This window comes from Neolamprologus multifasciatus, chromosome 6 (genome assembly GCF_963576455.1).
Source record: "Neolamprologus multifasciatus chromosome 6, fNeoMul1.2, whole genome shotgun sequence".
NCBI classification, from domain to species: Eukaryota; Metazoa; Chordata; class Actinopteri; order Cichliformes; family Cichlidae; genus Neolamprologus; species Neolamprologus multifasciatus.
The window spans coordinates 36,521,564-36,665,742 of record NC_140444.1 but is presented as its reverse complement, the minus strand read 5'-3'; the positions used below and the strand labels follow the sequence as shown (position 1 = coordinate 36,665,742).

The following is a 144,179-nucleotide window of genomic DNA, read 5'->3' as shown; positions in this document are numbered from 1 at the left end:
TAGGGCAGTCACTGTATAAATGGTAGCATAATCTGACCAGAAAAGGCTAAAGTGTTACTTTATTTCCAAAATGTTTTCTAAGTAAAGTGTAAATTGGATAAAAATAAAAATTTTACAAGATCCACTGTAAAATAAATAGAAAAATACACATTTTATATTATATTGTGACACTAAAATAGCACCAGTTATTATTATTATGGATGGAAAATATATGTAATCATATTTTGTTTGTTCTTTTTTGCTTGTGTATTAACAGTAACACAAAAGTCAGGCAGCACTTAAAGTATTTATGCTTTGTATTGTCATAATAATACTTTTTTTATCTTTATACACTCAAAGAGTGACTAGAACATGCTGTAGGTATTACAGGTACTGCGCTGCAGTGGTTTGTATCATATCTATCTAACAGACTCCAGTTTGTACATGTAAATGGAGAGTCCTCTTCACACACTGAGGTTAATTATGGAGTTCCTCAGGGTTCAGTGCTAGGACCAATTCTGTTAACATTATACATGCTTCCCTTAGGCAGCATCATTAGAAGACATAACATACATTTTCACTGCTATGCAGATGACACCCAGCTCTATCTGTCCATGAAGCCAGATAACACACACCAATTAGTTAAACTGCAGGAATGTCTTAAAGACATAAAGACCTCTAGCTTTCTGTTTCTAAATTCAGATTAAATTGTGGTTATTTGTACTCGGCCCTGACAATCTTAGAAATATGGTATCTAACCAGATTCAGTGCACATATTGAACATTTTCCATTTGCGCAACATCCCTAAAATTAGAAATATCCTGTCTCAGAGTGACGCTGAACAACTCGTTCATGCATTTATTACTTCCAGGCTGGACGACTGCAATTCATTATTATCAGGATGTCCTGAAAACTCCCTGAAAAGCCTTCAGCTTCCAAAATGCTGCAGCAAGAGTACTGACAGGGACTAGAAAGAGAGAGCACATTTCTCCTGTTTTGGCTTCCCTTCATTGGCTTCCTGTTAAATCCAGAATTGAATTCAAAATCCTGCTCCTCACATACAAGGTCTTAAATAATCAGGCCCCATCTTATCTTAATGACCTTGTAGTACCATATCACCCTAGTAGAGCACTTTGCTCCCGCTCTGCAGGCCTACTTGTTGTTCCTAGAGTATTTAAAAGTAGAATGGGAGGCAGAGCCTTCAGTTTTCAGGCCCCTCTTCTGTGGCACCAGCTTCCAGTTTGGATTCGGGAGACAGACACTATCTCTACTTTTAAGATTAGGCTTAAAACTTTCCTTTTTGCTAAAGCATATAGTTAGGGCTGGACCAGGTGACCCTGAATCCTCCCTTAGTTATGCTGCAATAGATGTAGGCTGCCGGGGGATTCCCATGATGCATTGAGTTTTTCCTTTCCAGTCACCTTTCTCACTCACTATGTATTAACAGACCTCTCTGCATTGAATCATATCTGTTATTAACCTCTGTCTCTCTTCCACAGCATGTCTTTTATCCTGTCTTCCTTCTCTCACCCCAACCGGTCGCAGCAGATGGCCCCGCCCCTCCCTGAGCCAGGTTCTGCCGGAGGTTTCTTCCTGTTAAAAGGGAGTTTTTCCTTCCCACTGTCGCCAAAGTGCTTGCTCATAGGGGGTCATATGATTTTTGGGTTTTTCACTTTCACTGTATGTATTATTGTAGGGTCTACCTTACAATATGAAGCACTTTGAGGCGACTGTTGTTGTGATGTGGCGCTGTATAAATAGAATTGATTTGAACTGACATGAAATTCAAATATATTGTGTTTATTTATTACACTGAAACTGATTAATAAGCTATTAATAATGTAACTGTTATTGACATGATGCACAGCCTATTTGTGATTAAAATAACAAACTTTAAATTTTAAATTTCCATCAAAGATGAAATAGTGTTTTGTTTTATTTTGTTACTTGCAGCCTTCACATCAAGGTGTGTTTGCTTGATATTCATGTGACATTACCAGTTTTCTCTCAGTGTCTCTGTCAGGAGGGCCAGTATTTGCTTTTCTAGGCTCAGTCCCACCTCTCTGTGGTAAATTCCATTTCTGAAGAGAAACAAAAAAATGATTGCAACCGGAAGTGTAGATAGATAGATAGTGACAATAAATACATCACAATTACATAGACAATTATTTCGGTTTACAATAGAAAGCTTGGTATTTACTTCACTCCTGCTGGCCGAATGAAGTCAAAGCATAGGTCACAGTTTGATCACGTGCCCTCAGAGCGTGAACAAGGCAGGAAGCTATTTGAGTTTAAGTTGACCTTCAAAATATAAGCTTCAGATTTTAACTCGTGCTACAAACTTTGTAATAACAAATCAGAAGCTCACTTACGAGCAATTTACATGTTCAGTAGATTTAGGTGAAATTCACAGACTTGAAAGGCAGCGGATGAATTTATCTTTCGTGTTATAAACCAGCTCAGTTTATAATTTAGTTTAGTCAGTATTTTTACAGACCGGAGCTGAATAATAGTTTGATTCTTCTGTCACGACCATCAACCCTTCTACACGTATTGTTAAACCAATTATTAATTTGCTCAAAAACTGATATTGGAAAAGTAAAGTTGGAATATGGGATAACCATAATATAATTTTGATATGAGACTTAAGTTAATTGTATTAGTTTTATTCTTCTTTCTTTGTGCGCGTGTGTTTATTTTTATTTAAAAAACAAACAAACATTGGGCCTTTATTTTGGTGGCTCTAAGCGGAAGAGTCGCTTTACTTACTTCTGCCGTTTTAAAACTACCTGAACTAGAACAGGTTGATAGTTTTCAAAACCAAGAAAGCTTAGGTTGCGTCTAAACAGCCACCTGAGGAATAGATCGAAATCAGAGACGGAAAGTGATGAAGTAGTTTATCAGCCTGCTTCGTCTCTGTGGTCACTTACCTTCCTGCCCTGCGCTGCTGTCAAACTGTGTGTTTCAGCCATGTTAACCTGAAGCGAACAAAAAGCAAAGAAATAAGCTGCAGATCCAGTTTGTCTGCCTCTCCTGTTAGCTGAATGAACGGTGACGCAAAGCTTAATCTCAGCACACACACACACACACACACTTACTTTTGATAATCAGCTGCCCTGCATGCCTTCCTGTTTCTACTCAATAACAAGTGCGCTCATTGTGAGGCTACAACTTAAGGCAAAATAAAATAAATCCGCTTCAAGCACAGCAAATTAAATACAATATGTCTTGTTTACTTCAAAAGCTTCAACTTTACAAGTCTCATATTTTTCATACTGCCAAGACTTCTCGAAAAAAGTGCCTGAAAGAATGCAGTCAATTTATTTACCTTCATTTGTGAGGATAAAGTGCAGAGTTCACGCAAAAGCTCAGCGGGAGAAGATATTTGTTCGATGGTGTGCGGTGTCAGCTGTCCACTGAATATTTATATTACCAGGAATGTTTCTTAAACCAGGTAATCAAACTTGGTCTGCATTTCTATATTTATTAATACAACGCAGAATATAGATATGCAGAGTAAAACAACTCAAGTGCACAGAAGAAATCACGATTAAAAAAAAAACAATAAAGCTGATTTGACTTTGAGCTAGCTGTAAATCTATTAGTTCATCACTCAGTAATTCTCAAATTGAGAGCACCAGTCATTAAAAATAAAGACAAACAACAAATATTTTTACTGTTTTTCAAGGGGGATATATTTTTGCTCTACAGTAGGACAGTGCACGAGGCCAAATACAAACAGAACCACTAGACTAATCTTAATTGTTACTGCCTTTAGATGCACAATAGTTTTTAATCGGATACAATCAGTGTTCCTATCCCATTTGAGATATCAGGATATAAAGAATAGACTCGATCCATAAATACTCACAGTGTCTGCAGCCGAGCTGTGGAGCTTATTTTTACCTGTCTGTGCGCCTGAACTTGCATTTCTAATGTGGTTTAGAGAATACTGAAACACTTCTTGTTGTGACTTTTCTGAAGTCACAAATGAAGAATCAAAGAATGGGAGGAAGCAGAGGACATGGAGTCACAGGAATGGGCTGAGCTGCAGGAAACGGGAAATGCAAGCAGCCTTAGAGCAAGAGGCTACAGTGCACTCGCTGCATACCGTTACTGTGTGCATGCTGTGCACCACATGAAAGCATCTGTTGGTAGCTACAGTTTCTTCTGATTACACTAAACAGATACTGATCAGTGATTTGCTGTAATAACAGAAACAAAGCTGGCAGGGATATTCACATGTGAAGAATGTGATACTGTGCATATGTTAGTGTGAGAATACCTGTATGAACTGAAGGAATGACAACCAGAACAGCACAAAGCAACAGCAGGAAAAGCTACAACCTAAATAAAATGTGGGTTTGTGAGATTTTCAAATCAGTACGTGCTGTTTTGACTGACATATTTTATGCAAACTGTTTTGGAAAATGACAAAAAGGCTACAGTGACGTTTAAAACTACAGATAATGAATGCAGCAACATTTCAGACATCTTCAAAGAAACAAAATGACTATAAAGAGATGAAAAATGCGTACAAGTTATTAAAACGCAGAGAGAAAATCGGTACAAAGAGAAACAAAATAATACACAGTCTATAAGGTAATTTGGTAAAGTGAATGCTATCAAGTGGAGTTTCCTTCAGCACATATCAGTGTTTGTTGTTGCAGTATTCAAGAACCTCAGCATCCACCAGGTCTCTAGAAATCCATCTAGTGTTAGGGTTCAGTTAACACAGTAAATGGGCCTTTCTACTACAAGGCTCATTCCCCAGTCACACACACTTTCATACAGTGCTTTCATCTATGCATAAGCACTTTTCCCCCACACACACACTCAACCCTGATGGATGCATGAGGGGCAGAGAAGGTTATGTATCTTGCATACACATGGACTGTAGGAGCTGGCGATTGATTGGTTGTGGCTCTAGAATTTGAGAGTTAACATCATCATCCATCTTGTTCCACTTCAGAGTAGTCAGGGTATTCACAGGGAGAACATCCAAACTTCAGAGGGTGGAGTTTTCTGTGAAGCAACAGTGCTAACCACCTCACAACCGTGGTTCCCTACGCCAGTACGTTTTTTATAGAATTTCCCTATTTAAGAAATTCCACCCATCCATCCATTCAGACAGGTTGGATCACATAAGTTGGATGAGGCCTGTAATCAGAGTAATTGACAGAGTAATGCCCCAACTATGACTAATCCCACTAAGGCAGGATGGGATGTACTGAACTGCCAGGTCAGGTGCAAATATACAAAAACTGGACTCACTGATATTTTGACATTTTGATACAAAGGCAAATATATCAATTTGTAAAAACTGTGACATAAAGCAAGAATGGGATGCTATTTTGAACAAGCCTTTATTAAAAGTTTGAATTTACATTAAAAAAAACATTTATTGCAACGTATAAAAATGACAAAAACAGGAATAAGCAGTGAAAAAGTTTATAGTTAATTTAATTTAAGTATTTTTTTAAACTGTCTTCAGGTAAAAAACATTAATATTTTTAAAAAACACTCAAAAACTGAGAGATAAATACAGTCGTGTAAAGCAAAGATATAAAAGGTCCTATTAATTTATATTTTTTAAAAAACAACAAGAGAGAAATTATTTATTTTAGCTGCATTGATCATTGTCTCTCAAATGAATTGTCCTTTCCAATGAAGTATTCAACGTGACACGAATCACGTAAAATAACGCTAGCACCTACCTGAGACTGAAATACTTACTCTGTCTTACAAAGAGTAAAACATTCATTTAGAAATCCTGCATGACTTACTTTAAAAATGCCAGTGCAACAAATGGACAGCTCAGTACTTTATATAGAGTTGTCGTTATGTCTCATATCAGATATAACATATAACTAAGAACAGGATAAGCTTCAAGTGCTTTTTCATAACAATATGTCATCAAATGTCAGATATACAGTTTTCCTACCACCTTCTAAACCAGTTTTCCTAGTAGGAATGAGAGCGATGCTCCCACAGCCAAACCCAGGACCAAGAAGAAGGTCATCAAAGAGCCAGCTGTCTCGCAATCCTTACACCGCACCAACCTGAAGGAGACGAAAACACACAGTTACAACACTATCCAGTACAGTGAACACAACACAGAGAAGTCGATTCATCTTTTTCATTTATTCTTCAACAAATACACATGAAAGTTTTTCACAAACCATCAGTACAAGTGAAGTGCTTGCGTCTTCATGTTGCCTGTATTACTTTGGTTTACTTCCTGTTTTATTTTGAAGGTTTCTGTTTCCCCTCTGTTGCCTTTCTCTTCCCTCTCTTGTTAATGCCTGATCAAGTTCAGTGTTAGTCTCCCCTTTTCCCTGTGTTTAGTCTGTTTTTGTTGTATTCATTGTCGAAAGTTTTTTGTCATTTGTGATGTGTTTTCTCTCAATTATCGCAGCAGTTTGTTATTTTTTAGTTATTAGTTAAAGTACCTTTTTTACTTCCTATAAATGTATCCTAGTTTGCTTTTTGTTCTGCAGTAGGGCTGGTGGAGGGTTTCAGGGACCCCTGACCAATGTTCCCTCTAATTTTTCATGTGTTTGAATCTTTTGAATCCTGAGCGGTCCCTTGGACCACTGTGAGCAACAGCAGACGTGTGCACTGTGGTCACGCCAGCATCGAAAGTTACATGGTTTATTAAAATAATCAAATTACAGCATTTACATTTATGTTAGACTACTTTTAATTAACTGCTTTAGCCCACTTACAATGAAAATTTAAAAACATCTTGTTCATGACCTGTGTAGTATGTTAACACAATTGGAAGTAAAAATAACTTGAACTCCAATTTTCAAAACACAACTTTCTTTCTTTTCTTTTTTCTTTTTTATAAAGCTCTGACTTGTATGATGAGTCTGAGTCTGTGGTCTGGGAGAGAGTCCTGTAACTCTGTCTGCAAAATACAGTATATAATGACCAATGTTGGGCAATTAATTATATAGTTACTTCTTCAAAAAAGTAACTGAGTTATGCAAACAACAAAGTTTTTTGTAGCTGTTTATCTAAAAATGCAGCCAAGGTGTTTTTTAAATAAACATTTCAAACTATTTACAGAACAATCAGCTGTTCTGCATCAAATCTGATGTCACACAAATTATTTGTTCCACTCCAAAAATAATTTCTGTCCACTGTGAGATAAAGGAGAACAACAGCCTGATACCTGCAGGCCTGACAACAGCAGATGTATCACTGCTGTAACACCTGTAACATTCAGCAGTCGCCTCATTGTTCTGACACACACAACAAAACTATTATTGACTACACTACACACTAACTACACAAGATTTACGCTAAATGTCTCAATACACCGCCGTCACGCCTAAAACTTCCCCCTTCCTAAACAACTAAATGCCATGTTGCCATATCATTTTTTGATTGGTTGACATGGTACATTTTTCGACCAATAGGAAAGGGTGGGTTTTTTTTGTTTTTGTTTTTGCTCACAGGCTTTCGGGCGTTTTCCTTATAAAACACTGTTTTTACCGTTTCTTCCCGCAGTAAATATAAACAACGATAGTATTCAGGAAGAAAATCAAACATTGCAGATATTTTTATCATAACTCTGGTTTTACTTGGCCGATCAACACAATTTAAAAACTGGTATAAAGTCCACACTTTTTCTGTCTGTCCTCCTCACATCTCCAATGGTTGTACACGTTGTCATTAACGTGGCTTCACTCCACATCAGCCACGCCGCTTTGCTCGCTAAAACACCGGTGTCAGCACATAAGGACGCTGTCATAGCCTGTCATCGACGTTGATTAAGCTGCGTATATACGAATGTGAATCGCATTATTGGGATAAGGTGGCATCGTTCTAATCCCATACTCTGTCAGTGCGCCGCAGGGCAGCTGTGGCTACAATGTAGCTTGACATCACCAGTGTGTGAATGTGTGTGTGAATGGGTGGATGACTGAATGTAGTGTAAAGTGCTTTGGTGGTACTTAGGGACTAAGTAAAGCGCTATACAAATACAGGCCATTTACCATTTACCATACTGGAGCAGCCAGTCACTGACTAACACTGCAAAACAGAATCGTTAAAGTTTTAATTTTAATTTCAATTCAGGTTAGATTTTTTTCTTTTTTTGTGCACAACGCAGATTTTCTGTGCGCAGAGACCGTGTCAGCAGTGCGCAGCTTAGAGGGAACCAAAAGATTTTTCAGTTGCACCATCCAGCCACTAGGTGCCACAAGACATTCTTCTTCTTCTTGGGTTTTGTTCAGCCAGAAAATTGTGCTGAATGTCTTTGTTTTGTTCCACTGAAGTTTGTAACTTGAATGACGTGTTTCACAAGAAGCACAGGAATGGTGTGCATGTGTCAGTGGGTGTAGTGTTCTCAGTCAGTGGTAACATACATATAAGGTGCCATATAAAATAGGCGGTCTGCACCTTTGGCAGATTTCTTTCTTTATTTCGGCTGAAATAAATCCTATGTTACATTTTATGTGTAGCTCATGTGCCCAACATGTGGGGACTCAGAGCTGCGACTGGCTTCTTGTGTCTGTGAAAGTGAAGCAAGGATTCAGTTTTCATTTGCTTTCAGGTCCAAACGGTTAATTTAATTTAAATATTAAATTAATTAATTAAATATTCAATATCAAATAAAACTCCAATGGAAATTTTCTCATTCTTATTTTTTATTTTAGATTTCTGTTTTATAGAGAGATTTTCTTCTCACTCTCACACAGTAAAAGTCCCTCACTATGCACCTGTGGCACTTTGACCTGCTGCTGTAACACAATCATGTTCCTCGTATCAGTAAAGTATCGATTTATCTTGTGCTTCAAGCTCCGTCACATCTGTCTCATTGTAATCAAGTTTTCACGTGTTAGCACACAAACTAAGTCACATCATTTAAGAGCAGTTTATATCCTATAGAGGGATTTTTTTTAAATCAGGGTCTGTTGAGGACTCACTGTGGAGCGTAGGCCATGCAGAGGCTTGCCAGGTATCCATTCGAGAAGGCGAACAGAGCCATGATGACGACAAAGGCGCTGTCGTGGCGGAAGACGGCGGTGAGTTTAGAGTCCTGGACATTACATAACATGACCAGAGGGATGAAGACCAGGCGAGAAAACACGACGGCGGGAAACCAACGACTCTCCTTCGACGGCTGCACAAAAACATACAGAAATCAGTCACTGAAGTAACCTGTAACATCGCAACTTCAAAGTCAGATTACGTGTAACATAATGACTCAATGAGTGCTGTGTGGATTTCAGCTCTCAGTCCTCTGCAGTCAGTAGACACGCCTGCATTTCCAAATCACATGATTTAAGATGATCTAGCAGCAAGATGCAGCCTCACTGAGTCTCAGTTTCAACTTGTCTGGACTTTAAACTATAAAGTTTGTGGATTTTATCTGTTATTGTTTCACATCACAATAACAAAATGACCATACTTATATTGTCTATAATGTGGACACATGTAACTGTAAATAACTAGAAGCTTTTAGATATTTTATGATGTAATAACGATGCTATCAAACTATTTAAATAATATATTTAGACTATGGAGACTGTAAAAATTCCAATACTAAAACAACATTTTTTTTATTGTTTTCATAATCAAAATGGTATTTATTGAAATCCTTCAGTAAAGGCCGTTTTCCACAGGAATCCTTTGAAGTGGAAAAAAACGCCTCCAGTCCTCACGAAACAATATTCAGTTGGTTTGTTGATTTCTATCTTAGAAACAAAAATGTCTGAAGAAGGCAGGCTGCAGACTTACCCACTGGACGATATATGGGGTTGTGCGACCGGCCAAGTCCATGACATTGAAAACAATGAAACAGCAGACACAGGTGAACACGTTGCCTGTTAGGAAGAGAAAGCAGAGGGTGGACTATAAGGAAGAATTCATTGGTGAGCGAGAAACTTTCTCTTTAACTTGGTTAGACCATTACACAAACTTGTGCTGAACACATAACCTGCTCTGGAGTCATATCAACCAGATGCTTCTGTAGTCTGCAGTAATGCTGTGATGATGTCTTACCCCATTCAGCATTGTCGTAGACAGTCCTTACTCGCACTGTGATGACAGGAAACACCGACAGGGTAACAGCAAAGACACACGTCACGCACAGAGCCATCAGCCAGATCTGAGAAACACAGGAAGGTGTTAGTCAGTGATTCCAGTAAGGAGGCATTTGGGAAAGCGCGTGAAGATAAGCTCCAGGAATACACGAGGAACATTTTTCATCTGAGGTTAGCAAAAGTTTATCAGCTCTTTGATAGAAGACTTTGTACTCAGAGCCAGTTTCCACTGTTACATTAGACTGCGCCATCATAACAATTTTGGGTTGTTAGATTTGGAGCCACGGACCAGTATGTCTCTATGTAGGCAAAAGTCTAAACAGTTTAAAACATGTTATTGTGATCAACAGCGGAGGTTTGAGGGGTTTAGTCAATGCTAGCAGAAGAACAAAAAATGAAGAACAAAAAAACCAAAGCTAACGTTCACCTTCTTAAAGACAGCCAGGACTGAGGAAGGTTCCTGATTCTCCTCTTGCTTGCTGAGCTTCCCGTTTGCCTCCAGGTCCTTTTTATTTTTTTCTTTGAAAGGAAAAATCAAAAGAATCAGTTGTAAGCCTCATTAACACTGAACGTAGCTCGGCTAACATATCAGCTATCTAACACAACGCTGAAAAAAATCATATTTTTATTCATTATACTTAATAAGAACCAACCTGTGCTCTCAAGGAAGACCTCCTCCACTTTATCAGGCTGATGTCTGTTCAGATAGAAATCAGCAAACTTCTGCAGAGGAGTCAACATTTTCAGAAGACTGTAATGTGGCTTATCTTCCACTGACATGATTCAATTAATTTTTTTAGTTAATATATGACACAGATTTTTCAGTTCAGTTCAAAACAGTCATGTTCATGTCTCCATACCAGGCGTGGCAGCAGCAGGTAGCATACCAGAGTCCCCAGAGTAGCCACACAGGGTGTTATGAAGTATCCCAGTGCAGCCGAGCTTTGATCTGATTTACCTGCAGGCAAACAGCTTCACTTACACCTCCAAACTCCAATGATTTTACATTTTTGACAGTGTGATACTGGTATATTTAGATAACTAACGATGAAATAAAAAAATAAATACATTTTGCCTGTGAGGAGGATCAATGCTTACCTAAAATAGAGAAGAGCATGGCTAAGGCGGCAAAGATCCCAGCGAGGCCCTGACCACTCATGAACAGAGTGCTGTAACGAGAGGGAAAGAGGCCCACCATACCGAAGAGACTGCCCTGCAGCACTGCTCCGCACACTGCACTCACACAAGTTACATGATTAGTTAGACTATAATTAGAATTATAGTCAATATATATACATATACATTTATATATAAACATATATATATATATATATATATATATATATATATATATATATATATATATATATATATATATATATATATATATATATAATTAGACTATAATTCTTGTCATATTTTTGTTAAAGACAATACGCCTGAAAAGTATTTACAATTTAATGTTTGAACTACGTTGTGATTTGTGTTAGTGACTGCACTAAAATGTTAGTGCAGTCATGTGATCGTTTGAGTGAACCTACTGTTAATGAACCAGATGGTTGCCATAGTAATGGCAAAGAAGTTGTCCGGCTCCATGGGGACCTTGACCAAAGCAGCAGTGAGAGAGAAAAGGAGGAAGATGCCGACCAGGCTGAAGGGCACACGAACACGCTCCCTCACACTGCACAGAGACATCATATTAGAATTAGACATCATATTAGAATTAGAGTTAATCATATGATTAACTCTAATTCAAAAACTCAATGAATGTAAATTCTTTGGTGTTACTATCCCACCCATCTGCAACAGCGCACCTAGAACGCTAACATCATGGAGTGAGGGTCAAGGGTCAAGTCTGGAAGAATTTGCAGCAGCATCTATTCTATGTTTGTAATAGTCCACGGTGAAAAAGTTCAAAGAAAAATCTGAAAAGCTGATGACCAAAATGCTTTCCCTCTTGCCCTCACTGTGTCTTGGATTTCACTGTAGTTATAGTCGTGTAATACTTGCTGGGAAGCATTTATTAAAATGAACATGTTACGTTGCCATTGCATGAGAAACTAGGGTCACTCATAACATTTCAGTAAATTTATGTTTCTGGATCTATTTATTTGTTATCTTTATCCTTTTACAAAGTTAGGAAAGTAGATTGCATCTTTGTATTATGGTTATGATGTTGTCTTACATATAAAGCCTCTTCTTCATAGTAATAACTACAGCTTATTTATTTCACTTTGGTATCAGAGGATACCTGAAGCCAAAGTGTCGGCAGTGGAACTGCGGAAAATGGAATTTTGGCGTCCTAGAGATTTAAAAACTTTAAAGGTCTTCTTCTTGTGACTCAAACTTAATCTAGAAGAGCCATTCAAGCAGTTTTAGTGCTCTTAACACTCACCGCTGATACAGGAAAGAGTTGAGAAGGGTAAACAGCAGCTGTGGCAGTTGGGAAAGCAAAGCCATCCAGCTGTCATAGCTGTAGTCTTTGGAAGAAGTTCCTGATGTGCCCGTTGAGTTGAGACGTTCATTGAAATACTTAAAGAGGAAGATAAAAAAAAAAGCAATTTACTATAAAAGGACATACTGTACATGCTATGAGATTCAAGTAACAGCATAAACACAGAAAGAACAAGAATGATTTGAATCCCTGTGCAAAATTGCAGACATGTTTTTGTTTGTTTTTTAACTTATTTTCTTCATTTATCTTCTCAGTAGTGTATCATGAAAATCATAAATAAGAATAAAATACAAGCAGTTTTTAATTAAAATCCTCATTATTTCATTATTTTAATAATAAAATCATTTAATTAAAATGTATACATTGAAACAAACTGACCTGCCTACATACACGATTCATTTTCAAATTTAACAGTGCTAACATGTGATACATGATGGTCTCAATTCAGAATAATGAATCTGCTGCTAAAAATGTGGAAAATGACATGAACATGAAACCTTAGATGCTGTGATGAAAAAATTCCAGGGCAGCAGAGTTCCTAGGCCGAGCACAAAGATAATCAGGGCCACAGCCTGTCCGCTGTGAAAACAAAATACACGTGAGAAGAAGTGCCAACCAGTGGAAAAGAATCCTCCAGTGTAAAGGAGGATTCTTTTAGATGTGTGTATCTGTAGAAATCAGACTCACCGGTCAACAGGTGCACTCTTTTGATTCGACATCCTGAGAGTTTGTCACGTCTCTGCGGATGTCAATAGAAGACCCTTAATAATGATTAAAATGATGTGTTTCCATCACATGTACTGACTGTACATGTAAAAATACTAGTATAACTAAAATGTGAGAACAGTCAGGTGTCACAATAAGTTGCCCCACAAATTATTTGTGACTGTAAAAATTTGTTTGTCTGCCACAAGACAGAGGAGAACACCACAGGGATAAAAGTGATCGCCTGCCAAAAACTGATTTCCCGTATTTGACAAAAACGGATTGCTCATATTTAAAATGCTATAAATAAGTTGTTGTTCTATAATATGTAAAACATATGTCAAAATTAACCCTCGTGAATGACATCAAGTAATCACGGGCCACAAAAAACATCCCTGTAACAAGAAGCCAATCAGTTTAAGTGGACAAAAAGGACCGGATTGGTTATAACTCTCTGTTTACAGTACTCTCTGTTTATAGTAACCATTGTCCTTAATGTAAATATGTAAGAAAAAATTGTGTATGTTTCTGTTCCGTGTCCTGTGTACTGTTTGTTTGTATATTTGTCTTTTTGGCTGCTGTTACAACCAAATTTCCCCCTTGTGGGACAATTAAAGGATTATTCTATTCTATAATGTAAGTACAATAACCCTGTTGTAAACTTTGTTCACCGAAGTCTATTTACCAACATACGTATATTACACATAAAAAAACACACGGAAACATTGGAAATCAGTTTTTGGCAGGAGAACACTTTTTGGCACAACACCTGTCCGCGCTATAGAGGCTGAACCATGTGTTAATGATGGAGGGTGGGGGATAACGCTATGCAATATGTTCAGTTTTAGAATTTATATTTCGTGTTAACTGTAGTTAAAGGTGTTAATGCTATCTTATTTTAATAAACAACACTGTCATATGCAAAACTAGGGTGGCATGTGCCATTTTAGGGTGGCACATGCCACCCCATGCCGCAGGGTTTGTCCTCTACCATGCGAGACTGGCTGTGAGTCATCGACTTGCGTCATTAATATGGATTAACGTCACATTTCCACATGTTGTCTTATCACATTATTCTACTTTATTTCTTAATCTACTGAAAGGAACATAAAACATGTTCAACGGATTAAAGCATATTGCTGTTTTTTTAATATCGGTAACAACTGCCTGCCTAAAGAAACTTTAGAGGATGGATCATTAAAGTGATATTAACTTTGAATAAATATATGTGTCTCGTTATTCTAGCGACGGAAGCTGCGTTTGAGTTTAATTAACCCAAACTTTAATTGTTTTGATGAATTTAACCCAGCAAGTTAAACGACGAGTAACCGATACATTAAGCAGTAACAAGTACACGTGTTCCGATTCTTTATGCGATATAAACCAAACCGACAATCAACATCCAAAAGCCAAACGCTGTGTTGAAGCAAGCCAATAAAAACAAAGCACTCGAGTCGGAGCTGACCTGCGAGTCGAAAAACGTCTTCCTCTGGGTATCCCTGGATGAATGAATGAAAACGCGGTCAAGATGCTTGTGCCGCCAAAAGCGTTAGAACAAGGAAATGCGGAAACGTGATGCGTCGGAACTGACTATTGTCGCATTATGACTGGAAACTTCGAATTAGTTCGAGTGCTTCCCCCGCTTCCAACCCACTCAAGGATTGTGCTAATTACTCTAAGGATTGTAACATACAGTCCTATTAAGCAAATTAAGTTCTTCTTCTTTTAACTAGAACTTGGCAGAGATGATGAGCCCCTTAGATTGGTGAGAAACCAGAAAAGAAAAATATGGAATGACATTTATGTTACAACAAATGCACGAGCAAATAATAATAATAAAAATAATAATAATCTGAGCAAATAAGTTCATTTCACTGGCGGAATTAAATTCCTCGCGCGTAAATTCAATAACAAGCGCGCGTATGAAGTTATGTGGAGGCGGAGCCCAAAGTAGGACGGGGTCCTTATATGATTGCTGGACACTTTAGGTTACTTGGTTAATCTGAGTTACTCTTATGCAGCTATGAAGTGCTGTTTTAAACCGTACTTGTTTACAGTTTGAAAAATAAAGTTTGCGAAATTAATTATTAACAGTTATTGCTTGCTGTACAGCAGTGGAAATACGCATAACTGTCACTGGATTACTTTAATGTTGAAGAACCAGAGGATTCTATGGCAGGTTTTAAAGCATCTGCAGTGCTGTCCCATTAACCTGCTGTACAGTGTTGCACAGCTTCTATGATTAAAAAAAACTCATAACGAGGACCAGGAAAGGAAGAGTGGATCAGAATCTGGCAATTATACATTTGGCCAAAATCCAGACAGTTAAACCAGCCAGCAGAAAGTTGCTCAGTCTGCATCAACAGTGAATTTTGGAGGTGGGAACATGATGGTGTCTGTTTTTCAGTATTTCAGCAGCAGTAGGCTACTGCCACACTTCAAATAATTAAAGGATGAATGGAAAAACATACTGCATGGCATCATCTGATGCCAGATGATGCCATGGCGCCTTTCTTTCAAGTTCATCCCAAAATGTGTTATATTTTTAAAGAAAGTGCTGTGAAGAGAAATTCAACCGCACAGTTGAGTTGGTTAGAAATATGCTGTAGTATAATATTATATAATAAGCTAAAGTCATTGATATCCAGTTATTTAAAAAGCAATAGCTATTATTCATTTACTACTCCTGCATGAGGTTTGTGTAATCAAAGAAAACATCAGTCATGCTATCATTATGTGATTTTCACAGCACCACAATGTTCTTAAAGGATGCTTAAAAAGAACAAATTGTCTGTCAGTTGTTTAAATAGAATTGGAAAAGGCAGAAGAAGATGAAAGTAAAGATCAAAGCTGCTGTGATGACACCCACCACACTCATGTCATCGGTGAACTTGATGATGTGTCTCTAACTGTGCATTGCTGCACAGTCGTGAGTCAGCAGAGTGAACAGCAGTGGGCTGAGCACACAGCCCTGAGGGGCTCCAGTGCTCAGTGGTGTTGAGATGCTGTTACCGATCCGAACTGTCTGAGGTCTCTCCGTCAGAAAGTCCAGGAGTGGGGTTCGACTTCCTCACCAACACATCATTCTGAGCGTCAAACCGTGCACAAGTAGTTCAGTGCATCTGGTAGGGAGGCGTCACCATGGCAGGTAGATGTCGTCTTCCTGTAGTTAGTGATGGCAGGGATGCCGTGCCACATGCGCTTTGTGTTGCAGGGTTGACTTGAGCATATAGCTATATATGCTATAAAAATTTATAGCATATAAAATTCATATCTGAAGATTATCAGCGTTGTCTTCAATCAGATGATTTAGACCTTGACAGGATGAGTTTAATCTTCCTGCATATAAGAAACGTTGAATTCAGTCTCCTGCAATTCAGTGTTTAGTCTACACAGTGAGTAATTAGGCACACTGCAGTTAGTAATGTCTGACATGACTGTTAGTGTATGCTATTGTTCCTGTTGTTTAGGAAACGGTTTCCACCTTGGGATCCTAAATACAAAATAGGCTGTAAAAATCAGATCCAATACTCTCAGTAAAGGAACATGGCTCATTTTCCAGTAACTAAGATCACTTCAAAGTTGGACAGTGCTCTTCTTCCATTACAAGCACAGCGCAGCGTTTTACCTTAACCAGCCTTGTTACAGCTGTTCTGTTTATCCAGCACTTGTTATTTTTATCTGTTGTTGTCTCTATGTGTTAACCTGCCTCAAACTGGTAAGAAAATAGACGGGTCTATGATTTAGGTATAATATCTGATTTAAATTGTGTTGTGACATGACTGGAAAAAATACTAATAAAAACAACAACACTATTTACATAAAAAAAAACAAAAAAACAAACAACAACTACCAAGATAACTTAGGAACTCTTCATCTTTGGGGACGGTTAATCAAAATAAACCAGTTGGTAACTCACTCCTGTCTTCCAAAAGTTTACGCAGCAGCCTAAGGTACCAAAACGTATAACTGACACGTCGGCGTTTAAACAGACGTTATTAACATTTTAAATACATATTATCCCAGCTTACTCATTTCCGGCGATTAAGGACCCTGGAATGGACTTGACACGTATTTTGCTCACTACCGACTTCTTGGCTTTAAATATATTATTTCATGCGCAGGAGGTTTTGTGCTTGTGTGCTGTCATCTGTGCTGTGTGGTTTACATTCTTCTTACAGTTACAGTTACATTTCCTGTCTTTCATATATATATTTTAATTGATTGTTACCAAACCATTGCCCTCAGGATTAATAAGTACTCAGATTCTGATTCAGAGTTTGATTTTAATTTAGCTGAATGACCTAATGTGAGGAAACATTTGACTAATTTGAGAGGATGTCTTATTGGGGTAACAGCTGCAGTAAGTCATAAACCTAAAATCATAGTTGTTTGTGCACGGCTACACGCGCAGACCGCAGAGAAAACTGGAAGTACAGGTTTTGTATTTTCATAATAAAACAAGTGTTAATGGTGCAACCATCTCAAATAACCAGGTTCTCTTAATTAACTATGAGTAAACTAAAAACTAAAAGTAGACGTTCAAGTTTATAAGACAAACTACTGGTATTTACTTCAGCTTGAAAACAATTTGGCATTTGAGTAAGTATTGAGTATTTTGGTATTCAAGTAAGTTAAGTTGTTTTACTCTGAAATGTTAACCGGAAATCAGTAGCCTTGATAGCTAAGAGGCGCAGTTGAGTTTGAAAACGTTTAAGCCAGCATTCGCTCAGTGTGGTTTTGTTAGGAACAATATCGATAAAAAGTCGCCGAACTCCTGGTAAACATTTAAGTAACTGTGACATTTTATGGTCTAAAACGGCTAACAGCGTTTGTTCCTGGAACAAAGACATCCGGGACATGAGACTGCTTTAAGACGAACAGTAACTTCGGTGAGTTAATTGTCTAAGGAGTTGATTCTTTTCGTCATTGTTAGCGCCACTAACGCCGCCTTAGTCCTCTGCAGTTAGTGGTGACCTTATGCTAAATAAGTACCTAATGAACTAACACATTCTCTGCTTTTTCTCAAGTTTCACGATCGAAAAATGCTAACTAGCTACGAGTTACGAGTTACCGTAATGACGTTATATAGGGCAACAACAGTATACCCAATCTCTTAAACAATTCAAGATTTAGGTTGAAAGCGCCATAGGTTTAGGTTGATAAGTGTTGTTTTTTTTTTTCACTGACAAAATCCCAAACACAAGTTTTTTTGGGGGGGAAATGTGTGAGTTTTGGGAAACGTAAATCAACTTTTATCGACGCTTTTATGGTCGTATATGGTATTAAATTTCGTAATAAATTACGGTGACACGTCCTTTTCGTAGTAACTTGTAAAGTGGAGTTGATGTCCTGTGTGTATGTGTGTCATAAACGGCTCTGAAGTGTCTGCTGACTCCACTAACATAGCTTCTTTTCTGTGATAGTGTGTCGTACTGATTTGTCCACAATAGAGTGGCCACAAACAGAACTCCAGATATTTAATTAAAATGTACACACAGCATTGCTATATTCTGCAGCTCATTGAATTCAGGATTTGAAGTTATTATTCATATTAGGTAAAAACATATAGTGTGTTTATATTTAGTGTCTTAAACAGGGCTCTGTCCGTGGTGGTACTCCGTCCTGTCCTGTAGCCCAGCTGGCCTTCTTTGTCCTGGCCACACAGACTCATTAGCATTCACCATCCTACCAGAGCATCTGTCTCCACAGACGATGCTTTTGTTCCCCATTTTAATGTTAAAACTTTGCCCTTTTTGTCCAACTGTCCCCTCATATTAAAAGCCTACAGATGTGTCAGCCCCATCTTCAAAGACGAATGTTGATCTAAAGCCTGGAAAGTTTTGAGAGTTGCACCAGAGGATAAACAAAAGTGATGCTTACAGTTTACGTAAATTGAGATATTTCATTGTCAGAATATCACAATTTATAGCTGATTTACATACTTTAACGTTTCTGTGGCTGTTGTTCAAACTGGTATTTACAAACAAAAGGGCAGAAAAATTATGATATTAATCCTGAGGGCGAATCTGTGGGAGAACTGAAATGCTAAAGATGGTAGTTGTCCCAACTTTGTCACCAGAGAGCCAATTAACACCCAGATAATGAAACAGAAAGTCTTTGACTTTTTGCCACTGGAGTGAGGAGATCTCTGAAAATGTTGACTTTTTTTTTGGGCCGGTCCCCACTTAGGTATCTGCAGAACATGCCTGCTCGTGTTCTGCAGGCACATCTGCGGTAGGTGTGTGGAGTGGGAGGTATTTCTTCTTCAGAGGTTATGTGGAATCATCACAGAATGGTATAGGTCTTGTAGCTGGTCTGGTTTGGTAAACATCCAACACCTCCGCCCCCACCCCCCTGTTATTTCTTTAATATTACTGTACAGAGCTTATCCTGTTGTGTCCATCTTTTGCTAACTAACTTGTATAGTACCCACAACTCTTGGCTGACATTTCCTTTGAGCTTTAGATTAGAATAACTTAATCTTTTATTTCAACTCAATAATAGTTACAGATCACAGAGTTTTAGAAATACTGGTTGGATGTTCCAAGTAAGCTCATAATTTTCTAGCATAGCTCATAAATTTAAAATAGATTTCTTTTAAGAGTTTCATCATGTACATGTAAGCCATAGATGGGCTCCAACTCTCATAGCCATGATGGTTCTTTGCACTTTAGGATTGTCTTAATCCTAATAATGGTTTTATCCCATGCTGGCTTTCTGGCTTGGCTAAATAAGTGTGAGCCATCCTGATTGGTATTCCAGTGAATATTCTGCAGTTTTGTGTACTGTAATCACCTTACTTTCACAGTAATGAAACAATATAGTGGTCAGATAGAGGTACCCGTTTGTGTCAGGTGTTATTCTGTTGTCTTTATAGTCGTTTTTTTTCATAGTGGATAAAGAAAAAAAGTGACTAACAGCTCAATGTACAGTGCTGTGGAAAAGTATTTTCCCTGTTTCTGATGTCTTTCTTTTTTATTTTTGGAACATCATTTATTATATGATGCAAAGTAATATTAAACATAGATGGCATGAGAATTACAAATTGCAATTTTTAAATCATGATTTTATTTATTAATGGGGAAAAAGGCTATTTAGACATACCGCCCGATCTGAAAGTGAATTTCCCCCTGAATCTGCTGGTGTGGCACTTTTGACACCAAGAACTGCAAATGTTTGCAAGGGTGTTTCACATCACTGTAGAGGAAGTGTTGTTAGTTCATACCCAGATGAAATGGAATGTTAACTTTCCAAAAAGTTCACCTTTTGCCTCCTCAGTCTACGGGCTATTTTCCGAAAAGCTTTGGTTATCATTAAGACGTTTTTTTGGCAAATGTGACGTTACCCTTTTGTACTTGTACTCTTTTTGTGGATTTTATTTTTTTGTGGCCAGCAGTTCTTTAGATGATGTTTCTTCTTTGACCTCCTGGGATGAGTTGTCAATGAATTTTTTTTAGTGTTTTTGGTAGGCCTGGTACTCCTGGGAAGGTTCCCCACTGTTGGAAGTTTTTGTTTGTGGGAAATGGCTTACACGATGGATCAATGGAGTCTCAAAGATTTAGAAATGGTTGGTAAACCTTTTCTGGCTGGTGGATGTCAGTGACTGAGTTTGTTTCTTTAGACTGTGAGATGTGTTGCGTTTTGAAGTCTTTTTAGTCTACTCCACTTTGTAGGACAGATTCTATTTAAGTGATATCCTGATTTAACAGATCTGGCAGTAATCTGGCCCACGTGTGGCTAGTGAAATTGAGCTTGACTTTCCAAAAAAGTGTATTTAAAAATTAAGAAGGCAGCAGACAATGTAGTTTGCAGTCAGGTATTCAACTGATACCCATCCGCTTAAGTTAACTAATTATGGTACACTAAAAATTTGTACTCTTTTATAAGAGGCTGATGTTGATAACCTAAAGTAACAGCGCTTCCATCAAATGACATCAAGGCTGAATCGTCACCATGCCAGTGGTGAGAAACGGCAGCCCAAACAAGGTCGCGTGAGGAGCCTTGACTCCATTTGAGCTTTGCGTTGTTGAGGCTGATTACAAATTGAGAGATGGGTCACAAAGGTGGGATACAATCAGCTCTGAGTTGCAGTATAAACATAGCATCTATGTCAGAATCTACATTGCTTTTACAAGAGGGAAAAGACGCACACGAGACGCACACGAGAAAGAGGAGTGAAGTCACTTTAGAACTCAACCTTGTTATCTGGTGTCAATTTACAGATAGTGACTGTGTCTCTGCAACCCTGCAGTTCACTGAAATAAACTTTGGCCATTTTTGAGGGCATTGGATAGTCATGGGGACATCGCTTTGTTGTAAATGCACTGAAATCACATTACCTCTTAAGCTTTCCAGTCAGCTGCAAGGAGATCCTACGAGGTTTATCTTTAATTTTAGCCATAGGATGTTTCTAAAATGAAGTCAGAAATTGAAAGCTGTGTGTCTATATAATTCTTATAGCAATGAACTTGGAAACAATGTGTAATGTAAAATAATTATTACAATGTTAGATTTGTTCAGAATAATTTTTATGTTGATAATTTTTCTGCTTCACAACATAATTCTTTTTGCAAGTGCGGCATTTTGAAGAAGTGACATAATTTGATGTACTTACTAGTAGGAAGCAACAGATTAATTCGGTTCATTTAATACATTTTCCTTTTAATGTAAACCTGAGATAGATCCATACAGTAGGACATTTGGTGATAGTATGCAGAAAATCAGTTATTCTAAGTGATTAACCTCATGTGTCCAGACAGGAATGGCCTGTGATGAAGATGATGTGAATCACACGCTATGAACTGAGGCTGCGTCCACACGTACACGGGTATTTTTGAAAACGGAGATTTTCCGTTTTTGTTTTAAAAAATAATCCCGTCCACACGTAAAGGCAGAAATGAAGGGAAACGCTGCTAGGAACATGCAAAGCAACAGGTGGCGATATATTCCTAACCGTGTAGAAATGTTGGCCAATCAGAAGTCTAGAAGCCTCGTGGGGAAATGGTAAACAAAGCTGGGGCATAGAAGCAGAACCGAGTCGTATGTGTCGAGGGACAGTAACTGTGTGTGTATATGTAAGCATTTAAACACTGCAGAGACAACAATTAACAGTAACAGTATTGTAGAAATTCATTTCACCGAAACAAAACGTGGCGCACAGTGTGACGTCAAAAAAGGCGCACACCTTTGACGCTGCGTTTTCTGCGTTTTCTCAGTTTTTCTTGTCCGCACGTAAATGCAAAAACAGAGTTTTCAAAAATATCCACCCTGGCCGGAGTTTTTAGAAATCTCAGTTTTTTATTCAACATTTTTATTCAATATAAAACACAAGTTACGGCTGCATCATTAAATATACTGGTCGGTGGTATCTTCAGTTGACCCTGTCCTTGTCCACAACTGAGATTCAGCCATAGCTAGTGTCAGCCTTCAGCGGTGAAAGATAGGCAGGTGGCGTGCTACACATTCATCATTATCACTATCATTAAAGCTCTAGTTGATAATTAATTGTAGATGTAGAAACGTACAGGTGCATGTGTTTATCCTGGATTAGCAGGTACTGGCCCTGTTGAATGATATTTGCAAATAAGAATCAGTAAATAACACCATTTACGGATGTATATATTTTTTAATGTTTTTGTTTTATTATTATTATTAATAATAATACTTTATTATTTATTTATGCAAAATTGTTTTAGATTATCTTACCTAACAGTATTTAAAGTAGGTTGATTATTAAAATTTGCTTTAGTGAAAATGCATAAGGTAAGTGTTTTGTTTTAAAGTTCATGCATTCTTAAACTGTAAAGTTGAAGAGCATGAGGACACCTGAGTGGGGAACTCAAAAAGCTGCAGAAAACACATGAAAGGCTTCTGGGTGTGAAGTATGTGCTAAAATGAAAGGCTGACGGGAAGCAAGAAATGGCACAGCTTTTCAGTTCACGCTAACACAGAATAGCGCTTATCACCATCAGCATATCTTCATCTAGAAGCGAAATGCCACATCCTAACAGCTTTTAATACATTTTCTGCTAAGTTGCTTTGATACCAGCTTATCTTGATAGTGTCTTGATATACTCCTTGTTTCCCGTCACTTAGCTGTATTGCACTTATCATGCTTTTATCTGTGGTATTAAGAGGAAACATGCCGTAAAGGCTTCAGTTTGTCCTGCCTGGAATAATGATTATGTTGGATCATGTTTGCCAAACCTAACTGTTACTCCTTCTACCTTCTTTCTTCTTGTGCTCTGAGGCCTGATCTGAACTTATTGGCTGTAAACAATTCTGCTTTGTAATGGACTTCTAAATATAAATATTGGTGAACGTTACAGAAATTTTAGTGTTTTGTTCATTAGCTTAAAAGGTCAAGAACAATCTTCTCCACTAAACATTTAGTTAATCATTTTAGTCTATACCACAAATATGTAACCAGTTTCCCCCACAACCAAAAGATCAGGGTTTAACAGCCATTTGTATGCTTTACTGCACAGGTGTCGAACTCCAGGCCCTGAGGGCCGGTATCCTGCAGGTTTTAGATGTGTCCTTGATCCAACACAGCTGATTTAAATGGCTAAATTACCTCCTCAACATGTGTTGAAGTTCTCCAGAAGCCTGGTAATGAACTAATCATTTCATTCAGGTGTGTTGACCCACGGTGATATCTAAAACCTGCAGGACACCGGCCCTCGAGGCCTGGAGTTCGACACCCCTGCTATAAGCTATGGCGTCAGCTACACTACTACTGTATTGTCAACCTTTGTATTGTGGGAAAAATGAAAGCTGAATCTTCTAAAACCTTTAATCTGCACACTCACGTGTATTTTTTACATTCTCCACTCATTCAATATTCGTATTGTTACTTTTATGGAGAAAACTGTCAGGTCAGGTAAAATGTCAAAGAGGAGTTTAATGTAGCAGGATTATACTTATTTTCTCAACACTGAGTTGTTTTTTCCCTGTTCTGAAAAATATGATTATATGAAAACACTGTCATAGCCAGTCGGCTTGCATAGCACAACGTTTACTGGTCCATCAGCTGTGCTGAACGTGTCCTTCTTAGCCTGTTACTATAGCCAACACTCATTGATAGTTTTTTTTCTTGCAATCCTTAAAAGTTGAGTGAAGAAATATTTTTTTAAAAACAGCCCTTTTAAAAAAATGCATTTTTTTTTAAAGCGTTGCTTAAAATGGTATTTTCAGAATATTAGCAATGCCGAACAAAGAGCGGAATAACACCTGAATCTGTGACGGTGATCTGCCACACTTTTTCCATAAGCTGGAATATTAACTCTAGGGATTGCGCTCAAAGAAAAAAAATTGGGGGTCCTTCAGCATACCCACATCTGTGTGACAACCAGTCGAGATCAGTGCAGTATTTGTCATAATTGTGTAACACGCAGACTTAGATGATCATGTGTCCTCTTTGGCCTTTTGACATCAGAGCTGGGATTCTGAATACAGGCTCAGCTTGTTAAGTGTTTTCTGTTCTTCTGTTTTTTGTTTATTTCATAGTACAAAAGAACATAACATCAGTCGTGGCGTGTTTCTAAGTGAGTCAGCCTTCACAGATAAAATGGACCCTGCATTACCCCAACAACACTCAGTAGATTTGAATGGATACATTGTGCTCCACTGATGCTCCCAGTACAAAGACACTGGGTGTATTGTAGCAATGAATAGGATTGTGTTGAAGCCTTTGTGTGTTTATATGAATGCCTAAAGGTTTTTAAAGTGAATATTCAGTGATGTATGTTTTTCATTATTTTTCTTTAAAACCGAATCATGAAAACTTTTGATGATTTTAAATGCAAGAATATAAACCTTGGTCTGATTGTGTCTGCAGGTGGTGGCTGTGTGCCTCTTTCAGTAGAGAATCTCTGATGGTACTCAGCCTGCCTTTTTCAGAAACCTGCACAGATGTTTTCGCTGGGTCAGGAAAACATCTCCACCCACCTTATGTCTACCAAAGGACCTGTCAAATATGGGGAGCTCATCGTTCTGGGGTAAGCGGTTAATTACTGAGTTCACATACATTCATAACATCAAAGCAGAACTTCTTCAGACCATTTTTATTTCTTTAAAATCCTTTTGCTTAAAAAAAAAACTGTTGAATGTGTAGGAAATAAGCAGTTTTTGATCAATGTTGTACCTTCCAGGAAGGAGGGGAAAAAATCCTATTATTTTACCCACAGGCACACATGAAACCTCCTACAGGCAAGAAATCAACGATGGTGAAAACACAAAGTGTTTGGCTTAACAAGAGGAAACCCTTTCTTACATTTTTTTAACAGGGGGATTTAGCTGTAAGGAGGGATTCCATTTGAGTTCTGTTGTCTCAATATCAAACTTAAAAGGCATACAGTAACCAAACATGCATAATAAATATGAATTTCTTCCGCCAGTGGAGATGGTTAATACAGCATGTCCTGACATGGCAGGAATCAACATCTGCGTATTTGCTTTTTGTCAAAGGGAAAAGTGGTTAATGCAGACAGTGTGTACGCACACTCATTCTAAACCCACAGACCACAGAGGCAAACTCGCTCTAAACCCACAGAGTAAAAGCCCTTCAGGTGGAAAGATGGGGTACTGTCATCACCCTGCCAGGCGGGTGGTGTGGGCACCTAAGTTTGTGAATGCGATAACTCGAGATCAAAGCAGCATAGGAGCTTCAAATTGATACCAGAGACACATCTACAAAAAATCTGGGACAAGTTTGAATCTCAGTGACCTCAATCTCAAGGTCAGAGTAAGCTTTCTGAAAATGTTGTGAATATGATAACTTGAGAACGAGGCGATGTAGGTTTTTGAAATTGATTGTTTTTGAAAGTTGTTCTATACAGTGGACGTAGAAAAAGGAGTTGAAAATTCATAACTGATAGGGGACTTTAATATGGTCTAAAACGAAATTTTTTAATAAATGTCACAACCACTCATTTACATGTAAAGGACTCTGGCCAAAGACATCTAATGTTAGCTTAATGTTTTATTTTTAATAGGGTTTAAGCATGAATGTGATTGTCATTAATGACAGTAAATCCTGGAAAAGGAAGACGGGATACATCCTTAATTTTGTTTGCACTTATACAACTTTCTTCAATATTTTATCTATATTTTTATAAATATCATAATCACAAACGTCCGTGATATATCATGATAAACTTTTGAGGCCATCTGAACCATTTCTAGACTGTATCTTATAGATATGTTCCTGGAAACTTGTGTGTTGGGGTGGCTAGTGTTTGGTAAAAGTCTCTTTAAAGTCCCTTTTAATTTCTAAAATGTACGATGTAAACCAAACGATAAAACAGCTGGATATTGCAGACATATTTTTGATGTCATCAAAACCATTTTTGGAGTTTGATAACCGATCCGATCTGGTTGTAACATTCAACTTCTTTAGCTGTAGTATAAAGTACACAATGTTTTGCCATTGTGCTGTTGTTGATCTAAAAGGGCCTGGCAGTCTTTGTTTGTGTGCCTTGAAGTTTATAAGCGTCACTGTTTTAGGTAAGAAATTGACTAAGCTTGGGTAGGTTTAAGCAAGTCTCTTTATTTTAATGTGCCTTGTAGTGTGAGAAATTCAGTTGGGTGCTGCATAACTAAAGCTTAAACCCAGTCCAGTGTGTTGGGAAACTCGACCGCAGCCATTAAATGCTGCCGACTTCCTGACTAAAGGCCATTCACTGTGCACACAAGAGTGAGCCTGCGGTTCAGGGAGGTCGGGTCAGGAACGTGGTGGCTGCTGTGGTTTTAGCCCTTTTGTTTGCTTTTGTATTATTGTGACCACACGTGGAATTAAACAGTCTGGATTGCCCTGAGACTGGCAATTACACTAGTCATAAGATTTAATTAGAAAGATCCACATAGTTTGTGAAAACATGCATTGTCGTGTGGTTCATAGAGTGGAGCCACAGCGGAACTGGGGTGGCTAGTGTTTGTCTAAGAAAAAGGTGGCTGGTACTTGATCTCAAACGCAGGAAGTTTGCATCAACCAGTGAAAGAATGGCTCGTCTCAACTGTTTACTTGACCTGCAGCTAACAGCAGCCTGACTCTGAAGATGACTTTGGTTAAACTGACTCTTGTTTGAGCCCCCATAACATTCAGGATTGTGTTTTCAAATGTTAAACACATCAGGACGACAGCGGTGCTGCCATTGTTTTGTGTTTTTTGTTTTTTGTTAATTTTCAAAACATGATAGTTTGCTTTTAAAAAACGGACACTGATCCTAATGGCTCAGTTGGATAACGTATAAATCTCTTAACCGCAGCGTCCTGTTTTTAATTCTGGACTGAAACCGTAGTTACTTTTTGCTCCCTCCCTCAAAGCTTCCTGTCTGCAGTGAAAGCTGTGGAAGGAATGTTTGGGCAATAGCTCTGTTTGTCTTTTTACCTACACTACAGAGAAACGGCCTCGGTGTGTTTAGCCAACACAAACTAGCAGAGAAAACTGAAAGTGAAGCTGCTAGGGTTGTCAGGCATAAATTTCTCTTAGGTGGTTCCTTGTTGTTGGTGAGGCTGCAACAGTTTGTCTGACCTGGGACCTGCAGGTTTAGCTAACGGCTCTGAGTTTGTTAACCATGAGTTGAGGGACGCTTTGGGTCTTCTTTTCCAAAAAGTGAGTTAACTTCAACTCCAACTCACTTTACTGAGCACTTTCACATTCATATTTAGGTTGAAACAGCAGTTGCGTTACAGATGTATATCAGCTCAGAATAAAAACTATAGTCTTCATCTTTCTAACTCTGTGACTCTGGCTGACCGTCTAAGAGGAGCATTTTTGTCCACAGTTTCCTCGTACTGCAAACCTAACTGTGTGTCACTTTATCAAACGCTGTTTAAATAAAGCTTTAGCCATAGAACACACCAATCAATGAATCAATTGTCATGTTGTAATCGGTCACATGGAAAGATAGCTGTCATCTTGGAGATGATGTGAAGAGTCTGAAATTTAAGACTTAAACTGTATAAAATGTATTTCAAAGAGAGCTTTAATTGCAGCTGCAGAGTCCGTCTTCTGAATATGTCATGTTAAAATGTGTTCATAGATTAAGATTTAGTCAAATTATGTCAAACAATATTTTGTGCGGTAGGGCTGCTCGATTATGGCAAAAATGATAATCACAATTATTTTCACTAAAATTGAGATCCCGATTATTTGACGATATTTATTTAACAATAACAATGTATCGAATAATGACTTTAAAGATTGTCAAAAAATAATATAAAATAGTGTGCAAATACTGATAACAGTGCAAATGTTTGCAATATAAAAAATAAATGAAAAATGTAAACATCTATGTTTAGTGAACTTTGCTACAGTGTCGTAGCTGCACCACAGAGCAACACTGCAAAGTTTACAAACTGTGTCTACTTGATCCACGTCTGACTCCGCGAACCCATAATGTTTCCACACCACTGAAGTTTTTTTACCTCTCTTTTCAACCAACAGCAGTCACTCTCCTCCCCAAATAATTTCTGCTTAGCTTTCCGAGCTTCCCTCGGGTCCTCTTAATCAGCAGTCCCCAACCCCGGGCCTCGGAGCGGTACCGGTCCGTGAGTCGTTTGGTACCGGGCCACGAGAGTTGAGGCTCAGGTGTGAAATGTATAGTTTTCAGGGTTTTTATCGGTTTTCGGTGTTATTTTGTTATCGTTTTTATCGTTTACTCGGTTTTCCTGGGTCTTTTCACGTGTGTTATGAATAAATCTTATTTTTTTCGGTACAGGTACTAGTTTTATTTTGTTGTATTTATCCGCGACACCTTAAAGGCCGGACCATGAAAATATTGTCGGGCATAAACCAGTCCGTGGTGCAAAAAAGGTTGGAGACCGCTGCTTTTAATTGTTGTAACATGTGTTCGAAACGCAGAGAGGTGCGCTCGATTTGCCACACGGAGCAGCGCGAGAGTAAGGCACGAGGGAGGGGCTAATAATCGGCTCAGTCATTTTTAATGATCGTTGAAAGCCCAGATCGTAATCGAGATTAAAATACGATTAATTGAGCAGCCCTATTGTGCGGTATAGTGTCTGAAATTCAGACGCTGAATCTCACATTTTTTCACTTAAAAGTGGGACATGGTGGGCCAATTCAGATCCACCCGAGGGTATCGTAATGTAGAGAGTGGAGTTCACTTGCAAGGCAGGATGGATCCAAAACTGATCACTGATTTAGACCACGTCAGCCCCAGTTCCAGGCAGATTAGACATGGTTACATTGGCGAACATTAAAGCAGAGATTTTAAGAAATTGGAGTAAATGTGTTTTTTTTTGGATTACATTTTTACTGAATACGTCTGTGTAGGTCAGGGGTGTCGGACTCCAGGCCTCGAGGGCCGGTGTCCTGCAGGTTTCAGATCTCACCCTGGGTCAGCACACCTGAATAAAATGATTAGTTCATTACCAGGCCTCTGGAGAACTTCAAGACATGTTCAGGAGGTAATTTAGCCATTTAAATCAGCTGTGTTGGATCAAGGACACATCTAAAACCTGCAGGACACCGTCCCTCGAGGCCTGAAGTTCGACACATGTGGTGTAGGTCTTCAATCATCCTGGTCAAGATGGGGGTTGAGGCGCCTGACAAGGGATTTTTAAAAAACGTGTTATAGGTGGCAGACAGTTGGTGTTGTAAGCCACCTGGTCTGTTCATCTGTCTTCTCAGTCTAAAATGTGAACATCGGTGTCCTCGAAGGACCTTTTATCTAATAGATATGAATGTACAGCTGAGTCTCGTCCTGTCGAGGTGGCGCTTCTATGTTGTGCTGTGTGTTTATGGAGGAGCTGTTTGGTTTCTCCAGTGTAGAGGTCTGAGCACTCCTCACTGCACTACACAGCATACATTACATTGTTTAGTTTGTGTGTGGGAGTCTCATCCGTGGGATGAACCAGTTTTTGTCTGAGGGTGTGGTGGGGTTTGAAGTCATGCTTGGAGAAAATTCTCTGATAAACCTGGGATGGCAATGTTGTTCTGTTTGTCATTCGGTTTCTCCCTAGTTGGTGTCTGACCTTCTTTCCTGTGTATCTTTGACTGATTTAATGAAGGCTCAGTTGGGATAACCATGTTTAAATCTTTAAAGCGTTCTTTAAATCTGTGTTTTCCTAAAAATAAATAATTTTTAAAAAATTATATGGAACTTTTATTGAGACAGTGGCCTAAGTTAATTACAGCTGCTCGTTTCTTCCTTCCTATGATTAGCACTGACACGTTACTGAAGCTCAGCAGGTCGAGCAGGTCCTCTACTACTCTGGAGGTGTGTGGTTTGATCCCTGGTTGCGGCAGTCTGCATACCAGATATCCTTACTAACCCCAAGCTGCTCTTTGATACGTCCAGCAGAGTGTAAATGTTAGAAAGCACTGAAGCATACAAAAAAGTGCTTGTGCAAATGAGTGAACAAGGCATGTTGAATAAAGCACTTCGAGTGCTCAGGTAGAGTTGAAATGTCCTCAGTCTAGTGGATTAAAATGGAGGCACTGCTCTCTCCATTCCCAGGTTGATTCCTAATATTTGGAGCACCACTGACACTTTGTTTCCTTACTCACTGCTTAACTCTAGATGAACATACTCTAAGTTGATTTAAATGCTGAGCTGCCAGGAGATGATTTTCTGATTTGCCAGTGTCTTTGGTTCATTCATTCATAATAATGTATTATTCAAATTAAAATGCCTTTTGAGATGCAGCTGAACATAAAGCAGTTTTGCTCATCGTTATCCTCTGTGTGTTCAGGTGTAATGGGTCTCTACCCTGTGGAGACAAGGGGAGGCGGAAAAGCCGCTTCGCTTTGTGTCGCAGAAATAAGGCCAACGGTGTGAAACCGAGCACTGTCCACATGTCATGCACGCCTCAAGCTGCCAAGGTGAGAGGTCAACACAGATTAAAGTGGCACATTTCTGGTGTGTTCTAATCTAAATATGACCGAGTGTGAGGAAACTACAATGAATATGGAACGCGTATTTAACTCTGGTCTGCAGGTTAAATATGATGCTGTAAATGGAACATGCCCTTAATAGGATTTAACTAAAACATCTTGAATTTGTTACCAGTTTCAAAATACTCTTCCTGACATGCTTCCTCCATCAGTATTAACATCCCCGCGATTGCTGTAGAAGAAACTCTCTCGTGTCTTAAACACACTAACAGAGCTTCTTCTTTCATGTTTGTTTTGTTAAGGCCGTCAGCAACAAGGAGCAGCACAGTATTTCATACACACTGTCTCGCGCACAGACAGTGGTGGTGGAGTACACTCATGACAGCAACACAGACATGTTCCAGGTGTGTAGTTTGAAAAGCATACACCCTACATGGATATTAAACCTTGTGATTTTCAGTATTATCTGAACACTGGATGAATGACATTGTTACGTGTCAGTTTTCTTTATTAAAGTGGTGTCTACCACAAAATCTGTTCTGTAGGTAGCTTAATGAACACCACTGAAAACAAGCAAGACATGAGCACTTGTTTCTGTGTAATTACAGATTGGCCGTTCTACAGAGAGTCCCATTGACTTTGTGGTTACGGATACTGTGCCTGGAGGTCAGAACCAAGCTGACAGTCAGACACTTCAGAGCACCATCTCCCGCTTTGCCTGCCGCATCATCTGCCAAAGAAACCCACCTTACTCTGCACGGATTTACGCCGCAGGCTTTGACACGTCTAAAAACATCTTCCTCGGGGTAGAACGCACAAACTGCTCGTGATGACATTTCTTCAGTTTGAATGTGCTAAACATACATTTGACCTCTTCATAGGAGAAGGCAGCCAAGTGGAGAATGCAGGACGGGCAGATGGACGCACTGACGACAAACGGAGTTCTCGTGATGCATCCTCGCCACGGCTTCTGCCAGGACTCCAAACCTGGTCAATGGAGGGAAATCTCAGTTTGTGGGAATGTTTTTACACTGCGGGAGACCAGATCAGCTCAGCAGAGGGGGAATATGGTGAGCGACTCCTGTTTTCTCTCACACACCACACACACACACACAGTTGTGTTTTCATATTCTCGTGGGGACATCTAATTGATATGCTTTCCCTAGCTGCTGACACTGTAACCCTGACACTAAAACCACATTTTGAGACTCAAAAATGTCTTCAAACACGTGGGGGGGGGGTGGGGGGGGTGGGGGGGGGGGTGGGAGAGAAGAATTTGTCCCCATAAGGGCCATTGGTCCCCACAAGTATAGTAAACTTATAATCTTTGGTCCCCACAAAGACATGCAAACCTGTTACAGACATGCGCAAGGCCCAGGTCATTAATCCCAGGTCATTTATCCCCCCTCCAAGGTGGAATCTGAGTCCAACGAGCTGGTGGATGGGTCTCTTATCGACCTGTGTGGTGCCACTCTGCTGTGGCGCACGGCCGAAGGACTGTCCCTCACTCCCACAGTCAAACACCTGGAGGCCCTGCGGCAGGAGCTGAATGCCGGGCGGCCACAGTGTCCCGTGGGCTTCAACACACTGGCCTTCCCCAGCCTGCGTCGCAAGGACGTCCTGGATGAGAAGCAGCCATGGGCATACCTGCGCTGCGGCCATGTACATGGCTACCATGGCTGGGGAGGGCGCTGCGATCCTGAGGTCGAAGCGGAGTGTCAGGAGCGGGAGTGCCCCATGTGCCGTGCGAGGGGCCCTTATGTGCCACTGTGGCTTGGCTGCGAGCCGGGGTTCTACGTAGATGCGGAGTCCCCTACCCACGCCTTTGTCCCCTGTGGCCATGTTTGTTCAGAAAAAACAACTGTGTACTGGAGCCAGATCCCGCTGCCACATGGCACACATGCCTTCCATGCCGCCTGCCCGTTCTGCATCCAGCCGCTGAGCAGGGAGACCGGCTGTGTCAAACTGATCTTCCAAAGCCCGCTGGATTAGGAACGACTCTTGACTCTTTATCTGAAGCCTTAATCAACAAAAGAGGGATGCAACTATTTACAGTTTGGGAATTTTCATAACTTAATTTAACTTAATTTAGTGTTGTGTTTTGTTTTTTTTTAAAGTGCATTTATTGGGTTGATTCTTACCTTTTATACGGTTTTATGGTTCAGGCACCAAAAAGGTGAAGGTTCTTCCCCAGATACAGCTGTCTGGAAAAGCTGTGATGATCTTTAACTTACTTACACTTAATTTATTCTTTTACCTTTTTAATGCAATTGTGTCCTATGAGTCAGTGCAACATTTCCCTGCATCTCATACTGCATTAATGAGCTGATAACAAGATCGAGTTAAGAGTTGTGTGCAGATGTTGGTCTGGAAACTTATTCAGGGGAAACACTGGATTTTAGATTTTTTTTTTTTAAATATTTTTTTCTTACTTGGAGTGTAAGAATAAATTTAGATTTTTTTTTTTTTGGGGGGGGGGGGGGGGGGGGGGGGGGATTGTTTTTTAAACTCCAAAATCAAGTGACCTTTTTTTTTTTTAATGCAAACTCTGAACCCAAGCTAGCAAAACTGTATCTGGGAAACTTTTTAAGCTGCTCTCCTGTGACTTGAAACATCTATAAGTTTATACATTTTTCAACTAAAGAGATGAATGACTTCAAATCAGCGATCATTGTTTTAACAAAATATTTTTACAAGCAATAAATATAGACTTACTTACAGACCTGGGTCTGTAAGGAAATGGTTATATTTATACTATTTATAAGGAAATAGTTATATTTCCTTACAGACCCAGGTAGCTCAGCAGCTCTGTATTCAGCATTTGTCCAATATCTTGAGGCCAAACGTGTCACTTTAAATTCATCATGTACTTCATATTTTCTTAATTATGTTTTATTCTGATTGTAAAGATTCTTGGACCTCTTTCTTGTACCTTTCTCTAGACTTTATTTTTGTCCCTGATGAGTTTTAAGAAACATTATCCAAGTATCTTTATTGTTATTTTTTTGTTTTGACTCATCGTGCAAGAAATTAACAGCATCATCAGCCAAAACCGTGATGAGAGGGAATGTTAGTCTGAAAGCATCAAAGCAGATGCTGATACGTTCACTCTGACTCATTTCCTGTGAACCAGGTATTCATTATATTTTGTCACTAGCCTGTTTTTAAAGTGTGTCACCTTCTTGGTTATGCAGTCATGCTGTACACTTTCCTTTTTTTCCTTTTTTTTTGTTTTGTACCGATAGCGAACAATAAAAACAAGGCTCCAATTTATGTGACTGTGTTTACTGTACATATACAACCAGAGTATCCATATAAGAGTAGTGGAAGTTAGATTTTAAATGAGTCTATCTATATATCAAGATATAGATATATACACAAAAACAAATTGAGAACATTGAAAATGAATCAGGCTGAGTACTGTACTGATATGGACTGGATAATGTGTTTGGAGCAAAAGGCAACGTCATTTAGCCCAAACTGGAAAAGTACAGCTGATGGAAAGCCAGCTGGATCAAGGTTGGTAAATGTGCATAAACTCATTTTCAAGTACAAATCACATCTTTGGATTCATACTGAACATTTACACTTTGTATTTTGAATGTGATCTGACTCCAGTTCACTGGTCTTTAGTGATTTCAAGAAGATATAACCAGTTGTTCAATAAGCTATATGGCTCATGTCCAACCTCTACACACTATAAAGCTGCTATAAAAGGTAAGATTCATTGACTACATCTAATCAGCATCAGTACCTTGAATTAATGTCCGCTACCCTTGTAACCTCACATTGAGCATGATTATCACACCTTGTCCTGCACCAGTCCAGTGCATTACTGTGAGCTTTACCACAGTTTAGCCTGCACTAAGGTGTACTGAAGCGTCTAGTATTTTCATTCAACCTCTGAATAACAAAATTATTATAATTACATTTTTTTCTAAAACATTTCACAATATGAAAAAATAAATTTAGCAACATATCTGGTCCTATTTCCCTCACGGCAGATGACCGCCCCTCCCTGAGCCTGGTTCTGCTGGAGGTTTCTTCTTGTTAAAAGGGAGTTTTTTCCTCCCCACTGTTGCCAAAGCTTTGTTCATATAGGGTCACACGATTGTGGGGATTTTCTCTGTTGTGTTATTGTAAAGTATGCCTTACAATATAAAGCGCCTTGAGGCGACAGCTGTTGTGATTGGCGCTGTATAAATAAAATTGAATTGAATCTTGGGTAGATCCAGCATCCTAAAATGAATGAGGGCATTACCAGCGAGAAATAAATTAGTTAGCATTGTTGTATCACAGCAGGAAGGTTCTGAGTTCCACAATCAAGCTATGCATGTTCTCCCCGTGTTTGCGTGGGTTCTGTCCGCGTGCTCCGGCTTCCTCCCACAGTCCAAAGACATGCAGTTAATGGGGTTAGGCTAAATTGCCCATCGGTGACATTGTGAGGTTGTCTATCTCTCTTCGTTAACCCTGTTAGTCTGGTGACCTGTCCAGGCTGTCTCTCGACAGCTGGGATAGCTAGGCACTCGTAACACCGTTTAATATGTCGTATTCAGTAAACCTATTTGAAATTATTTTAGCTTTGCGGCATGGCGAGTTATCCTGCTGGAAGTAGCCATCGAAAGACGGAAAGTTCAATAGCACTACTCTCGTAGGTTATTCCATTAAAATTATGCAGTTGTTACTGTAAGTATGCCCGGCCAGCGTTTTTCTGATCTTCTGTTGTGTAGTTAAGTTAAACCCTGCTTCACAATCACTTATCACCTTTCGTTGCCCGTTCTGATACTCAATTTGAACAGCAGCTCGTCTTGACAATGTCTACATGACAAAATGCTGAGTTGCTGCTATATTAGATATGCTATAAACTGTTTATATAACAGTTTAGCAGCTGTATCTAGTGGCCGGTGAGTGCGCACTTTGTTGTCTACTGTTGGCAACACTACGGACCAGTGTTGCCAACTCCTCAGTAAGGAAAATCGCTATTGGCTGTGCTAAAAGTCGCTAGAAGTCGCCAAATGGCGTCGTCACCTAATTTGCATAATTGGTCATGCTAATGTAATTGTAACCTACGCTGTTGGAGAGAGAAGTAACATCGTGGAAAAGACATAAAGCGAGTAAAAAAAACGTCCTAAATGCAGTTAGAATTTATTTAGGACTACAAATTAAATTTCTTTTAGCAATTATTGTTTTTTAATGTCACAATTCCAACCCTGCTCCTTTATCCAGGCCTGGACCGGCAAAAGTGACCCGAAATTGGCACTCTGGTGGAGTTACTTTGTGTGTGAGAGTGTTTGTTTATAAGTAGTTTTAAACCTTGTGATCCACAAAACAGTGTAACAGTAAAAGAAGAATTGACTGCGTTACAGTCAGTGTGGGAGCAGCGGCTTCGCTCATGCGCGATTCATTTGCCGTTTGGACGCACAGGTGTGAACGTCTCCTGCCCTGATAGCAGCTGGGGAAGACTATCCTCCGCCTGTGAGCGCTTTGGCACAGGTGAGGTGCCCAAGGCAGCACCGCTGCTTGTTGAGAGTAAGAGCAATAGCGTTTTCATGTCAAAAAGTCGTCATAAATAAGTCTCCAATAATATCAGAAAAAGTCGCCAGATTTGTCGCTAGTCGCTTTTTAGAAAAAAAGTCGCTAAGGGGGTCTGAAAACTCGCTAAATATAGCGACAAAGTCGCTAAGTTGGCAACACTGATACGGACCAATGACATTGATATGGACCGATTCAGCTTTAGTTAGCAGGGGGCAGCAGCGAGCTTTGAACACTGAAACTTGCAATAAGGCAAATAAAGAACCTGACGTTGATGTTCCTCTTTCCAGCAGTGCATGATGGTCCGTATACCGGTATTAACTGCTGTGAGTCCTGTTGTTTTCCCCTCGTTTCCTTTAGTGCTACTGTGATTATGAAGAAAAGACACACCGTCCGCTTTATTTTACATGACAGGTAGGTGTCCAAATGAAGCCTCTCGGTCCCCTGTCATTCCTGGCTTTCTTTGGTGTTTTTATTTTGCCTGTTGGGGTAGCTTATCCGGCTAACTTGCTACCATTGGCTAGTCTACGTGTAACTGCCATTGACAACATTAGCTGTAGCGTTAGCTCTAGCATGTAGCTAAGGCCGCGAATATTCTGCAGCACATCAGCCCCTGACAACAAAACTGCAATTGGTTTTGTGTGTTTCATGTTGCTGTTAGGCATTGACTTCACGGTCAGCGTGAACGGTTGTAATGCAAACACCTGCCAGCAATGCGTGCACTGTAGCTAGGCTAAGGCTAGCTGCCTAGCTTCTGTTACATCTACTTGTCCCGATGGGAGGCACAGCAACGATGACAGCCGAAAGCATAAACATTTTAATATCAAACATTAAATGAGTACAAGTGACACCTGTTTTTTCTCCGCTCAGAAATAATCACGATATGTTTTATTCTGCGAGGAAATTTATAGTATAATTTATTAATGGTGCTAATTACTAAAAGAATATGCCATTAAGGCCATGCTTATTTCTTGGCACAATTTCCGGAATATATTAGGGTTTCTGATTTACATTATAAGGCAACGTTTATGTCTGAAAATAATCAGTTCTCGCTGAGTAGACCATAATGTGATGGAAACAAGTAGAATCGAGTTCAATACAGCGGCTCCCCGTCGTATTGTGCTTTCACTTTTGGTGATACCGAGAAAAGGATTAAAAGCTTGATTAATTAATAAGATCATAATATAGGATGGTGCACACTGTTTTTTTTTTTAAGCAAGTATTCTTTGTCCATACATGCCGTCCAAAACTATTCCTGAATAATTTGGATTTCTAAGAATCTGTAAATAATTTTTCTTTGGACTTAACATGTCAACATAGAAATATAACTGAGCTTTTATGATCTCAGCAAGAATATCTCTGTGCAGTTATGCTCTTGTTTTACTGTAATTTGCTGATGATTTATTGTTTTTGAGTATTTTACAACGGTTTTCTAGGGGCAGATGAAAATAAATGAGGAAGGTGTTATAAGCTGCTCCTGTTTGTTTTTTCTTTTTCTTTTATGGTTGGGATTCAGTGTTACTGCTTGACATATCTTATATGTCATATAGTGAAGAACTAGCCAGTTATATAACTGATGTACCTGCATAAATAAATTCAAATAAGACTTATTTTAATCTCTGGCAATCACCATATTACTGCCATTCCTTCCTATTCCTTCAAAGCAGTCTGTCTTCAAAAAGATGAATCGGACAATCATTCCTATTTTTAGCTCCAAGGTGGCTGTGAGAGCTTGAATCTGACAAGTCTGAAGTTTTGTGTTAAGATGGTTCTTAATATTTTGAAAACATTTTTTTAAAATGTAAAAGCAATATGAAGGAGCTAAAAATGGTTCTGATAATAATGGGGAGCGCGTAGATCTATAATCCTCTCATTTGTGTGATGGGATTAACAGCAGAGGGTCATATACCTCCACAGTTTGAGCAGTCAGATTACAACTGACTGTTAGCACAGCAACATATTATTGGTTTACAGCTGTTATTTAACCAGCAGTTTTCTTTCAGTGGTTAACCACCAGGGCTGTGAAATGGAGCCAATGTAAAACTCTTAAAAATGCAGTTCTTCCATGGCCAAGGCCGCTTTGGTCCAAACTTTACAGGGTGGTACACAAAACTGACCCTATAGGTAGTTTCTTCTTGTATATTGTAAGACGGCCGAAAAGCAGCACAGGTCTGTTGACCCAGGCAGGTGGAGCTGGGTACCTTTTCCAGTTGAATCAGCAGAGCATCAAATATGAAACATGTGGTCAAAGTTTAGATGCATTTTGTGTTTGATCAGGTGTTGCCGCCTTGGTCAGCTTTTTGTCAGCTTGCATTTTTCGCTACAGATGCTGCAGAAAATGTCTGCATTAAGTTTTAAAGAATTTAAGCACACCTGAGAGCACTTTCAACACGTTGCACGTGTATGTAAGCTTACTGACTGGAGGTTGATAGCCCTTAAATTTGTCACTTAACCAAAGGACTTTTCCATATTTGTGTTGTTTGTGTATTTGGAGCATTTTTAATGAAATGATAAGTGATACTGTTCGATATGTTATACAGTACATTAGAGAGCTACAAAAAGTCTTTTACTTTTTATTTAATCGCACATATGTACGTGTGTGTTGTATCAGTCAGTTTTTGGATGTAGTTTGCCAACATTAGCTGATAACCTCGCTCTTCACCTACTCATCCAGTTATGGTATCTTATACTTCAGGGTTGTGGGGGGGCTGCAGTCTATCCCAGCTATCTTAGGGCATAAGCAAGGTACTCCCTGGACAGGTCACCAGCCTCATGCAAGTGTTAACTCAACCTTCAAATGTAGTTTCCAAAATGAATGCATGTTATTATCTCAGTTGTTACATGCATCTGTTATAAACAGTCCATGTTTTCTCTGGTTTTTGGAGAACTGAGATGAACTTAGTGTTAACTTGTTAATCTAAAAAAGCAAAATAAATATTTCAAACCTTTTTAGATTTAATGCAGCACTGTTGAAAGCTGTACCAGTCACCCCCCCCCCCCCCCCCCCCCCCCCCCCCCCCCCCGGCCCCCAGTAAAACCACTGTGTACATTACCACACAGAAAGAGCTGGAGACTTGCTTGCACCAGTGGATGAACCAGGGCACGTTTCTGTGTCAGTTTGATGTAGAACTTGTATTGAAATTGAGGCCCTTCACAAATTTTGATGTAACTTTAGTCTGCCTTGTACATGGCAAGCTGAACACATAGTCGTTCTCTACTGCAGCTAACAAGTTACGCTAAAAGCTACCTTTGATTTGTCTGTTATATACAAGGGTTCGCTATAGCAGGTAGCTCAACACATTTTATTGATTTTTTTTGTACTGGATGTTCTTTCTGATGCAACCATTAAGAGGTTTGTGTCTTGTCCCATGATGAAACTTTGGATCTTTTGCTGGTTAGATGAATGTGTAAGATTTTATGGCAAAACTAAAGGAACACCAACACATTACAAGTACAAGAGCTGCTCAGCATTTACTGAGTCAGCAGAAGATTGGCAGCTTTTACACATTATGCACTTCAACACTTAGCAATCACAGTATAACTTTGTACAGTCTGCCACTTTGAGGCTGAGTTGCTGCGATTCCTAAACGCTTCCACTTTGCAAAAACATCCCCTACAGTACCCCCACAGTTGATCATATCTAGGAGGGAAGACTTAGACTAGGATGCCTTCTCTTGCAGTACCACACTTGAATTTTCTGAGCTTGTTAGAATGATTCATTCTTTCACAAAACTTTGTAAAGGCAGACTGCTTGGTCATGTGCTTGATTTCAGACTGTGGCAATGGGTCTAAAAACACTCAAATTTAAAGGTTAATTAGATTCAGCTACCAATCGTTTTTTTTAATGTAGTGTTGCCATCACTAATGGTGTACAACAGAAGGGGAAGGCGTGATACTAAAAGCTGCCAATTTCAAGAAATCATCATTTTGAAACCACAAACCTGCAGAGATGTGGAATGAGACGGGGAGAAGAGACTTCAGAAAGTCCCCTAGTCATCCACTACAAAAAATGGTTCCCAAAGACTCGTCTGCAGGTTGTGCAAATCGCTGCAGCTAGGCTTTTGACAAAATCCTCCAAGTACTCACATGTGACACCGTTATTATCTCAGTTACACTGGCTTCCTGTTAAATTTAGAGTCGATTTTAAGATCCTGGTCTTGACCTACAGAGCTGTGCACGGACTGGCACCTGCCTACATCTTTGATCTGCTACAGCCCGATGTCCCTAGCAGGTCTTTGAGGTCATCTGATCAGGGCTTACTTGCTATAAAAAATACTAAGAGGAGGACTAAGGGTGACAGAGCTTTTGCCACTGTGGCCCCGAGACTGTGGAACTCTCTCCCCCAAACATTAAGAACTGTGGACTCAGTAGCTGTTTTTAAAAAACAACTCAAAACTCACCTTTTTAAAACTGCTTTTGGTTAATTTTTTGCCTGTTTTATTTTCTCTTTTTAAATCTTTTTATGACTTGTAATCTTATGTGCAGCACTTTGTGATTCTGTCTTGAAAGGTGCTATATAAATACAATTTTATTATTATATTATTATTACTATTTATTAAAAAAAACAAAACAATGCCCAGTGACTTTATGAAATTATTGAGGCTTTAACATCTTACAAGATCAATCTTCTGAAAACATCTGTGACTCTTTACAGATTGGGCAAAGTATTAAGAGAGATGGACCACATAACTCGTTTGGGACTTTGCTGATTTGGAGTTGATAGTGCTGATTATGATTTCTCTATCTAATGCTAGCCCTGTTTTCATCTTTTTTTCCCAGCTAGCCTGCTGGGAGGTGCGTCCCAATGACATGGCCTCCAGTCACAGCTCCTCCCCAGTGCCTCGTCCCAGCAGCGGAGGCCGAGATGGGATCTATCACAAGGAGCGAGATCCTTCCCCACCTCGCTACCGGCATATCCGCTCTTTGCCTGACGTCTGCCCGAAGGAGCCGACTGGTAGGAAGAATGACTGACTTCAGTGTAATGGCATGCATAGGCATCATTTTTAGCAGTAGAACATAAGCAGAAAGTGTACATACTTTGCAGTTAGACAGTGAAAATAGTCTATAAAAGGTGGTGAAAATCTAGATGTTCATCTATACAGGGTCATCAGTCAAGTTTACATACAAACATAAACAGTGATGCTAATATTTTTTTAAGTATACATTTTTATTTCCATACTGGCTATCTAAAGCCCACTCTTTCTTTCACATTGTCATATTGAACACAAATGAACTTTAAATAGACAAATTTGTGACACTGCAGGAAAACACAGCGTCTTGCAATTTTTATCTAAATATGTTGTGCATTGATTTACTGCTGTGCTTGTGATGTTGCTGTTTGTTGCATTCACCTGGGCCACAGCTGTGATTTAAGTTCAGGAACATGGAAACAATGCCAGATGCTTAAATTATGAGTTGTTGTTCTCCGCAGAAAATGAAAGCACTGACTTTATCTCTACGTGGTCCTCCAGGTGAGGGGCAGGGCCTGTGTAATGGCCCATCTGTGGTGGCGGAGCACGACCGATGGACAGTTTATAGCTCGAAGGTCAACCTCCCAGCTGCGCTGAATGACCCTCGGCTCGCCAAAAGGGAATCTGACTTCTTCACTAAAACATGGGGGCTGGACTTCACCGAGACGGAGGTGATGCCCTCATTTTGCCTCCCCAACATCACCAAGGAGCACTTTGGGCCCTACCTGCAAGAGATGACTCAGGTAATAACTAGAGCGAATTATTAAGAGCATTTAAGATTTGTTGACAAGTCAGTATCACTGCAGCTCAGATCTGTGTGGATCAATGTCAAAGATGCTATTAGGATATTTTTGTTCTTGAGAAAGTCTTGATTGGGGAAACCTGCAGTCAGCTGAGACTGAAGAAGTCACTTAGATGAGTGACGAAACGTTTCTCCCAGTGAAACCCTACAATCAACCTTTTGGGGTTTCTGAGGAAGATTCTACGTTTCTCTTGTTTTGGGTGGTGTCAAGAATTTGAGGCAGTTTCACTTTGTAGCCTTTTTTTGCTCAGGACATGTAAAGTAGAAGTGTTGAAATGCATCTGTTAACTAAGAACTTTAGTTTAAGAAATCTTGTGCAAACGATGCAACTGTCTCCCGCTGATGAGCAGCTGCTGTATTTTCCCACCATTTAGAACAAAGGTGGCATTATAGAAGAAGAAAAGATGAAAATATCTGAATAAAGCTGGACCTGATCTCAGGAATTCAAACAGCCTGAATACTGGAGGCATTTGCATTTCCTGAAGGAGTTTACGAAATTAAAAAGCAATAGAAGTACTGATGCCAAAACTGTTGTGATGGAAAGATGTGTCTAAGTCTGTATGTTAAATATGTGATTTTTACTTTAACCAGTCAGGGGTTTTCATGTTGATTTTTTTTTTTTTCCCTTGTACATGCACTCATTTGTTTAGTTATTATCAGAATGGTTGTGTTACTCTGGCATTTGGCTGAGATTTGCTGTTCTTGTTTTGCCTCACAGTTAAGCTACATTAGTTCTAACTGATAGCTTCTACTGGAGGAAACATGACAACCTCAGTTATGTATAGATATGAAGTAGGGCTGCCACGATTACGTCGACTATCAAAATCGTCGACGAGTAATTTAATAGTCGACGCGTTGTTTGAAGCTTTGTAAGATCCCAAAAGACGCAGGAATAAGTAGTAGAATTTGAGAGTGTAATAACGGACTGAAACAGAAGATGGCAGCACTGCATGTACAAGGATGCCAGCTGCCGTTAAACCCCGAAGAAGAAGTAGGTCTGTCCCAGAATTCATAGCGCAGCCCAGCTCAGTTTCCAACAATGGCGGCAGCTAGTTAGTTTTAATATTACTCTTATTATTCTTTCTGGGTCACAAAATACACGTTTAACATATTTTCAGGCGAGAATGTAGCTGTGTAAACCTCAAATATCTGCTCAGTTTATCAAGACACCACATATTTTCAAAAGTGCTCCCACGTTTTCGGAGACGTCTGTTACCCACTAGCTTGATAGCTAGCCGGGGGCTAGGCTCACTAGAGCCGTGAGAACACCGGACTCCCGGCAAATCGTTTTCAAACCCACCGCAGTCTTTCGCTACTCAGGTTAAACATGATATATAAGTCACTTAGATAACTTAAAAATGTTATTGTTTGGCTTTTTTTTTGTATTTTATTTGTTTCTGAGTAAATCAGTTTGGCTGAGATTAAAGTTATAGTTTTTACACAGCTGAATAAACGTCAAGCAGACAGCTGATTATCAGAAGTGTGAGATGCTCGAGAATTTACTCCGGTGTCCTGTTATATTTTAGATAGCAAGGAGTTTATTAAACTTCACCAAAACAATCTGCAAATTTCATTAAAATTTAATAAACTATCATCTTGTCTTTATTTTTAGTTAGCACAAACCTTAAACACTTCAAGCTGTAAGCTAATGATAGTTATATAAGAGCAGATGCTGCTGGTGCAATAAGCTGTACGTTTTACGTCCAATGGATGATGATCTGATTAGTCGACTAATCGCAAAAATCGGTGACTAGTCGACTCTCAGAATAATCATTTGTGGCAGCCCTAATATGAACAGTAACATACATGGTTACTGATAGTAATTTATTGTTTAATAGTAAAGTAGGGTTTGATTTACAGAAGTTAACTGGTAACCAAGCCAAATCCAGAGCGCTGTGGGTAGGATGACTAGCGTGCTTAAACAATTATGGAAGTGACGTGAGTAAAAATGGCGCATTGAGATAGTCTTACGTTCATCATTAACCCAGCCCCAGTGAGGAATGTCTTTGTGTTTAAGAGACAGCAGCTGTACGTTTGTTTTCCAGTCTGGATCCAGTACAAACACCTTAATGTGTTGGATAAAACCTTCCTTTACTGGCTGTCATGTTTCAAGTAGAATAGATGTCTTGAAACGCAGCTGATGCTTTAATGTTGTCAACAAACATTCTACAAACAATTAAAATAATGAAAATAAAATACAATAGGTTTTAAAGTTCTTATGTGTTTTTAAATTCTTAAATTGTCTTGGCCTGCGCTACTTCATTTTTATAATGCCTCAAGTTCTTACAGAAAGTTTCTGTTCCTCATTTAGTCTTTTATTACTTTTATTACCAGCTGAGTGTGGTGAGGTTGAGGTGTGACATCTCTTGCACTTCTGACAGTGCATTTCTGTTCTTGTAAGAGTCATCTAGTTTTTAGAAATGTTATTGTAGCTTGTTTTCACTTCCTCCTACGGGTTTCATGCATCTGATTTCTTGTTCAGTGTGTTGCTTTGCTCTTCTCTAATGACCCACAGCTGTAACCTTTGTTAGTTTGTATTAGGGGTGCAACGATACACAAAATTCACGGTTCGGTTCGGTTCGATACTTTGGTGTCACAGTTCGATATTTTCTTGATACAAAAAAAATGTTCATGCCTTTTTAATTTGTCATTTATTAAATTTTCACGGCACATTCTGCACCACATCTCTGTGCGTTCATCATTTGTTTGAAGCCAGCTCACCTCCTGCAACCACTTTTCCGAGAATACGCGCTTCTTTTGTGGTTCGGACTCCTTCTAACATTTCTTTGGAGATGGAGGAACACCAAAGTAATTGCTTAAAGGAGCTTCTTCGACATCTTTAAGAGTTCTAAACAAATGTCTGTCCTCCTCCTGAAAATCTTATGTATGCAAACACGCGTTGCAACTTCTTATCTTGTGCGCGTTTTTTATTTTGACAGTGAATGCGCACCTGCGGACCACTTATGTGCAGCCCTGGTTATATAGCTCGTCATATTGCAGCCACAGAAATTCTTTTGTCCATGAAACCATAAAGCTGCTCTTTCTTTTTGCCTTATAGTCTGATTTGTCATAACTTTTCCGTTTTGTGGTAAGCTTTTCTTGGGCTGTCACTTCTTCACCCTGACCTGTCTTATTTGGCTCAGCAGAACTAAAATATATATCCTGCTGCTTTTACACACGCACTCACACAACGCTCAGCGATTCTCTGCACGATCAACCTCTCACATGTTTAATTTTTGGAAAAGAGAGTTTATTGCAGAGAAATGTCTCTTTCCAAAATAAAAGCTATACTATACGCTTCTTCTGGGCTATATTCTCAGCAGCATATTAAACATATCAGGTCCCCATAAGGAGAATCATGTGCTAACGGCTGTCTAAATGACTCGGGTAAAGTTTGTAGCATGCTGCTTGTTGTTTTTGTCTGCTTCCACTTGTCTTTGCACTAGGATGATGTCGGAGTAAATGTGCAGTCATATTCGTTGTATTCCCACTAGTGCTGTCAGCGTTAATCTCGTTGACATGAGGTTAACGCCACAACACGGCAAATCTCCATTAACGAGCTACCGCGGATCGCCCCGTGAGTGGGGCTGGACGGCCAACACGTTAACGAGCTAACTGCGCTAACACACTAGTTCCCACCCATGTAATTGAGCATTGCTGGCACATCCAACATACTGTTTTACTTTTGTCCATGACGCGCTTACCTTCAGGGTCATACTTCACATGAAAACCAAAATAGTTCCAAACGCCAGATCTGAATGAGGGTGGGGGAGGTTCAATTTGCCATGTTGCAAGGAGAGCTTAACTTCTGTCTCGCTAGCTTGCCCTGCGCTCAGTGAATCTGCGTTCAACTACTCCGCCTAGGCTGCACTGTCGAGCGCAGATCCACTGAGCGCTCAACACAGACAGCATCGTCAGAAGGAAAGTTGATAAAATAAATTAAAAATTTTGTATTGTTCGATACATATGTGTACTGAACCGAAAGCACTGTATCGAACGGTTCAATATCGATATGAGTATCGTTGCACCCCTAGTTTGTATCATCAAACCTGACTTCTGTGATTCACTCAAGCCTTTTTTTCCTGGTGCGTAACGATCGTGTTAGCTTTACAGAGAGCTGGGCCAAAAATCCTGAACTTCCTTTTTGGATTTCATGATTTCATTTTTAGAGGGAACGAATCCATGAACGCTGCAAGACGATCTGCCCCAACAAAGACGATGTCGACGCTGTCTCTAGTATCACCACCAACCAAGGTATGAATTATTAACCAGCTGCTGCAGGACTGCCTGTATCCTCTTTTCTTGATAAGATTGGCAGCACACAATGACTTCAGATGCAAATATGCAGGCTACAGTGTCACATCTGACTATACCACACATTAAGTATGTGAGCGTAGTTTGGTCCTGAACCTTGGCTCTTTAATAGATTTAAGGGTTTTTACAGTTTAACACACGGGTTTTATTATCTTTCTTTTGATTTGCTTCCAAAACAATATTTTATGTGTTTAATGCACATTTCAGAATTTGATCTGATAAACACATTTCTCTGCCTGCTGCACTTTTCACAAGTTTCCTGTCTTTTTTATTTGTATTGTTTCGTTTGTACAGAGCACACTCTAGTGTCAGTCTTTCAATTCAATTCAATTCAATTCAATTTTATTTATATAGCGCCAAATCACAACAAAAGTCGCCTCAAGGCGCTTCATAGATACAGAGAAAAACCCAACAATCATATGACCCCCTATGAGCAGCACTTTGGCGACAGTGGGAAGGAAAAACTCCCTTTTAACAGGAAGAAACCTCCGGCAGAACCAGGCTCAGGGAGGGGCGGCCATCTGCTGCGACCGGTTGGGGTGAGAGAAGGAAGACAGGATAAAGACATGCTGTGGAAGAGAGACAGAGGTTAATAACAGATATGATTCAATACAGAGAGGTCTGTTAACACATAGTGAGTGAGAAAGGTGACTGGAAAGGAAAAACTCAATGCATCATGGGAATCCCCCGGCAGCCTACGTCTATTGCAGCATAACTAAGGGAGGATTCAGGGTCACCTGGTCCAGCCCTAACTATATGCTTTAGCAAAAAGGAAAGTTTTAAGCCTAATCTTAAAAGTAGAGATAGTGTCTGTCTCCTGAATCCAAACTGGAAGCTGGTTCCACAGAAGAGGGGCCTGAAAACTGAAGGCTCTCCCTCCCATTCTACTTTTAAATACTCTAGGAACAACAAGTAGGCCTGCAGAGCGAGAGCGAAGTGCTCTAATAGGGTGATATGGTACTACAAGGTCATTAAGATAAGATGGGGCCTGATTATTTAAGACCTTGTATGTGAGGAGCAGGATTTTGAATTCTGGATTTAACAGGAAGCCAATGAAGGGAAGCCAAAACAGGAGAAATATGCTCTCTCTTTCTAGTCCCTGTCAGGACTCTTGCTGCAAGTCTTAGAAACTAAACTTTATTAATCTGACCATATTTGATCTAATTAGTAATAATTGTGACAAATGCATACCTTTTAATTAGCTGAGCAATACAAAAGGATATTGTGACTCTTAAACATAACTGCTGTAACCGATAGTGATTTAGAGCTTTTGCTGCTTATTCCAGACAAATCCAGAACGGAGCTGGAGCAAGTCCCGAAGGTAATTATGCAAACATGCATAATATTCTTTCTGATTCTCTCTGGATTTCTCTTTCCCTTTAACGTTGACAGTGTGGCCAATGCTCTAATGCAGTTCTGTTGTATTATTTTAGCTGTGGACTCAAACACATTGTGACTCTTTTGGCTACGTTCACACTGCAGGTCTTAATGCTCAATTCCGGTTTTCTGATCAAATCCAATTTTTTTTTTTGTCTGCTTGTTCACACTACAAATAAAATGCGACCGCAAACTCGCTCTAGTGTGAACGCTCAAAGCGGCCGCATGCGCAAAAGAAGACGTCACACACAACGCGCTCTGTTTAGACCCAGAGCAACAGTATTGTTTGACTGATGGCCGTTAATATAAAGACTTTGGACTTTACGTTTCCCAACTTTTGCTGTAAGTTATTTTGTTATTTACATAATAATGTAAAAAACCTAATAATGATCCTTATTGCTGTTTTAGAGGAGCGGTACTTCAAAGGATAGTTGCAGATTTCTGTCAGAATCTGCAGATTATACAGTACAAATAAAATGTTCACGTTGTCTTCCCAACAGTTTCACTGACATCTACACGGGATGGCCAGGAAGCGTTCACCATGTCTTCTCTGGCGCTGATAATTGGCGTCTGTCTTGTGTCGGTGATGTAAAAGACAGATTTAATGCAACATGACCGTTCAAACAGCAGTCGCTTTCTAAAACATCGGATATGTATCGGATTCAGTACCACATACGAAAGTGACCCAGATCGGATTTGTACTGTTCACACTGTCAGACCATGAACAGATACGGGTCGCATAGGGTCAAAAAAATTGGATTTGATGCGCTTTCGCCTGCAGTGTGAACGTAGCCTTTGACACTTGCAACTAAGCATGTCTCCTTTATTAGCTTAGACATGATAGTGACACTATTGTGACAACAGGCTGTCTCCAGAGTGACCTTGCTGCTTCACTGTCTCACTGTACTTTATATTGTCAGATTTTCATGAAGCCCGACTTTGCTCTTGAGGACCCGGCTACCTTCAACATGGTCCTTCCCTGGTCACACTTTAACAATGCTGGGGGGAAGAGCAGCAGAGACGTGGCTTCTTCCAAACTGCTCCAGGAAAAGGTAAATTCTCATCAACACATACAGATCACCCAGGGAGGGCGATCTGTAGCTCGTAAACCTGCACTGATGTGTTTTCAAAGTCTTCCTTTCAAACCATCTTGGTAACACCCCAAAGGCAGTTTATATAGAGTGTTCCTTTGAAAACACATCAGATCACAGTGGAGAAAAGCATCATGCTGAATATCTGCACTGATGTGGACTGGGAAATGTAAGGAATAAAGGATGCCATTGTTTGACGGAATGAAAATGATCAACCTGCAGAGGGCTGAATTCAGGGTGCTCCTGCCCCCCCTGCTGTTTGTGTTGAATATTACACATCCACAGTGGTTTTGGCTCTGACACTGGCATGTTTATCTGTCTGATCACAACCTAAACAAGAAGCAACCACTGACCAGTAAGAGGTAGTTTGGTGTTGGGGCCTCGTAGCATAACAAAAGAACAAAAGGAACTTAAAAATAATAATACTAATAAGTTTTAATAGCAATTTTGTTAAATACTTGTTTAAATTCCTTTAGCTTCTACATCTGTGAGTATTTTCTGCTTTTCTCAGTTTTACAAGAAAGACACTCCAGGAAATTTTGTAATAGCACAGGTGATACAAGCCGAACATCCCGGGAGCAAAATATCGTTCAATCTTTATTTTAGGGAAAGCTAGCAGGAGCTGTAGACTCACCGGTCCATCACTTTTGATGAGGAGTGAAATTAAAGTTACTGTAGATGCGTTCTATAAGTTAACTGTCTTGAGGTGTTACCAAGATGATTTCTAAAAGGTCTCTGGTTGGTGTTGAGTGGAGAGGTTAAGAAAAACGATGGACGGATAATTGTAATTTATTTCTAATTGTATTTGATGGACTTGAATTAAACACAGAAATTAGACGTCTGTTGTTATATATTTAAGGATGAAATGCATATTGTTATTTTTCAGTTAATTTACCTGAAGATATTTAAAACTTATGACTAGAATATAACCGCAGTGGAGGTTTAGTATCGATCATGTGTCATGTGATTAACTGCTTCCAGTTAACAGGATCCTAATCAAACAGGACAGTTGTTGATTTGCACTTTTGTGCTCATCAGTCATTAGTTTAGATCAGTTAAACCTGCGACCTTCATATGTAGAAGTTAATCAAACGATGTTCTTTTTCCTCCAGCTCAGCCACTACCTCGATGTGGTGGAGGTGAGCATTGCTCGACAGATCTCGCTGCGTTCCGAAGCGTTTTTCCATGCTATGTCGTCACAGCACGAGCTGCAGGACCAGCTGCAGGAGACGCAGCACGCCGTGGCCGTCCTTCGGGGCCGTACAGCTGCCATGGACCAGGTCATGTGCCAAGGACCTCTCCGGGCTCTCTGCACCGCCCTGAATCGCAACAACTGCGTGAAGCTGCACAACAAACTGAAGCTGATGGCCGCAGTGCATCAGACACAGCCCACTGTACAGCTGCTGCTCTCCACCTCTGAGTTTGTTGGAGCACTGGAACTTATTGCCACCACTAAGGAGGTGCTCCAGCAAGAGCTGCAGGGAATCCACAGCTTCAGGTGAGAGTGCGTTTACTGGATCAGTTTTACTAGGATAGTTTTTGTTGTGATGTCTGAAATTGATGTTCTACAAGCAGCCAACAGAGCAGCTGTATCCTGTTATATAGATGTACAATGCTGTGTTTGCATCTCTCAGACATCTGGGCTCCCAGCTGTGTGAGCTAGAGAAGCTGATCGATAAGATGATGGTGGAGGACTTCAGTATGTACGCTCACAGTGACCTGAACCGCAGCCTGAGAGATGAGCCACAGGTTCTGGAGAAGGTCTGAACAATCACCTTCAACACAAAGGGTCTAATAGATTTCAGGATGGTCATGTTTAGAAGAAGAACTGTTGGGGAATGTGCGGTTGCCATTTACATTTGCATACATCTCTGTATACATGATAAATATCAGTATTCATGCTACATCTACGCACACAAAACATCAACGTTTCTGTTCCTGTTTCTTTGTCATTTTGAAGGTGCTTCTGCTTTTAGTTTCAGTTACATCAAACAAAATGTAGAATCTGATTCTAAGTAATTAAACTGGTGGCAGCAAGTCATCATTATAGTCTGACAGAAACAATTACATACAGCTGTGTAGCTCTGCTCATGCTCAGTATCAGTATTAGTTTTTAATCTTTGAATGTGATTACGTAATTGAATTCTTCGGTCTCATATAGGGCTGCCACGATTAGTCGACTAACAAAATCGTCGACGACTGATTTAATAGTCGACGCGTCGTTTGAAGCTTTGTAAGATCCCAAAAGACGCAGGAATAAGTAGTAGGATTTAAGAGTGTAATACCGGACTGAAACAGAAGATGGCAGCACTGCATGTACAAGGATACCAGCTGCCGTTAAACCCCGAAGAAGAAATAGGTCTGTCCCAGAATTCATAGCGCAGCCCAGCTCAGTTTCCAACAATGGCGGCAGCTAGTTAGTTTTAATATTACTCTTATTATTCTTTCTGGGTCACAAAATAAACATTTAACATATTTTCAGGCGAGAATGTAGCTGTGTAAACCTCAAATATCTGCTCAGTTTGTCAAGACACCACATATTTTCAAAGGCGCTGCTACGATTTCGGAGACGTCTGTTACCTTGATAGCTCGATAGTTAGCCGGGGGCTAGGCTCACTAGAGCCGGTGAGAACACCGGACTCCCGGAAAATTGTTTTCAAGCCCACCGCTGTCTTTCGCTACTCAGGTTAAACATGATATATAAGTCACTTAGATAATGTTTGGCTTTTTTTTAGTATTTTATTTGTTCCTGAGTAAATCGGTTTGGCTGAGATTAAAGTTATAGTTTTTACACAGCTGAATAAACGTCAAACAGACAGCTGATTATCAGAAGTGTGAGATGCTCCAGAATTTACTCCGGTGTCCTGTTATATTTTAGATAGCAAGGAGTTTATTAAACTTCACCGAAACAATCTGCAAATTTCATTAAAATTTAATAAACTGTCATCTTGTCTTTATTTTTAGTTAGCACATACCTTAAACACTTAAAGCTGTAAGCTAATGATAGTTATATAAGAGCAGATGCTGCTGGTGCAATAAGCTGTACGTTTTGCGTCCAATGGATGATGATCTGATTAGTTGACTATCAAAATAATCGTTTGTGGCAGCTCTAGTCTCATATTAAATTCATCTCAGCTTTCTGAAACCCTGCTGCCCGGTCATGTCGGTGTTTTAGGACGTTTGTCTGTGGATTTTAGGAGCGTCTGGAGTCGCTGGTGTTCGGCCTGCTGCGGCAGCGGAAGCTGGATTTTCTGGATATTTACAGCGATGAGATGATCGTAGCGGCCAAGGCAATCGTCTCTCAGGTGTGACTCCTCCTGACACAGTCCAGTCTTTATCTGTTTCTAAGCGCTGCATTAAATAACAGCGATCCAGCTGCGATTGATCATGTAATAGAAACCTTTTTGTGTTTGCAGTGTGTGGCAGATAGTGTTGTGCAGATAGAAGAAATTGATGCTGAAGTCGTTGTTAAGTAAGTTAGAACAATGTGATTAATGCCACTGGTTGTATTAATGTTTAATGAGCACATTGACTTTGTAAACAAAGAACATATCAGTCCAAGTTGACCCTCATGGAGACTCGCTGTACATGTGTGCGTTTGTGTTTCTCAAGGCTTGCTGACCAAATGCGTCTGATGACATTCCCTCAGTGGTTTGACCTGCTGAAAAATGTCTTTGAGAGCTTCCTTTTCTTCCTGCAGAGAATCAAGGTTAGTCAAAACAGCTCCTGGCGCAGAGCTCCTATTTTTAGTCTGCTAGACTTCAGAAGATGGTTCACACATCACAAACATTATCCAACATTTGATGCAGGTAAAAATATTCCTTCTGTGTGAATTCAACAAACTGAATCTAATTGTGTCCCTTATTACCCAACTGCCTGTTTGCTAGGCCACTATGAATGTGATCAGGAATGTGGTTCTGGAGGTTCTGGACTCAAACCAGAAAACCCGTCTCCTGGAGGACTCCTGTTCAGAACCATCCGGCCAAGAGGCTTCTCAGGACCCGTCACTCCTGCAGGGAGAGGCTGAGCTGGCCTACCTCACCCATGAAGGCCTGTTTATCAGTGATGCTTTGAACGATGCCCAGCAGCAACAGCAGGAGCAGAAACAACAGCGAGTAGTGCCGACAGCCCAGGATCAGAGCTCTGCAGCAGGATTCAGGAGCCAGCAGGGCCGGGGGGAGACTGCCAGCAGTGACTCTGGGGCCACAGAAATGTCTGCCAGCAGAGAGCAGAGCTTCATGTATGTCACTCTCAAGTTCTTCTTCTTTTTTCTTTTTCTTTTTGAAAACAAAAATATCATGGTAATTGCAGTCCCGTTGCACCAAAGCCACTAACTGACATCTGGCTGTTGCATTTTCCTTTTTTTGCATTTCAGGTCTTCTTATTTACTGAAAACAGCATCAAACCGTAAAGTGACAGTTTTGTTCAAAAGTCTTGAGCCTTCCAACAAGACAATAAAGTTGTCTTGAGCAGCAGTTCTCCAGGCTTTCTGAAGGAGCTTTTCTTTAGACATTGGGTGCTTTTTCTCTCTTTTTCAGTTCGGCTCCTGTATCAGAACACTTTTTGTTTGTGATGCTACTTAACATTGACCCGTGAATTATTCAAGCATAAAAAAGGGGATGAACCAGTGTTAAACTGCATTTTAGATACTTTGTTACTGGTCGCCTATCGCTAAAACACAGGATGCTCTCATTTCTTTAGTTGATTCTACGAAAATGGCAAACACGCATAACTTACATGAGAACTTGAAAATCAGTGGCAGCAGATCTTACAGAGTGATGTGGACTGTAGTGGTACAGGATAATCAGGATAAACAGGATAATCTCCTGTAGTTCTCTATGAAATGTAGAGACTGGCTCTCTTAAAACAACAATGGAAGTGTTGTTGCCAAAGATAAAGTACAAAAATGATTTAACCAAAAGTGAAACTGACTGAGAGGCATTAAAACTGTGAAACCTTTGACTCGTTTCCTGTTAACAGTGAGCGTGTTTGTGTTCAGGCCTGGTGAGAACATGATGCCCACCGACTTTGAGCTGAACCTTGTGATAAACAACCTCCAGGACCTCATGTACACGGCTTCCGACATCAGCCATGACCGCTGCGTCAAAGTGCTCACAGCCCGAGCCAAGGTATGGCGTCCATGTGTCTGTATTTGAGGTTTTCTGTGGAAAAGGATAAACCTGCAAATGTAATTGAAGTGTTTGTGTTTCCGTTTAACAGGATGGATCTCTGGAGCGTCTGACCTCAGCGGAGTTCGTTTGTCTCTCACAGGCAGTGGAGGGATTTGTCAGGGACACAGAGGAGCTCTGTGGCAGGCGAAGCGTTTCCCTGAGGGGCGCGTTGCAGAGCCAGGCCAACCGCTTCGTCCACCGCTTCCACGAAGAACGCAAGACCAAACTCAGGTAACCTGCAGTACCATTGTTTTCAGGATAAGGTTTGCTTTTAAATATGATAACCGTTTGTGTGAGTGAGTGAAGGTTTAGTTTCATGGTTGAATTTGAGTGTGTGTCTGGTCTTACTCCTGTAACGTAGCAGTGCAGGTGCTGAAGTTTGTTTTTGTGCCCCTGCAGCCTGCTGTTGGATAACGAGCGCTGGAAGCAGGCTGAGGTTCCTGCTGAGTTTCAGGATCTGGTGAACTCCATCGCTAATGGTAGAATATCACTACCAGAGCGCAAAATCCCAGGTATCACACTCCACTGTCCGAAAATCCTCATTAACCTGGTTTTATTTGTAGTTTCTGTAGTTTTAGTTATACAGTTCTGAAATGTTTTGACTACTTACAGAGTAACCTACGCACACATTGGGGTGGGGGTGGCTGTAGCTCAGGTGGTAGAGCAGGTCATCTACTGATCGGAAGGTTGGTGGTTCGATTCCTGGCTTCCCCTAGTCTGCATGCCAAATATCCTTGGGCAAGATACTAACCCCAAATTGCTCTCCGATGCATCCATCGGAGTGTGAATCTAGTGTTATCTAGAAAGCACCTAGAGAAATGTGCTTGTGCGAATGGGTGCGAATGGGTGAATGCACAAGTTGTGTAAAGCGCTTTGAGTGCTCAGAAGAGTAGAAAAGCGCTATATAAGAACCAGTCCATTTACCATTTACATTGCATATATATGCTGACTTTGATGTAAAATAAGAAAATGGGTAAAGAAGTAAAGGTTCACAGTTCAGTCCAGTCAAGGAGTTTATTAGAGATTAGAGAGAAAATCCCAACAATTAGTAAAGGTGGGAATCACCATACATCCCACGATACGATATTATTGCAATTTTTTAAAATATTTTGCGATATTCAGATTCTGTACATAAAGGTAAACTTTATCAATATTCATTTTATCTAATATCAAAGTCTCACACTCAGTCTTTCTCTCATTTCAGTTTTATTGTTGACAAACTGAACGGTTTGTATTACAGTCTAGTCCAACTTAACTGAATCAACCATCTGGTACAATTATAGCTATTCTGAACTATGCAGTTTATGAAAACTATGCAGCCCCTTCAGCAACTGAAGAATTTGAAAGTAAATTAAAACAAAATATAATTTTACATTAAATAAAAAAGTTTTAAACTTAATTAAAATAAAACATGTCTTAAATTAAAATAAGTAAACTGTCATGTTTATTGCTGCCAAAAACAAGTTAAACACATTTGGACAGTGAAGGAATGTCAGGATTCTTGCTCAGAAAAAGGATCCTGACAAGCAGAAAAAAGTTTTTGTGCTCTGAAGTCAGAGCACAAAAACTTTTTTGTAACAAAATATCGATTTCTGCTGTCCCTGTATCGATACATTATTAGCAAACAAAATATCACCATACTACACAGTATCCATTTTTTCCCCCACCCCTAACAATTAGACAGTCCCCTATAAGCAGCACTTGGCAACAGTGGGGAAAACGAACTCCCTGAGAGGCAGTTATCTGATGGGACCTGTTGGGTGACGGTTGGGCAATTAATTTCCCTAACGGACCACATGAAGCAGAATTTATGTGCAGTCGTGTGTCTGCTCGGTGTTGCTTGTGCTGTTCTTGGTCTGTCAGCTGGCGCAGAGAAGAGCGAACTTGTAACATACAAAGAGTTGTAGGGAAACAGAGTGTTAAAAACAATGAAACCTGTTCACTGCAGCAGCAGTCTCCCCCTCCTCCAGTTTGAACAGAAACATGTATGCAGACAGACTTAAATTACACTTAAGAAGCTGGGAGTGGAGCAGAACTGCTCTGTGTTGTTGTTAGAGGCTCCAGGTGCTTGGAGGTTTCTAGTGATGCACTGAGGCTTGGTTCCACAGCTGCATACAGAGCAACAGAGAAACATCACAGCACAAGAAGAACAGCTTTATCATTTGTAACATTCGTTTTCCCATTCCAGGTCCCGATGACAGGAAACCCACAGAGTTTCTGCTTGTCAACGGGCAGAAATATGCTGTTGTTGGGTAGGTGAAATCACATATTTCATGATTTTAAATATTATTCTGTCCTCACATTGAAAACAAGTGTCATTAAAGTTGGAAGTTAGACAGCGCAAATGCTTTTTAAATGTGAACTTTTAATTTTAAAAGATTTTCTGAGTAGCCTTTGTGTTCCTTCAGGACGGTTCTGCTGCTGATCCGGATCTTTTTAGAATACTGCCAGTGTGTCAACGACATCCCATCCATCTCTACAGACATGCTGACACGTCTGGCAGACCTCCTCAAGGTCAGAGACTCAACAGCACTCAAATCACACGATCCTACGTTAGTTCATCCTCTTGTAGTTAGTAAACAGGAAAAGACTTTTTGATCACAACACTGAAATGTTTACATCTGACACAGCCCTGACATGCTGGTATGCTAGCCTGGTGGTGTTTACTGAATTTTCTTGGATTGTCTTTCTGCAGCACTTCAACTCTCGGAGCTGCCAGCTGGTTCTGGGAGCCGGAGCTTTGCAGATCGTCGGCCTCAAGACCATCACCACCAAAAACCTTGGTATATAACACCTGCTACACACACTGCTTACAAGTAGACCTGTTTTTTCAGTATGTGAAGCAACTTTTAATGGTTGAGAATGCTGATTTCTACTGTTAACTGTGTGTGTTGTAGCATTAGCTTCCCGCTGTCTGCAGCTGGTGGTTCACTACATTCCCATCATCAGAGCTCATTTTGAGGCCAAACTGCAGCCCAAACAATTCAGTGTTCTCAGACACTTTGATCACATCACCAAGGTAACGCTCAGCATGAGTACTTTAAGTGTGGCCTCTTGATTTCCTGGCTAAGTAAAAGTTTGAGAGAAGAGTTAAAAAAATAAATAAAATGTCATGACAAAATCTCCAAAGATTTCAGCTCGATGTGAGTTGTGTTGCTGAGGCCGTTTGTTGTGTTGCAGGACTACAACGATCACATAGCAGAGATCTCTGCTAAGCTGGTGGCCATCATGGACAGTCTGTGTGAGAAGGTTCTGTCAAAGGTAAGATGAGGGCAGGGAACACGAGAACACTTCATGAATGGTTTTAAATTTTCTGCAAGCATAAAAATCTCTATTTACAGAAGACTTTCAGTTGTAATGAGATTCAGGCAGTTACCCACTGTGTAGGCCTAATATTTCCACAGTTAGTCAGTTTTTTACTTAATAGTATTGAATTAATGTAGACTTAATAGAATCATTGCTATTAGATAATAGAACAAACAAATAACCAATAATCTAGATCAGCGGTCCCCAACCCCCGGGCCTCGGACTGGTACCGGTCCGTGAGTCGTTTGGTACCGGGCCGCGAGAGTTGAGGCTCAGGTGTGAAATGTATAGTTTTCAGGGTTTTTATCGGTTTTCAGCGTTATTTTGTTATCGTGTTTATCGTTTGCTCGGTTTTCCTGGGTCTTTTCATGTGTGTTATGAATAAATCTTCTTTTTTTCGGTACCAGTACTACTTTTATCTTGTTGTATTTATCCGCGACACCTTAAAGGCCGGTCCATGAAAATATTGTCGGGCATAAACCGGTCCGTGGCGCAAAAAAGGTTGGAGACCGCTGGTCTAACCTACTAAATTACACTTGCACTGTATACCTGATGGTCAGGTATCCATTTCTGTCCTTTATTAGTACAGAAGTTATGACTTTTTGACATGTGTAGTGCACTTTCTCAGAATATTTCAGCTCTGTGTATTTTAAATTGTTCCCCACTTGATGCAGCTGTATTCCAAATGTGCACAGACTCACATGACCTCAGCCGTATCCTTTTCTGTCCTCAGTATGAAGTGAAGGCTCCGATGCCCTCAGCCTGCTTCAGAAACATCTGTAAGCAGATGGCGAAGATGCACGAAGCCATTTATGAACTTTTACCTGAAGAACAGACACAGGTGAGATCTCTTTGTTTTCTCTACACCGTGTCTGTGACAGTTTGTTGATCAGAGACTTGAGAGTTGTGTATCCATATACAGATGCTGTTTCTGAGGATCAATGCCAGTTTCAAAATGCATCTGAAGAGGCAGCTGGCTCGGCTTGGAGTTATTAATGATGGAGGACCGCAGCATGGGTAAGTGTGCAGCACTGCCCTGAAAACCAGCTCATGATTGGAGTATGTTGATATGACAGAGCAGCACTTCCTGCTTCGCTCTGAAGAGAAGTAACACCTCTTTTCCTGTTGGTGTTCCCCGTTGTTTCACATTTTATTGAAAGAGAATTTTGAACATTACATGAATACTTGACATGTCTTTATATCTGCTATATTAAGGTACGAGAATTATACTTAACAAACCTGACACACAAATTCATCGAGCCCCAATGTGACCAAATATCAAAGAGAAATTAAAAATGCATGTCGTGGAAGAGTTCGGGTGTTAGGAGGTTATGAAGTGCTTTTTGTCAGAGCATAGCTGTTCATATCTTTCATGTCTTTGACACTTTCAAAGCTGTAAGCTGTGGCTCGTGTTTGCAGGCTGGTGGTGGTAGACGTGGCGTTCTACACCGAGAACATCCAGGGGCTGAAGAGCCTCGAGAGGCTCGACCTGAACATGGTTGAGGTCTGGGAGCAGAAGAGGTGATGGAGGATGGAATCCAGATCTCCAGAACTGACCTTACCTCAGCAGTTATGGGAGCCTGACCCCCGGGGGCCGATGGTGGGCCGGCTGAGGCTGGAAGAGGCCCAAAGGGACCAAAAATGCAAGTATGGGAGAAGAGCAGCAGCGTACCGGTGCTTCAGAGACTGTTCAGAAACACACAGCGCCTGGTGAAAAACTGTTGCCACCTCATCGCAGTGTGTGCAATTCAATAGAAAATAAAGAAGTAAATTATTACTGTTTTAGTGGGAGGGCAGGATGTGGATTATTCTTATGAAATTTGGGGGTAATTTATTTTTCTTTCTCTGGAAACATTCTATACTGTGTTAAGCTTTTTCCTCCAGCGGTCTGCAATGCTGGAGCTGACAGGATTTTTATCAACACCGCATGCTCGGCAGGTTACCCTTTTGCATACTTGGAGAGCTTGGGTCGTTCTTATCGCTTAAAAAAATCAACAGGGTTCCTGTTCATGTTAACACTATTCCAATCCTCTTTGATCAGCTGCTTTTGGGTCTATTTGCTTACGTTTTTGTACTCCAAAAAAATAATAACAGTAGCTGAGAGAGAGGTTTAATTTCAGTATGTGGACATAGTGACAAGGTTCACTTCAAAAGGTTTAACTTCCACCTTAAAACAGTTTGGTCATTTCTTCAGCCCAGTCACATCCTGGTCATTGTGATGAATGACGGTGGCGCAGAACTCGCTGAACTGATGCAGAGAGTTTGCAGGATGTGAAGCATGAATATCAGCTGTTAACTTTTGCATCTTCCAGTCTGAGCTGTTAGTTTTCTGCGAAGATGGAAGAGAGAATCTGATTAAACCTTTCATCCAGAATATCTTCTTCTGATGCTGCAATATTGAATCACAACTCCCCACAGGGGTAAAAGTAACAAGTGCTTACAGTTCTCCCCTCCTTCTGCTAGCGGAGTTTTCTTCATGACATCAGATTTGATCAGATTTTCTCTTCCTGACTGTTCAGCTACCGAGAGCTCCCGTCACACAGAGCAAACGACCTGTCCAGATGCAGTCACAGATCAGTCTCTGCAGCAGTGAGAACACTACAGGCTGACAGGCTGCTGTTTGGAACCATTCGACTCCCAAATGCAAATATTCATCTACTCTCCTGGTCTGTGTGATGGCTTTTGTAAGCAGCTTGTTTCCAAGATAAATCTCCTGGTGTGAAACTAATGAGCTGGCATTGCCGTAATTTGCCCTTCTGAAACGATTGATTAATCTAACATGTGCAGTCATTCTTAACTCCCACACTAATCAAAGGCATAAATGATGTACATATGGTGACAAGCACAGTTGGATTAATGTGATGTGACTGCAGCGGTCAGCGTCAGGCTTGCCAGAGAACAGAAGCATTAACGATCATCACTGTCTGCTTCAGAAGTGCCTACTTTGGATCGACTATCAGAGACGACACATCTGAGCTCTCCACTACAGTGTGCCTACCATACCACTGTGTGTGTGTGTGTGTGTGTGTGTGTGTGAGTGAGAGACTTTTTGGGGTTTTGATGAGCATGTGTGTATGAGTCCAAATGAATTTGTTTCCTTCAAACCTGCTGTGAATAAAACAGGATGATGGAGCGACCTATTGTCAGTCTGTTCATCTGTTGCACATTGTCATCTTCAGAGCTAGCATACTTCCTGTCTGAGCCTCACAAAACATGTTAAGGCTCTAAACATGTTATTTCCAGTTAGCCAATGTTACTACATCGGTCTATTCTGCAGTTCTAGCTGTATTCGTTTTCTTAAAACTCACATCAAACACTTCCTGTGAGATCTTTGTCTTGAAACCACTTAAATTTTTTTTTAAAAAAAATTGATTTTCGACCCTTTCTATCACTTTCCAAATCGATATGAAAGATTTTACATGAATCTGCCATACGGATTAATAAATTATCACAGACAGAAGCAGAGCAAATCAGGATGAAAGTCTCAGCCACCCTCTCCAGTGCCAAAGTCCCTCGGTCCAACCTCACAATACAGGAAAAGAAGGCCGTCGCTTCCCTGAGCAAAGACCACAACATCACTGTTTTACCAGCGGATAAGGGAAGATGCACCGTGGTCCTAAACACTACAGATTACCATACAAAGATCACTACTCTCCTCAGTGACAACAATACCTACGAAGCCTTAAAGCGAGACCCCACAAGCAGCTACAAAAAGAAAGTTATAGCTTGCCTTCAAGACTTTGAAAAGGACAAAATCATTGACCGCCTTACTTACCACCGCCTTTACCCAGGGGATGCCATACCCTGCATTTACGGACTTCCAAAAATCCACAAGGAAGCTGTCCCACTCAGACCCATAGTCAGTAGCATAAACTCAGCCACTTATAACATTGCAAAACACCTTGCTACCATCCTTGCTCCTCTCGTGGGGAACACCCCACACCACATCAAGAACTCCACCAACTTCACTGACAAGGTCCAGAAACTTACCCTGGATCCAGATGAAACCATAGTGTCCTTTGATGTAGTCTCTCTCTTCACGTGCATACCCACCACGGAGGCCGTGGAGACTGTCAGAAAACGACTACAAGAAGACAGCTCCTTGGAGGACAGGACCAACTTCACACCCGATCAGATTTGCACACTGTTAGACCTCTGCCTCACCACTACATATTTCAAATACAACGAAGGCTATTACAGACAAAAACATGGCTGTGCTATGGGCTCCCCCGTGTCACCTATTGTAGCCAACCTTTACGTGGAGGAAGTGGAAAGGAAGGCTCTTGGCTCTTTCAAAGGAAGAGTACCCAGCCACTGGTACAGATATGTAGACGACACCTGGGTCAAAATCAAGACACAAGAAGTGGAATCCTTCACTGCGCACATCAACGCTGTGGATAAAAACATCAAGTTCACCAGGGAAGACACAAAGGACGACTGTTTGCCTTTCCTGGACTGCGCTGTGCACATTGAAGAGAACGGCAACCTCAACATCGAAGTTTACCGGAAGCCCACACACACGGACCAGTACCTCCTGTTTGACTCCCATCACCCTCTGGAACACAAACTTGGAGTAATTAGGACCCTACACCACCGGGCAGAACATGTTCCCTCTAAGCCTGAAGGGAAAAAGAAGGAACACACACATGTAAAGGAAGCACTCAAAACGTGCGGCTATCCTAAATGGGCGTTTTTAAAGTCAGCAAAGAGGCTCAGAAAAGAAGATCAGACACCAGTGAGGGAGGATAAGAAGGACAGACGCAACAACATTGTCATCCCCTATGTAGCCGGTGTATCAGAGAAACTCAGGAGGGTTTTCTCCAAGCATGACATCCCGGTGTACTTCAGACCCAGCAACACACTCAGACAAAAACTGGTTCACCCGAAAGACAAAACGCCAAAACACAGACTTAACAATGTGGTATATGCTGTACAGTGCAGCGAAGAAGAGCCACCTCCACAGGACAAGATTCAGCTGTCCATCTGCATCTTAAGGATAAAGGACACTCTTTCGAGGATGCCAATGTTCACATTTTGGACAGAGAGGACAGAAGGTTTGAAAGAGGAGTGAAAGAAGCCATTTATGTCCACTGTGAGCGACCATCTTTGAACAGAGGCGGTGGTTTACGACACCAACTCTCTGCCATCTATAATCCAGTTTTGAGATCCCTTCCCAGACGCCTTAACGCCCACTCACATCCTGGGCCATCTGACCTCAGGAATTCGCATGATAAGGTGGGGCCAGGTTTCACAATGAGCTCACCCAAAACTCTGGCTGATTGGGACCCACACCCAGTTTCACACCTTGGCTCAGGCGATTAGAGGATCATCAGGGGGTCCTTTTGTCCCTCTGTGGGGGGAAACTCCCACCAGGTTTATATCTGGGACTCTCCACCATTTGACCTTAGAACTGAAGAAGCTTCTCAGATGAAGGTGAAACATCTTCAAGTAACTTAAAGAAGTCCAGACGCTTTTCTTTGCAAGCTCCTTTGACTACGATGACCTGGATGACTGAGAACCTTCACAGACATGGTGTACAGGAGCATCTATGGACTGGACGTCCCAAGCCCTGATGGGAGACAGCACCAAAGGTGCTTGAGAGCAGCAGGGTTATGGTCCTGTGACAATTTGAATTACAATCAGCTTTTTGCCAGCCAACTAGAGATGGTGGCTGACAGGGAGGAGAAGATTGCTGAGATTGCCACATGCATCACAAATGCAGACAGCAACATCAGGAAGAAAGAAAATGAAAAAAAGATGAGTGCCAGGAGCTGAAGAGGCAGCTGGAGCAGATGAAGTGATCCCAGGAAACTGGAGGAGCAGCTTAAGCAGATTCCAGCGAGGGGGACTGGTGTATATTTATTTATTAGAGCAGAAATGGTAAAATGGGCTGTATTTGTATAGCGCTTTACACATCCAGTCACACACACATTCACACACTGGTGATGGCAGCTACATTGCAGCCACAGCCACCCTGGGGCGCACTGACAGAGGCGAGGCTGCCACCGGGCCCTCTGTAGGCAGTAGGTGAAGTGTCTTGCCCAAGGACACATCGACCAAGACTGTCCAAGCCGGGGCTCGAACCGGCAACCTTCGGATTACAAGGCGAACAGAACACAGTTGCCCCAAATTAACAGTTTAAATAATGACCAAAATCACTTATGTGCAAGCTCTGAATGACAAAGACAAAGATGTAGACCCAAAAAAGCACTTTATTATTTATTCTAGTTACTTTTTGATTTGGGTATAAAAACCTGAATTCTAGTTTATATGAATCTCTCTTCTGACCATTTAACCCTGTGCTCTGTGATGAAATCATCATTTGTGAGTTTTGTGTGGAGGATCATCAGTAGTGATCCAATCTGAGTCTGCAACTGAGATCAAACAGGTTTTAAGTCTCCAAAGGCCGAGTGTCAGGTGACGAGCAAGACCAGGAGCATCATTTTTCACTGATCTTTTATCGTTGGGTGCAATAAGGAATTGACAGGTTCAATCACTTTATATGCGAATGGGGTTACAGCTCTTAATGCTCCGATCTACCTATAAGATCCAAATGACTTCGTATGTTTTTGAGCAAACCCAGCACATTGATGCAGGAGTGAAGGGATACAGCAGTGATTAGAAGAGTAGCACAGAGGTGCTGTGAGATCAGCCATCATTGTCATTTTTCTGGGCCTGTTCACAGAACTTTCTGATCTCACCTTGTATACAAAAAAACATTAAATAAATAAATAAATAAAGAGTCCGACGTTTCCACAAAACACAGGAAGCTCTGCTGACCCGTACTGCACTTTTTATTGACACAAGAAAAAGATGACCACAGTGAGCCAGACTTCACAGTGATTGTCTTGCAGTAACAGCAAATTTCTTCTTCACAGTGCTGGAGAAATTTGGAGGCACGATGAATTTGACCTCTGACCTTTACACTGACACAACTGTTTAAAACAAAAGCTGTAACAACCCTGCTGTTCATCAGAAGAACAGAATCTCTTAAAAGTCATCTTTAAGATCCAAATGGCTTCGAGCATTTTTCCCAGAAGGCCTCAGTGGTCAAGGATCCGCAGATTTCCTGAAACAATCTTGTTCTCCAGCATGGCTCCAGCAGGAATATCTATCCGGTCACCGTGATTAGCTATGATGATGACGGTACCCTGATGAATAAAAAGATTAACGAGTGAAAAACTGACAGAAATGTCACGTATTCCTGCGACCTCTGCTTGAAATCAAAGGTTATTGTTAAAAATTATAGTTGAGTAGCCCTGACAGGCTGGTGAGCTGTCCAGGGTGTATCCCGCCTCCCGCCCTGTGGCAGCTGGGATAAGCTCCATGAAAATTGTTGAGTCTGGCTAAAAATCTTTAAGCTGGTCTTTCTTTGAGCAAACATGTTAAAAGGTGAACACATTCAGTGTATGCGCTACCTATTTGCTCTAAACTTCAGTCAATATGTTCACAATGGTTAGTCAAGTTAGAAGTGAAGGAGCTGCTCGTTATTATGTCTAACATGGGACATAAATGAAATGTTTAATCTGGTCTGCATAGCAATAATCCTCGAAATCCGGTGGGGCCGTTTTCCCCTCATTTCCTTGGAGAGTCGCAGTGTTTTAAAATTTAACTCTGAGTTTCTTTCCCTGCAAAATACATCTTGAAATGATCTCATTCAAATCAGAAAATAGTTGCAATGGAATTTCTCTTGGGAGTGGCTGGAATAATCGGAGGTATCAAGGAAAGATTTACATTTTATACTGTAAATTCTATCCAAGGACATTTCTTTTGGCAAATATATTCCTAAATATCTAGTCCAGTTAAGGTGGAATTCCTTTCTAATTTCTGGAACAGTGCTGTAGGCCCGAATAAGGCTCGACGTTAATTCAATTCAGAGCTGAAACAATGCTCTGTAGAAGTATTTGATTTGAGCCTATAGGTGGCGCTGTTCAACTGTGCCTCAGTTATTGGAGCTGTTGCTTACTTTGAGAGAGACGTTCTTCCCGAAGGTGACATCTCCAGACACAGTGAGGTGATCAAGCTCCAACATGTCAGGGATGTTTTCAAACCTTGCCAGAAACTCCTGAACCTGTGGAGGAAAAAACAAAAACCAACCAAACACTGATTTTATTATTTAAGCTCTCTAACATTATAACATAAAACACCTTGAGATGACTGTTCAGACTCGGTACTATTTAATTAAAACTTCATTTAAACTGAAATGTTTGGAGAATTGCAACATGCTCCTGCTTTCTCACTACGCTGAGCAGCAAGCAGGTCTGGCACATCGTGATGTTGTAGCTGAAAACATTATCTTTCCATTTCCTGAGAATTGATTTTTTTCCCTTAACTTGTAATTAGATTTAAATATAAAGTGATTAAACCTGTCAATTCCTTATTGCACCCAATGATAAAGTACAGAAGCTGAGAGAGGCTTGGGTTGAGAGCAGAGATGATGCTTTTCGTGGCAGCTGACCTTTGTGAAGGAGCTGCCCAGTTTGACATGAGGCGTGGTCGGGAACTCTCTCTTCTTGCTCATGGTGAGAGAGCCGGCGTCCAGGGTGTACAGATTGGACATCACCAGCAGCAGGTCAGATGATGTCTTCACGGGCAGGAAGCGGCTACGGGGTACGTTCACACCCATGGCATTGTTAAAGCTTTTGATGGCAGCACCCACAGCTGTCTCTAGCTGGATGACGTTCAGCCCACCATCCAGGGTCTACAGAGAGATGGAGCGCTTCAGTCAACAGGAGGAAAAACAGTTCCAACAGGCTCATAATCAAATTCAATTCAATTCAATTCAATTTTATTTATATAGCGCCAAATCACAACAAATGTCGCCTCAAGGCGCTTCATAGATACAGAGAAAAGAGAAAAACCCAACAATCATATGACCCCCTATGAGCAAGAACTTTGGCGACAGTGGGAAGGAAAAACTCCCTTTTAACAGGAAGAAACCTCCGGCAGAACCAGGCTCAGGGAGGGGCGGCCATCTGCTGCGACCGGTTGGGGTGAGAGAAGGAAGACAGGATATGGTAATGGAAATATGGTCACTCCACTCCTTATCGTCCACTCATCTTAGTGGGGTACTAATACACGTAGTACCCCACTAAGATGAGTGGACGATAAGGAGTCGAATGAACAAATCAGGACTTTACACAAGTCCTGAGTTCAAAAATAGCTTTCAAAATAAACCAAATCTATTGACAAAATGTGCAGAAAAAACTGCTACGAGCTAATGTCAAAAATATCCATTGTGTAAGATAATTCCTGGGATGTATGATAATACCAATTTGTATCCTAAAACAACATATTAACAGTATTCGTCTGAGAAAAGATAAAGCCTCTTGAGAAAATGGAAGCAGGGTAAAAAGAAAAAGTAAAAGACCCAAAACATTTTAATACTGCCCCCAAAACTTTTCAGAGCCTCATTACTTGAAGTACCTTTAAAATATTGCTTCATATCACAACACCAGAGAACACAAAAGCTCAAGACTGTGATTACGAGGTTTTTAAAGGTACATTCCTTTAGTATTTTGTGGTACTTTGATTCTTAAATATCAGTTTTCTGACATTACAAGTTACAAACTTTGCAGCCTCGAGGAGCAACGTTTATGTTCTACATGCAGTTCTGAGTTTGACATCCAACTCTTTTTCCTCCCGACACCAAGTGGCAACTCTTTGTTGGATGGTCGTATTTAAGAAGGATCTGAGAATTGTTGCTTAGTCATGAGTAGGGATGGGTATCAAAAACCGGTTCTTGTTGAGAGGTTCCCACTGTTTCAATTCCTTGGAATTGTTTGCCATTTTTGCAAACGATTCCCTTATCGATTCCAGTCGCCCCGAATGACGTCACCACGTTGCGGAGCGTCACCTGGCAGGAAACATGGCGCCCAAGCGGCTTAAACGCTCAAAAGTTTGGTTATACTTTACGAGAACAGATGACAACAGGGCAACTTGCAATACTTGCAAAGTAGATATTTCATTTAAGGGAGGAAACACTACGAATATGCAAAAGCATTTGCTCACAAAACACACGATGACCTTAAATGAATGTCGTGTTTTTAATTCCGCTCCGGACTCGTGAATCTCAACCCAGCAGCAGCGGTAACGTTTGCACGTCCTCTCCCGTTAATGCGGCAGGTAAATAATCAACTAACAGTGCATATTATGTTAGCGCGATCTGCCTTATTACAAAACCTGCCATTACTGTGCATTTAGGTGACCATGATGAGAGAGACAGACAGAGTCTGGCTGGCGCTCGCTGGCAGTTCTCACTGCAGTCTACCGGTAGCGTCTCCTTTCAGGCCGGGATAGACGAATGTCACCGACTAGTGACTAAGTTTGTGGTTAAAGGCTTGAACCCGTTTGCCACAGCAGATGCCCCGATTTTCAGTAAGTGAATGTGTTTAATTGTAGGCAGGGACGTTACTGGATATTCTTGTGTAATTGCTACAGAATAATTTATGTTATACTTTGTTATTGCTATAAAAGAATATTTATTTTATTATTTTACATTTACAGTTTTTTTCCTGGGGACCCTGTGACACCCCATTGAAGATCTCTTAAGATCTCACTGTTGGGTTTGTAAGGCCATGTTACTCCTAAATTTCTATCTTGTTCGAAGAGAAGATATAAAACAAAGTTCTAAGCTATTAGACCTTACTGTTCTCCTTTTAAAAAAAAAAAAGAATCGATAAAGAATTGAATCGTTAAACAGAATCGAAAATGGAATCGGAATCGTGAAAATCTTATCAATACCCATCCCTAATCATGAGGCAGGTGTTTTTTTAAGTTATCCATGAAAAGGGAATCACAGTGTCACTCGTGTCAGGCACCCTGGATTCCCTCGGCTGAGGTTAGTGGTAATGTTTTTGCAGTGGTAGCTCCTGTGCTTCTTAACCCTTTAAGACCTACCATACAACCAAGTCCGCCAGAGCTTATATTATATTTTTACATGCTGTGGAGCCATTTTTGGGAGCATTTCAAGTTGCTATACATCAATACAACCATTACAGCCTAGATTTTAATAATATGTCTGCATTAAGTGCATAGTAATTACATAAATTGCAAAAAAGTGCAATAAACTACAAAAAAATTGAAAATCGTTTTTGTTTTTTTAACATATATTTCTAGTTAGAGAAATTTAAGAGGCTTATCCCTCAGAACTGTAAATACAAAAAAGTTGCACAAAATAGTTTCCCACCACAGGAAATTTATTTTGAGTGTCTTCATAGTTTTATTTTTGAAATACACCAATTTTTATATACTGCAGGAAAAACAAAAATAAATATTATAATGCAAATTTGCAAAAAAGCAGCATATGCATCAAAATAAACTATTTCCAGCAGTGCAATATGAGTCCTAAGCATCCCAGAAATGACACAGAAAGTCATAAAGTCAAACATAACTTTTAAAAACACCAGTATAGGCTCATTGAGGCCCAGACGGTAAAAAACTACATTTCCCGTGAAAATGACGTCACTTCCGGTTTCGGGCAGGTTCATGGCAGACATGCGATAGTTCGCGCTGACGTCTATTCCAACGTAGGAAGTGTTATGAACAGCTGATCGGATCGGTAAAGCGTGTTTCTGGAATATTATGTTTTTGTTGCTGCAAGCGCTTTTTATGCAGTTTTTGCAAAGTTATATGTGGAAGGAAACTGTGACCGAGGACAAGCTGATGGCATAAGATGTAAGTACAACTCCTCCGGTTTCATATGCAAAAAGAATTATTGCGCTAGCTCACGTGGTTGCAGTGCTACCGATATTTAAAAATAGTTACGCAAAACAGAGCGTGCCCGCTCCGACCGGTTTTAAAGGGTTAAACAGCCTCACTCCTACAAACAAGTCTAACAGCAAAATGTTAAACAAAAAGATTTCCGCAGGATTACCTTTGGATTGACGATGATCTCCAGGTCCATGGAGTTCTTCTCTTGCAACCTCTTGATGGCAGGCAGAGAGATCCACAAATTGTTGGTGTTGAAGATCTTGAACTTGGTAACAGACTTAAATTCGTCAACGTGGGCCTTGGGGACCTGTGCGATCTCCAGCAGCCTCAGACGATCCTCATACTGGATCAGAGTACCACCCTGGACAGAAGGGAAACAGGCTGCACAAGCCGAGCCACACTGTCTTCAGCCGGGACCAGATCGCCGTGAGGGAGACGCTAAACATACCTTGACGTCGGCTCTGGTCTTGTCTGTGACCTCCATGATGAACTCGCAGCGTTTGTCGGCCGGCTGGCTCATCAGATGGTTGAGGACGAACAGGTCAACGGTGGCTCCCAGGTTGTCGATGTTGGAAACAAAGATGTACTCTTTCCCCTCAGCAATGAGTTTGTCCAGGAGCCCGGAGTTCTGGAAGCTGGCATAGATGTCTCCGTGTCCTGGTGGGTACCAGGCCTCAGCATTTTCGCCACTGGTGCCCATGCTCTTAGCAATCGGCAGGAGGGACTCCTTGTTGATCCTCGGATACCTATTAAGAAAATAAAGAGTTGCTCATTTAGACTATAAAGAACTGAAGAGCTCTCTATTCCAAGAGAAGTGAAGGAAAATCAGATGGTGGACAAAACAAATTTACCCTCAAAGCAACTTTTTATTCTTGGACAGCAGATGTAAACGATGGCCCTTATTTACAGTTTTTACATTTACAGTTTGTTTAATGCTCAAATCACTGACTTATAAATGATATTTTTCTATATTTTGTGTACTTTTGTACTTCAAATCAGAGAAGACAGCATAGCTCGATATATCTTCAGAATCTTGAATCTGGAAATGTTTTTTAACATCATCATAAAAATGAGTAGTGAATCCTGATGCATACATGCCTGCTCTTCATGTAGTGTGCTTCAAATCAAGAGACATTTCAAGTCTTCTAAAAACTTTTCTTATCTTTTCTTATCGTCGTTGTCCTAAAGCCTAATCTGGCTGTTTCGCTCTGGAGTCAAATCACTGGATTGTACTTTTTGATGAGTCCTGTGTGTTTGAAGTTTTCTTTTCAGTGCAGACCTGAATAATAACATCAGGTCTGATGTGATCTTGTCTTTACGTGTCTGGATGTTCTGAATGGATCCAGCATTGTCTTCCTTCCAGGTTTTGTTTTTTTAAGGATGCACCAAAGATTATTTGTCCACTGCTAACGCTCCAGGTTTCCTTTTAATGGACTTGTTATAGTTTTACTGCTTACCACTTTAACAATGACATATTTAACTCCCATCTGTCTCTGTTTCCATCCAATAAAAAAATAATGAACCATTTCTTTAACCACCTCTGGCTTTTTTACACTTATTTCAAACTTAACAGATTTTGTTCACAGACTCTCTGTATGTGTGTGTGTGCGCACTGCACCTGCTCTGATTGAAAGTGTGGATTTTGACTTGGTGGTGTTTGTATTTCTGCAGGATCTTCTTTGTATCCTCGTCGGTGTTGAAGGAGTTCATGAGTACAAGCGGCACGTCAGCATTAAAGGTTTTGTTTAGATGCTGAAAACACACAATCATATAGCATCGTGTTAGAACAACAATTGCCTCAAAGTAGTTCAGCAGAGGCAAAAACATGACCCTGGACTCATCCTGATCATCAGAGGTTAAGATGTGCAGCGTTTTTCTGCATTCTTACCTCAATTTGTTTCACTGTCAAGTCCAAGAAGGTGTTCTCATTGCGGACACTGATCAGACTCTTTGGGCCCTTGCAGCCCATGCTGGTTCCTAGACCGCCATTCAGTTTGACCACAGCAAGTTTGTTGAGACTGACAGCGATGTTGTCGGGTAGTCCCCTCGCCTTGATCTTGTCATAGGGCTGGATCTGAGCAAAAAGCCAATAATGAGTAAGATAGGAGTTTTTTTTAATACTGTAAAACAAAACAGTGAAGAGGCTCAAGTTAAGGTCAAGGTGAGATTGAACAAACAGTTCAGTTTGTTTTACATGTAAGTAGGGAACAATGCAACGATACCAATTTTTTCAAACCGATCCGATACTTGGATCTGAGTACTTGCCGATACAGAGTGCAAAAACCAATACTTCTAACACACACACACATACACACACACACACACACACACACACACACACACACACACACACACACACACACACAAATGCAATGAATTGGAAGACAGGTTTAATTTATTCTCTGCCGATAATAAATAATATCAATTTCAAGTGAAAAATAAGCACTTCTGTTAAATTATTGCAGAGTCTCCACATTGTAATTTAACAAAATATCACTGAACTATTGGCACTGTCTCGAGCTTTCAGAATAATAAATAAACACTTCTGTTTGGAATAAAATAAATACAAATTAGGTTTGAGAATAAAATAAACTTTTAAATTATTGCAGAGTCCATATTGTAAACAAACAAACAAAATAACGAAAGTATTTGGCATTGACAAACAAACTCCTCATCTGCCCGTGGATCATCAGTCCACTGTGCCGTTAAACCAAGGACTGACATCGCGCACACACTGCTTGTCTTTACCTCTTTAGAAAGTTTTGGCACCATTATCTCCCTGATGTATAGGCGGCTGGGAATTTCATATCGCAGCTCGAGTATGCTGAGAAGAATCCTATGTTTTCCACGACCGGCATTGGCTGGTCATCCAGAGCGATAAAATGAGTCAGAGCCTCTGTTATTTTAACTGCCCGTGGATTTTCTCTTGACATTTTTCATCGCTTTTCCAAAACCTGAGTTAAAGTTGGCTGTTGACATTTTGACACTGCTGACATTTTGTTTAGCCTAGCTACAGCAGCCTCCAGTTTCTCTTTTTTTTTTTTATCTGGAGCCGCCAGTCTCACTCGCCTAACCCTGTGCCTGTTTAGCGTGAGATGTCCCCCTAGTGGCCAATCTAAAAAAAGACAACAAAAATGACAAGCCACCCTCTGATTAATGAAATAAGTTAGTATCGGTTCATGGTATTGGTTAACTTTTACGAGTATGAGTACACACACATTTTACAGTATCGGTGCATCCCTACATGTAAGTCATCAGGATGTTCTGCAATAACACAACCAGGCTTTAGTCTGATAAGCACCGACAGCCCGACTCAACACAGCTAACAGCTCTGCAAGTTACAGTGAAACCCATCAGTGCTCGATTTGTTTGTTCATTACAAAGCTGCTATGTCACCACCAGAAATGAGGAGTAACGCATGAAAAGTAATGCATTACTGTAATCTGATTACTTTTCTCATGTAACAACTAGAGTAAGGGATTACTATTGCAAAAAGTAATTAGATTACTGTACTTTCCCGTATGCACGCTGCGTTACTGCACCATGATTTTGTTTGTGAGAGTGTCTCATGACAATGACGTGCGAGCGTGCGACGTCCGTGGCAACAGACGTGTGCAGATCAACAATGGATAATATGAGTAATATATTATAATATGAGAGAGTATGATTGTGCAGCGTTTAAAGCTCGGAAGTACTCACATTACTTTGAGTTTGATTCCATATAAAGTAACAAAAACATTAGCGTCTGCTGTTCACTCTGTGACGGAAGAAAACTTCTTTCTACAAAAATTAAAGTTCAAATTGAGCGAGCAGCGAGCACGCTGCCACGGGAATGTGAAATTCACAGAGAAACCCCCGGATCCCCCTGCTGACACGGCCACTGCAGCACCGGGCAAACCTCCACCCGCCCCACTCCTGCTAAACAGGTGAAACACAGCAAACTACTTTTTGCTGTGTTTTACTTGCATCTATTTGAAAGAGTGAGTGTGAACACAAAAATTTTATTTTATGTGCTGGAATATGAAGAAAATAGGTTTAAATGTTAAACAAATGTCTTCAAGTCAAACACTGTTGCATATAATTTAATTTTTTCTTGATGAAATGTGCATAAAGTTGAAAGATTAAACCTAAAAAATGTTAAAAAAACAACAACAACTTTTTCATTTGATTCAATTTTATATGATGGATTATGCAGAAAAAATAGAATTGGCCTGAAAGGTCTGCTGCTTTGTTATTTATTCAGGTTGTGTATCATGTTTTTAAAAAGTAACTAAGCAATAAAGTAATTAATTACTTTTGAAAATAAGTAATCAGTAAAGTAATAGGATTCCTTTCTTGGAGAAGTAATCAGTAACTAATTACTATTTTAAAGTAACTTGACCAACACTGCTGACCACTGCAGACTGGGAGATATGTTGACCTCGTTGTGCAGCTATCACAATTTGCCTCTTTAAACTTTCTCAAATCCTCACACTTGCCCTTTTTTCCTGCTTTGACCAGATCAACAATCTTCACTTGTTCCCCAATATATCAAACCCATATCAGGAATATCTGCTTGCAGATATTACACAGAACCAAGAGTAATAAAAGACTGTTTGAAACTGTGATAGGAGCAGTCTGGCGCTTGAACTTTTAGCTCACAGGTATTACCTCATTATTTGAAACATTGACCATGTTTGTAACAGGATATATTTCTGTGGTACAAATGTCTACAGTAAGACCATATCCTTTACTTGAACCCTTTTTATATTCACACAAACATGCATACCCAGATACAAATATATGTGTAGCTGGGTATCAGTAAGTCGAAATGGGAACATGGACAAGTAAACTAAATGTGTATATATGTATATTCATATCATTTCTAGTAAGTAAGTAAAGTTTATTTATTAAGCGCTTTTCATAGACAGGTAGTCACAAAGCGCTGCACACAGAGATTAAAATAAACAGTACGATAAATAGCAAAATGCACAATATACATAATATAGAGTTTAAATGTAAATTAAAATATAAAAATGTAAAAAGCATTGGTCAACAGAAAGCTTGTTTAAACAGTAAAGTTTTTAACTGTTTTTTAAAGGATTCCACAGAGTCAACCAAACGCAGTTGTAGAGGTAGACTGTTCCACAGCCTTGGTGCCACAGACTGAAAGGCTCCGCCCCCTTTCGTCTTCAGACGTGTTCTGGGAGCAACCAACAAACTCTGAGTCTGTGAGCGGAGAGGCGAGCAGTAGTGTATTTTGTGAGAAGCTTGGATAAAGTAATAAAGATTTCTAGTAAGAATGAAATAAAAAAAAATTTGTAGGGAAACCAATTTGGGTCCTTTTAATTAATCTCTTCTCCTGTGATGATTAATTTGGAATGAGTGGTGTTTTTTTTAGCTTCCAAATGGTGCATGCCGAATAAAGCCTGCTACATTTATACTGAGTGAAACTGTGGTCTACAGTTATGGGCAGGAGCAGTTTTCTATTTTAAGGTTTTACTTGGATATTTGTGGTTCCATTATTAAACAGTAACTTTTTCCAAAACAGATAACCTCCCGTAACTGGAATGAACAGAGTTACTTTTGGAAGTGCAGTCATGACACAGTGTGACACACAGAAAGGACACATGTATTTACGGTCACACTACACACCATATCAAAGCTGTATTTCTGCGCGTGCTTCTATAAGCAGCTATCCAACAACAGAGCAGCTGTTAAATATACAGCAAGTCACACTGGAACAAACACTGGGACATCTTGTAGTGCTTTTCTCTTCATGCTTTGTGAGGTTCTGAGGTTTTTAAAGATCTACTGGAATGGTGTGAGCTCGGAGGCCGACCAAAGACGGTCAGCTGCAGGTGATCAGTTATAGAGGAATCTATGACCTTTGCTCTGTGACCTCAGTAAAGTCTTTCCTCACATGTTTGTGGATGTATTGGAGAGCAAATTGGGTTTAGTGTCTTGCTCAAGGATATTTGGCATGCAGACTGCCGCAGCCGCAGCAACAAACCTTCTGATTAATAGAGAACCTGCTCTGCCTGTTGAGCTACACGAGGCCAAAACCTGAGAAAACAAGTGGACAGCTCAAATTATATCCATTATTCCTGTAATATTCCTTTGAGATATCCACAGCTCATCATGACTGTAAATATGTTAGTGTTTGTTTCAACTCTGGAAAATATCCAGTCGAAGACATTCGGAGACTCTCTTTATGAAATAAACAGACACATGAAAATGTGAGGGTCGTTTCAGGGACAACGTCAAAAACTGTGTAAATAAAGGATGTAAAACCTCTATCACATTGTCTTGATGCATGCTCAATCACCAAGGTATGGAAATCCCACGACGTCGATGCTGTACATATAAAGGCGAGTGTTGTCTTGCACCAGTAAACTTAGAATACAGTGTCTCATTTTCCCTGAACTACCCTCATGACGACAGCGGTGTTTTGAGGGTGATTAAGGTCAGAAGGGGAGTGCGAGTGGAAGATGTGTGGGTGCTCAGCAGTGTTCAGACAAACGCCAGTGTTTTCCCACTCTCACTGTCCTACAACGACACTCTGAAACGCTCCAGCAGTCAGGCTAATCTTAGTCCTAACCTTCACTTGGCTGATATTTTTGGGAACGCCGTAGGCAGGAACTGAACACGTGTCTGAAATGTCACCATGCTGACAAATAGTTGGCTTTGGCCTGAGCGTTCACTATCCTCAGATCTGGTTGCAGTAGCTTGTTTTTGAAGTATGACACCCGTCGCCACAGTGGTGTAGGAGAGTCAGGAGAGGCCATGTTGACCTTAGCATAAAGACTGGAGTTAGGTAAGTAAGTGCTAGCCTCACTCAGTTACAAGTTAATAAGTAAACATTGTACTCTAATAATATGATTACTCATCTTTAAAATGTTCAGTTTTGAATTCACCTTTCTTTGAACTTTTAATATAATTCATCTGAAGGATAAATAAACACGTGAAAGAAATCGGTGTTTGGAATAAAGCACAGTGTAGATGGTGTTTGCAGCCATGAAGCCCATCACCACACGGGCTGCAAACTCTTGGGACAGGACATCTCTGCATGAATTGAATTCATGATTAAGCTGAACTATGCAGTAAGTTTGCTTTTTAGGGGCATATAAAAGTGCATTGCTTAATTTAATTAAACACTGAACAATGAAAATTAGAAGTCTTAAAAAATGTTTAATTCTTAACTTAAAAGCTTCAGAAAGTCTTTTCAAAGAGTTGGAGTTGATCTAAGAGTGGATGCTGCTCGTGCACATACGTATAACATGTATACAGCTTTAAGATATAAACTGAAGCAGTTAGAAAATATTTTGAAAAATACATTTGCTCATCTGTAGATTATGTAATTATTCCCTTACAATTTAAGCAATGTCTTTCATCCTGTCTTCCTTCTCTCACACCAACCGGTCGCAGCAGATGGCCCCGCCCCTTCCTGAGCCTGGTTCTGCCGGAGGTTTCTTCCTGTTAAAAGGGAGTTTTTCCTTCCCACTGTCGCCAAAGTGCTTGCTCATAGGGGGTCATATGATTGTTGGGTTTTTCTCTGTATCTATGAAGCTCCTTGAGGTGACTTTTGTTGTGATTTGGCGCTATATAAATAAAATTGAATTGAATTGAATTGAATTAAGCAGCTGTGGATTGTTAGCAGGTCCCAACTGTGAGGTTTTTCTTACATATTTCTGTTTCTCTCAGATGGGTTATATTCTAGCTTACTTTTAGTTAGCTTACTTCTAGAATAATTTATTCATCCCTGAGGAAATTATGCGGTCGCAGTTATTCCAAGACAGTAAGAACTGCAACCGACTAAACTAAAAAGTGTAGATGATGCGCAGAGAGTGAGGGTGTGCAACTATCACACAGCGTACTTGCGCTTTAGATGGAACATTTAAAACACATATGACAATATGAGCACCAGCACAGTGCACTGCAATGTAAAAACTCAAGCCGTGTTAACAGAAACATTATCTTGTGCTCACCAGCTCCTCCGGTGGCCGGCTGATCTTGGCCCAGTCCACTGAAGGCCCTTTGACTTGCAGGAATCTGTGGAAGAGCTTCTTGAAACCATCAAAATCTTTTCTGGAGATCTGAAACAAAAGAAGTCAAATATCAAAACTCACTGATTAGGAATCTATGTTTGACATCTATATTTTGCATTTATCTAGAGAGATTTTTCACTGGCTTTCAAACTACCCATCCATCCATCCGCTTTCGCTTATCCTTTTCAGGGTCGCGGGGGCGCTGGAGCCTATCCCAGCTGTCATAGGGCGAGAGGCGGGGTACACCCTGGACAGGTCGCAAGTCTGTCGCAGGGCCAACACACAGGGACAGACAACCATTTGCACTCACATTCACACCTAGTGACAATTTGGATTATCCAATTAACCTATCCCCACAAGCTGCATGTCTTTGGACGGTGGGAGGAAGCCGGAGTACCCGGAGGGAACCCACGCAAACACGGGGAGAACATGCAAACTCCACACAGAAAGACCTGATGGTGGAATTGAACTCAGGACCTTCTTGCTGTGCGGCAACAGTGCTAACCACCGTGCTGCCCTTTCACGGTGCCCTTCCTACATTAAATAAATCAATACAAAATAAGCTTTATTAGAAACAGTTAGTCAGGCTATACATCAATAAAAGCTTCAAACTAAAAATACAAAGGTGATTTTATTTACAAACATTTTGTTTTTGTCAGCTGATCATATTAAAGCTCTAATCTGCAGGTTGGTTTACACGTCTACCCTGGTTTCTTAAAGTGCACCCCTAATAATATATTATGTGTCCCACAAGCATAACAAGGACAAAGTGGACTTCATTCACAGTGCATACTGTGGTATATTAGTGCAGAACAAGACCAAGGGCATGTCTTTAGAATTTCAACTTCTTATGTGATCATAGCAGATGAAACCTTCATAACTTGGATGAAAACAGCTGGTTTCAAGAAGTGAAATGGCTATTTCACTTTAAACCAGCACACAAACATAATCAACATGAACAACCAGCTCATTAAAAGACAAACTGAAAACATTTCACACAAGCGCAGCGTCCCTGAACTTTGAGACCTCAAACACAAACACAAAGTTCATCTGTGAAAATAGGTTAGAAGAGTCTAAAGTGTGCTTTCTCACTTACTCATGTATGCTCGCTTCATAAATTAGCACCAAAACAGGTTTATAAGCTATCAATTAATGTTATAGCAAAAGAAAAGGAGCAACATTGTCTTCGTTCATCCTTCAGATCGACAGCTACACCACATTAAAATCTTCATAATGTCTGAGGCCGATTACTGAAGCAGGTACAGGACCTCTGGGTTGTTCACCTCAGGTTCCCCCGTCAGGCCGACAAAATCTACGTGCTCAGATGAACCTAATGGACTCTCTGTACACAATAATGTACAAACATTTGTTCTACATATATAACAGATCAATGAGTCCATGGCATCTGTCACCTCATGTGTCCCCCAAAAACTGCAAGAATGTAACAGAAAATTACAAATTTAACAAAAGTAGCAAATCAGACGCTGTCTGCAAACGCCGCATCCTTCAAAAACCACATCGCTTCAGAGCTAAATCGGACCAAATGAAAATTACTAGTTAAAACCAAACAGTTAATGGCCAAAAAGCTGATGGCGCTTTGTGTCATTACGACCTACGCACCAACTCTGTGACGACCCTGTGATAGTCTGCGTACAGCAAAAGTAATGGGTATGTGTCACCTTATTTGACATATGCATGTTTCCTCTCACGTATTAACTACAATTAGGTGAATGAAACCTCAATTAACAAAACTGTAGGGAAAAACTAGTATTAAATTACAAAAAAGCTTTGCACGAGATAATCCTACGCAGAAAAATCCCACGTTTCCTGCTGAGAGGATTTTTCAGAGTTTCAGAGCATTTGTGGGGATGTTTGGAGGGAGCAGCAGAGCCAAAGGCGTTCCCACCTCTGCTTCAGCTTTGTTGGTTGTGGTGAGCAGAGCCTCCAGCTCGCGGTGCATTGAGTCCTCATGTTGCTGACGGAGCTTCTCCTCAAACTCTGTCATTGCTCTCCGAGTCAGATCTGTAAGCAAACGAACGGATCGTCTTCATTTAATTTAACCGTAGATGTGTTGCTCAAAGATTAAATACACAGGCTGTTACTGGTTTCCAAATATATTTTAGAAAAAGAGCCACAGTTAAAGGAACAATTTTAATCTGTAGCTAGCTAATTTCTCTGTTCTATTATTTCTCTGTCAGCTACATAAATTTAAAAAGTGCTTTAAAAAAATAAAACTTTAAAGCTCAGGTTTGACAGGAATTGTAATCCTGGAATTAAACGCTTGTACTTTATCCTTAATACATCAAATATTAGGTCACACATTAAGCTTGGGAACAAATAATTACATACGGAAGTTAGTGCACCGCAAACCAATCAGCAGAAGCTCACTTTTAAAACAGTACGAGGTCCTTTTATGTCAGTGTTTGTGTCAATACTAAAGCCTGACTTTCAGGATGTCTGAGGACGTGGTGGAGTCTTCAAGTCGCTTTTTTACCCCTCTGGTAATCTTGGTGACGAGGAGTTTAAGGAAAAACCAGAAAATCTATTGACACTAACAACACTAATGTCTGAGAGAACAGACTTGCACTCAGAAAGTCCATCCTGCAAACTTACCAGCTACAGTCAGAGTCATTTTAACAGTGGGGGCGAGATCAGCCGCTGGCAGCTTTTGGTAGCTGTTTGTCAGCTCACAGTGAAAAATGGTCCCAAAGAAAAGCAGAGTGAGCAGCTGTCAGAGAACAACACACATACTCCTCATCCTCAGCTCAGAGGAAGCTCACAGAGCCGCTGCTCTGACCCCAAGCTTAATTCAAGGCCTGCCCCCAACCCCACACACCAATCACAAGCTGCCAGGGGGTTTGTCACAAAGCGCTGTGGACCGCTGAAACATCCAGTTAATCAGTTCTTTAAGAAACAGACATTACAGTAAAAATCTGATTTCTAGATTTCGGGACTGGCATTAGAAGTAAACAAAATATATATTTTTTTAAATGTCAACTTTATATTAAAAAATAAAAACTATCCAAAGTCCTTAAAGCATTGAGGTAGATCTGGCTGACAAGCCAAGGTCAGGATGCTCATCCTATAACAACTTCCTCAGTCACAGAGTAGATCCACCCTAAAACTGTTTATTCGTCTATTTTACCTTCTGCAGTTGCCCACAGTTGGGGGTCACCCACTCATTTCTTCATATCTACAATGATTCCCACCCCATCATTCTACTTTGACGAGTCTCTCAAGCTTCTGTAGATTTGATGGCCACAGCAAGTGCAGGTCGGTCAATAATATTCACTTTGGACTTTACCATGTAGTTCTTCACCACAGATGATGTATGTTATGGGTTGTTGTTTTGAAAGACACAGCGATGACCTAGATCTAATTTTGCTGCTGAACACTTGAGGTTTCTTTCAAATTTCTTCACGTCCTTTCTTTATGATACCTTTCACAATACTCCCAACAATGTTTCACTGAGAGGATGGTGTTCGTTGCCTGACCTTTCTTTTTCTAAACATAAGAAGAGCTTCAGTTTAATGACCTTCCAGTAAACATAATCTTTCTCCAGGTTGTCCTGAGCTTGAACATATCGCTTGTGCAGAAGTGGAGTTTTTCTTGGTGTGTAAAAGGTTCTGGTATTGACCTTCTTTAAGACTACAATTTCTGACTGGGAAGTCAGTCATTGCTGTCTTCGTAGTGGTTCTGGAGTCTTAAGCCACTTCTCTCACTAGTTTTCTTTTCAGCATGTTTGAAATCATCCACTTTTCATCTCTGTCAGGCTTTTTCTATACGGTGTGCAGAAAAAGTCTAAAATGTTTGTTTAGCATGTTTTTTCAAGTGACAAACCCTTTCTTAAGTTTTTATACTGTGTGTGAATTGGAAGTTATCCTTCACCTTAAACTCAATTTTGCTTTGAGCATCACAGAGATGAAGCATGTTGTACTTCATGCTAGTCCAGTTTTTCAGGGGGCTAATATTGTTGACAATAATTTTTTCGTAAGTTATTCTATTTTATTGTGTGCAAACAGAAATAATTTATGCTTTAAAGAAAACTGGTGTGTGTAGAAACGCTATGCTGAAAATAAAATATTAATAAAAAAATCAATTCACCTTTTTAAATGTGAGGTTTTGCTATATTTCTTCCATTCAGATAATAATTTAGTTGGTTTTCCAAGTTGGTTTGTTGCTGAAATCACCTGCATGTAAATTAAGTTCCCAGAGAAGCTTTAATGGTGACCTTTACCCTGACCTTTACCCTGCTGTTTAAAGGTCAAATGTTGAGATTCCGCTCCAGCTGGCACAACGTAAAGGCACGTATCATTGCACCACAAAGAAAAAACTGCAACGTTTGCATAAAATTCACTAAAGCTATCAGCTGCAGATTGTTGTGTGTCTATTTGGCTGTAGGGTGTGAAGACGGTGGTGAAACGTTTAGCGCGCACACACACGCACACAGGGCAGAAGCAGCTTCGTGTTTGAGCGCTTTTCAATGTTCATTTACGCTTCGTGCAAAGCAGCCACAGCTCTTACTGAGCTTTTACTCACCTGAACACTGTCAAAGTAACGGAAGGGCCTCAAAACACACCCGAGAACAACTTCAGACGGGGACCGAGTAGGGCTCAGACCGGGGAGGTCATTTTAATTTAAAAACAAATAACATTAAAAGGTGTCAACACGAAAAGTCGTCATCCTGCCTTTAGCTTGTAGCTGACAGCAGCCACAACCAGCTCCGCGCAGCGCGAGCCCACGGGGTGGTAAGTGACGTAACGGTGCGCCTTTTGTGATTGGCTAAAAACGCCTGTCAATCGAAGCAGGGGGCCATAATTTCATCTGCGGTACTGCTGGTCATTAACCCTTCTTCCATTTTCTACAGATGGATTCACCAAACTGCAAAACTCTACAAAGAAAACCCTGTTAACACCTGTTTAACACCTGTTTAACACCTGTTTAACACGCCCCCAAGCCCCTAAAACTGTCACATCTAAAACTTTTATGCTGTTTGCTGCAGGTTTTAGCCCCATTTCTTTATATTATTTATTTATGGTTATAACGGGAGGAATGCATGTTTTTAAAAGGAGCTGGTGGATATTTAAATTCATCTGTCTCTCTGTCTTTTGTAGACCAGTGCTTAATTTGACAAAAACAGCTTTAGTATAACTGCCATTTATTCTTTTGAAGTTAACAAGCTTTCATTACTGATCTCCTGTTTCCACATATCTTACTCTGGTTTTATTTGTATTGTATTCATTTCTATTAAAAAAAGAAAAATAAATCTTCTCTTGGTTCTATCCTAATTATTTTTCAAGGTGAAGTCTGTCAGTCTTTCAGAATACTAAAATTTTCAGTCTATTGTTGATTAAAAAAAGGTTTCATTTATATAAACACTGAAAGCCTATAGTTACCTATTAATTTAGTTGCAAACAGGAAGAGTCTGATTATAAATTAATAACTGAACGCAACACAAAAAAACCCTCAGCTGTTTATGTGCAGATTGATACTGCCCTCTGGTGGCTAATAGTCTTCTACTGCAACTGTCTGGAGGATTTAATAGAAATCATAAAGTAAAGGTATCATCACCACCCGGGTTGAGCTTTGTTCTGCCTTCTGAGGTTTTCAGAGTGGTAAAACACCACACTATGCAGTGTCTACCTTATAATGACACTGCATAGTGTACATAAGGTAGACACTGGCTAAAACTTTACAATATTGGTGCTCATTTCCCACACATCACTGCAAGTTGATTTACATGATTGAGATATAGAAAAGATATCAATAACATTTTAAAATAAGACTTAAAAAGGTTGTGCTGCACATAATGTCCCCTATACTGCATTCATGTCTTTCAGACTGTATTCTGACAGTGGACCATCTATTACAACAGATCCAGTAGGGTATGATAGTTGAACCCCAGTCTTTAACCTGCATTGTATCCACTGCTGAGACTCCTAAACATGAAAGAAGCACACGTGAGGCCTGGTTTGGTCTGTCGGTTTCTTGCTTTATTGGTGACGTTCCGTTACAGTTTCTGGACAGCTACTGCGTGTTATCTACCACCAGACATTTTTCAGTGTCTTGCAGATGTAGGAGGCCAGGCTATGTTCATTAAACAGGTTTTCTGAAAACCTGAAGTGGCCAAGTGACACACACTCACTCACACGCATAAACACACACACACAGAGGTGACACGCGGGCGCCAGCTTGGACGGTTTATTATGGTGGAATCTCAGAGCCGAGAGCAGCGCGCCTTTGGGGGAACTACATTCTGGACACCGGCGCGTGACAGTCACTGGGAGAGGAAATCCAGGGCGGTGTCTCGCTCCTCCACCAGCTCTGCCGCTGTGGCGTCCATCTTGGCTCGGGAGAAGTCATTGATGGGAAGGCCATCGACCACTTTCCAGGTCTTGTTCTGTGGATAGAGAGAGAAGAGTCAGTGGTCGAGCTATGAGATTTATTGCATTTTGTCCAAACTCAACTTCAACTAAGCCTGTCAGCAAAAGAGCATCGTTGTTACACTGTTGTTGTTGCTGTGCGACAAACATCAACTAAAACCATGTGACTAACCTACAGTTTTGGACACTAATGTATCTTATACATCATCTGGGAGACGAGTATATACACTTTATATACAAGTACCAGATATAATGCCGACTAAATTTACATGAATGTGATAAGGGGCACACGTTCATTTTGCAGCGGTTAAGTAATTAGGCAAGCTAGCAACCACTTCTGGTTGCTAGCATCTGATTTTGGTTAAGCGTTGGGTAACATTAGCCAGAATCACATTTGATCACGAAAACCAAAAGATCCGTTCAGTGAGATAAATGTCCTGTTGATGTCCACTGCAGTATTCTGCTGTTTGACAGGCTTTAATATTCACAGCGTGTTTTTTTCTTCTTTTTAGCTGACATCAGCTGACATCAGCTAGCATCAGCTGACATCAGCTAACATCAGCTGATATCAGCTAGCATCAGCTAACATCAGCTAGCATCAGCTGACATCAGCTAGCATCAGCTGACATCAGCTAACATCAGCTGACATCAGCTAGCATCAGCTGACATCAGCTAGCATCAGCTGACATCAGCTAGCATCAGCTAACATCAGCTAGCATCAGCTAACATCAGCTAACATCAGCTGACATCAGCTAACATCAGCTAGCATCAGCTGATATCAGCTAACATCAGCTAACATCAGCTAACATCAGCTAACATCAGCTAACATCAGCTAACTTGCTAACGCTGACAAACTGCTTGATGTCCAGGCAAAAAGAAATACACCCTCAACAACCTTAAAGAGTTTGTGTTCATTTTCTGAACCGATGGAGGCAGAAGAGTGCAGGTGGACATGCTGCTGAAAAGACAAATCGGTTTGCTACAGATTTACAAGCACTAACATTGTTTATTTAGCTTCACATAAGGACCATAAAGCAGTGTGGGAATGATCTGCAGCAGCTGTTTATGGAGACAGATGTATATAAACCAGCCCAACACAAGAACCTGGACAGATTTTGAACAGTCACTTCCTAATCTGGACCTATTTTACGGTCCAGCATGTATTCACCTTGATTTGGACTGGGAAAGAATAGATCAGGTCCTCTGGGATGTTGTAGGAGTTTCCAGAAGCATAGACACCCATGGAGACAAATTCACCCTTGAATACAGGTAACAGTTTCAATCAGTTTGCATCAATAATATGTAAGCAGAAATGTATAAAGAAAGACGACAAACTCAGCAACTTGTCTGGAAAAAAAGAAAAGAAAAAGCTTTTTTGATGTAATCTTACAGATCTAAAGATGAGTACTCACCTTTCTGACCATCGGGATTCTACGGAGCCCCGCACGGGACATGGGAGAAAAAAAAAATTAAGACGGACTTTTGCAAGATCTCGCAAAACAAACTCGGGATCTCGCAAAAGTTGAATTCCAACAATGGCGGCAGCTACTTAGTTGTAATATTACTCTTTCTGGGTCACAAAATACACTTTTAAGATATTTTGAGGCGTTAATGTAGTTGTGTAAACGTCAGATACCGGCTCGGTTTACAAGACATCACATATTTGCAAAAGTGCTCCAACGTTTTCGGAGAGCTGACACCCACTAGCTTGAAGCTAACGGGAGGTCGAGACCTACTACAGCCGGGAGGAACACCGCTTTCCCGGCACATCGTGCTTCGACCTCCCGGTCGGCTTTGAGCTGGCGGCCTCCGAAGAATGCGGCTAAAACTTTTGCGAGATCTCGCAAAACTTTTGCGAGTCCGTCTTAATTTTTTTTTTCTCCCATGTCCCCTGCGGGGCTCCGTTTCTTATTATTGTCAAACACTAAAAAAATAAAATAAAATTGAGCTGGCATTAATCTCTGTATCCACACTGACCTCCTTGGTGCCAAACCAGATGTCCCTCATGTGGTCACAGATGGCCTTGGCGGCAGACATGGCACTGGACAGCTTCCTGGCCTTGATGACAGCAGCACCACGCTGCTGCACTGTCTGCAAGATGAAGAGGAGAAGGTTTCACATTAGAACAAAGTTTCTGTCTGTTTGTTATGTTCGGCATGGAGTCAATAACTCACAGAGATGAAGTCTCCTCTGAGCCAGGCATCGTCCTTGATGGCTTGGTAGGCTTCCGTCTCGGCTCCCTGGAGGTTGACCTTAGCGTGGTGGACATCGGGGTACTGGGTGGAGGAGTGGTTGCCCCAGATGATGACGTTCTTCACTTGGTCAGAGGACACGCCACAGCGCATCGCCACCTTCAGGAGAGAATACAACAACAAAAACAGAAGTAGTATTATAAAATAGTAGGGGTGGGGGGAAAATCGATACTGTGTAGTATGGTGATATTTTGTTTGCTAATAATGTATCGATACAGGGACAGCAGAAATCGATATTTTGTTACAAAAAAGTTTTTGTGCTCTGACTTCAGAGCATGTTGATCCTTTTTCTGAGCAAGAATCCTGACATTCCTTCACTGTCCAAATGTGTTTAACTTTTTATGGCAGCAATAAACATGACAGTTTACTTATTTTAATTTAAGACATGTTTTATTTTAATTAAGTTTAAAACGTTTTTATTTAATGTAAAATTATATTTTGTTTTAATTTACTTTCAAATTCTTCAGTTGCTGAAGGGGCTGCATAGTTTTCATAAACTGCATAGTTCAGAATAGCTATAATTGTACCAGATGGTTGCGTTCAGTTAAGTTGGACTAGACTGTAATACAAACCGTTCAGTTTGTCAACAATAAAACTGAAATGAGAGAAAGACTGAGTGTGAGACTTTGATATTAGATAAAATGAATATTGATAAAGTTTACCTTTATGTACAGAATCTGAATATCGCAAAATATTTTAAAAAATTGCAATAATATCGTATCGTGGGATGTATGGTGATTCCCACCTCTATAAAATAGTAACCATGATATGTCAACACTATAATTAATGGTGCGTTTTCCAGTTAGTGATTATTCAATTTCAAATCTTTTATCAATATAAGCAAAAAAACCCAAAACAAACTGTTACTGGGGAACCAAAGGAAAGTTTGAGCACCTGAAAAAACACTTTGTGCAGCTAAATGTTCTGGGCACTTGTCTGTGCGTGATATTGTTCGGCTGTGTTTGCAAAGACAAATGTCAGTTTTAGATCTTAACGTACATCACAATATTATGATACGGTTTACTCATTGCCACCAAAAAACAAAACAAGTTTAAAGCATGTCTGGACAGATTTAGGGCAGAGACGAACTACAGTCACGTCAGATAGGATTTTATGCATTACTATAGTTCAATTTCATGATGACAACTCTCGTCAGCTTGATTTAAGAGTTTCTCACAGAAACTGTCCCAACAAGATGAGTGTTGCCTCAGTGATGTGTGGCCAACAGCAGGTTGTCCTGTATTATACAAAAGTATATTGTAAACAAAACAATAGTAAATTGTAAACACGTGTACCTGGGAGCAGGCTCTGTTGTGGTCCAGTCGGGTCAGGCAGGAGAAGTTCTCTTTAGGGATGGATGGAGCAGACTTGGAGGCGATCAGACAGTTGGTGTTTGCAGGGTTTCCAACCACCAAAACCTGTCAGGGTGAGATCCAAACATATCAGACACAGAGTCTGAGACACTTTCCTGAATTTGCTTTGCCTGCAGCAAGCAAATGAACAACTAGCAAAACAGAGTCACGGGGTGAGCAGAATTTAGAAGATGCTCAAATCTTCTGTTATCCTGAAAATACACATTTATTTTAAAAAAAATTAAAACTTTTAAACTAATGGAGTAATCAAAAACGTAATGTGGGTGTTTACAGTATACAGTATAGCTCTACGCTGGTAGTGACCTGAGTTTGTAGCTGCTCTGTTAAAAGTCATTTCTGAGCAGGGCGGGTTGTTATGGCCCACGGCGCTCTGTTGCATAAACAAACTCAGATATGAATCACAAATAAATTTAGCTCTCTTTACAAAAAGGACTTAAAACACAAATATTCTCCCCCATTTGTAAACACAACTCTGGCATGAAAAAGAAAGATTTCTGAAGATAAAGTACTCGGGACTAATCCTCACTGAATTAGAGATTTTAAGATTAGTCACAGTACAAAACGCAAGATCAACAAAACACACTTGATGGTTTTGACACGCAAAAGACTTTTTCTGGATAAGCACTTTCACTTCTGTGTTCATCAGCTGCAACTGGCTTATTAAGTCACAGGCTTTCAACAAAATATCTGAAAATAATATTAAACTAATATAATAATATTACCCCCACCAAAAAAAAAGCGAATGAAATGAACGTAAATATGGATAAAGTGAAAGTCGAGGGGTCACCTTGACAGTCTTCTTCGCATACTTGTCCAGAGCAGATCCTTGCGTCTTGAAGATGGCCACGTTGGCCTTGAGCAGGTCCTTCCTCTCCATGCCCTCCTTCCTGGGCATTGAACCCACCAAAATGGCGGCATCAATGTCCTTGAAAGCCACTTCTACCTTGTCGGTGGGGATGACCTCTGTTGGAGACGAAGCACATTAGCTGTCGCAATCGGGACTTAAATATTCCAATATTTTGACAACATTTTGATGAGCGAGAGGAGAGACAGCCTTTATTTGTCAGTTGCCCACAGTTGTTTTGCAAACCCCACACACATTTTCTTTCTGTGTTTATCATTACACTGCACCATCTGAACAAAGGGGCCCTGCAGGAACGTCATGATAAGAAAAAGTAAATGCACGGACTGATAAGACACACACTGATTTTTAAAACCAGCATTGGCACCCAGTGTACCCACACACTCCCTGCAAGCGTAACTTTGCCTTTAAATATAAATTTGAGATTTATTTCCCCCAATTTAACTTTTTTTTTAAACTACTTGTTGCCTTGACTCTGACTTTTAGGACATTTCAGGGCCTGGAGATTAGCTAACTGGGGTATAACCATAATTCATGGAGTAAATCATCACTGTCCTTGCACATTCTGTGATCACATGACCTGAAGACAACTCAGACATTTAGATTTTTTTTAAAGTTCTGACTAAAAATAGCGACTACTTTAATGAAAGTTACAGAAGCTTGGCATCTCAAAGAAACGTAGGGTAAAGCTGATTGGCCTACTATGCGATTATTTTTGTTCTTAGTTGTGTAAAAACTTTGGACAATAGTATTTATTTTTTAATGACAAAATCAGTGTGATAATTTATAAAAAATGATCATTTCCCAAGTAAAGATAGTCCTTGATAGAGTCACATTAACCTTCAACCAATTGTTACTGTAATAAAAGCTCATTGTTATTGAGTGACTGAGTCCACATGAATATCTGCAGCCTTGGCTGATTCTGCCTTTGCTGATAAGATGTGCTTGATGTCTGATGTTAGACGTAAGCCGGCTGCAATCAGCCTGGACTTCAGTCGGGGTTCATCTCTACTCCATTCATATTTGTCCCACCACTGCTCTGATTGGCTGCTGTGGTGCCTGAACCAGCAGCCAACCAGAAACTATACTTCAGACACTCCTCCAAAGAGCAGCAGTAGACAGAGAAGGCTTCTGCCCACAGTTTATTTAAAATCTCCATCCTTCTATCCACTTGAGCTTAAAATGAGCAATAAACAGCTAACATGATAGAGAGGTTTCTGATTCAAAATAATTTCACCATCATAGCAAAAGCTCTGCAGAATATTTGTCAACATCTTCAAAGGCAACACCGTTTAAGATTCCAGAAAATAAACAAGCAGTTGTTTTTGTAATTAAATGGCTAGTTTAGATCCAACTGATTGAGAAGATTCACCGTGAATTCTTGCCACGCACAGACACACGGTGTGGGCTTACCCTTCAGAATGGGGAGGGCGCAGTCCTGCAGCTCCATGACGACTCCATCCAGCACTGGCAGCATGGGGGGGATGTCCAGGAGGATCAAGATGATTGGCTGAGAACACAACATGGTGACATCACAGTAAGACAACTTGAATTATGGCGTTCAATGTGCATCATACAAGTTCAAACCAAACACTTTATTGTAAGTGATATAAAACAAACAAAAAACCCAAAAACCTTTGACTGATTTATTTGTAAGCAAAACAGAGTTTATCCATGAAAAACACTGATGTGGCTTAAAATTAGATTTTGCTAGTGGCTAAATCTAGGGACAGATAGATACTTGGGGAAATCCATGGTTAACATCAGCCGGGCATCTACAGAATTATTTCGTCTTTCATCTGGCTAACACTGGCTATTTCTAGCATGTCCTCTCATGTGTAAGCTCTTTCTAGTGAAAATGCGATCTCGAACAGACAGGATCAGTAATTTATCCAAACTCCCTGTGCAAAAGCAAGCAAACTTAAGTCACTTATTAATGCTTTGATAAAGTTATGCAGAGCTCATTTTATAAATGTCGAGAAAATGTGCAAAACACTTGTTTCAGTACAAGCAAGATTAGGATTTTTTGTAATTAAGGTGAATATAGCGTGAAAGTGAAAGGATCTGGGACAGATTAGCTCCTTTCTACACCTTTCGATGCATTTCCCGGTGTCACCTCCCACATGCAGTGACTCATTAAGGTCATGTTTTAAACTGCAATACTGGCATGGAATCAGGTTTCAGATGCTAAAGTAGAACCTGTTGTTCCTAAAACTTGTTCTTCCAAACCTTAACAAGTGTGGAAGTTTTCCCATGCTTTTCTCCAACGCCTTCCTAAATCCATATTAGTTATTAAAGCTCTGTTATTTTATTCTAATAGCATACCTTTGCATGATTCCCAGTTTAATACTCTTACACTGGCTTCATCTTCTAAAACAAGCTGTTTTAGCCCCTCCCACTTAGAGACCACACTCCCTTTAAGTCAACTTTCTGGCTGCACTCATCAAACATAAGAGTGAACAGCAAGTGGGAGGGGCTTTTGTGAGACTACTTGTTCATAAAGAGGCCTTTTATTTGAAAACTTTGTTCACTTCTCCTTTTTCCCTACACGCTCTCACAGATCAGAACTCCATTAACTATCCCTGAAAAGGCATGTTCACTACTCATAGTAATTCCATTATATAACAGTCCCAGTCAGAGCTCGGGATCTGGGAGAAGGGGACTCTGCTGCTTCTGAACGTTATGTAATCAAAGCTCAGAGTGAATCTCACCTGGTCCTTCCCGAACACATCTCCCTTGGCGATGCTGTACAGCAGGGAGTAGGCAATCTGGCCAGCAGCGCCGGTCACCAGAACACGGATTGGTTCAGCCTGCGTAGACAGAAACATCAGTGTCACTGACCCAGTTAAACAACTGAGGCAGGAAATGAAGGAGCAGTAACTATCACTGTTGGCTCACTGGCTGTGACTTTTCTTTCTAGTTGAAAAGCACACATGTATAACAAACTCAATCTTTACAATGAGGACAGTGACGTCTTCCTCATAGACAAAACTTCACAACAAAGTTATGAAAATTAGGACAAACAGAATGATCTAATATTCTTGCATAATAGCAAGAGTAGCAAAATTGTTGTTTATTTTCTGTGAGCACTTGGTATCATAAAAAATAAACTGCAGACAAGTGTGTCCAGAGCCCGCCTTGCATTATTTCTAACTGGGCGGTTTGTAAGAGACATTTCAATCTGATGGAGCTCCTGTTGTGATTGGTTACCCCAACAGATTGAAAGAAAAGGCCGCTGATGTAATTTGACGCCGATGCCACGCCATCGCCTCTCGTTCATATTAAAATGGAGGTTTTGATGTAAAGTGAAGCAGCGACTGTTACACAGTACAGCGGTGCACTAACAGACCGTTGCTGTGTTACATCTTCCGTGTTTTCGATAACGCATCTCCTTCCTGCGCCACAGCCCGCGCGTGCCTGCTTTGCCCTTGGGGCTCGTGCGAACACAAAGACAACCTTTATTAAAAACTCGTCACACCATCAGCATGAAGTGCGATGAAACAATTACTCTGCCGCCTTCTTGCCAATGTCAATGTTAACGATTAGTGCATCATTAAATAAACCGTTTTTTTAACTAAGATAAACGGCATTACGATATTCGACGTCTAGTTTACATAGTTACTATCAGCCAACGAGGTCAAAATACACCAGCTTACCATTTTAACTAGTGAATGCAGATAGGTTTGCTGTGCGGTGCCTGATTCCCCCTGTCAGAGTCGGACTGGACTGCGAGGTCACCTCTAGCCTTGTGTTGTTAGTCAGGCGGCGAACCGACTCTTCACACTCACCATGGGATTTGTAGTCCTTTTCAATATTAATTCAGATGTTTTGACACAGCCGAGAATACAGAAAAGAACCCATTCTCCCACAATGCATCACTCTGGTGAAACCGCGCCCCATTGTGCTGAATATGGTGGATGATTTTCTGAAAAAGCGTCCTTTTTAACAGAGCATCTATAAACTGTAGGTTGTCGACATCTTGTGGTCGGCAGCGGAACAACATCATTTGTTTCGCAAAATGACAGCTTTGTAACTCAAGAACGGCATTTTTTACACTTAAAGAAGCATGTTTAAGGCCCTCTCTATGGAAAGTTTTAAGAATGAGCAATCTGAAAAAACGAAAACACTAATGGAATAACATAATAACACTGGGAATATGGGGACTCAACATTGACCCAATGAATGCAACCACATAAACTTTTCTGGCCCTAAAACTACCGAAATATATCAAGAAGTGGATGAATTCCCTTCAATAGTCAATTAAGTATTCACAGAACTGAGGTGAAACAAACACACACACACACACACACACACACACACACACACACACACACAAATTCCCCTCTTGCTCCTGCAGGCAGTCTTTATTCTTCAAGCTGGGTCCTCTACCCGAGCTGGCAGCTTGAGGGTCCTGCACAGTAGCTTTGCTGTTCCTAGGACGGCGCTCTTCTGGACAGAGATCTCAGATGTTGTTCCTGGGATCTGCTGGAGCCACTCACCTAGCTTCAGGGTCACTGCACCTTGTGCTCCGATTACCACGGGGACCACTGTTACCTTCACCCTCCACACCTTTTCGAGCTCTTCTCTGAGCCCTTGGTACTTTTCCAGCTTCTTGTGTTCCTTCTTCCTGATGTTGCTGTCATTCGCTATCGCTACGTCTATCACTACGGCTGTCTTCTTCTGTTTGTCTACCACCACTATGTCTGGTTGGTTAGCCATCACCATTTATGTCCATCTGTATCTGGATGTCCCACAGGATCTTAGCTCGGTCATTCTCGACCACCCTAGGGGGTGTCTCCCATTTTGACCTCCGGACATCCAGGCCATGCTTGGCACACACTATGGTGTGGTTATGGCGTTCCATGTATGCTCTGCCTGCTAGAATCTTGCACTCTGCTGTGATGTACTGGAGCGTCTTTACACAGCCTTCATCTGGGGCCTTGCTTGGTTGTGATAGACCCCAGCCTCTAAGGATCTTGTACTTAGAGCTTGTTCATGTGCTTCCATGATTAGAGCCTCTGTGCTGTCTTTCAATCCAGCTTTGTCAGCCTACTGGTAGGATTTCTAGATGTCAGCCACTTCCTCTATCTGTGGTACATACCGTGCAGAGGGCTTGTCCTTCCATGATGGTTCCTCCTCTTGCTCTACTTTCTTGGGTTGCTGCTGCCTCAGGTATTCATTGAGCACCTGGTCGGTTGTGGCCGTCTTCCTGATATAACCGAGGATGTTCGTTGTCTCATCTTTGACTGTGGTACTGACACTCTCTAGTCCCCGGCCTCCTTCCTTCCGCTAAGCGTACAGTTTCAGGGTGCTGGACTTGGGATGAAACCCTCCATGCTTGGTCAGGAGCTTCATTGTATTGATGTCAGTGGCTTCTATCTTCTCCTTTGGCCAACTTATTATTGCAGCAGGGTACCTGATCGTGGGCAGGGCGTGGGTGTTATAGCCCAGATCTTGTTCTCTTCATTCAGCTCACTCCTCAGGACTTGCCTGACCCTCTGCAGAACTTAGTGGCTGCTTTCCTAGCGGCCTCTGCGTAGTTCCCATTTGCCTGTGGGATTCCCATGTACTTGTAACTGTCTTCCATGTCTGCAATGTTGCCTATGCAGAACAGCAGTGGGGACAGAGCATCTCCTTGGTAGATCCCACACTTGATGGTGACTTGTGCTATGGGCTTGAAGTCGACCTCTATTGTTGTACCCACTGAGTTTGTGATGAAAGCTCTTAGAGTCCTAAAACACGGTGGAGGTAGAGATTGCACGTGTGGTTAAGAGTTTAAGTGAGTCACTAGTGTTTATTGATGATTGAACTGCTGATAGCAGTAGCAGGATCAATCTCAAGTATACAGAATCTCTTCATTGTATCAGTGAGCCTCTTACATGAACCAAGCCTTTTGGACCCTTATCATCCATGGAAAGTACTTCTGGAACTTCCTCAAAGGACTTGACGATTTTTTCCATTAAATTCAAGATGAAGTTCATCATGCATTACATGACATTAAGTGTTTATAGATTAATGTCAAACCGTTGTCTTTTCCCGTTAACGAGTGAACATTTTGCGACTGTGTGAGGTGTCAGAATTTCTTATAGTTTGCATTTTAGAATTCAAATTCTTTACAGTCTTTTCATTATTATTATTATTATTTTGTTGAAAAACAATAAAAATCAAATCAGGCCAGCAAACAGGTGTTATTGCACAGGGATTGGTATAATACAGGTTTATACTCCCGAATTAATTTTTTATAGTACTTTCAAGCTCAGAATTGGATATGAATAATGGAGTCATTTCAATGATTTCATGTTTACTTATTATTATTATTATTATTATTATTTATTTATTTTAAATAATAATAATAACAACAACAACAACAACAACAACAATAATAATAATAATAATAATTATTATTATTATTATTTATAATTACAAAAATAAAAAAACAAAATAATTTTTCAACTATGAGATAAAGTATTTCTCATTCTCTCTGTAAGTCAGAAGCATAGTAGATGACACCTTTTGGCTACCAACAATATTATAAATAGTAAATGCATCTCTGACTATTCACACCAAGCACATTTATTCTACATCTAAGTACTTGGAACCTGTGTATTTTTAAAAGACCAGGATTTTCAGGCTCATCAGAACTCATGAGGTTCCCTTACTAACCTGCTCAAGAATCCCTGAAATCCTGTTAAATGTTTCCTCTGGGATTTTTTTCCCTACTCCAAGACTCCTATAACATCATGTAGGCTTTTTTTTTATTTACCACAAGTCTTTGCCTTTGAGACTTTTGTTTCAGTTGATTTGTGTCCCCTTTAAAGCATCTAAAACTCTAAAGATTTCATTTCAAACTCGAAGCAGCAATATGTTTTCCTCAAAACATCGCCCCTGATGTAGATAGTAGAAAAAGTCTATCTGAAAAAGTCAGTCAGTTTTACAGTAAGGTGTGAATTGTTTTGATTGCTTTCAAGTCAGGGCCAAAAGTGAACAGTTACTTTTGGTGAGTTCACTTAATGCACTACAGGAGGCTAACATGATCAGCTGCTATCTTGTTAAGTTGCCAGTCAACCTAGCAGGGGGTAAAGTTGCACTGAGCTGAGCTATCTAATCTGCTGTTGTGTTGTGGCACAACCAAGGTCACAAACAAGAGTCAGGAGGCTGAAGTGATCTGATAGCTTAGCGGTTAGAATGCATTTCACATGGGGAAAATAAAATAACTTCAAGCTGTGAGTCCCCTGTTTTTCGCAAGTCATTCCTCTGCCCTCTTTCCACTCTAACTATCCAATGACGCCAAAACTTCTTTCTTTTTAATGTACTTTCTCTATGCATCCTTTCCCATTGCTCATTGATGCTTAACCTATAAAAGAAATCCAAATTTAACAACAAAATGTAGCCTTTTAAAAATATTTAACCACAGTTATACTGATAGTTACACTGAATTGTAAATGATTCCTTGGCTTTAAATGGGTGTCAATCATAATCAGGGACTGCAAATATCCAATCTGAAAAAGAATTACAACACAATGCGGAAAGCCTGAATGGGAGAGTCAAGGCTGTAGCGGCACATTTTCATATTCAGCCATCACACATTTTTTGGCTGTGTAGTGTAATTTAGCAACTGATAACTGAAGGGAGGGAAATAAAGGAATGCAGGGTCTGCTCTAGGAGAAAGAAACAGAGGACCAAGTGAGTTTTTCAGTTACAGTCAGAATTATTCTGCATATCCTTCAGCTCAGCCATGTTGGATTTGTGTGGGCCCAGTTAAACTTTCCCGAAACAGGTCTGTGTTGGCGGTAGCTGGGCGGGAACTGACCGCGGTGCTGATAATCTGCAGCGTGGTGTACTGAATCAAAGCAGCGGGAACAACCACCGGTGTATGGCCTTCAAAATAAAAGGATGAAAAGTGTATAATATTTGCTAAGCCTTCATTGGCAGACAAAACATCTATGTTACACGATCTATGTCCTTTTATTCTGTTTGTATAGTTTTAAGGATGTTTTTCTTAGGTGCACTGTACATGGGTTCCTGTATGAGCTGGGAGAGACTCCAGCAAGCCAGGGAATTTTTTTGTGTGTTCATTTTTCATGCAGAGCAAAGGTTTCGGGTGTTAATTTATTATTCATTCAAATGTTTTAAGTTTACTTTGTGTAATTATTTACTTAAAAAACAACATGTTTTATCATAGTTTTAATTTGGACATTATCATAATATATTTACTATTGTACTTTCTGTCGTGCCAACGGTGTATCTTCATGCTGGAGTTAAAAAAAACCAAAACAAAATCGGGGAGCTTTTTCTTTTATTTTGAAGAAACCCTGCGGAAGTTGGTTTGCTAGTTTGGTTTGTTAGTTTGGTTGTCAGTGTAAGCTTTACCAAAGCTGCTAAGTGTGAAGGCGACTGCTGTTGTCAAATCAATGACAACGGGGTGAGAGAAAGACGCAACCTGCTGAGTTTCTTCATTCACATCAATGTAGCACAGGTTTTCCGGTAGCCAGTTTCATACCAGTAGTTAAACGCAAAAGGCCCAGGTGAAACACAACATAGGGCTGTATAAGTTAGAACAAACGACAATGACATGCACCTGTCTAACGCAGACATGAATTATTAATATCAATTAGTTTGAAAGCTAAAGTGAATAGTGACCGTTTGCGTCGGTCAAGTTTGACTTTAATGATGCGTTCAAGGACGCGTCGTCAGCTCCGTCCCCAAGGTGGTAAAACTAGCATCCTATGCTTTGCTGATGCTGATTTCCACTCACCTGCGATGAAACGGTCCGCATCACCAGATACATGGAAGTCAGCAGCGTTAACATGGTGCCGCTGGTGTTTAGTTGTCTTCTACTAAAAACAGACGTCCTCTGAAGCAGAAATGGCGCCTCAGTAACGAGAGAAAGACACACAGACACCCTCAGAAAGAGAATACGGCAGGCGAGGATACCACCGCGACACCAAAAGCGACTGTACCCGCGCTGCAGTCACATTCACGGCTTCTTGTTTCTCGTATGCCCGAGTCACACCTCCACTCTCTACCTATACACACACATTAACACACAAACACACACGATTGCTGCAGTCCGTCTAGTCCCTTAATGAGATTTTGAGGACGGAAATAGCCTCTGACCAAACCGCTAAAGCTTTTCCTCTGCAACCATAGGTGTAAATTAATCGTCATAATGGGCGTAATATAGTAGTGCCTTTCTAATAAGAATATCTGTAGTAGGTGACGTCACTGCAGGGGAACGGGATATCATGGCTGCTCCGACCCAAAATGTATGTTTTTCAGGTCACATGAGGACTGCTGCAGAATCAGCGCTGTCTTGGAAGGAAAGCAAGGAGCAATAGTAATGCAGGTATTACAGAGATGTGCAAAGACATTCAGACAGGGCTCGATTTAAAGACGGAAAAACTCACAATGTTCAAATAAACTGTTTTGAGGTTAGGGGAGTTCGGATACAACAAAGTTGGCCACAATTATATTTGATCATGTAATAATCAATCTATTGTTTCCTGATTCATTGATTTAACTACTCTTTTGATGATAAATGTTCAAATGGGAAGATGTAACCTAAATTATATTTACATTTTAAGGAGACTAAGGTGAAATATAAGTTTGGACACACCATCTCATTTAATGTTTTTTCTTTATTTTTACTTCTTTCTACCATATATCTGGAACAAACTCCCAGAAAGCCTCAGATCAGCTGAAACACTCAGTTTATTTAAATCCAGGTTGAAGACTCACTTATTCTCAGCTGCATTTGAATAAAGCACCAAATCCACACTGTTTTACTTTTAAACTTAAATTTCAAAACTTACATTTTAACTACTGATTTTATCTACTGTTCTGATTTTATCTACTGTTCTGATTTTATCTGTTTTGATTTTATATACTGTTTTGTTTGTTTGTTTGTTTGTTTGTTAGTTAGTTAGTTAGTTTGCTTGTTTTAATCAATTTTAAATCATGCTTTTTATTTGTTTTTGTTTCTAATGTCTCTGTAAAGCACTTTGAATCACCTTGCGGTTGAATTGTGCTATACAAATAAACTTGCCTTGCCTTACATTGTAGATACATACTGAAGACATCAAATATATGAAGCAAGATATATGGAATTATGTAGCAAAGAAAAAAAAAGATAAATAACTCTAAATATATTGCTTTGTTGACAGCGCCGCAAACCGTTGGCCTTCTCTCACTGAGCTTCATGATGTAGTCACCTGAAATGGTTTTCACTTCACAGGTGTGCCTTGTCAGGGTTCATTTGTGGAATTTCTTGCCTTCTTAATGAGGTTGGGACGATCAGTTGTGTTGTGCAGAAGTCAGGTTGGTACACAGCTGACAGCCCTATTTGACAACTGTTAGAATTCATATCATGGCAAGAACCAATCAGCTAAGTAAAGAGACATGACAGTCCATCATTACTTTAAGAACTGCAGGTCAGTCAGTCCGGAAAATTGCTAAAACTTTGAATGTGTCCCCAAGTTCAGTTGCAAAAATCATCAAGCGGTATGACAAAACTGGCTCACATGAGGACCGCCGCAAGAAAGACGGTGTTAAATCTGTCAGTTTTTAAAAGCAAGGCTCCATTGTGTAAATGAGCATATTTATGCATAGTGTAGCAGTGTTCATGTCTACTTTAAAATCACGTTAAAAAGCTCGTGTTCACAAAGAAAGATGCAGAGTTGCAGTGAGCTGCAGTAAGTAAACATACTGATGCCAGTAGCTGTGCGTGCTGACATTGTTCACAAAGGACATTTTACACGCTGGCAGGTTTCTGACTGGGGGACCTGTACCCATTAAGATCATTCTGTGAAATCCTTTTGGGTTAGTTAATGATAGAGTTGAACGTTTTCTCCCCTCTTATGCACAGATGCAGCACCGATTCATTCTGTGAGTTATATTTGTATTCTTGTACTATTCTTAAGTCAGAATGAAGTCGTTTAACAAACTTTCCTATGAAAGTAGTCAGGTGGAGACTGACCAATAATAACTGAAAAAGTATCCAATACTCACTGAAGAAGTTGAGTTTTGCACCGTACCGTGTGTATTATCACTCTCGCTTTAAATACTGCGGCTATTTAGGGAAGGGAAACAGAAAAAGAACGGTAGACACAAAGTAACTCCTAAAAATTATACAATACTTTTCAAACGATTGTAAATGTGTGAAGTTTCATACTGTTGCACATGCTGACTCCTGTCAGTAGAGGTCACTGTATGCATACAGGTGCAATATGGTGGCTTCTCTTTTGCAGTCAGAGGGGTCATGTTTCGAGAATATTTGGAGTAGAAAATAGTTAAGCACACGTGAATATGTATACAGAAATGAAAGAATGTTATTTCAAATAGTTAATAGTAATGTTAATAAATGCTATATATTAATATTAATTAACTCTCTCCAACTGCTCTGTGGAACAAGACATGGCTTTTATTATTATTATTATTATTATTATTATTATTATTATTATTATTATTATTATTATTATTATTATTATTATTATTTTCTGCAAAGTGCTGGTCTTATAAATTAATCTTATGGTCTATGAATTCTGTCTGGCACAGTGGTTAGCACTGGTCTTGGGTTTGAATCCACCATCTGGCTTCTGTGTAGTTTGTATGCTCTGTCTGTGTGTGATCTCACTGCGTTCCTCCCACAGTCCAAAGACATGCTGTTAGTGGGGTTAGGTTAATTAGTAATTCTAAATTGCCCATTGGTGTGAAAGGTAGTCTGTCTCTCTATGTAAACCCTGTGACAACTAAAGCATTTACTTTAGCATTATATAAACCTTTTTGCAAATAAAAAAAAGAACAGTTCTGGTGATGACAAATACTCACATAGCTGTGACCCCCACTGACCTGGCAGCCTGCCCCTGCTTCAATCTTGTGATAACTTATTGTGAGGTGAATTCTTCTTTCATGCTGATTTTGGTAGCACAGATAGTCACGACTAGGCACACTTAAGTTATTTGACCAGCATGTCCAAACCTGGCAAATAACAGCCAGCCAGCTAATCAGTCAGTCAGTCATAGCACACATAATCTGAGTACGTATCAGTATAAGTAATATGGGGAGAGAAATCCTTACACTGGGGCTCTTAAAAAGACAGTTTGTTTGGTTTTAACATCATGTACAGACAGGGGTTAAAGTTAGATTTGGCAGGTGGGGGGACTCTAAGATCAGGTGTACTGGTGCAGAGTGGGGAAAAGAATCAGTATAATTTGTGTTGTGAGCCCCAGTAGATTTTTCTTGCGTACAAAATGTCATTAGCAGACATGCTGATGTTCCAATATTAGCTTTCCAAACCCGCAACACTATAAAGTTAGAATAAAATATATAGTTGAGTGAATCTAATCAACATCATCACTTTAAATATGAAATGATTTCTGGTACTGTAACCTAGTAACAGTACCTTAGATGTAACCAATCCAACATACTGCATCACAATAGTACAGACTAACTAATTTAGCCTGCCCTTAACTGCCTGTATCATGGCAAAATGTGTAATAGAATAGCACAAAATTATCATACATCGGTTTTTTTCTCCAAGATATAAAAAAATAAATTAGCAAACACATTGTGGTTAGATCTCATGCCGTATTTAAATTCTATAAAATAAACGAGAACATTAGATGTAAGAGTTAAAAGTCTCAAAATAATCGTCCTTCCTCTCCATAACCAGTGTGGCACATTAACGTTTTTATTTTCTTTTTTTTTGTTCTCCCTGGGCAATACAGCAACTACACATTCGAAAAGTTGAAATTAACAGGCACTTAAAACTGCTACGTGTCTTCGACATCTAGCTAGATGTTTAAGTATCAGCAACCACAATCTTACATCTGCATCATGAATGAGTTGAAGGTGTGAGTCGTGGGACGATATTTTGTTCTTATTATTGAGCGAGCATCTCAATGCTGTCAGTCTCTGTTTTGCAACCCTATTCCAGAGTTGATTCTGCTCTATTTTTATTAAACCGTTGCAGTTACTGTTTTAATTATGAAAATGTTCATGGTATCCAGTTGAAGACGCTGTTTACAAAGCTTAATTCGGGAACAGTGAAGTCGACATTTTGACATTGTCTTTCACATACTGGAACGTGTCCAACATCTAGCGTAAAGCTTCATGTTCTAGTTTATACTATAAATCTTGTGTTCATTGTTGTTTAGTTAATTAAAGTCATATAAATGTGAGAAACTGTCTACTCAGGGCCCCTGGTATACCAAGTGCTTGCAGTGAACTGAGGGTTTGGCCTAATATTCATTGGTTATTGATCTAGTTTCATCACACAGACCTAGCAACCCTAAACAAAATAAAATTTAGTTCAGATCCTGGGCTTTTGCATTGTATTGTCTTACTTGTTGACCTATTACAAGTGTGCTTCACAATAAAAATGTTTGTAATTGGGAATTGCTCTTTTGAAACTATTTCTGTTTTCTGCTACCTGCGGACAAATGCTCTGCTCTGTTTACTAACTTGTGTGATTAGATGCTAACCATGGTTTCTACAGAAGCTTTTTGTTTCTCCCACTCTTTCTAAGCGGTACAGGTGACAGTTCTTGGGCTCTTTCTAGTGACCTTTGTGTCATTTTGAACACAGTTTTAGTGTCAACTAAGATATTATAGTTATGTCATAGTTTTTCTTCATCACTTTTTCTTCTTTTGAGTGGTTAAAACATTCATATACACCAGGGCTCATTATTTAGTTTCAAACCGCGCAGACACATATCCTCTGTAATAATGATACAGATCTCTACTTTTAAGATTAGGCTTCAAACTTTCCTTTTTGCTAAAGCATATAGTTAGGGCTGGACCAGGTGACCCTGAATCCTCCCTTAGTTATGCTGCAATAGACGTAGGCTGCCGGGGGATTCCCATGATGCATCGAGTTTTTCCTTTCCAGTCACCTTTCTCACTCACTATGTGTTAATAGACCTCTCTGCATTGAATCATATCTGTTATTAATCTCTGTCTCTCTTCCACAGCATGTCTTTTATCCTGTCTTCCTTCTCTCACCCCAACCGGTCGCAGCAGATGGCCCCGCCCCTCCCTGAGCCTGGTTCTGCTGGAGGTTTCTTCCTGTTAAAAGGGAGTTTTTCCTTCCCACTGTCGCCAAAGTGCTTGCTCATAGGGGGTCATATGATTGTTGGGTTTTTCTCTGTATCTATGAAGCGCCTTGAGGCGACTTTTGTTGTGATTTGGCGCTATATAAATAAAATTGAATTGAATTGAATTGAAAATTGAAATTGAATGATATCGGTTGTGGATCCTTTCTGGCCTTTGGATTGTGTGGCTCGATCCTGGTACGTTGGACTTTTTATAATCCAGCTGCAGATGCCCAGTCAGGTTGGCATCTGATGTTATGGTGCAGCAGGAGACAATGGAAGGTAGCTGCTGTTGGGGAGTGCGATTGTCACGGGAGGGTGTGTTTGAGCTGCAACAATTTTCAAGTGGGTATAACGTGCCAAAGTAAAAAAGAATCTTAAATTCACTAGAGGAACCAAGTAATGAGATGATAAATATAATAACTTCAGCTGTCATTATATATAACAGTTGTAAAGTCGTAGTATTACACTTCTGCGTACATTTATGAGGAAGTATGGATTTTTTCTTCTCATTCTGAAGCTTCAGGAGCTGGAGTTAGTGGGACACAACATTTTTTGCTGGAAGCTTAGATTTTTCTCATGGTGAGCATTCGCCATTCTGTATGTCTCCCATTGATATACATGCTTTATGTAGAATAAACACTTCTAATACAAACGATGTTTTTCTGGGAGGTTAAAACTGCTTTTACATGCTGTTTTCTGTTGATTACTGAGCTACTGCAGCTCAAAACTACATCCAGTACCAGCTCTTACTCTACAGTCTAAGACACCACATGCTTAAGAAGACTTAACTCTTTAATTTGATTTGATTTGATTGAATCTTTATTTTGAACATGTTGAAAAAGTACAACAACATAGAATTAAAAGAGACAAATGAACAAAGCAAAACAAAAAGAAAACGAGCAACCACAACTACAAATAACTTTCATGTTCAAAAAGGAGCAGGAAGAAGCATAAGCTTATTTAATCCCACCCCTTTTCCACTATCTAGTAGATTACAGAAATACCTACTTGCCTTTACATTATATGTCATGTGTATATTTTTTTTATTATTCATCCAATCGCTTCTGCTTATCCTTTTTTTAGGGTCGCGGGGGGCGCTGGAGCCTATCCCAGCTGTCATAGGGCGAGAGGTGGGGTACACCCTGGACAGGTCGCCAGTCTGTCGCAGGGCCAACACACAGAGACAGACAACCATTCGCGCTCACATTCATTCGCACATTCACACCTAGTGGCAATTTGGATTATCCAATTAACCTATCCCCACAAGCTGCATGTCTTTGGACGGTGGGAGGAAGCCGGAGTACCCGGAGGGAACCCACGCAAACACGGGGAGAACATGCAAACTCCACACAGAAAGACCCCGGCCTGATGTTGGAATTGAACTCAGGACCTTCTTGCTGTGCGGCAACAGTGCTAACCACCGTGCCACCGTGCTGCCGTTTTTAAAATATTTTTTAAATATATATATATATATGTTTCTATCTATCCATACATACGTATATACACATACGCACATATACACATTTTCAATAACCCCAGTAACACCTCAAAGGATACACAACCTACAAATATATATATACCCATACCAACATACCCATGCACCCGCACACACATGAAAATATTGGACAAGAACACCCTATCAAATCTCTACCTCTTCCCTGTACCCTGTAAAAACCATCTCCTTAAACCGCTTTTTAAACTGCGCCATGCTCGGACATTGCTTCATATCTTTACTTAGTCTGTTCCACAGCTTCACTCCACACACGGAGATGCAAAAACATTTTAATGTTGTACGGATACGAGGATGTTTTAAATTTAATTCCCCCCTCAAATTGTATCCCCGTTCCCTTTTAGAAAACATTTTTAGAATATTGTCAGGAAGCAGGTTATTTATTGTTTTATATATAATTTGTGCAGCGAGAAAATGAACCAGATCTGTGAATTTTAGAATTTTTGATTTTAAGAATAGTGGATTTGTATGATCTCTGACCCTTTAAAACCTGAACCATGAAATAACTGCCAGAAATCTTTAATTGTTTGATAATGGAGTGTTTGTTGAACCTTTAGACAAAATATATAAGAATATATCTAATTGTAATCTGCATATACCTGTATATGAGTTTTAATGTGTATCACATTTGCTACATAAGGCATTTTTGTTTTTGCAATTTAGTCATTAAAAATGTGTCATGCAACATGTGTACACACACACACACACAAATGCAAATCAGGAAGCACAAAAAGTCTAGTGTGTGTTTTTCATTGGGGGCTCGTCACATGAAACACCAACTGCCTGTTACAAATATTTATAATCAGCTGGTACTAATGAGCAACATTTGTTCTACTTTAAGCCATTATTTATTTTACTATGTTAAAATATCAATGAAATGACAAATTAGACTTTGAGTTAACATGTAAAAAAACATGAAAAACTGTGAGTAATCATATAATTTAAGTGAGAAGCCAGGCAAAGAGTGATTAAAACAACCATTATGAAGACAACCAAGGGAACAGTGTCTCCTGCCCAGCACAGAGTTCAAAAGGCTCCACTTCCTAGGAGCCAGGCCTAGGAAGTGTGCCGGAGGGAGAGTCCATGAAATAGCGCAGCCTGAAGAGGAGACGTGGGCCTGTTCTCCTTTCGGCCCACTACCAAAAGGAGGCGCTGAAGGGGTTTGGTGCAGTATGTGTTGGATGGCAGCCACGTGTGGAGTCCCTGGTGGATGGAGTCCCGACTATTGCAGCTGGTGTTGATGGGTCATGGAATGTGACCTGTCTGGTGAGGAAGAGCGAGTTAGGTTGGGAGATGTTGGGTTCATCTCAACACACCTCTTAAACTCTGTTCCAGTCAGTCTGGAGTTGCCCTCAGTGAGGGCTTGTGGGCTAGGATGGTTGTCCATCTTCTTGGTTTGCTGCCTATACATTGGCGTCTTTATTGGCGGGCAAAAGGTTGTTTCCCTGCACCTTTGGGCCAGTGACCAGGTCCTGATGCTTTTTTTCCGCTTATGCAACAAACAACTGTTTAGAGTCGCTGGATGGGGTGCTCAGAGGGGATCCATCTGCTGACTCCATTGTTCTACTGGGAGACTTCAAAGCTCACGTGGGGAACTGCAATGAGACCTGGTGAGAGGGCTGTGATTAGGTTAAAAGGCCTGCCTGATCTGAACCCGAGTGGTGTTGTCATTGGACAAAGTTTTGTCCATAAGAAACACCATGTTTGAACATAAGGATGTCCATAAGAGCGTGTGTCACCAAGGTTCATCAGAACTGTGATCATATGTTCTGGACACTTGAGTGAAGAGAGAAGCTGAGCTGTCAACTGATCACCACCTGGTGTTGTGCTGAATTAGGTAATGGGGAAGGATAGATCTGTCACACCTTAAGGTATAGTGAGAGTGTGCTAAGAATGCATCGGGCATTGGTCTGTAAGATCTTCAACTCTGCAAGAACCATTTTTAGTGAAATAAAACAGAGCTCTAGAAATTCGAGTCTGCTCTTGTGCTGTATTTTATCTCCATAAAATACAGCACAAGCCATGTGGTTGGTGTACTGAAAAAGGGTTGTTTTTCCCAAAAACACTAAATGCACTATGCTTAAAATTAGAGATGGTATCTGTTTCCCCAAACCAAACTAAGTGCTGGATCCAAAAGAGAGAGGCCTGAGAGCTGAGGGCTCTCCTTCTCCTTTTAATTTTAGAAACTCTAGGAACCACAAGTATGTCTGATGCAGCTGAAGTGGTCTATTGGGATAATATAATACTAAAAGGTATAATAGGGCTTCATTATTCAGGAATTAGTGAGAGAAGAAAAAGAAAGGAAAAGAAAACACAAGCAAAGTATGGGAAAATGATGACAAAATATTGACATGCTGCAGTGATATCTAAATTTAGGGAGTAGGAATAGATGGAGAATAAGCAGTAAGTGTATTGCAGCAGTCTGAGCATATAATAGAATAACTAAGGGATAGTTCACAGTCAGCCGATCCAGGCCTAACTATAAACTTTATCGGAAAGTTTTGAATCAAATTTTAAAACTAGAGAAGATGTCTGTCCCTTGAATCCAAACTGGATGCTGGTTCCACCAGCATCCTACACAAACCTCGTGAACTCCAGTTTTATTTTGGAGGAAATAGTCACCCAGCTTCAGGAATACTACAAGAATGTTATAATACAAGAAACTGATTCAGGTTCTTTTCTTTGGTGATTACATTTCATCTACGCTCTTGGGATACACTGAGATAGCAGCACACACTGTTACTCAGATTTAGCAGAATCTTCAGAGTGAGCTGTTTGGCATAGGCAGTCCTATTAAGGAGTGTCCGTCTTCCCTTGCCACATGGTCACCTCTCTATTGCTGTTGCTGCCAATGACTTATTGCCCCGCACTGCAGCAAGTTCTTTGCAAGAGGAAGTGTGGCTCCAGGTGACATTCTTCCCCTGCACAGCCTCAGTTCAACCCTGTATCTCTTTTGGCACCTACCTACTGGTGTGTCCTGTGCAGAGAGAGTCTGGTGAGGATCTTCTGAATGAGCTAGCGAGTCCTGTTCCACCTAAACCTGAGCTGGAGGAGTTTCAAACTGCCTCTGCATGACCTTCTCCACTTCCACCTCTTCCTCCACCTCCGCTGCAGACCGTCAGCCAACACACTCTGTTTGTGGTTTCTTTTTTTTTTCATTTTAAAAGGTTGCTGATAGAGTATTACTTGTGTCCCTTTTCATTTTTTTAAAATCTGAATTTGAGCTCCCCGTAGCCATAATGCTAAAATATTTACCATACAGCCCCCAGAAAGACAAGCTGCATAGCTCGACTTGGAAATAGTTTGTTGACAATAATATTTCTCATTACTGTGAGCTCTGGTTGCAATTATGAAGCTGTCTGTCAGGTTGTCAGGATGGAGGAGGAATGTAGAGAATGCAGTTTTCTGTCTGTTCAGCTGGATATTAGCGCCGTCGTAACTGAACATATAGAGACAAAGAACTTAAATGTTCCTTCTTCTGAACCAGTTGTTGTCACTTTTGAATTGGCATCCCTCCTGCAGCTTGTCACTTGTTTGTTATGACTCATGAACCAACAATATGGGGATTAGGAATATTTTCAGGAGCTTTCAGGAACACAGACAAAGAGGAATGTGATTGTATCGGACTAACGGTTTTCGTTTGGTGCATGGTTGACACTTGAAATTAAGGGTAGTGAGAGCTTCTACTGACCTAAGGTTGAACTTACTGTAGATGATCTCATCTACGACGGGTGGCTGTCTCCTCAGTTGTGCGTGACTCAGATACATGAAGCTGCCGGCTTGGTGTCTCCACGCCGTCTTTGTCTTCATCTTCACCCCTATGAAGCCAACACCCATCCGCCTTTTTGTACCTGTGGTTTCCAACCTGGTGGTGGTTAGCTTTGTTCATCTGCTCCTTGAGGCCACTCTGCTGGCCGCTTGAGTAGATTCATATCTCAGCAAGAGTGACATGTGCACGGTCACATTCCAATGGGGATTTGTAGAGTAGATCGGAGAAACTCATCTAAACCCAGGATTAAAGCTCAGAGCCAGTTCAGATGTTCTGATAGCAAATGCTGCCGGCCTGCCTATATTCTTCTCTTGTATTTCATGGGAAAGACTATCAGCGTAGCTGTTGGCAGCAAACACGGGCTGTTTACAGAACCACATTAATGACTTACATTCTGGTATCAGAAACCTCCCCACTGCCCCCAAAATTATCAGTGGAGCTGGAAACCCATCACTCGGCTCTAAAGAACCTTGTCAGAGCATCAGCACTTGGCAAGCCTTTGGGATGATTAAGACTGGTCGTGCCCTGCACCCCTCCATTCGCTGCACACTCTTATCCCCCCTCCCAATGCTTGCTGGCAGCAGCCTCTGTTCTGCCTCTGCTTCTTCCACTTCTCCTGCCAATCACACTTACTCTGCCATCTGCCTGGAATGGCACTGATAGAAAACACCCTAAAGTGCTGGTTCAGGGCCAGAGACGATTCTCTAGATGCTGATCAATGGTTAATGGTGAAGACAGAAGAAGGAAAGTGTTGTGACTTCCTTTGCAGGCCAAAAGGATGCTTCCCCTCCCTAAAGACTGACAGAAAGGCTGTTTGGCCTCAGACGAACTCAACAATTTGAGGAATTTTCAGGCTGTCAACTCACATTTCTGTTGTCAGTCTGGTTCAGAGCACTCTGCTTCAACATCTTAAACTTAAAGAACCTTCTTTTTGCTAATTTTTGTCATGCACTATTTTCTGTGCATGACAAAATGTACAAGTCTTTTTCGAGCGTATGGCGTTATTTTTGTGCTACTATTCTGAGCTCATGTAAAAAGATTTTGAGCGCACATAAAAAAAAGGCAAGTGTTGCATTTTGAGGAGAAATTTATTTTGAGCGAAGAAAAGCTAAATATGAGTGAACAAAATTCATTGCTGTGTGCAGTGTTTCAGTGTTTGATATTATCCACACACACAACAGCAGCCCCTCTCGCTCAGTTTTTTGCATTTGCGCTTGGTCGCAATGTGTTGCTTGCGCTCTCAACATTTCTCTCCGTGCACGTTCAACTCTTTCTGTACACCATTATATTTGCGCCACAGAACCAACCAATCGCAGACTTGGATGCAAAAAAATCTGATTGGCTGTTTTGGTCTCCAATCAGCTCGAAATGACGAAATGCAATATCCCAGAATCCATTTTGTCCAAAACTCAAACAAGGCAGTGACGGAGGAACACAGATTGGCGGAGTTTGAAATATTACTCTTTCTGGGTCACAAAATAAACTTTTAAGATATTTTCATGCGAGAATGTATGTATGTATGTATAATAGGAAAAACCATAAAGCCTTTGAACTAAAACAAACGCTGTTGTGACAGTGACGTACACTGTCTTGTTGGTATATACAGTGGGGCAAAAAAGTATTTAGTCAGCCACCGATTGTGCAAGTTCCCCCACTTAAAATGATGACAGAGGTCAGTAATTTGCACCAGAGGTACACTTCAACTGTGAGAGACAGAATGTGAAAAAAAAATCCATGAATTCACATGGTAGGATTTGTAAAGAATTTATTCGTAAATCAGGGTGGAAAATAAGTATTTGGTCACCTCAAACAAGGAAAATCCCTGGCTCTCACAGACCTGTAACGTCTTCTGTAAGAAGCTTTTCTGTCCCCCACTCGTTACCTGTATGAATGGCACCTGTTTGACCTCATCATCTGTATAAAAGACACCTGTCCACAGCCTCAACCAGTCAGACTCCAAACTCCGCCATGGCCAAGACCAAAGAGCTTTCGAAGGACACCAGGAAAAGAATTGTAGACCTGCACCAGACTGGGAAGAGTGAATCTACAATAGGCAAGCAGCTTGGTGTGAAAAAATCAGCTGTGGGAGCAATCATCAGAAAATGGAAGACATACAAGACCACTGATAATCTCCCTCGATCTGGGGCTCCACGCAAGATCTCATCCTGTGGGGTCAAAATGATCATGAGAACGGTGAGCAAAGATCCCAGAACCACACAGGGGGACCTGGTGAATGACCTGCAGAGAGCTGGGACCAAAGTAACAAAGGTCACCATCAGTAACACACTACAACGGCAGGGAATCAAATCCCGCAGTGCCAGACGTGTTCCGCTGCTGAAGCCAGTGCATGTTCAGGCCCGTCTGAAGTTTGCCAGAGAGCACATGGATGATACAGCAGAGGATTGGGAGAATGTCATGTGGTCAGATGAAACCAAAGTAGAACTTTTTGGTATAAACTCAACTCGTCGTGTTTGGAGGAAGAAGAATACTGAGTTGCATCCCAAGAACACCATACCTACTGTGAAGCATGGGGGTGGAAACATCATGCTATGGGGCTGTTTTTCTGCCAAGGGGACAGGACGACTGATCCGTGTTAAGGACAGAATGAATGGGGCCAAGTATCGTGAGATTTTGAGCCAAAACCTCCTTCCATCAGTGAGAACTTTGAAGATGAAACGAGGCTGGGTCTTCCAACATGACAATGATCCAAAACACACCGCCCGGGCAACAAAGGAGTGGCTCCGTAAGAAGCATTTGAAAGTCCTGGAGTGGCCTAGCCAGTCTCCAGACCTCAACCCCATAGAAAATCTGTGGCGGGAGTTGAAAGTCCGTGTTGCTCGGCGACAGCCCCAAAACATCACTGCTCTTGAGAAGATCTGCATGGAGGAATGGGCCAAAATACCAGCTACTGTGTGTGCAAACCTGGTAAAGACCTATAGTAAACGTTTGACCTCTGTTATTGCCAACAAAGGTTATGTTACAAAGTATTGAGTTGTATTTTTGTTATTGACCAAATACTTATTTTCCGCCCTGATTTACGAATAAATTCTTTACAAATCCTACCATGTGAATTCATGGATTTTTTTTTTTTTCACATTCTGTCTCTCACAGTTGAAGTGTACCTCTGGTGCAAATTACTGACCTCTGTCATCATTTTATGTGGGGGAACTTGCACAATCGGTGGCTGACTAAATACTTTTTTGCCCCACTGTATGTATGATTTGTATCATCTTCATGTTTCCCTCTCACCACATATCCAAACGGATATCATGACCAGCAACATTTACAGCTGTGGCTCCAGCAGACATCAGCTGATACTAGAAATTAATATTAAATAAATGCTAACAAGCTTGAACGTGCTGCTGTTGTTTAGCGCAGCATCCGCTGGTTTCTTTCTGGCGTAAAGTGGGCGATAAAGAAATAAGAGAGACGATCAGCTGATCATTGATCAGTTTCATGATTGAAGTAGCAACAGGAGAGGGAGGAGGAGAGAATGAGAGAAGAAGAGGTAGTTGTGCAGCAAAAACACAGAATAACTCCAGCTTTGTGTCTTTTTTTCTTTCCCAGAAAGAGTAATATTTCAAACTCCGCCAATCTGTGTTCCTTCATCACTGCCTCGTTTGAGTTTTGGACAAAATGGATTCTGGGATATTGCATTTCGTCATTTTGAGCTGATTGGAGACCAAAACAGCCAATCAGATTTTTTTGCATGCAAGTCCGCGATTGGTTGGTTCTGTGGCACAAATATAACGGTGTACAGAAAGAGTTGAACGCACACGAGCAGAAATGTTGAGAGCGTGAGCAACACATTGCGAGCAAGCGCAAATGCAAAAAACTGAGCGAGAGAGGCTGCTGTTGTTCACTCAAATTTAGCTTTTCTTCGCTCAAAATACATTTCTCCTCAAAATGCAACACTTGCACCTGCAATTTCTTTTTACGTGCGCTCAGAATAGTGGCACAAAAATAACGCCATACGAGCATGGGTTCTCAAAGTTTTCACAAGAGAACATGCAGAGAGGTTCTTGCATTCGTAACCCAGTACACCTGTGTTAGTGGGCACAGTCCACTACTTTAGTATTGTAATAAATAAAGTTTCAATTCAATTTCAGAGACTGTGTTGACACTATCACTATTATTTTCAGTCTTGTCCACAATGAACTGAGTTGGCAGAATCAGTCTCTACCCTGTTAGTGTTTACTGGTTTTATTTCAAAGCCTCACTTTTAGTGTCTGTTTAAAAGATGACTTATTTTTAGTTAAGATTATTTAATTAGTCTAAGCTAATAGCTTTTTAAAAACTACAGAGATAGTTATTACATTACATGAAAATGTAATTGAGTTGAACTAATGTTAGCTATATTGACTTTAGGCTTAAGCAGAGAAACCATGAAACCTAGCAGCACTGAAGATTTTACAAGTGAACATGAAACATTTTATTTGTTTTAGAAAACAATACTGTATTTTTCTGATATAATTTAATGAGCCTCATTAGGGAAAAATTTAACTATACATACTCCAGATTTTAGAAGCAGAAACTGGTGAAGTGAAAAACATACAGTGCTTAATAAATTTACTAGATCACCACCCAATGTAAGGTTTGTGCCATAGCTGCCCTAAATTACTTGTAATCAGTGTTGGTCAAGTTACTTGAAAATAGTAATTAGTTACTAATTACTGAGTTACTTTTTAAAAACATGATAAAAAACCTGAATAGGTAATAAAGCAATAGACCTTTCAGGTCTGCATAATTCATAATATAAAATTGATCCAAATGAAAACGTCTTTTTTTAAAACTTGTTTTATTCGTTTTAATCTTTTAATTTTATGCACAAAAATGAAATCATATTCAACACTGACGTGAAGAAATTTGTTTAGCATTTATGCCTATTTTCTGCATATTCCAGCATATAAAAAAACTTCTTTGTGTTACACTCACTCTAAGCACTATGTCCTATTGCTCTTAAGGGTATTTTCACCGGGTTAGCATGAGTGGGGCTGGTGGAGGTTTGCCCCATGTCAGTGGGGGGATCCAGGGGTGTCTCTGTGAACTTCACATTCCTGTGGCAGCATGCTCGGTGCTTGCTCAGATTTGAAGTAAAATTTTTTGCTGTAAAAAGAGTTTCCTTCCCAGGCACAGTGAACAGCGAACGCTAATGTTTTTGTCACGTTTTATGGAGTCAAACTCAAAGTAAATGGACTGATTCTTATATAGCGCTTTTCTACTCTCCCAGAGTACTCAAAGCGCTCCATACAACACGCCACATTCACCCAGTCACACCCATTCTGACAACCACTACCTCTATACTATATACTCACACACATTCATACTCCGATGGATGCATCGGAGAGCAACTTGGGGTTCGTATCTTGCCCAAGGATACTTGGCATGCAGACTGGAGGAGCTGATCGAACCTCCAACCTTGCGATCAGTAGGTGACCTGCTCTACCTCCTGAGCTACAGCCACCCCAAAGTAATGTCAGTACTTCCACGCTTTAAACGCTGCACGATTGTACTCTCTCCCACACTCCATATTATCCATTGTTGATCTACACACGTCTATTGCTGCTACAGATGTCGCTCGTACGTCATCGTCATGAGACACTCTCACAAACAAAATCACGGTTTAGTAATGCAGTAATGCAGCGTGCCTACGGGAAAGTAACAGTAATCCAATTACTTTTTTGCAATAGTAATCCCTTACTTTACCCGTTACTTAAAAAAGTAATCAGATTACTTCCCATCTCTGCTTGTAATAACCAAAATCATTTTCATGTGTTTGCATGTTTAATCCATCAGTATGGGTTCTTTAATGTAAATTATATTTAAATGCTAAAAAATAATTATTGCTGTTATCCATGAATGTTTCATTTGACTGTTTTACACAAAAAGCAGTGAAACTGTTTTGCTTTCATTAAGATGGTTAATTAAAATTGATTACTTGCATAGAAAACCTCTGTTAGCCAATGAGTATGCCACAGATAATCACCCACTTTGAAACATAGTATAACCAAGATTTACAAAATAGGTCTTTATTTTTAAATTCATTATGACCCAAAGTAAGTGACTATTACTTCAATTGTTCTTTTGCATTCAGAACACGAGTGCTAAACTGAACCAGAGACATCAGTCTTAGATGATTTTCACTTTTGACACCACATTCAGTTAAATTACTCTGAAGTTGGTGATTACTCAACTCAAAGTAAATCTAAACCACCTCCGTTTATGTTGTAAACCACTTACTATTTTACCTTCTACTATTCGTCCTCTGTCACCTTAGCCTGCTCTAATCCTGCCCCCACCCCCAGTCCTGTCTTTGCCTCAGATTTTTGCATGACTGCCTCCATCGCCTTTCTACTCACCTTTCTTCTACCCTACGGATGAACTTTTCAACCCTTCAACTCTGCTCACATCCTCGGGGACAGGAGACAAAGTCCTGAAGTGTTTCATGTCTTTTCTGTCTGTGCGTGACCTTTTAAAGTCTGTGGTCTTATTTGCTTACTGGCATGCCCCAGCAAGAGGCATCACCTCTTGCATGGCTTTGACTCCTGCGGCCATGTTGTATATGCTTACACCTGATGAAGGCATGCACTAATAAGCTCATTGTCCTCATCATGTCCCCATCATCCTGACATCTGTCAGTTGACAATATAAATATCAGGCACGTGCACCAACATGACATCTGTCACTATGTGGACACTTATTCTAAACATCATGACTGGTACAGGATCTCCTTAAACTGGGGGAATTATAGTAAACGTAGTTGTGATGAATATTCCTTTTTTATTTCAGTAACTGATTCAAGGTTTTACACGGTTGAGTTTACATTCTTTAATTAGTCCCATTAAAAAAATAAAAAAATAAATAAATAGTCTAATAAGGTTAGTAAAAAACAAAAACAAACTGCCACATAAAACAGCTATCAACACTGGACAGGGACAGGGTCTCGTTTACCTCTAAAATTCTCTGTTTTTTCCTGAAACTCTTTACCTTTCAGATGTAAAACCCTCTCTGTCTCTGTGCACAAACTAGTACTAAGTACTAAGAAATAAAAGAATGATTTAATTAAAATATAATTTATGTTTTTAACAAAATATATTTATTAACTTTAAAAATGATCAGCAAATACTCATTGTAAATACTTTCTTTTTTTCCTTTTCCCCCCCACTTGGGTTGAAACATCCTTAGATTTCTCATGTGGAAAAGATTCACGTTTTGTTCGTACTCTTACTGTGAAACACCAGGCAAACACATGTTAGGGAGAAAATTATTAAAATAATTTGAATTCAATTTTATTTATGTCGCAGCAAATCTCACTATCACTTCATCCGACGATCCCTGACACATCTGCATGGGTTAGTTTCACCTGATGTGTCACATGATCCAGTCTGTTTTGGGAGAATCTGAGGAAGCCTGCTGGATGTGGCTGTGTTAAGTCCTGGCGCCACTCTGTCCACCCATCCCTACATTGCCTCCTCAGGCTCTGTACTCCTTTACATCACCTTTATTCTGGGCAAGAAGTGAGCCGAACATCCCCCAAAAGACCTACAGGCCAACAACAGAGAAAGAAAGAGTGAGAGCAAAGGACTGACAAGGAGAAATCAGAGACACTAATAAGAGGAGAAAGTTCGAAGAGAGAGAGGGAAAGAGGTGTAATTTAAAACTTGGAATTAGTGTGACACAAGGAAAATCAACAACATAGCCACTAACAGAAACATTTATAGCTGTACTGTTTATAGAGAATAACGCTCAGCTACTCTGTATATAGAGTGAAGTAAGTAAACCTTGGACAGCAGTGTTCAAAAAGTAAATTTCAACTTGCTTTTGTTGGACTAGTTACACCAATTTACTGTACATACTGTACTATGTGTGTATTTGCATGTCAGCGCATACTGACATTTAGAGGATTAAAGCTTTTTGAAAAAAAGTAGTTTAGAGCTTCTCGTTTAATGTCTTTCCCCAAAGAAAGATTGAGAGACATGTTCAAAGCCTGGTTACTTCTACAGTATATAGCTGCATCATCGCTACACAATGTGAAAGTCATTGTCAGGTTGAGCACCCCTCATTTTGTTATGAAATGTGAGTTGCAAACACTGTTCAGTAAGAGTAACTCTTTTCAGTGCTGTAAGAATTAGACAAATCTTTCATATCGTATGATTTACTCATGAAAGTGACCATTTTAGCATCTTCTCCTACAACATACCATTTGCTTGACTTAAGCAATAGTTACGGCTCAGAACAAAGACAGTGATCTCTGATACAATTAAAAGAAGTTGAAACAGGAAACAGTGATTTTTATTATTCTTATTATTTATTCTGTTTTACTTTGTTGTACACGATAGATACAACAGGGCCATTTGCACAGTACAACCCTAATTTTAAAAGTAAAAAGCAGAATTCAATCATTTGGAAGTCTCATATAAACCCATATTTTATTCATAGTAGAACATAGAAAACGTATCAAATGTCCAAATGGACAAAATGATTTATTTAAAAAACAAGATTAGTTCATGTTGATTTCAGTGATTATCACACTATAGCATGCTCTCTTCTTTGAACAACAGTTGTAAAGTCTGGGAAGTGAGGAGATCAACTGTCTGTGAAGGTTCTCAGTCTCAATCAACTGCTTGCCTTTTAGGAGAGGAATGTTGACCTCTTTCTGGTCTGATAAAGGATTCTAGCTACTCAACCTTTCTGTTGCATTTTTGGGTTTGTGATGGAAAAAATGTTTTCAGTTGGTGGAACATCTGGATTTAACCTGCATTTGTAGAGAGCAGCTATTTCTGGAATTGTTCCTGAGTCCGAGTGTTTTCCATGCCTGAGGACCCGTAGATGACAGACACTGAATAATGATTTTTACCCTTATTCCTTGAACTTAGAGATTTCTTCAGATTCTCAGAATCTGTTGATGATATTATGCATCGTATATGGTGAGATTTTCAAATTCTTATGTTGAAGGACACTTTTCTGATTTTTTTTAAAAATTGTTATTATAGAGCCAAGAATCAATCCTTCGAAGCAGGAATGACCCGGCTCTCTGCACTCTCTGTTTGCTCGCTCTGCGGTAGAGTATCACTTCCTGTTCCTGCTCAAACACAGTAGTGTTTCTGAGTAGCTTATCTGTTTAGCAATTTAATTAAAAACTTTTAAATACATTCTTTTTTCATAGTATAATCTTCACGTGCTTCATCCCCAGCACACTTTCTGTGTACTCACTACCTAATTTATAGCCAAAGTATTCACTCACTGTCTCTGTACTGTTTCGCTAGCTTAGCTTAGCTCGTAGCCGACTCGTTAGCACCATGGCTACTTCACCTGTCCCTCCTGCACTTTCTTGCTCATTGTGTCAGATGTTTAGCTACTCCTCGGCCTCCTTTAGCAGTAATGATATCTGTAACAAATGTAGCATATTTGCAGCTCTGGAGGCCAGGATTACTGAATTGGAGACTTGGCTTCACACCCTTCATTCACCCGTAGCTAGCCAGGCCCCTGTAGCTGGTGCAGCCGAAGATAGCGTAGGCCCCGCTAGCTGTTCCCTGGCAGACCCCAAGCAGCTGGGGAAAGAGGGCGGCTGGGTGACGGTGAGGAGGAAGCATAGTCCTAAAAAGAAGCCCCAGGTACACCACCAACCCGTTCATGTGTCTAACCATTTTTCCCCACTCGACGACACACCTGCCGGGAGTCAAACTCTGGTAATTGGTGATTCTGTTCTCAGACATGTGAAGCTAGAGACACCGGCAACCATAGTCAATTCTCTTCCAGGGGCCACAGCAGGCGACATTGAAGGAAATTTAAAACTGCTGGCTAAGGGTAAACGTAAATTCAGTAAAATCATAATTCACGTCGGCAGTAATGACACCCGGTTACGCCAATCGGAGGTCACTAAAATCAATATTGAATCGGTGTGTAACTTTGCCAAAACAATGTCGGACTCTGTAGTTTTCTCTGGTCCCCTCCCCAATCAGACCAGGAGTGACATGTTTAGCTGCATGTTCTCCTTAAATCGCTGGCTGTCTGAGTGGTGTCCCAGAAACGATGTGGGCTTCATAGATAATTGGCAAACCTTCTGGAGGAAACCTGGTCTTGTTAGGAGAGTTGTAAAATGCATGATAATATATTAAGTAATCCAAAGTATTCAGAATACATTACTCTCATTGAGTAAAGTAACGGAATACGTTACAGAATACATTTTAGGGCATGTATTCTGTAATGGAATACATTTTAAAAGTAACCTTCCCAACACTGCCTATCTCTAATAATCAGCTATGTACCACAGGCCTTCAAGGTGGCTGTAGTTAAACCTTTACTCAAAAAGCTATTTCTAGACCCAGCAGTCTTAGCTAATTATAGGCCAATCTCCAACCTTCCTTTCATATCAAAAATCCTTGAAAGAGTAGTTGTCAAACAGCTAACAGATCATCTGCAGAGGAATGGTTTATTTGAAGAGTTTCAGTCAGCTTTCAGAGCTCATCACAGCACAGAAACAGCTTTAGTGAAGGTTACAAATGATCTTCTTATGGCCTCTGACAGTGGACTCATCTCTGTGCTTGTCCTGCTAGACCTTAGTGCAGCGTTCGATACTGTTGACCATAATATCCTATTAGAGCGATTAGAACATGCTGTAGGTATTACAGGTATTGCACTGCAGTGGTTTGTATCATATCTATCTAATAGACTCTAATTTGTACATGTAAATGGAGAGTCCTCTTCACACACTGAGGTTAATTATGGAGTTGCACAGGGTTCAGTGCTAGGACCAATTCTGTTTACATTATACATGCTTCCCCTAGGCAGCATCATTAGAAGACATAGCATACATTTTCACTGCTATGCAGATGACACCCAGCTCTATCTGTCCATGAAGCCAGATAACACACACCAATTAGTTAAACTGCAGGAATGTCTTAAAGACATAAAGACCTGGATGGCCGCTAACTTTCTGCTTCTTAATTCAGATAAAACTGAGGTTATTGTACTCGGCCCTGAAAAGCTTAGAAATATGGTATCTAACCAGATTCTTACTCTGGATGGCATTACCTTGGCCTCCAGTAACGCTGTGAGGAACCTTGGAGTCATTTTTGACGAGGATATGTCCTTCAATGCATATATTAAACAAATATGTAAGACTGCTTTCTTCCATTTGCGCAACATCTCTAAAGTTAGAAATATCCTGTCTCAGAGTGACGCCGAAAAACTAGTTCATGCATTTATTACTTCCAGGCTGGACTACTGTAATTCATTATTATCAGGATGTCCAAAAAACTCACTGAAAAGCCTTCAGTTAATCCAAAATGCTGCAGCAAGAGTCCTGACAGGGACTAGAAAGAGAGAGCATATTTCTCCTGTTTTGGCTTCTCTTCATTGGCTTCCTGTTAAATCCAGAATTGAATTCAAAATCCTGCTCCTCACATACAAGGTCTTAAATAATCAGGCCCCATCTTATCTTAATGACCTTGTAGTACCATATCACCCTATTAGAGCACCTCTGTCTCTCTTCCACAGCATGTCTTTTATCCTGTCTTCCTTCTCTCACCCCAACCGGTCGCAGCAGATGGCCGCCCCTCCCTGAGCCTGGTTCTGCCGGAGGTTTCTTCCTGTTAAAAGGGAGTTTTTCCTTCCCACTGTCGTCAAAGTGCTTGCTCATAGGGGGTCATATGATTGTTGGATTTTTTTCTGTATCTATGAAGCGCCTTGAGGCGACTTTTGTTGTGATTTGGCGCTATATAAATAAAATTGAATTGAATTGGCCAAAACAGCTTGGGAGGACTGTATATATTGACTTTTATTTATTATAGTGTCTTTGTGTATCCATGAGAATAAAAGTATTTGGCTGTTATCATGTTAATTCTGCTCAAGTTTTCAGGAACTTGTGCTTGTTGAATGTTTCTAGTTTCTTGTTGTTGTTTATAGCAGTGCAGTATTGTTCATTAGATGCATACTGCCATTATTTCTCTCCCTCATAGTAAAGAGAGTTTGGGTATGCAGTTAAGGACCGTCCTACATTTCTTTGTCTTGCTTCTAAAGATCTATGTTTTGGGTCATTGTTGTGTTGGAAGACAAAATGATGACCCAGACCCAGTTTTGCTGCTGACTGCTTGGGGGTTTTCTTTCAAAACCTTCACATATCCTTCTTTCTTCATGAATCCTTCTACTTTGATAAAATTCCCAGTCCCAAACTCACATAAGCATCCCCTAAGTAATTGTACTCCCACCACCGTATTTAACTATGGGGATGACCTCTCCCTGCTTTCTCTGTAAGCAGCGTAAAATGAGACGAAGCCATATCTCTTTGGCCAAAGGACACACTTCCAGTATTCCAGTACATTCTTTTTAGTAAAACTTACCTTTCTAGCCTTTTGTTGCACCTTAAATGAGATAATATTTTTCACTAAATACCAAAATGTCTCAGTTTAAACATTTTATTTAAATGCTTTGTTTTGTATCTGCAGTCATTTATTTTGGTATAATGTTATTATTTAGCGATGGTACCTCCCTCCTATTCTTTGCACATACACGGAAACATGGAGATATGAAGTCCAGGAACAAGAGTCAGACACAGAACAGAGTGGATCATCAGTGACAAAAATATATGATGCTGATGACAATGATGCCCAACATGGGCTGGAAGATGGTCACAAAGTTGCTTACATATGGGCAGCAAATGATAGCTCACAGGTCACCATAAATAAGATACTGGGCTTATTGTACAGAGTTTTCAAACACTTCATATGATTACTATTTGTTTTTTACGTATTTTTTACGTAAGTATTTTCTGAGTTAGAAACTTCCTCAAAGTCCTCAAAGGGTAAAGAGCTATTACTCTGTTCTGTGACTGGGATGAAAACTGCATTGTTCCTCCTGCATCTGAGGTTTGACTAACGGATGGACTCTCCTCTCCAGCAACCTGGCATAGGCTTTCCCACGGTGGCTATAATTGGAGCACATCCTCTGGTCCTCCTCCTTAAAGATGGGAACCACCACACCGGTCTGCTAATCGAGAGGTACCGTCCCAGATCTCCATGCAGCATTGTAGAGGCGTGACAGACGAGACAGCCCTACAACATCCAGGGCCTTCAGGAGCATCCACCCCAGGGGCCCTGCCACCAAGGAGTTGCTTAATTGCCTCAGTGACATCTCCCCCAGTGATGAGGGAGAGGTCACTGTTTTGAAAATTATTAATTATTGATATAAACAGGCTGATATTGGCCCAGTGAACCATTTGATGGGTTTGATTAATTAAACCACACAGAGACAATGTAGTTATACAGTAGCTTTGAACTTTATTTTTTCTTCTGAACCATTCATTTTATTAACATGTACAGTAATTCAATTCAGTTCAGTTTTATTTATATAGCTCCAAGTCACAACAACAATCACCTCAAGATGCTTTAAAAGATAAGGTAAAGACCGTTGTGTGAGATCCAAAAGCAAGTGATCTATAACAGATACATGTAAACACACTTACACACTGCCCATGTATTTGTATATATATCTTCAAACTGCACAATCACAGAGAACAGAATTCGACAAAGGTAATTAACCCTGTATAATTGAGAAGAGATGAGAAGATATAGATGAGAAGACGAGAAGAAGAAGAAGAAAGAAGAAAACAAGGGGAGGCAGAGGGATACATGATCTCACTGCTCATCATAATGAATATATAAATGCATCTTTCCGAGCTCTAGGAATCTCACCGGAGCTGGGGCATTATCCTGGCGGTGGTGTGTCTTTGTTCTTCCCTATTGAAGAGCAGCAGTGAAAGCAATCTGTCCTGTAGTGGAGCTCCATCCAGCAGCCTAGCCCTGATAAGGAGACCCCCTTGGCCACCCCACTGGTGTCTGGTCCAGCGGGCTTAGCTTCGCCTTGCTAATCCCCCCCAGGAGAAAAAAAGTGCTTTGATTATTTGCTGACCATTAAAGCCCAAACTGCGAGCAGAGGTGGCATTTGTTTCAGGGGTTATAGACAAGGTTGAGGCCATGATTGGCACATTTATTTCACAGCGTTTATCACTTCTAGTGATCCGTCTGCCTGCTTAATAATGTCTGTCTGTAGGATCAGTGCAAAATGTTTGTGCTTTTTGTTCAGCTCTTTTTCATTCCCTTTCTTACTTCCAGTGTGAAAACAGCCACTTAGAAAATGGAGGGTCAATGAAAGAAGCTAATCTCACAGTGTCGAGAGGCTTGGTTCATTGGGCTACAAGGTGCTACTCAGGCTGCCATGCTACAGCACCTACAAGCCAAGGTGGCAGGTATGCTGTCTGGTCCAAATATGAACCACAAAGGCCTAATTATGGCACACACACACCCCCTCTAGCCCCCAAAACCTCCAGTGTAAACCCTTGACGATGCAAATGAACCATGTAGGTTTGGGTGAGATAGCACGAGGCCTTTAAGCTATGCAAAAATATTCACAATTCCAAACTAGAAAATGAAGAGAAAAATAATAAGATATGAAAAGTAGGAGAAAAAATGATTATATTTTGCTTTGCTGGCTGTATATTTAGGCTGTATATTTAGGCTGGAGAGTGCTGGGGATTTGTTACCGTCTATCACCTTTCCCTCCCTCCCCTTCTCTGCATCATCTTCCTCTAATTAAAGTGTTTGTTGTCACCCTCAGATCCAAAGTGTGAAATTAAGTTAGCAGTTTATGTAAGAGCCGTGGAGAAAATCAAACACTTTGTTCATCAGAAAGACAGGGACTTCAATCACTCTGAGCTGGGATGTATGTTCCCATTGTTGACTTTGCTATCTGCATGCTAAGCCAATTTTCTACTTAAGTCTCCCAGCTTTAAAAAAAATGTTATTTGGTTCCCTATGTGGTGTTAATTCTTATCCCTTACTGATAGGCACAGCCACAGCAGCTTGGGAAAATATAGGCCCAATTATAGAGACTTTACATTCCAAATAATTCTAGAAAGACAAGAAAAAATGATTTTGATGTACCAGTAAAAGAGAAGGTGTATTCTGAGGCCCGATGGTCCATTTCACAAGCAAAACTGTCCCTCACCCTTAACAACTCCCTGTTTCCACATCATGCTGTGTGTTGGTGCCATATAAATACCAGAGGTAATATAAATATATAGGTACTCAGGTAAAAGAGAAAAAGTACAGTTTACACATTTAAGATGAACTTTGTGCTATATTAATATAATTATAAAATAAGTGAATGAGTTATAGCTTTCTGACTATAACCCATTGATCCATTTTATTTGAACTATTTCACTTTAAAACAAAGTAATGAACTGACTGGTTGGCTGAGTGACATTTGTCCATTAGCAGGGAGCATTGGTGAAAAGCAGTCAAATGAAAAAAACAGAGACCTGGGGTTGTTTTTCTGAAGCTCAAACTCAGAGATTTTCTTTGCCCAAACATATCTATTGCACAACAAAACAGTAGGCTAATGCAGCACTCTTTCCGATTTCTTTTATCCAGGACGCCGTGTACCACTGTTCCCCCAACTTGGTGCCAGCTGAACTTGCTAGGACATTTGTCATGAAACTCCAAAGCCTCTATTGATATCAGTCAGTGGTGTTATTGTCCAGCTGGGTGGAGGACTGGCCAGGTGTTACATTCTGTGTTGCTAAATAAGCTTGTGTGGTGTGGAGAAGACTTCGGTCGGTCCGGAGACTCAAACCCCGGCCAGCTGCAGCTGCTGCTCAGATGTGGAGATCAAGATTTTTTGGTGTTTGTGTGTATGTGTGTGTGTGTGTGTGTGTGTGTGTGTTTGGGCTGGTAGGACAGGTGTGGCCTGATGCTGGCCCACTGGTTGTGACAACAACCTGGCAAAGATCTAACCCCTTCGTGCCACCTGCACCCCCCACCCCACTTCATCACCACTAAACCTCCCCCCTCCCCCATACCCCTCAGGGGGAAACAGGATCTGGTCCAGAGGGATAACAGGAGAGGAAGAGAATCCAATTTCTTATCCAGCCAGGCAACTGACTTAATTCTAGTTTTGGCAGCCAGTGACTAGACTGCTGCTGCTGCTGCTCGACTGCCTGCAGCCTCCCAAACAGAGGGAAATACAGAACTACAGTACAGGAAGAAAGGTGGGAAAGGAAAAGAAAAAGGAAGAAATTACTATTAGTTCTATAATGAGCTTCATGAATAACAGAAAGTAGAGTGGATGGAAGATAAAATAACTGTCATATTATCAATTATAAAGCTTTAAAGGTACTAACTGTATAACTCTGAAACTGGCATTAAAGTAGTGTTTCATGTCATTCAGCACCATTCATTTCCACAGCAAGCACATTTTTTTCATTTTAAGTGATCTTTAAGGATCAAAGAAAAAAAAATGCAAGAATGGCTATAAAAAGGTTGGAACCAAAAAACCCCAAAGAGGGAAACGCATCCTCATGTAGCAATTTCAAATATCCAGTGGCCTTGAGGTTTCCATTGATGAAGAATGGACCCACTATCGTTGTACCCCATATACCACACCAAACCATCACTTTTGTTGCTCCAACAGTCTTGGAGGATCCATCCAATGTGGGTTAGTGTCAGACCAATAGTGGTGGTTTTGTTTGTTAGCTTCACCATTCACATAAAAGTTTGCCTCATCACTGAACAAAATCTTCTGCGTGAACTGAGGGTCCTGTTCCAATTTTTGTTTTACCCATTCTGCAAATTCTGTGCGCCGATCTGGGTCATCCTCGTTGAGATGCTGCAGTAGCTGGAGTTTGTAAAGGTGCCATTTGTGAGTAGCTAATATTCGCCGAAGGGATGTTCGACTAATGCCACTCTCCAGTGACATGCGGCGATTGCTACGCTGTGGGCTCTTGCTGAACGAAGCTAGGACAGCCACTGATGTTTCTTCATTAGTGACAGTTTTCTTGCGTCCACATTTTGGCAAATCCAACACTGCTTGCTAAGTTTCACAAAACTTAGCAAGCAGTTTGCTGACTGTAGCATGGGAGATGGGTGGTCTCGTAGGGTGTCTTGCATTGAAATCTGCTGCAATGACCCGGTTACTGCGTTCGCCAGATATCAACACAATTTCGATCTGCTCCTCACGTGTTAACCTCTTTGACATGTCAATGGCTGTGAACAAAGAGAAACTTGTAAATAACTCATGAAAGAATAAAGTTACGTTGAAACCAAGCACACCATTGTTTTTCTTGTGACATTACCAATAAGTTTGATGTGTCACATGGCCCTCTTCCTATTGAAAAAACAAAAGTTGTATCCAAGATGGCCGACTTCTAAATGGCCACCATGGTCACCACCCATCTTGAGGAGTTTGCCCCCTCACATATACTAATGTGCCACAAACAGGACTTTAATATCACCAACCATCCCCATGTTATTACGGTGTATCCATATAAATGGCCCACCCTGTAGATTTAAATGGCTCAATTTTAGATTTTTTGGGTTGGTTTAAATCTTATACATATTAGTTTTTTAATTCTGATTTCACGAGCATAAATAATAAAAGAAGGAAGAAACACACTACACTACACTACACACTCCTACAAACACACAAGTAAGAACCGCAACAGTTCCAGTCCATTCGTCCTGTAAGAATCGTCCACTGAGCCAAGCAGATTGAAAAGGAGGAGCTGAGGCTGTGGAGTATGAAAGAGGATAGAAGAAGAAGACAACAGGAGAAAAGTGAATAAGAAGAAAGGAAATAGGTGGGGGGGCAAAAAAACAAGAAGGAAGGGTCAGTCTTCAAACAATTCCTCCTCCACCCCACCACTTAAGAGACCCTTTAGGGGGGAGTCAAATTGTTAACACTCCTACGACCACTTTAATGATGAGAAAAGAGGCTATGTGTGTGTGTGGGTGGGGGTGGGGTTGGGGCACTGATGTTTCACCCAGTCGGTCAATTTCTACTTTAATTAGTCTCTAAATGAACCCACTGCAAACACAAAAATACACACTAGGATACACGTATGATAATTTAAGTGCTTTTTTTCTTTTGTTTGATATAAACTTTGTTTTAATTAAAGCTGAAAAGTTGGCTCACACATTAGAAGTATTGATTCGGATGTGAAAGTCTTAACGTTTGGCCTGGATCTGTCCTCTGGGTCAGCTGGTGTTGAAATTTGTGACACTGTTGATTCTTTCTTTCTTAAAAACTGATGCAAGTTGTCTCCTCATCCAGTTGCTGCATGTTTGCCTAAATGAAACCGAGTGTTTACTATTGTGCAGATACTCAGTGAAATAGAAACAAAATGCATTCATATTTTTTTAATGTATCTGATGTTTTTTAAACTGTAAAAAAGCTTGAAATTATGTTTTTTAAGTTAGATGTAAATCTAATTCCTTTTATCATCTTAGTTTATCTGGTTTAAATCTGATCATTACCAGTGTTGGTCAAGTTACTTGAAGATAGTAATTAGTTACTAATCACTTCTCCAAGAAAGGAATCCCATTACCTTCTTGATTACTTATTTTCTAAAGTAATTAGTTACTTTACTACTTAGTTACTTAAAAAAACATGATATACAACCTGAATACGTAATAAAGCGATAGACCTTTCAGTCCAAAGACGTTTTCTTCCCACGCAGAGTACAGCAGACGATAATGTTTTTGTCACTTTTTACGGAGTCAAACTCAAAGTAATGTCAGTACTTGCAAGCTGTAAACGCTGCATAGTCGTACTCCATATTATGCATTGTTGATCTACACACGTCTGTTGCTGCCACGGATGTCTCGCACTCTTACGTCATTGTCATGAGACACTCTCACAAACAAAATCACGGTTTAGTAACGCAGCAACGCAGCGTGCTTACAGGAAAGTAACAGTCATCTAATTACTTTTTTTTGCAATAGTAATCCATTACTTTACCCGCTACTTGAAAAAAGTAATCGGATTTTGTGTTACTGCCCATCTCTCATCATTACACAAACTTATTTTTAAATTTGTTTTTTATTCTAAACATCTACTTCAACTTAACACAAGTCAGTTAGTTACAGGCATGGAAGGAATGGAAGTGAATTCAGTATAACCTTGGAGAGTTTTATCACTCCAAAGGTTTTTGCATTTCTACATCTACTGGGGCTAGTCCTAACCTGCCATGTTTGACTGAGCATCTGAGTAAACACAAAATGAAAATAATCAGTAAAGCGAATCGTGGTTCAAGAGTTGGGAGTTCGTCTTGTAATCGGAAGGTTGCCGGTTCGAGCCCCGGCTCGGACAGTCTCGGTTATTGTGTCCTTGGGCAAGACACTTCACCTACTGGTGATGGCCAGAGGGGCCGATGGTGCAATATGGCAGCCTCGCTTCTGTCAGTCTGCCCCAGGGCAGCTGTGGCTACAACTGTAGCTGCCTCCACCAGTGTGTGAATGTGAGAGTGAATGAATAGTGGAATTGTAAAGCACTTTGAGGGCCCCAAAAAGCGCTATATAAATACAATCCATTATTATTATTATAAAATAAAATGTACCTTAATATCACATGTGGTCATCTTCCAAGTGGAAAAAAAAATAAAGGCTCATTAGAAAAGACTCTTACTTTCAAGTTGTCAGGCTTCTGACTCAAAAAGTAAATAATTTTATAAATATATAAAAGTTGACTATGACAACAGCTTAAATTGTAGTTAGTATATTCTAGCAATGAACAGAGTAAAAAAGGCCCCAAAGATCAAGGAATGAATAGATGTCTTTTTTCATATTCCTCATATTGAAAATGGTAAGGCACGAGTGCTGTTATTTGATGGGCTGCCACATTTTCTGTTAGATGACAGTATTAGTCATACTGGGAGTGAAAAAAAGTGTGTGCTTTCTATCATTTAGGACTGACGTTCCCTTACGTGAGGCCCAGATGCCACCACACTTTCCAAATTGATTCCTTTTAACTGAGATCTAATCTAGATTGACTCTCAGAATTTAATTCTTTGTTTTATAATTTGCTCTTAATCGCCTTGCATCTCTGCTAATGATAAGGCTGCCACTTTGCTTAGAATAAAGCTCCTCATTGTGAGCCTCTAAAGCTCTTAAATAAATAAGATTAGCACATATCTTGTGTTACATTACCTCCATCCATCCATCCTGTGCTCATGCAGGTCAGAGTCAAGGGGAGTTTTCTGTCATTTCAGCATAAAAGCTGTAAATGATGTTTATTTTAAAATAGGCACATTTTTCTTTCTACTGATATATGGTTAGGGTTAGGATTGCTGCTGGTCACAACAAATATAGCTGTCACATTATGCTACACGTATGCGGATCCAACAGTGTATGTTGATTTGACAGACCACTGGATCCTGTGTATTCCAACTAACCCAGCTGTCACGGAAAAATCTAGATCATGTAATTAATCTGATTTCAACGTAAATTTTTTTTGCTCCCTACTTTAAAGATGCGCTAACACCAACATTGACACGTTGCGTAATATCATTAACCAGGTAGTGATATTACACAGCGTCAACATTGTGGCCCAAACGGCATCTGGTGAAATATTCCCATGATTCTCTGAGTTGAAATGGGATAAGTTTGCCAAATTTTAAGAGACTGTCTAAACCCTTTCTTTTTGTTTCTGATGAACACATCTGGTTAGTGTATCTTACCCAAAGATATTTTGGCATGCAGGCAGGAGCAGCCAGGGATCAAACCGCTGACTTTCTCTACTCTATATATTAACTTTGGAGAGTTTGCAAAAACAAAGTGTATAGCAGTAGTTAGCAACAGATCAGGCACCGACTCTGATTTCAGCCAAAAGATCTCACTTTGTGCTGCAAAAAAGAAACATGGCTGAAGTTTAAAGTGGGTCAAAAGTCTCTTTAAAACATCAGTGTTTGTTTTTGCCTGGCTAAATTTAATCCTGGGTTCTTGTGTTGCACAAGCCTGTCTGTCAAAGCAGTGACAGCAGCAATGAAACCTGCATACACATGCTCTGACTTGTTACTGGTGCACTAGAAACAAAACCATCCGGGAATGCTCAATTAATGAAACTCTTTCATAGTGATTGGATAACAATACAATAGAAATTTGTGGACAAGAAACTGTGTTTCGTTTCAGAATGGTGTCACAGAGACTGTTTTATCGGAAACAAGGAAAAATAGTGTCTTCTGTTTCGTGGCTACAGGTTTCAAACAATTTAAAGATGTTCACTATGATCTTCAATAGAAGGACTCTAATTGTTGCTTCTCTATTAACATAATATTTTTAGTGTTTTTGCATTAATATGTGATTTTTCTCTGTTGTTTTTATTTTTGTTATTCTCATAGCAGATATTTCCCAGGCTAGTCTTAGTCTGTTTTACTTGGTCTTTGTCTAACATTAAGACGACTTGGGATTTTTTAAGTCCTGCAGGTTACCAGTGAAACTGTCATTTGTGGATGCTGTTGACATGGGATACAATTAAAAAATTGCTGCTTAAAAAACACTTGTCAGGGTAAATTTTAGATAAGTACAGGGACACCAGGTACAGGCAATATCAGGTTGAAATGGCAGTTTCATTGAGTTTAAAAAACTACTGTGATAAAGGTAATCTCGATTTATGATTGTCATCATAAGTCCTAGATTTTAAATGGAAAGATAAAATAAACAGCATTTTCGCATGTCACACTTCCTTAACTTCCTGATCATAGAGATTGAAACTGTTTCCACAAGTTTTAATACATTTTTCATTGTGAGAAATCAGATTTTATGCAAACCTGATCAAGATGGCGCCGGTGAGGTCGGCTGCCGTCACGACTGCTCCGACCACCTCATACATTCTTATATACTTCTATACTGTGTATTGTGTATTTTGTTGTACAGTTATTTTATTTTCAACTTTAATTTATATATTTTAACTTATTCTTTCCCAGTTAAATTTACCCTTCATTCTAATTTGTGTTGTACAGTTATTTCATTTTTAACTTTAATTTTTATATTTAATTTTATTTTATTCCTTCCTAGTTAAATTTACCCTTTTTAATTTTCATATGTATTTCCTATCTTATTCATAGCCTTTTCTGTTTTTTCTTTAGGTCACGAGCAGTTGTGTAAGCATTTCACTGCATATTGTACTGTGTATGACTGTGTATGTGACAAATAAAATTTGAATTTGAATTTGATTTGACCACAAATGCTTACACTTGTATCTTTTACCATTAGATGTTTTCTAAAGAATAATGATTAAATGAGCAGAGCTACTTCCAACCTAAGCCATAATCGTGACTTGTGACGTGAGACGTTGCCTCTGGGAAAAAGAGAAGGGGATTTTTACTTCTAGTGCCAAGGGTTGCTTAAATAGTGCTTCACATTTTGAAACCCCCATTACTCCAGTCAATACAGCGCCAGTGACAGTTACGGTGGTTAATCATTGTTTATGGGTAAATGCTGCCCTTGTGTGTTTTGCCATCTGTCATGTAAAAATCTTTCAAATATTGGCCGGGTGTTGTTTCCATTCTGAGTGACGATTTTTGTCAAACAAAGTTTTTATTGCTGTGTTTTGTCCAGAAGTCCTCAAAATGTTTAGTTCCAGGGACTAACGTCTGGAACGGTTCCTTTAGCCCCTTTTTATCTTCTTTTTCAACACACTCTAAAGCCCCATGAAGATTAGGCAAATTAGTTAGCTGATATATCTGATTGCATATCACCATTTCCCACTGGATGTCCTTTTCTGCATAAAGGCCTGTACTTTGCAGTCGATCCTTCTGAGGATTTCTTCTGAACCTCAGTAGTATTTTGTTGAAGCACAAACGTTTTTGCTGTTGGAGGCTTTTAAAAATGGCAGAAGGCAGATGCAGATTCTTACTTACTTCTTTAACAGAGACCAAAATGACATCTACCATCAATGGGTGCATGTTTACAGTCAGATTATATGACAGGGGAACGATCGCAGTTGCATGTTTCAGTCTTGGAAGCGGTCAAAGATCAAATGGAGGAGGCCAGCTTTTCCATTACTTGTGAAACAGACCAGGATCACAGCTCAGCAGAAACACATTCCTCTTTGCCACCCCAAGTCTCAACTTAATGGGGATTCCCTAGAAGGCACAGACTGTCTTCTTTCTTTCTCTCTCCCTCTTTGCTCTTCTTTAAGTGTTAATCCTTGGGAAACTTCCATCCGTAGCGGCTCGTTTGAAGCAGGCCAGTGGCAATCTGCTAAGTACAGCCCCCAGTCATCAGAATCATTAGATTAGGCTTAGCCACGGTCCTGACAAAGAGATTTCCTATCGCCATTTGTTTCAAGGAGAGACCGTGCTTCAGCCAGCACAACCTTAGAACTGGGAGGCACTTGGAAAGAAAATGCATCAAACGTAGGAAGCAAACAAGACACACTCCATCTCTCTCTGATTCAGGGCATCGGTATTGGTGCAGCCTGTGCTGTTTTCATGTTACAATAGGTTACTGCCCTGGAATTGTACAGATACACTTACTGAATTGGTTAGTGGTGAACTGATGAGTAATGTCCACACGTTACACACAGAATCACAAAGACAAAATGTTAACTTGTTACAAATGCATAGATAAAAATTCACAAGGGGTTTTACAATGACATACAAGCTAAAAGATCAATGAAGCACTGATAGTATATATCAATAATAGTATGCCTACACTGTCATATTATTAGTGTAAGCATCCAAAGACTACAGAAACCTTTAGCTATGTCACTCATGCTGTCCCCACTCTCTCAAATTAATATTAAAAAGAATTGATCTAAATCGTTACATTCAAAATGCACATGAAGTCCGCGTGTCCATGATGGTTAAGAGGACTTTAGTTATTCACACACAATTACAAATATGTTGTGAACAAGCAAACTGAAGTGCTTAAGAGAAGAAATTGAAAGACACTAAAAACTCATTCACACCCTGAAATCGTTCAAATGTTCAGAGGTTTGAACATAAACGTCTTTAAGTTTGACTGAAGTTTATAAATCTCACCAACTTCCTGTGCAGCTAAGTTGCTGAAACGTGAAGAGAAATCACTTCAAAGAGTCTGCTTTTGTCTCGTGCAGCATCTAATCTTCCCACTTTGAAGACAAACGTCATTGTCTTTTCCACTGGTGACAGCTCTGATAGGAACATTCATGTTGGTGGTGGAGGAAGTGGCGTTGTTAGTGGGTGTGTGTGGGACTAGGTTGGCTTCTTAAACAGGTTAGAAGCCATTTTGTGCTGAAGGAGTCCCGGACATGTCAGGGCTCTTGACAGTCTGCGCTTGGGATTAGTGGGCCAGCAGTAAGGCAATCCCTAATCCCTCAGGGTAGTAATCTATTTACCCACCATGCTAAAAGGGATTTCCATATGAAACTATGCACACAGAGAAGCAGTCTGTAAATGTTCAAAATTATAACTTATTTGTTTTTTTTATCCACTTTTCCTTGATGCTTTTCTTCTTTTAAATTCTAACAGCATTCAAAAACGTGGGGTAAATAAATTATCTGCTGCAGGAAAATTGAAACACAATTTTGCTTTTCTCTAGTTTCTCGAGAAAGAGAATTAATTCCTGAATTCAATAAATGTTTTCACAGATAAACACCTACCAAAGTATAGTACATGTTTGCTATGATTACACACAAACCCCACCACACATACACACAAATATTGTGATAGTGTATTGATCTAACAATCAATGCACTATCATGACGTGCAGCAATAAATTTGGAGATATGCAATGAAGGTAAATTTAGGAATAAGTTAGGAATAAATTTCCAGGACTTTACAGAGATGCTTCTGCTCGTATAGAGCTGGAGGAATCCTGATACTAAGTACCAAACATTTAACTCATATAAGACAAAGAAGTGCAGTTTCAACAGCACTCTTTTTCTACATGATAAAGAAATATGTCAGCACGACTCTGTGAACAGAAAATAGAAAGATTTTGTTAATTCACAGAAAATTCATCTTCTGTAAGACTTATGAAAATAGACTTAACAATTTTGCATTCCTTTACATTTTGGAGGAGATTTTGCTGGGCTGATTCCAGCCCCCGGGCCTTATGTTTGACACGCCTGACTTAATGATACTTATTATCACCCAGGCACAAAATGATGCAAATACAGTGTTCCTATAATCCTAGCTGACCTGAATGACACAACCATGGATAAGAAACTGGAGTGAGAGGAAAAAAAATCAAAATAAAAAAATGGAAAATGTATAAACATATTTAATAATAATGGTTTGCTTATTTATAGTAACTGGTCGGGTTAATTAGTGTCTTTACACTGGCAGCAAATGTGAATGTGACTGTAACTGGCTGTCAGTAGAGCGCAGCACATTGTTTGGCAGAGATTTCAGTGTTTAGTACCGTCCCCTCCACCAAGAAGGTTCTGGGTTTGTATGCTTGGTTTGTGAATGTTACAAATACAGTATTGTGAATGTGTGGGTAGAGTTGTCTGTGTTCTCTCTTGGTACCCTCATTTCCTCCTAAATAAATGCTTTGTAGGTTAATTACTGATTCTAAACTGTCTGTAGGTGTGAATGGTTACCAGGTTCTCTGTGTTAGCCCAGTGATAAACTGGAGAGTGTCTTAGGTGTAGTTGCCTCTCACCCAGTGACAGCTGGGATACACTCCATCATCCCTGTGTCATAAAATTGATGCTTTTTTTTAAAATGAAAGTTCTATTAATTTATAAAAACACCTGTTGGGTGGCCTTAAAATTAAAATCTGCACATAACTGATATCTTACTAAAACATATTAGCTGTGTGTAGCACTTGCTTATAACAGAGGTCTCAGTCTCTAGTAAAGACATGATGTAATATAGTTTCTGTTTCTAGTCTTTGTGCTAACTTAGACAAAATGCATCGTGGACTCTGTAACTGACAAACAAACATAAAAACTGAAACATGAGTACGTGCTTATTTGTGTCTGAGGAATTTGAAAACGTTTGCGTTCACCTGCACATTTAGCAAGATTTTTATAAAGACTCCTCTCCTGTCATTAAATCCAGGAAGTTGCTGTGTCGCTACCATCAACTCTATGAATCATTTATTTTAAATCAACAACACTCACGAGGAAACTTTAAAATCCTCGAAAGTGCAGTTACATCAGGAAAAGTGAGGTGATCGCCTGTGAAGTCATTGTTTTCAGCAGCCTTCAGGAAAACTGAGAAGCTAAAAAGCAAAGTCACTTAGTCACTACAAGGATTCAGAGAGTAAATATTCATACCCTCAGGGAGCGGCCCACTGCACAATAAGGCATATGAAGCAGGCGTTCAGAGGGAAGTGTCCTTTCTCTAAATGAAACTGCATTTATTGGCTGAACATGGCCTGAAGATTAGTTTGTTCTAATGTGCTAAATCTCGGCTCATGTTTGCGTGAATCTGTGGTGCGTGCAGCTAAAGCCCAGCGGGATGCAGAGCGGGCAAACACACAGCGCTGATGCCATGTTTACAAAAAGCTGTTTGTCCAGCTGCTGGACAGACACAGTGAGGAAGCGGGACGCCACTTAATTAAAATCGTGATTCGTCCCTTTTTCCCTTGGATCAAATAAGTTGTACATTACTGTCGACATGGCCAAACAAACAGCAGGGATGCCAGTGTACATGTTTGCTAACCTGCCCGGCTATGAGCCCATCACTGCAGGGGGGAAGGAGGGGTTTGATTATTGACATGCTGTTTGGATATTTTCTTCTGGTTGCCAGAGATAACATTACAACTGAGTGCAAAGCTAATGCATGCAGCTGATAGTTCTTAAAATTAACGTGTATTTAATTCAATGAAATATTAACTCTCTCTCTCTCTCTCTCTCTCTCGCTATATATATACATATATATATATATATATATATATACACACACACACATATATATATATATGTGTGTGTGTATATATATATATATATATATGTATATATATATATATATATACATATATATATACATATATATATATATATGTATATATATATATATATATACATATATATATATATGTATATATATATATATATATATATATATATATATATATATACATATATATATATATATATACACACACATATATATATATATATATATATATATATATATATATATATATATATGGTTGTATTAACATTCAGCTGCAGTATGTTTAGAGTGATAGATCTGCTGCTGTTGGTTTTAATCTTTTTAATCAGTCTCCTACTTAATCCCGTTCCTACCTGATTTACCTACTGGGTATATTTTCTTCTCAGACATGCTCATTTTCATTGAATAAAGAGTTAGTGAATCAGATAGAAAATTCTCCAAGATGGTAATAACTCACAAATTCAGATGAATTGAACTTTCTCATGGCTCACTCTGAAACATATTTTATCACTGACTCACTGAATGTCCTTGAGTTCCTCGTAGTTCTTTGTCAGGACTATGACACATTGTAATACATTTACAATGATCTTAAATTTAAATGCAACACCCCAGAGATTTACGTTCAGGGTGTTGCATTCATTTGCTGCTTCTATAATTCTATTATTTTTTCTTTAAGGCATTTTTTTAGGCATTTAGTCCATCTCCTGCTCATGGTGAAATGATTGGCCAAGTTTCCAGTTGCTAATATGTATAAATTAAATAGAATAAATGAAAAATAAAACACTTGGTGAAATTTTTCTGAAAAAAAAAAAAAATCAATTTAAAGCAATATTTTTCAACCAAGCATAAAAAAATGCCTTTTGGTGCCATAGCAACAACTTACACCATAAATAAAACAAGTAAAAATGTTCAAACTGTTGTTCACGTGACCATATCTACACCTTTAAACCAGTTAAGCCAGTTTAGCCTGGTTTATTTTAAAACTAAGCTAGTTATTGTGTGATGCTCTAAACTGCTGTTCACTAGCTAAGGTTGATGAGATTCATTCTGTATTTAGGAATAAAAGTTTCGTTAGACTGTTCATGTTTATACAAGACTTTATTATAAAGACACGAATGTACATTTCTCAAATTTCAATGCAATACTAACGTCGCGTGTCTAAATTCACATTTTTAATTTTCTTTCCTCTGCAGAGAACAAATAGCAGAATCTTTCACCTTACAAACAATTGCTGCAATTAAGTCTCCCAAATAAAATACCCACAGTTCCTCAACGAGAATCATGTTGGAAAATAATAGCAGCATCCTGTTTCAGATCTAAGAAAAGCCAACTCAAAAGTCTAATGTATATGAATCTCAGAGAGGATGTGTTTATCTTCTTAAGAATGATCTGTGTGGCAATCCCAGACTGGACTATAACAAATGTTCCATTGAAGTTTCACTAATAAAGGCCTTCAAAAGGTTTAGCGTCAGTTTGTCTTGAATCTTGGAGTAGAAAAATAATCCTGGATGAATCACTCCACTGAAAAGCACACAGTCAAAGTTGAGGCTTCAAATCATATTGATTGGCTCACAGTTAAACTTTTTTCCTTTTTCAAATGTCACTACTTTTACTTTAAAGGATCTCCAAAAATAAACCACCAACAACAAAAAAAATACTTCTTTAAAAGCACAGAAGAAAAAAAAATGCAGGAAGTCACAGCACTTGGAAACGCCATGAGGCCTGGTCTTTATAGTCCAAACAGTCGGAGGCGTTGAAGTTGAGTTTCCAGGCTGAAGCTGCTGTCTGCTCTTTGTAATCCAGACAGTCTGTGGAGTTAAAGGCGAGGCTGGGTGCGCTGTATGCCTGGTGGTGGTGCGGCGGGTGGTGGTGATGATGGTGGTGTCCTGACGTCTGGCCAATGTGATGATGTGGGTGTCCTGACATGGAGCTGCTGGTCATTGGGCTGAGCTGGTGAGGGTGGTGCGGGTGGTGGTGGGAATGCATGGGTGCCAAGTATGAGCCGCACTCAACACCACCAAAATAGGAACCTGATGCTGAAGCCGGGTAACCCTGGCTGTACGCTGCTGCTGTCTGGCTGTAGGAAACAGGATAGGACGACGTTCCACTTGTCGCAGATGATGACACAGAGCGCTGCATGCAGGACGCGCTGGTAGGGGCGGCAGGGTCAGGCAGAGTGGCCGGTGCTGGTGCTGGCGAGATAGGTGCCGGGCTCCAGATGGATGACACTGGAGCAGTGATGGAGGTAGATGTGCTAATAAGACCAGGTCCACTTAGACCAGAGGAGACAGATGAGGAAGAGGAGGCGGATGAAGAGGAAGAGGTGGAGGAGGAGCTGGACACTACTGGCGGAGTGAACTGACCGCTGCTCTCTGAACCAGTGCTCTCTCTGGTTGGAGATAACTTCTTCTTCAGTGGTTTTACCTTGGCACTGTTGCTGCTCTGCTGCTGCTGCCGACACTTGGCTCGTCTGTTCTTAAACCAGACCTGAGAAAGGAGAAGAGGTCAAAAGGTCATCATCATGCATGCACCAGGTCAGAAATAACAAACTGTAAAACCTGGCTGAAATAGCATGAAGGAAACACGTGCTGTTGCTGTTCGTTATTATACTTCCTCATGTAATCCCACCTTACCTCTTGTACACACTTGCACAATAAATACATAAATTAATTAATTAATCTTTAGAATGTGTAAATATGGGATGTTTTTGGCACTAAAAATATTCCAAATGAAATGAATAAAAATTATGAAAACAAAAACAATTAAAAACAAATCTGTTTCTTACTCATGTTTTCAAACTTGCCAAAGATTTAAGGCATCTAACACTAAGACGTTTATGTAAATTACAAATTGTGGTGAATGCAATGTCCAGCATGCCAGCGACATCTTTAACTTTAAACTTTTGTCTGGTGCCTCCTTCAGTAAGTGCTGTGGTGATGACATGCTTTAGAAAATATTTTGTAAAAAGTGGAAAATGCTGATAAATAAAAGAATTATAAAATATTTTGATTTTTTAATGTAAATAAATTTTACGTTTTGAAACATTACATCTTGTAAGTCTGATACACTGCTTTCATAATGTTCAAAAGACTGCATTAAACTATATTAACTGCCTTTTGATCCTAACACAAGACCTCTTTTTATAGCAAACCTTTTTATCGCATTTTATTTGAATAAATCCTGCGATGGCGTTTATGGTCACAACTATATGATGAGTATATTAATGTAAAATTGTGTTCTATGACATTGTGGTTTATAACATCAATTTAAAAAGCGTTTTTTAAATACAAATCTCCATAAGAAAATCAACCACTGCAGCTGAAATAATAATACAGATATCTGGGCTTGTCATAGTGTCATATCCTAGATATGCTCTAATCCCAGCAGAGCGCTGCTAAAGCCAGCCATGGAAAACCTTTCAGAGCCTTCTTTAAAGAAAGCTCACCACATCAAAAGGTGGCCCTGCGTTCTGCCACAGCCCAGCCAAATCCTTCCCTTACATTAAAGACTTTTCTCACAATCATGCAGATGCCTGAGCTTTTAAAAAATCCATCGAAAGGTGCCACGAAATGGAAAACTACAACTTCGGTGCCTTTTCTTGTCCTACATTTAAACATTTAAGTTCTAAACCAGGAAACAGGTTTTGTGTGTGGCTGACCTGCACTCTTGATTCCGGCAAGTTAATTTTCAGCGCCACCTCCTCCCTCATGAAGATATCCGGGTAACGGGTCTTCGCGAACAGCGACTCCAGGATGTCCAGCTGAGTCCTGGTGAAGGTGGTTCGCTCCCTGCGCTGCTTCCGCGGGTTGGCTGAAAACGAAGTGCTTGTTTAGTATTGGACTGAAGTCTATTAAATACCGTATAATACTCGTTTGCTCGTCCCAAATTACAAATTTCCAAACCTCGAGCATATCACACCTTCATTAAGTTTTTTGCTTTTAATTTTTGGATGCAGAAGTTATTTTCCTTATTAAGATTATATAAATCTTGGCATATAAGCATTTCCTCCAATCGAGACAAAGGAGAGTGATAGGCCTGCATGAAATATCATATTAAGGTCTTGCGAAGTACTCCGAAATAAAGCAATGACAAAGTTCGGTCTTGAAGTTTCACTTTTGGATTTCAAAGTAATTTATCTAATAAGAACATTTACCAGATAACAGTGCTCCTTACAAATTCACCATCGAAATTACAAAAATGTTAAAGGACGATAATATGACGCTTAGCAGGGATCTGTCACAATCATTACACTCACTGCTTAGCAGTACGAAAACAAACCAAACCTCCCATTAGCTTGAAGCAAAACACTTTTTAGGCTATGGCAATTTGGTTATTATTATAAGGATATTATTGGGAATAATTTCGCTGAAACTCATGCGGTAGTCTGCGTTAGGTTCTCACAGCTAACCAGCGTTAACACGGGCTTCAGGGGTCCGGGCCCACCCAGTAATGTCACTAGTAATACACTCGAACTATAAGTCGCACTAATTATTACAGTCTGATAATGAAAAACTTAAACACTCATATCCCAGATATGCCACTGCATATCTGCCACTGCCACTCAGCTTATCCAGTTCACAGTATAGCGTCTCTGCAGCGATCGGGGTAACCAGCATGACCGAGGAGGACACTGAGCAGATGGGCCTGTGCAGGTCAGAGTCTTTGAAATTAAAAAGAGGTCTTTCATCAGTTTGTACAACTTGTTTTAAAGCTTGAAAACTGCTAAACAAATAGAAAAAAGCGTGGAGGAATATTATGCGATGTTCTGGTGTCCTGGTGAGTTAACTAATCCACTTCTGCACTTAGAGAAAACGCCTCTCCTGCTTTGCCTCTGTAATCTGAGACTGATGTTTGTGGACTTTCTAACTGCGGCTCCATTTCTACGTTACAGACGGCAAATCATAATTTTATAATGCCTTTTCATGGAATAGGAAGGTGAATCGATTCCCTCCCCGTCTCAGTATGTTGCATCTCCAGTTCACATAGTCGTCAGTTTGGCACCGACCCTGCAGCTCACGGATCCTTACCGGGATATCCCACAGACGGGTGCAGCAGGTCCATGGCAGCTCCGCTCAGGCCCAGCCCGTTCATGCCGTACGGGGCCTGTTTGAGATAGGACATCATGCTAGAAGCAAGCGGGAGGAGAGACCGGAGTCTGGACGGAGAGGGCAGGTGTAGATCTCCCGGTTGTCGAGTGTTCAGCTCCCCTGTGTCCGGCTCTGGTTGTGAGACGCAGATGCGCGACAGTTAATACTCATAATAAAAGAAAAAGAGGTCATTTCGTAAGTGAACACTCAAAGCTTATCACGCAAGCAAAAAAAAAAAAAAAAAAAAGTGTTCGCTGAGAAATAAAACTCACAAAAAACAACCAACAAAAAACCACACACGCAGAAACGAGGCAAAACTTGACTTTGGGGAGAGGCCTGTTAATAATAATAACCCCAAACATTAATCACAGCCTTTAACACTCCGAAAACACGAGAAACACAAATACAATTTTATGCTGTTAGAAAAAGTATAATAACGTTGATCGTCAATTTAAACATTTAATTTTTTATATTATTATTTTATATTTGGGGCGTTTAAAATAATTTTAGCCCATGAATGTTAATGTATTATGAACAATAATAATCACTGAAAACCAAATTACCCGCCAAGAAGCTTTAAAGGAAAACACAAACATATGAACCTTTTAACATATTTGTGCTGGGGAAAAACTCCAGCAGTAAAATAAACTGGAACAAAGTGTTACAAAACGCCTGAACTTTGCCTGTGTTGGAAGATAACATCAGAGACACCCTTTCGCCCCCACACGCCCCAGAAAATGCTCACGGGGGAAACTGAATTATTTTTTCTCATAAAGAAAACCTCAAACTCCCGCTAAACTATTAATCTAGTAATCACATTTTTGACTTTTCTTAAACATCCACCAGGATGTTTTAACCAGGATGTTATCGCTCAGATCTTCATTATGATTTCATTAATTCAATAGATCAATAAAATCGACCTGCAGCACCGTAGGTTTGCATCAGTCCAAATGAACTTTTTTCTCAAGCAGACATCTTTGCAAGTACCTGAGTCTTAAGTGGTTGCTCACTAGATCTTAATATTATAAATTAACGTTGTGATGAAATAAACTAAAAAAAGAAGTATTTGCTATTCCTGTCCTCATATTTTATTATTTCTTTTGTATTTCTCCAGCAGCTCTTCTGAAAAAAAAAAAGGTGCAAAATGGCCCACGTAATCATCTGACACATGTAACATTACTGCTTTTCGCTGAAAATGAGTTCAAATAAGTAACATAACCTAAACTGGGGTAAGAAAATATAACAATAAAGACATGATACAATGCAGAAAGCATCCATATCTAAATTTACAGGGAATATCCATCATGTTGGATTTGATTCATTTCTCCTTTTCTGTAAAACTCGAGTCTACATTAGTGTGGGGCTAAATATTGGCTGAGAATTTCCAAAATCCTCTGGGGTCCGTTTGGCAGCACCTGGAAGGTGCCGCGGGCCTCCTGTTGGATCTGAACTGAGGCCTCAAGCGCCAAATAAAGCCCGACTTATTTCCATAACCACAGGAAGCAGACAAACCGCGCAATGTAAATGCTAAACTTGTGTGCAAATGAACTCCATTACAATTTAGATTAGATCAACAGTGCGACAATTAGCAGAGTGCCCTTATCAGCAAAGTAACTGGAAGGCTGCGGGCTGAAAGTCCACCGACAGGATAGAAAGTAAGACCCCCCCCCCCCCCCCCCCCCCAAAAAAAAACAAAAAAAAAAACAAGAACAAAACAACAACTTTTAGCTGGAGCGATTGATACGTTTAAAAGTTTTGTGTTGTTAAAATTGTGAAATATGTCATTGATAAATAATTATATTTTTTGATGGACTGACTTGTTTTTAAATCTGTTCAAAACATTGCCTTTTAAAGATCGTTTTCGTTGATAAAACGATTACATATTCAAAATGGAAAAAGAACGACACGTTCACAAGCGAAGAGAAAAAGAAAAATAGATCATTAAGAACATTTAAAATTAGGAACACATTTCAGTCTCACCTTCTTCGGGCTCCTTATTTTAAAATTCCCTTTAAGTGTCAAAACAGTAAGCTCCAAAGTTCAAGAAAAATATCCTCATGAAGCGCAGTTTTGTTTTGTTATTTGGCAGAGGTAAGAAAAAAGGTTCGGAAGCTCCACGTGAAAACCACACCTGTCTTCGATCTGTTAAACAAATGCGTACGGAGAAATGAACAAAAAATAAAAATAAAAAATAGGCCTTATTTCTCTCTTGCGCGAGCGTTTTGTCTCCAGCCGACGTTGACGGATGGAGATTAATGAACGTCTCTAGGGCCCTAGCCTCTATGAGCCCAGAAAGCACACGGGCCTTCTTTCTGCGAGCCAATCACGGCACTCTGCGCCTATACAAGCCACGACAGCGACCAACCAGCCCCCGAGTTTGACACCGAAAAGCCCGCCCCTTGCGAATCTAAGTCACATCACGTGACATGAGTGAAAAGTTCAGGTCAGAAAGTTGGAGAGTGGTTCGGCTGCCATTACAGCGAGAAAACCACGATTCAGGTGCAAAACGCGAGATGGAACCTTGATATAATTAAAGAAACATTTATAATAAATAATGTTAACATTCATTAAATTAAACGTTAGCTTCAATCTGGCTTTGAAGAGTAATGAAAAACATTGATATTTATTAGGCGTAGTGTTTTGAGTGTTAAGTCATTTCCAATATGGTTTCACACTTAGGTTGCATTAATATTTACTTCAAAGAATTTCCATCAGATAATAAAAATGGCAGAGCTTTTAAAAACAGTTAAACGAAAGAAAACACAAATAAACAAACTATTAACTATCACATTAGAAAAAAAAAACATTGTAGTGTTTCATTTAAGGTGTAATAATAGAAAAAAAATAAACCTGTTTTATTCAGAGTTAATCACAAGCATATCTCAAACAACCTTCTTTTGACAACATATCAAGTACATAACCAAATAATCTATGTTAATGGAGGAACAACCACCTGCCTTGTGGCCTTGAGGGGAAAAAATGAATAATAATCAAAAAGAATAAAATCGGTATGTTGTTTGGGTAAATGAGTATGAACAAGTTTGTAATCTATCTCATCGCTTTCCCCCGGAAACTGTTGACGAAGGTGACAAAGCCAGGGATTGATCACTAGTATCAAGATATCAAATGGAGGGAATCATTGTTGTGGAGGGTTTTTGTGGGTCTAATCCCAAATTGCAGGAGTATTTTCTTAATACTAAACCCGTAAATCCAGGGATCAAGCAGCTTGAAGAGGTCTGTGTGTGTGTCTGTGTGTGTGTGTGTGTGTGTGTGTGTGTTGGAGGTGGGGGTTAAGTTTGGAGAGGCTCTCATCTGTGGTGTTGGTGCTTATTAAAAGCAAGATGCATAAAATCCCAGGTTATCAGAAAGCATGGAGGAGGCTTTGGCTAGGTTGCTGCACATTTTCCCACCTTGTGTATGAAAATCTCACATAGAAGCTTCCATGCAGACAGGGCAGAAACCCCCTAAAATCTTCAGTGTGCAGAGAAGATTGTAGGGGGAGAACACGTGATCCTGGATAACTAAAACACACTATCTGCTATGACTGTGATTTTCCTCAGTTCTTGCCCAGCTGGGACTTTCAGGTAAGCAATACTAAAACTTGATAATACTGAAAAATGGCCTCAGTAAGAGGCAAAACTGTATTAAAATCTTCTAATCTGATGCATTGTCTTAGGTGATGTAAATTTAGGATTATTTATCTAATAGTGCATTATTTCCCCAAGACTGTGTCATGTGATAATCTGTAGAAAATTGCTGTGGTAAGTGTGAGTGATCTAGTTCTTACTGAGCTTTGGGTCTTTGAACTGTTTTCTTACGCTACAGGAAATGAGTCTGTACAGCTGATCTGCATTTTGTCTTTCATATATTTTTCTGGAAATTTCTCAGTATGATGAGAATGTGATTATGTAACACCTCCTCAGGGCAATTGCATTGAGGAGATTACATGTACTGACCTATATTGCATTTTTAAAATATCATGTAACTGTCCTTTTTGGATGTGTTATAGACTCTTTTATCAGACAAAGGTATATTGAGTTTAATTAATTTTCTTTTCCAAAAAAAGACAGCACACAGTAAACAAAGATAAATTTGACTGAGAGCATCATTAGTATTTTTCCAGACATATTACAGAAAAATATGATTTATTTTATCAGCACAATCATGTGAAAAAATCATATGAAAATCTGATATCGTGATGGCTCAAGCTCAGGAGACCATCTGCAGTTAACACAGCGATTTTATACTGTGAAGTACACAGTTTAAAAAAATCTTTTAAAATTATCTGTTATATTTAAAAACAGTCAAGCCTTTTTTTTTTTACATTTTACATATATATTTTTTTAATATCAGAAAAGACTACCAATAAATTTAAACATATTTTTGCAATATTAATTTAAAGATCATGTCATTTAGGCACACAGTTTGTATGATACCACAACCCTAAATCTGATAAGAATAGAATAGAATAGAATAAAATAGAATAGCTGTTACTGTCACTGTTACAAGAACAATAAAAGGCAGTTTGGCATCTCTCTGTCTGAAATACACAATAGTGTAAGAAAGTATTTACATAATAACACAGATAGATTTACATTTACACAAGAAAGATATGTATAACTTATTCATACACCTGCATACATACACATATATACATGCATATATGCATGCGTACGTACATACACACATATTTCCGCATACATGCTTACACACACACACACACACACACACACACACACACACACACATCTATCTATCTATCTATCTATATATATATATATATATATATATATATACATACATACACATACAGGCCATCTGAGG

At 40.0% G+C, this 144,179-nt stretch overlaps 7 protein-coding genes across 11 annotated transcripts in view; 2 read left to right on the top strand and 5 right to left on the bottom strand.

Annotated features, from left to right (window-relative positions):
• Positions 1–4,092, bottom strand: part of LOC146517595 (galectin-related protein-like) — a 6,777-nt gene extending 2,685 nt beyond the window's left edge. Inside the window, exons 1-3 of one of the 2 annotated variants that reach the window (XM_085164077.1) lie at positions 3,851–4,092; positions 2,910–2,957; positions 1,977–2,060 (exon numbers count right to left, since the gene is read on the bottom strand). In XM_085164077.1, coding sequence (XP_085020203.1) covers positions 1,977–2,060; positions 2,910–2,951 — 126 coding nt within the window. In that variant the 5' untranslated portion in view covers positions 2,952–2,957; positions 3,851–4,092. The other variant, XM_085164076.1, reaches the window with a different exon arrangement.
• Positions 4,093–5,583: 1,491 nt separating this feature from the next.
• LOC146517594 (equilibrative nucleoside transporter 2-like) lies at positions 5,584–15,124 on the bottom strand. Of its 2 annotated transcripts, none has more exons than XM_085164045.1 (13): positions 14,663–15,124; positions 13,180–13,253; positions 12,990–13,071; positions 12,433–12,569; positions 11,579–11,718; positions 11,136–11,270; positions 10,898–10,995; positions 10,691–10,760; positions 10,465–10,556; positions 9,997–10,102; positions 9,733–9,818; positions 8,919–9,115; positions 5,584–6,041 (listed from the first exon to the last, which is right to left on the bottom strand). In XM_085164045.1, exons 2-13 carry the CDS (start codon positions 13,209–13,211, stop codon positions 5,930–5,932), a joined length of 1,287 nt encoding a protein of 428 aa, XP_085020171.1. In that variant the 5' UTR covers positions 13,212–13,253; positions 14,663–15,124; the 3' UTR covers positions 5,584–5,929. The 2 variants fall into 2 exon arrangements, with proteins under 2 accessions (XP_085020171.1, XP_085020170.1); XM_085164044.1 differs by having other exon boundaries at positions 13,180–13,231.
• A 2,736-nt stretch (positions 15,125–17,860) lies between these two features.
• On the top strand, positions 17,861–33,472 carry LOC146517593 (E3 ubiquitin-protein ligase pellino homolog 1-like). The gene is made up of 7 exons (XM_085164046.1): positions 17,861–18,089; positions 25,040–25,199; positions 30,919–31,048; positions 31,363–31,464; positions 31,669–31,866; positions 31,942–32,130; positions 32,474–33,472. The coding sequence occupies exons 2-7, from the start codon at positions 25,114–25,116 to the stop codon at positions 33,050–33,052; spliced, it is 1,284 nt and encodes a 427-aa protein (XP_085020172.1). The 5' UTR covers positions 17,861–18,089; positions 25,040–25,113; the 3' UTR covers positions 33,053–33,472.
• Positions 33,473–36,830: 3,358 nt separating this feature from the next.
• On the top strand, positions 36,831–59,400 carry vps54 (VPS54 subunit of GARP complex). Its single transcript, XM_085164002.1, has 23 exons — positions 36,831–37,006; positions 41,372–41,546; positions 42,064–42,305; positions 46,534–46,618; positions 47,965–47,999; positions 48,976–49,107; positions 50,259–50,644; positions 50,781–50,907; positions 52,344–52,451; positions 52,563–52,618; positions 52,759–52,855; positions 53,034–53,386; positions 54,146–54,275; positions 54,367–54,548; positions 54,717–54,829; positions 56,506–56,569; positions 56,726–56,831; positions 57,013–57,100; positions 57,215–57,336; positions 57,498–57,578; positions 58,357–58,464; positions 58,546–58,640; positions 59,043–59,400. Exons 2-23 carry the CDS (start codon positions 41,402–41,404, stop codon positions 59,146–59,148), a joined length of 2,961 nt encoding a protein of 986 aa, XP_085020128.1. The 5' UTR covers positions 36,831–37,006; positions 41,372–41,401; the 3' UTR covers positions 59,149–59,400.
• Positions 59,401–64,399: 4,999 nt separating this feature from the next.
• Positions 64,400–82,079, bottom strand: LOC146517591 (UTP--glucose-1-phosphate uridylyltransferase-like). 2 transcript variants are annotated; one of them, XM_085164035.1, is made up of 10 exons: positions 81,902–82,079; positions 79,269–79,384; positions 77,303–77,410; positions 71,224–71,409; positions 70,954–71,087; positions 69,784–70,081; positions 69,499–69,696; positions 66,082–66,324; positions 65,590–65,694; positions 64,400–64,774 (listed from the first exon to the last, which is right to left on the bottom strand). In XM_085164035.1, exons 2-10 carry the CDS (start codon positions 79,365–79,367, stop codon positions 64,667–64,669), a joined length of 1,479 nt encoding a protein of 492 aa, XP_085020161.1. In that variant the 5' UTR covers positions 79,368–79,384; positions 81,902–82,079; the 3' UTR covers positions 64,400–64,666. The 2 variants fall into 2 exon arrangements, with proteins under 2 accessions (XP_085020161.1, XP_085020160.1); XM_085164034.1 differs by lacking the exon at positions 81,902–82,079 and adding an exon at positions 79,976–80,148.
• Positions 82,080–83,333: 1,254 nt separating this feature from the next.
• Positions 83,334–97,237, bottom strand: LOC146517590 (malate dehydrogenase, cytoplasmic-like). Of its 2 annotated transcripts, none has more exons than XM_085164060.1 (9): positions 96,988–97,237; positions 90,944–91,042; positions 89,646–89,742; positions 88,158–88,333; positions 87,293–87,415; positions 85,920–86,096; positions 85,723–85,836; positions 84,914–85,003; positions 83,334–83,762 (listed from the first exon to the last, which is right to left on the bottom strand). In XM_085164060.1, exons 1-9 carry the CDS (start codon positions 97,039–97,041, stop codon positions 83,640–83,642), a joined length of 1,053 nt encoding a protein of 350 aa, XP_085020186.1. In that variant the 5' UTR covers positions 97,042–97,237; the 3' UTR covers positions 83,334–83,639. The 2 variants fall into 2 exon arrangements, with proteins under 2 accessions (XP_085020186.1, XP_085020187.1); XM_085164061.1 differs by lacking the exon at positions 96,988–97,237 and adding an exon at positions 91,889–92,043.
• A 38,110-nt stretch (positions 97,238–135,347) lies between these two features.
• LOC146517589 (homeobox protein OTX1 B-like) lies at positions 135,348–141,634 on the bottom strand. The gene is made up of 4 exons (XM_085163944.1): positions 141,336–141,634; positions 139,296–139,487; positions 137,927–138,078; positions 135,348–136,755 (listed from the first exon to the last, which is right to left on the bottom strand). Exons 2-4 carry the CDS (start codon positions 139,390–139,392, stop codon positions 135,964–135,966), a joined length of 1,041 nt encoding a protein of 346 aa, XP_085020070.1. The 5' UTR covers positions 139,393–139,487; positions 141,336–141,634; the 3' UTR covers positions 135,348–135,963.
• Between the last annotated feature and the right edge of the window lie 2,545 nt (positions 141,635–144,179).

Bases quoted from the DNA above. Each gene is read 5' to 3' on its own strand.
- LOC146517594 (XM_085164045.1), bottom strand. From the start codon at position 13,211: ATGTCGAATCAAAAGAGTGCACCTGTTGACCG. The intron at 11,271-11,578 runs GTAGGTTCACTC...GTGTGAGTGCAG, and splicing joins AACCATCTGGTTCATTAACA to TGTGCGGAGCAGTGCTGCAG. The intron at 9,116-9,732 runs GTAAGTCTGCAG...GTTTTTGTGCAG, and splicing joins CCCCATATATCGTCCAGTGG to CCGTCGAAGGAGAGTCGTTG.
- LOC146517593 (XM_085164046.1), top strand. From the start codon at position 25,114: ATGTTTTCGCTGGGTCAGGAAAACATCTCCACCCACCTTATGTCTACC. The intron at 31,465-31,668 runs GTGTGTAGTTTG...GTGTAATTACAG, and splicing joins GCAACACAGACATGTTCCAG to ATTGGCCGTTCTACAGAGAG. The intron at 32,131-32,473 runs GTGAGCGACTCC...CCCCCCTCCAAG, and splicing joins CTCAGCAGAGGGGGAATATG to GTGGAATCTGAGTCCAACGA.
- vps54 (XM_085164002.1), top strand. From the start codon at position 41,402: ATGGCCTCCAGTCACAGCTCCTCCCCAGTGCCTCGTCCCAGCAGCGGA. The intron at 48,000-48,975 runs GTAATTATGCAA...TTATATTGTCAG, and splicing joins AGCTGGAGCAAGTCCCGAAG to ATTTTCATGAAGCCCGACTT. The intron at 58,641-59,042 runs GTAAGTGTGCAG...TCGTGTTTGCAG, and splicing joins GATGGAGGACCGCAGCATGG to GCTGGTGGTGGTAGACGTGG.
- LOC146517591 (XM_085164034.1), bottom strand. The intron at 77,411-79,268 runs GTGGGAACGCCT...CTTTTGTTTCAG, and splicing joins CCAACAAAGCTGAAGCAGAG to ATCTCCAGAAAAGATTTTGA. The intron at 71,088-71,223 runs GTAAGAATGCAG...GTGTGTTTTCAG, and splicing joins TGACAGTGAAACAAATTGAG to CATCTAAACAAAACCTTTAA.
- LOC146517590 (XM_085164060.1), bottom strand. From the start codon at position 97,041: ATGTTAACGCTGCTGACTTCCATGTATCTGGTGATGCGGACCGTTTCA. The intron at 87,416-88,157 runs GTGACCCCTCGA...TCACCCTGACAG, and splicing joins ATGCGAAGAAGACTGTCAAG to GTTTTGGTGGTTGGAAACCC. The intron at 83,763-84,913 runs GTGAATACATGC...CTCTATCCACAG, and splicing joins CTTTCCCAGTCCAAATCAAG to AACAAGACCTGGAAAGTGGT.
- LOC146517589 (XM_085163944.1), bottom strand. From the start codon at position 139,392: ATGATGTCCTATCTCAAACAGGCCCCGTACGGCATGAACGGGCTGGGC. The intron at 138,079-139,295 runs GTAAGGATCCGT...CTTCGTTTTCAG, and splicing joins CCCGTCTGTGGGATATCCCG to CCAACCCGCGGAAGCAGCGC. The intron at 136,756-137,926 runs GTCAGCCACACA...CTCCTTTCTCAG, and splicing joins TGCCGGAATCAAGAGTGCAG to GTCTGGTTTAAGAACAGACG.